At 47.6% G+C, this 143,368-nt stretch overlaps 2 protein-coding genes and 2 long non-coding RNA genes across 7 annotated transcripts in view; 3 read left to right on the forward strand and 1 right to left on the reverse strand.

Annotated features, from left to right (window-relative positions):
* Nucleotides 1-1,904, forward strand: part of LOC137667839 (uncharacterized) — a 9,833-nt gene extending 7,929 nt beyond the window's left edge. For all 3 annotated transcript variants that reach the window (XR_011048844.1, XR_011048845.1, XR_011048846.1), the window contains one exon: nucleotides 1,309-1,904. This is a non-coding gene — a long non-coding RNA (uncharacterized lncRNA). The remainder of the gene's footprint in view (nucleotides 1-1,308) is intronic.
* A 122-nt stretch (nucleotides 1,905-2,026) lies between these two features.
* LOC137667840 (uncharacterized) lies at nucleotides 2,027-11,196 on the forward strand. Of its 2 annotated transcripts, XR_011048847.1 has the most exons (5): nucleotides 2,027-2,319; nucleotides 3,603-3,789; nucleotides 5,363-5,516; nucleotides 6,156-6,331; nucleotides 10,242-11,196. It is a non-coding gene; the product is annotated as an uncharacterized lncRNA (long non-coding RNA). The 2 variants fall into 2 exon arrangements; XR_011048848.1 differs by lacking the exon at nucleotides 6,156-6,331.
* Nucleotides 11,197-24,961: 13,765 nt separating this feature from the next.
* On the reverse strand, nucleotides 24,962-81,217 carry KCTD16 (potassium channel tetramerization domain containing 16). The gene is made up of 2 exons (XM_068409219.1): nucleotides 80,386-81,217; nucleotides 24,962-25,410 (listed from the first exon to the last, which is right to left on the reverse strand). The coding sequence occupies exons 1-2, from the start codon at nucleotides 81,215-81,217 to the stop codon at nucleotides 24,962-24,964; spliced, it is 1,281 nt and encodes a 426-aa protein (XP_068265320.1).
* An 8,941-nt stretch (nucleotides 81,218-90,158) lies between these two features.
* On the forward strand, nucleotides 90,159-96,672 carry YIPF5 (Yip1 domain family member 5). Its single transcript, XM_068409187.1, has 6 exons — nucleotides 90,159-90,238; nucleotides 90,619-90,729; nucleotides 91,732-91,904; nucleotides 93,170-93,315; nucleotides 94,801-94,982; nucleotides 95,629-96,672. The coding sequence occupies exons 2-6, from the start codon at nucleotides 90,629-90,631 to the stop codon at nucleotides 95,789-95,791; spliced, it is 765 nt and encodes a 254-aa protein (XP_068265288.1). The 5' UTR covers nucleotides 90,159-90,238; nucleotides 90,619-90,628; the 3' UTR covers nucleotides 95,792-96,672.
* The last annotated feature ends 46,696 nt before the right edge of the window (nucleotides 96,673-143,368 follow it).

Here is a 143,368-nt window from a genome sequence, read left to right on the forward strand (position 1 = left end):
ACCGCGTCGCCGAAGTGGTTAATTTGGTTTAAAACACTCTTGTTCCCATGAGCTACTGGCTGGCTCCTGCCAGCTGAGTGGAAAAGTGATTTAATTTTCCAGTGTAAGCGTGGCAGATGTGTGTGTGGGAGGGCTGTGAGGGAGAGGGGGGGTGGTTGTTGTTTTTAAGGTGACCAAAATCTGGTCCACCAGATTTAATCTAACCTACTTTCAGTCCCCTGAGGCGGTGAAGGCTGGCACGAGGCTGCTGCCATGGCCGGGCGCAGAGCAGGGTGTGGGGTGCGTGGGGGGGGTCCTGCTGCCTTGGGTCCGTGATGGGGCAGGGACGTGGCCGCTTTTGGCTGCTCAGACCCTGCACAAGATCTCCCATGTCTCACGTTAATCAAAAACCTGTGATAAAAGAACAGTACAGTCTGTTGTTCGTAATTAGTCCTATCTTGAACTACGGAGGCTAACGATATCCCAAACAGCAATTTCAGCTCCGGCACAGCGAGCCATCACGCTGTGCAGCACGGCAGGAGACAGCACTGCTCACTGACTGCCGGCTCTGTCCCCACTGCTCATCTCACCCCTTGCTGACTCACACCAGCCCCTCCTGCTCCGGGCGGCTGTTTTCCAACCGACCTGCTCCTGTTGGAGAGAGTCCAGAGGAGGGCGACCAAGCTGGGGAAGGGTCTGGAGGGTCTGACCTGCGAGGAACGGCTGAGGGAGCTGGGGGTGTTTAGCCTGGAGAAGAGGAGGCTCAGAGGTGACCTTAGTGCAGTCTACAACTACCTGAAGGGAGGTTGGAGTGCAGAGGGAGTCGGCCTCTTCTCCCAGGCAACCAGCGATAGGGCAAGAGGACACAGCCTCAAGCTTTGCCAGGGGAGGTTCAGGTTGGACATTAGGAAGAATTTCTTTTCAGAAAGGGTTATTAGACATTGGAAGGGGCTGCCCAGGGAGGTGGTGGAGTCACCATCTCTGGAGGGGTTTAAGAAAAGCCTGGACATGGCACTTAGTGCCCTGGTCTAGTTGCCATGGTGGTGTCAGGGCAATGGTTGGACTCGATGATCCCAGATGGCTCTTCCAACCTGGTTGATTCTGTGATTCTGTGACTCTGAGGAAAAGCAGCTCAAGGTATTTACCTTCTTGGTTGTAACACTCACACAGAAATCTAAATTTCAGTTTTAGTGGTAACAGCTTATTAACAGAAAGAAGAAACCAATGATCAAGGACCTCACAGTGGCAGAAATGTGACGTACTTTGAATTATTCTGCACAGAACACAATCTTCAAAAACATCGTTTTCCTTTACACTTGAATCTTACAGTCTCTGCTTTTGAGTTATTGGATGAGGAAACAAGCAGCAGCATTTGTGAGATGACTGAAGGAGATTGCTCTACAACGTACAAACGAAAATTCATTACAAGCATAATGCAACAACAAAGAATGCAAATGTACAGACACAGGTAAATGGCAAATAAATTCAGCAAAGAGAAACACTGTGTGTTTAGTGGAAAACGACACAGTAAGGCGTCTCTGCACACTTCAGATGAGAACCACATTAACTCATTTCAGAGCTGGTTCGTTACTGTATTTTGGTAACGGTGCTACTTGGCGTGGTAACAGTGGAATTTGTTCTGCAAACCTGCTCCATCCTCACAGAAAACACGAGCATCTGGCGGTGCAGCAGTGGCAAGAGATGGCGAGAGAGGGCAACCTGGTTTGGAAACCCTGGGAAAGATGCAGAGCAGTGGTTTGGGCTGATGGTTTAAAGTATGGCTTGAGGTCACAGAGCTGGAGATCTGCAACCTGCTCCCCCTCGCTGGAGATGGGCTGGAGCAGGGCACGGAGCCTTCCCCTCTCCCCTTTGTGTTTAGAAGGTGAGTACTCAGCAGCCTCAGATCACATACGGGAGAGCAAAAAGGTGGTGTGGTTTTGTTTTTTTCTTTAAATTAGTAATGGAACTGCTGCTGTACCATTGCTATGTCAAAAATTGTCAATCAGAGGTTTGAGGAGGTTGTTTTTTTCTCTGCCCCTTTTAACCTTCTCTGTTTTTGCAAATTAAAATAAGTTTTCCCATCAGATTCAATTTCTACTTCAAATAAGCAGCATTTATGCTGGGGAAAAACTCCTCTAACCACTCAGAAATTGTGCAGTAAATCAATGGCAGCTTCAGAACAAGTCAGCGATGCTGAGAAACTGCAATGAAGTCACGGATTGATGGGAAGGTTTCCAGAATGACACACAAGTCGAGCCCACACCTTTCCAGTTCAGATCTCTGGATGTTTGCCTCTGAGAAGCTGATCCTTCCCCGGCACACCCCCACGAGGAGGCAGCTGTACGTTGCACTCCAAGCCTACCCAATTCGGTAGCTATTTAAGCACACTCCAGATTTTCCAGCACCAGACAAAACCCCACGGGCAGCTTGTCTCCACGCCTGATGAGAAATGTTTGTTCACCAGGCTGGTTTTAGACAGGAGTAAACCCCTCCTTTGGCTTATAGTAATACACTTAGCAGGAACAGAGCACGTGGAAACCAGCTTCTAGGTGCTCTGAAAGCCAGCTTCCAGCCCCAGGAAAACTAACTACTTGGGGCTGGCTACAGACAAGGAGACACACAGGTGGTAATCTGGAGTAAATGAAGCGTTAAGAGGGAAGCAGCTGCTCGGCGAGCAGAACTGCGCCGTCCACGAGGAGCGAGGGTGGCCTGAGGCAGCAGAAGCTTTTCTGTTCCTTCTTTTCTTTTTTTGGCTCTGCCTTGCAGCACTTGTGGGCAAATGAGAGGGGAGAGATGACAAAGGGATTTGAGTCTCAGTTCTGATGGCTGTAGTATTACATGTAGGTATCCGGGTGGAGAAAGCACTGCAATGTTTCTGATGTATTTTTAGGGTAAAAGGGCCATTGAGCAAAGATCAACCATTCTGGAGCACTAACGCTGCGTGAAAAGGCATCATTATATTTGGCAAGTGCTGCTTTCTGTCACCAGCAACCTGTTATTTGACTTTAGTTATTTATTTTTGTTAAATGAAGGGTACATTTCTATGCGATACATTTTTAAAGTGTTAACCTGAGGAATGGGATATATTTCAGGGGACACAGGGGCTATTACCTGTTTTGCCTGTCTCTCTAACATGAACTGCTCATCACTCCATCCTTTTTCATGTTGAAGCTGCTTTGGAGGGGCTGACACCCTGTATCTGTAGGTCAGGCAGCAACAGAAACACGGTTTCCTTTAAGCGCCTCACTTAGGAGCAGGATATGGAAATGATCCAATTAATCATCTATGATTTCTTGCAAGCGCATTAGAATGAGATCACAGTGCCCATGCCAAGGAAATCTTTTCCATGGCCACACTTAATTTTGTTGAATGGTCTCAGCGCTGTCACACCCTGGCTCTTCTGTACCTGGTGGTTCATGCTCAGGCTTCTCTTGCTCCTAGTCCCTTCACTCAATTCGTCCTTCTTCCTTACACTAGCCCTGAAATGTCATCTTCTGCACTGGCTCAACGCGTCTGTTCTGTGATTAATCTGCCTCATGCCTGAGCTCTGAGCCCATTTAAAAAGCCTCAGCAGCCTGGGACTGCCTACAAGGTTTTCCATTTTCTTTTCTTATTTACTGTAGAAAATTGCTGATGGAAGAAAAAAAGAAGTTCCCCTTTTGCTCACGGAAAATACATCAGAGACTGAATACAGCTTCAAGGAACAGCTGAGGTCCATCTGGCTAAAACAGGAAAGCAGAAACAAAAAGGGGAAGATGAGAGTGAGAACGTCTGGATTTTGGTCCCAAGATATCCGTGTAATAGACTGAGGTACTGAAATACCCAGGGCACCGTGTTTCTGTTCATCCTGGTGCACGTGGGTGCAAAAGCACTCCGGAGGTGCAGTTGCTCTCAGGGGGTACAGTGCAATGACATTATATAAAAGCTTTCTGCACTGAAATACTTGGAGGTGACTTAAAAAGCAAACACGCAGTATTTTTATGGCTGGATGTGTTTATCACTGTATCACAGTGGCGTCTCATGACGTGAATAACAGCCATAAAAGCACTTTGAGCTTATTTGACAGTTTTGTGGCTATTCTCTGTTTCTTCCCCTTATATTTTAAACTCCTGAGCTGGGTCACCGTTTATTCCCACCTGAACCCCAGCACGGTGCGCAGAGCTGCCCCGGGGAGGAGGGACAGGGCAGTGCCCGACCCGGGGCGCGGGGCAGGAGGTGCTCGGCGCAGCGCGGGCGGTCGCGGCTGATTTCACCTTCTGGGGCAGAATTCAATTAGGACACCCCGGGTGAAGGAAGGTTGCAGGATCAGGTGAAATACAGTAGCTCGCTTTCAAGCGTTGTAAATTCTCGGGCGGGCAGAACCGAACGGATTGCCCTTTCCCCAAAAATGTAATTTCTGTGTTACAGCAGAGCAGCATTTGTAAAGAGCTCTAACCTGGGTCGCCTCTGTGCAGGCTCTGCCCAGAAACAAAGCAGCGTCTCGTGGGGTACGAAGGCAGCAATAAATCCTGTATTGACATGGGACAAAATTTAATATCTGCTGCATTTTCCTCTGTGTAGGAGGGTACTTACTGCAAGGTGATACGCTGGCAATTCTGAATAATTCAGTAGCCAAAGGCACCTCTAAATACAGGCAGATGTTCTTCAGACCTGCATCCCTTCCTGAGATCCCTTCTTCTGTTCTGGTACCCCCCGAACCCTTCTCCTCTTGGTGAGGATGTGGTGCACAGCTATTAAGTTATGAAGCTTTACCTTCTCCAGCCTGTGATTGGATTACCTTTGCTTTTACCCTGCAGTGCCAGTTAAAAGAGACACCCACGCAACCCTACAAAAAAGCATTAAAGTAACCATGGGACACTTGTCACTTCGTGGAGCCGGCAGCTCCCCGCTCCACCTCGGTACTCTGCCGGTGCAGCAGCCCCTAAGTACTCACCAGTTCTCTTCAGCGTGTCATTACTGGGCTGTTAGCTGCCTGCGGGCTGTGTAATTGAGACAGAGCAGATTACGTGCACGCACGAGACGTTGCTCCTTGTCCTCGCCTTCCCTGGACCCACTGGTGTGTGTCCCCCACAGTGGCCGTGGCCACCTTGTCCCATGGCAGGGCTTGTTCGTGGGCACTGGTGTCACGCAGAATGATTTCTGCAGCTGGGTTGGATGGGCATAAAGACAGGAGAGTAATGAAAGGTGAATATTGTAGTGACTTTTCACATGAATTGGTACCACAGTTTGTGAGGAATGGTGGATAACTTTATGAACAGGCAGCAATAAACCAGGCACTTGTTCAGTAGGAAACAGGAGAGCCAGGTGACCCTTAATTCCACGACTCTTTTTCACTGAAATGTCAATGATCAAGGTATTTTTGTTGCTTCTTTTCTGTTGGCAGACTCAGAAGCCAAAAGGAACCATTGTGAAGCCTCAACTGATCTCTCCAGAGCACAGGGACAAAAGACCTCCCAGCCAAACCCGCCACGTATCGAATGATGTGCTGCAGAACTGCAGCGTCTGGCCGGAGGTGATCTGCCACCCCGGAGCACCAGGTGACACTGGGAAACGTAAACACAGATTGTTTTTTCACTAACTGTTTCAGTAAAAAAATGGAATAAGAATGTGGGGCCTGGGGACAGATGGACAGGAATATTAAGGAGCATCCACTGCAGAGGCTCACAGGGCAGCACGGATGCATGACAGTGTCTTGGATACGTTTTGGGACCTTTTCCAGTTTATTATTTTGTGCCAGTAGGAGTCAAGTGCCTAAACACTGGTGTGTGGCTGCAGCTTACCACACGCACTGATGCCTTCTGGTCAGCTGTGCACCAGAAAGCAGAGGAACAGTAGCAGTGCTTGCAGAGCAGGGGTTTCCAAATGGTTGTGCAGGCACTTAAATAATTAGGTCTAGGATTTACAGCAGGGAATGCCATGCCCAAGTGACGAGGGAGAGCTGGTCAAAACACTTTTTTATGAAAACAGGAAAAATCTATTTCAGTGGAAATATTTTTTTTTTCCTGGATGTGTTTAATAATTTTCTTTGAAACATTAGCAATAAAATTAAAAATTCCTATTGAGGAACACGGAGCGTTTCACCAGATGATGGTGTGGGCAATAAACATTTATTTGTTTTGGTGACTTACTCCCCTTCTGGTCCCTCGTTCTGTTCCTGTCACCCTGTGATGGCTCAGTACCAGCCCTGGGAGCATGCTCCGGGCACCGTGCACCAGCTCCTCCACGTGAGCCCCTGCCCATGGACAAAGGGAAACATCTTCATGGAAATGCTCAGAGAAGCGAATGCAAGTGAATCAAGGCGTGAATTTAGCTAAACTGGCACTAAACCCTGGTTTGAGTCTCCTAAATGAAGGTAAATTGAACCAAGGTCCCATTCATTCTGAAACCATTTTAGAGATTTAATGATTCAGACAATTGTTTTGCCCGATTGATAATGCATAATCCATTGTGAATTTAAACTCCACAGAGCTCAGGGATTTTTTTGGAGTGACATTTTTAGGTTTTTGTACGTAGGGAATCATCACATGGAGGTAGGGAGGTAGAGAGCCAGAGGGAAATCAACCTGCTGGAGGATTTGCAGCAGACCTGGAGTCAAAAGACTTCAAATCCATATCGATTCAATATTTTTTTATTGCTCTGAACTGCAGAGAATACCGAAGGGGGTTGGCAGCTGGGGAGATTTCATGTGTGCTGCTGAGAGTGAGGTGGGCCGGGTCCATCCCACGCACAGACCATAGCCCTGGGGGGTGAGACCCGCACTGGCGATGGCTGGAGCCCTGGCACAGCGCGGGGGAGTCGGTGGCACGTCACGGCTGAACCTGCTCCCGCGAGGGGAGATGCTGCTGCCGAGCTACCCCTGCTCAGCAGCAGGACCAAGGCAAAGGCTCACGCTATCACACAGCTCGCTTTATTGTGCTCAGATCCATCACAGAATCAACCACGTTGGAAGAGCCCTCTGGGTCATCGAGTCCAACCATTGCCCTGACACCACCATGGCAACTAGACCATGGCACTAAGTGCCATGTCCAGGCTTTTTTCCAATCATGGTTGAAAATACCTGTTCTATGCCCACTTTTATTTTTTTTTTTAATCTTGGGGAGTTATTTGCTTATCATAGAAAAGCATCGTGCTTAAGGGAGCGTGGATGGAGCCTGCATGTGGTTTGCTCCTCTAAGCTTTCGCCTTGTCCGCCTGGTAGGGCACGCCGTTGCTGGCTCAGATCAGATACACCAGAACACTCTTTGGGATGCAAGTGCACTTTTCTTCTCTCCCACGGATGCCTACTGGCAGCTACAGTAAGAAAGATTTCTCCCTGCGTAAAACCAAAGTAGAGGTGAGGAGATTTGTTCTGCCAGCGCGGTGATAAACCGCGAGAAACCGCGCTCCATCTGCCAGCCCTGGCTGGGCAGATCTCCTCAAGCTCTCCCACCTGAAGTGGAGACCGGCGGTGTTGCTGCACTATGTGGGCAGCAATGAGCCAGGGAGACATCTCCCAGCACGGGGAGAACAATTCTCTTCCTTTCTCAGGCAGTTTTTAAAGTATTAGCAACCATGGTAACTGGAAGAGAAGCGTAGCCGGTGCACCGTGCAGTCAGCTTGGCACCATTATCTTTGCAGAACAGTCGTGTTAAAAATAAACAGATTTATTATTTAAATCACCACATTCCTCAGCCACCTCGCTCTGCACCACACAGGAGACCTGCCCAACGCTTGGGGCGGTTTGCATGAGTGTGTTGGTTGGTGCTGATGGCATCTGTGCCCATCACCATCGCTCCTCCTTGAGCTGAGGAAGACCACGGCGGGGCCCAGGGCTCCACGGTGGCCGTGCCTTTGCCCAGTTAGGGGACACGAGCACCCGTGGGGGGCTGGGGGCAGTGGCAGTGTCCATATGCCCAGGGGAGGTATGAGCTCTGGGTGTGTGGTGGGCGTCTGCCTTTAGGACCGTGTTGTGGCAGCACAAGCTTGGCCAACGTTAAACCCAGCATAAAGAAGGTTGTGGGCATGGTTTCATCCATTTTAGCACTGCAGCTTTAGCTCTGCAGGCCAGCACAGGCAGAGTATCTCGCTGGCAAGCTGTGTGCAAGCTGGAGTACACTGTGATCTTTCTTTTAATGGTTATCTCTGTTTTTATGCCATTCTTATGTTATTTAGAGAAATCCTTAACGTTCACTGCATTTACTGTTACACCGATGCATTTGCCTACTAACCACAGTTGTTTTTCCACTTAAAATAGCTTTTGAAGAAGGTAGGTAGTGTTTTAGCAGGACTTTATGTAACACAGCATATGTATTGCCATGCTAAAACATCTGGAATCAATGTTTGCCCTTATAACTCTTGTCCTAGATCAGTAATAATGCAGATTTGATTGATTACAGTGCATCATCCACTGACAGCGGAGCAAACCTTGGATAGCAAGGGTCTTGCTTTGGAAATCCTAGGTAAGATCAGCTGAGGGAGCCCAGATTGTAGGCTGTGTCTTCAAATAATTTCTAGAAATAAGTTTAGGGGAACAAAAGGGATTTGGATAGTTCATTTTGTCAATGAACATCCTGTGACGTAAACTCAGGATAGTTTGGATACGACATCTCTGCCTCATATCAGTATATAGTCTACAAGAGATGGCAGAATGTGGGGAAAAATCATTATCAGATTGGTCTTGTTTTACATCAGTGATTCATCATTAGTTTGTGCATTTCTAACTGCATTCACGCTCCGTGCTGGGCACGCAACATACGCCCAGCACGCCTTTCCCATCTGTGACATTGTGCTGAACTCCTCCTCCATCTCCAGCAGATGAGTAGGATTGAAAAGAGCCGTGTCAAACACTCCTCCAGTTTTGTTTGCAGGTGGATTGCCCAGCACAGTGGGCTAGTGTGCTTCGTCAGGGACGGATCACTGACAAACTCACCGCGGCAAATATTTCAGAACACTAAATAACCCCAGTCGCTGCTAAGGTGCTGTGTCTTATTTCCAACCCATAGAATAAGTCCTCTGCATTTGCACCAGAGCGGGTGAGGACACCCCGACCAGCTGCAGAGGGACAGAGGGAAGGGTACCTGTGTGCCATATTGCTCCTTAGCAGAGCAGCGATTACATCGGCGAGCAAAAGCATGTGGAAGGAGGGGAGAAAGTTTGAATAGAGGAAGTATAAAAATGGTCTTTTTTTTCCCCGTCCTTTTTAGCAAACATTGTGGAAATCAGGGGAGAGGCACAGACTGCAAGCTCTTAACCACTAAAGATTTTTGCAAGAGTCATTTCCGCAAATGTCTTACATTCCATATATAGATCGTGAGTCTGAGCTTTTAATGGACTGAGAAATGTGCAATAACCCCAGATGACTGTTACTTCATTGCTTGGCTATAGAGATAAGAGGAATGCTTTCTTTTGATTGAGATCTTAAATCAATTGTTCCTTTACCCAGTGTCTAGTGGTTATTATCCAAGGCAAAGATAAAGTTCAGATGGTAAATTGTTAATATTGTAAGAAGAATGTCTGTTGTGTCCTGCTTAAAGTTGCCTGTCTAGATGAAACACATTCATCTACGGGCTGGGCAGTGTTGTGCTGTGATGGCTGCTGGACCACTGGAACATTTGTTCTTGAGCCACCAGCTCTTTAAAAGTGGAGTCCTTAAAATGCTTTCTGGGGTTATTCATTGCCTTTTCAAGTTCCATGACTACAGTAATAAATGAAAACCATTTAGATGTTCTTCCTTTACATCTTTATGTTACCAAAGATACCAATTTCCTCTCAAGCACTCCAAATACAGTCTCACATTTGCTTCCTAAATGAGTAACGACTGTAATCCTTCATCTACTCCTCTCTTATTTAGTTTGGGTCATAATATTTCACACCAATTTGCTATTGAATTTTCACTTTGTGTCAGTGAGAGAAATAGTTCTGTTATTTTCTAATGGTGACTCATGTTGCACCTTATGAACTTTAACTAGTCTCAGGGTCATTCTCATTGACAAATTGCTGTAAGCTGCTCAAGTAATTATTCGTCCTTGGGAAGATGTATATCCTTTATTGAAGGTATCCTAAGAATAAAACAATCTCACGATTAAAATGTCTGCTCTATCACTGGAAGATTAAGTACTTATCCTTTTGACCAATTCATGCTAGTCCTTGAGAAGCAGAGATCTAGCAAAAAGAGCTAAAATCTACTCCAGAAAAGGCTAGATGTTAGAGAAGTGTACCGTTAATATGAATGTATATAACTAGTTCTGATACGTTTCTATTTTCATTTCATTTTGGTGTTTTAGATCTGACAGTGATCACCAAGGAAACCAAGGAGAGCTGTGGTGGCTCTCCACATCTGCAGCAAAGTTGAGTTCGATGCTGCTGGTTGGGGACAGCGTGCTTCACTGGGGGCAAGGACGAGAAGCACCAAGTGGTCCCAGCACAGCTCTCCTCCTTGCCTCTCTCTTGGGTTTAACGCCATCTCAAGCCCCCTCTGTGATCTCCGACAACTGTTGTTGGAAGGTGGCCTCTACCACAACGAACCTGGGACTGCAGGAGGCAGACCAGGAACCCCAGTGTCTTTCCTGGCCAGAAGACAGGCACAGGTACAGGCAGTATCTAGCAAATGGGACTCTGGGCCGGCTGGTATCTTTGGGTGCTGCCACAGCAAATGTGTACAGAAGTTGATAACTAAAGTCTGTCGATTTATTTGAGCTCCTACGTGCTAAGTCTGAGCCCACACAGATACTGCTGTGTGTCCTCTGTCTTGGTAAACAGCTAGAGCAAGGGGGACACCCTGAATCTGAAATGTGTCCCCTAAGATAAGAGCTCGGTGAATTAAAGCAAACCCTAATTCCATCGAAATCAATAGGAAAACAGAAGGAAAGCTCACAAACCAGGATTTGACCCCAAATTTGGTGAGGAATCAACAGAGAGTGAAGAAACTCTGCCTTAGCAGACCCTGGTCCCTACAGCCACAGAGCCCAACTCCACAGCTAGCTCAAAGCCACGTGTACGGGCCGGATCCTTCCCCTCATGTGCTCCTGTTGGTTCACATTCAAGGACCTGACATAAAAGAAAACCCAGTTTCCACCTTGCCCTCCCGATCCCATTTTATTTCCCGTCTCCTTAACCCAGGATTTGTGGCAGTGTCGGCTGCTGCTGCTGTGACAGATGCTGAAAGAGGCTGGCAATATTTTTGGTGCTAAAAACAGTACTTCTCTGTTGACAAACTGTTAAAATAAAGATTTACTGTTACGGGGCTGTTTCCCCTGAGGGTCATTTTCTAGAGGGAATAACTTTGGCTCTGCCAGTGAAGGACGTGTCGGGGCAGAGCACCAGGGGACACGCAGCCATCGGGGCCCTCGGGGCAGGACAGGGTGCAGGGGGCACGGGCACGGGCTGGTGCTGCAGGCTCCTCTCCTGACAGCCCTGGTCCTCCTCAGGGCAAGTGCTCTGCTCTGCGGAGGGGTCAAACTTTTCTGAAGTTCAAAGGATCTCGAGTGTATCCACGTGCTTAATTTTTTTTCCACATTGATGTTGTCACAAATGGTTTCATTAACTTCCCTCCAGCTGAAGGACAACAGCCCCACTCCGGGACTCATTTTCCTACACAGCTTTGCTGATGGCTTTGTACCCGTGGCTGTGGGCACCCGCGTCCTCCAGCCTGGCTCTGCCTGAGGTCTCCTCATTTGCTTTCCACAGCAGCCAGCGGTGGCTTTTCCCACTGGTCTGGCTGACGTGCTCATGATGAACTGCATGTGTTTAACGTACGGCCAGAGTGAACGTCTGAGCTAGTGCCCCTTCCTGGACATCACGGTGGTGCCCTATTCCATGCCCCCTCCTCCAAGCAGGCTCTTTTTTGGGTTTTTTTTTTTAGTATTATCACTTGGAGAGCTTGTGCTGCACAGTTTGTGCTCTTTTTTTTTTTGCTTTGGGAATAAACAGATGACAGCTGTCAATCTAGGACATTTCAGCAGCATGGAGTGCAATGGCTTTTTTTCTTCAAAGACACTTCAGGGATTTTAAATTATCTTTTTGAGTTTAACAGAAATCATGTAGGTCTGCAGCCCCACTAAAGGCTTTGCAAATATTCTTCTACAATAAGTGCCTCCTGCCTTTACTGCAGTCCTGATTTTTTTCTATTGACAGGAATCAATAGCAGCATATGCGAGGAGACAGATAAATATATATCTAGCTAACGAGAGGTAAATGGCTCTTCAGAGCAAGCTGGCCTCACAAATTTCCACTTGTCTCTGCATTTTCTTATTTTTTGGATAAATGTTCAGCTATGCACATTATCCCGCTCACCTTGAATGTATCTGAAACCTCCAGCCTCTCTTCAATGTGTTTTCAGCACTTTGCAATGTCAGATGTTGCTTCCAGCTGTAAGAGAAATTATCTTTTATACTTCTTTAAAGTAAAAGCAATTTAGAGCATTTACATCTGCAGGAGCTCCTTGTGGAGCCCAACACCCAAGAGGTGCTTGTTTTTATACACCATTGGCCTGTACCAAAGGCAGCACTGCAGAGTAGTTAATGATTGCCTTTTCATGTCAGTTTTTAAATTCGTGTAGTGTCTTTATTATTCATACCAATCTGTCTTTTAGATCATCTTCCATAGACACTCCAGATTAAATTTTCTTCATTATCATTATAGAACTAGATGAATAATTGGCACATCTGTTCACAGAGTGGTTTATTATCTGTTCTGATGAGGTTTTTGGATGAACAGCAGAATGGCTTAAATATGGAGCAGAGAAATGCATACAGGTTTATGCATAATCTTAAATTCACAGCCAGTAGTGCTAACTTGAGGAATCTGATTTTATACAGAAGTTGTAATTATTAATTAATGATCTGGGCCAATTTATCATGAGGGCCAACTTTATGAAGGGAGAAGACAAGACAGAAAACAAACCTGCATGTGCAATAGCACTAATGAAGACCCACGCATTGTTTAACTGGTTCTCTATAAATACTTCATAAACACACCATTCTAGCCATGTAAAACCAAATTGCACCAATAAATCTATTTATCCAGAAGTTATTTCCTAATTCCTTACAGCTGCATCATTCACAAGGGAGGATGCTGATCATTTGTCTATCACAGAGATAAAAAGGCTGAATTTTCCACGCCCATACGGCGGTGGTGGCTCCCATGGACGCTCCCAAATGCAAAGCACACGCTGTCCACGTCACCTTTGGGTCTGGTTGTCCCACAGGGAGATGGAGCCCGTGGAGGCAGCTCAGGGTGGGCACGGCAGCCAAGGTTTTCAGCTGCTCCCTTTTGGAGGGGCTGTTCTCCTCTTCCTCACCTCAAACGTTGCTGGAAGTCCTGAGGAAGATGTCCCACTTCTGAGGCACTTTATTGACCTCCTGCAGTTGAGGTAAAATGAAGCATCAGGTTCCAACACGACCTTTATGTGTTTATTTTGGGGATGTGAAATGTAAGTGGATGGTGTGTAAAACATGAGCCTGTGTCACACAGAGGAGTTGCGTGTTGAGCTCCAAGTGACAAATCACCGGAGCTGCAGGAGCTGCCACGGTGTACAAGGCTGGCAGGAGCCATCAGTGAGTTACAGCCTTGTGCTACGTGGTGGTTTATCCGCTGTTATGGAAATAAGGTACCATCAAAACTGGTGAAAAAACTTGAGGATTACAGCATGCACCATTCTGGGCTATGAAAGCAACGTTCAATCATGTTATTCTGACAGGTTCTGTTTAAAAAAATAAAAATTCACAAACTTCCACTGTCGTTGCCTGCACGTAGCTGAAAGGACAACAATTAATGTTGGCAGCTGTTACGCAAGAACAAATTTGGAATGCTCTGTAGTGTCTCAGCTGAAACCCCCAGAGAGGCACAGGTAATACAGCAAACACAAGGATGCCCGTGATTAGCAAAGTGCCCATCGGGTAAGTAATTCTCCTGGATTTCAGTGGAAAATTGACGTGAAAGCACAGCGCAGCCGACAACATAAGGAAAGTTAATTTAATACATAAAGAACAGATCATTTTCCACTCAAAACTCTCTGCTGTTAATAAGGCTTCAAGAGCTTCATCTCGGGCTTGAGCTTGGATCTGGGAGAGAAGAGGCGTTCCCAGCCTGCGGGCTCAGGCCTGGGGAATCTCTTAAGTAAACCGTGTTGGTGTTTTTATTAAATAATATTAATTGAATAATGACACTTTCAAAAACAATGCAGAAAAAGCAGTTTGCCCCCAAAACAGTACTCACGCCACGTCGTTGCCTACAGTTTTTTTGAGATGCTTTGCTTTTCTTATTTATTTCCCAGATTTTACAAGTCAAAAGGTCTTTACTATGGCTTTCATGAAGAGGTATGATTCAAACCTAAGTTGCTGTTGTAGGAATTTTAAATATTTACAAAAAAAGTTTTGTACAGATTAGCTTTAGACCATTGTTTTTGTGATCCGTCATCCTGAGAGATCCTGTACTGAACATTTTTGTCTAGTTCTGAAGATAGTATCAATCCCCCCTGTTCTTGACAAGCCCTAAGGAGAAGAACATCTATCAGTATCTATTAGAACAGTCCAAAAAAATTCTAGAAATTTTATTATTATATTAGGCATTTTATAGAGATCTGGTTGGAAAATAGCAGAAGCTTGATGCTTTTGCTCAAAAATTCTGTGCTGCCTCCTTATATAGTTGCTGTCATCACAGCATCCACACCCCTCACTCCTCTTATTTTAGGAGATGCTTTTTATATATTTTCACATCAATCCCCTGGGGGATGATTCCAAAATGGGCGAGCAGGAGGCCAGACCCTCTTCAGCTGGCGTAAACCCTACCCCAGGCATGGACCTACTGTTTGCCCTTGGCTCCTGCCCCCACGTCCCCAAAGCCAAGTGTTACGGCACGTCTGACGCAGGGATGTGAGGGGCTGGTGTCCAGGGGACTGACACCCACCGACCCACCTCAGGCAGCAGCGAGGCACGTGGCTGTGTCTCCAAATTTGCCTGTATCTGCCCAGGAGGCTCCTTGCCCCCGTCGCGGGAGCAGCTCCACTTCCACGAGCCCTCCTGGTAGCCAAGGGGTCAGCGAGCACAGGGGAGGTGCAGGGACGGGCACACGTTCTTTCCAGCAGACACACGATTTGCCCAAGAACTGTCCAGAACGCTTAAATCTGACACCACAGACATTTAGCTATAATAGTAAAATCAGTGGGACCATTAAAGTAGATTATGCACTAATAATTATGCAAATATTCCGTCAGTGAAACTATAAAAACCTCATGAAGATTTAGCACATGGCTATTACAAGGAGAGAAATATGTGGAAAATGAAAATGAAGATCATTAACTTTAAGGAGTTAGGGGAATTTTTTTGCTATCCTTTAAATACCTGATTTGGGATGTCTTTGCAGGTTGAACCTGGAGGAGATGATTAGTTATAACAGTGCTAAAACACAACTGCAGGAGGAAAATTTGGTCTGCCTGGAGAAATGATCGCTGGAAAACAGAGCTCACCTGTTCTGTGCTTTTAGAAAGAATAAATAAAATTAAATACAGTGTTATGGAATCATAGAATGGTTTGGGTTGGGAAGGGACCTTAACGAGGGCTTCTCATTGATCAGGGCATTTGCAAAAAGCAGAATAACATTTGTATTCCTATAGGTAGATCTAAAGGGAATATCCATCTTCCTGTTTCAGGGCATAGATTAGTGGATGCAAGAAATTACAACAGGGTTTGGCTGCTCCCCCCGGCTGACGTCCCTGTTCTCAGCTCTGGCTGGACGAGCAGGAGGCTTGCCGTGGCTGTGGGGGCAGAGCAAAGCAAGTCACTTGTTGCCCCACAAGCCACAGCAGCTTGATATTTCACCACGGTTGATGTTATGAAATGATAAAATATTTGACAGAGAGCCCACCCAGAAGAGCAAATGCAGTTTAATTTATTGAAGCTGGGTTCAGCATCCAGGTCCTGATCTAGCACTTAGTACTTAATTAACTTTAAACATACAGGAACCACCGGAGGTGATCCCATAGTGACTGATGGCTCTTTTTTTTTTCTTTATTATCCTTAAACATCAGCTTGTACATGTTGAAGCCAGAAACCTAAAGTGCATTTTAGCAGCTGGCCCTGGTGTGGTACCCAGCACTGATCCAGCCGCTGCCGCCCACGGCCGTGCCCGGGCCAGGAGCCTGCATCGCTGCCAGGTTTTTGTTTAGCTGAATTTATTTCTTATCCACAGTGCTGAAAAATAAACATGCCTGTGAGTTAGAGAGCAGTGCTGACACCGCGACGCAGCGCAGGGCGCGACAAGCAGCACAAAAGGAGAAATTCCATTTTCGATACGTGTCCGCGGGCGCCTGCCCCCCTTCCGCTGCCCTGTCAGGGGCTGTGCCGTGCCAGGCTGCTGCTCTCACCTGGGGTTAATGTCTGGGGTGAAATAAAAGAGAAGGAAGCTGCAGGTTTATCCTCGGAGGTGCAGCCAAGGTCACGGCTGTGGCTGCCAGCGCGTACAGGCCGTTACATACTCGGAGCCCTTTATCTGTCACTGCTCAGCTGCTGCTGCAGCTTATATTAATTTTATATCAGCTCATGATATAAATATGTTTACACTGAAATGCACTGAATAATTTTGATGGTCTGGGCTGCCCACAGCTCGGAGATCTCCGTCAACACCTCCCAGGCAGGTCGAGGGGTTGAAGCCCAAGCAGAGCCCTGCCCGGTGCCCAGCTCTGTGTCACACTCGCAGGAACCACAGGGCTTGGCTTCCCAGTCCCACCAGCACTGAGTCCTGAAACCACTGAGTGTTTTGCTTCAGTAAAGGCTAAATACAGTGTGATCAAGGGTTTGAGCTTTGGCAGCCTGGTGCAGCGCAGGCACACCTGGCTGGGGAGTTGATAAGACGAGAAGGTTTTAGTACCTCTTGGCTACTGTTTGCTGTGATCTCTGGGGCAAAATAATCCTAATAGCTGCGCCTCAATTTCCCCTCCCATAAAATGGGCGTAAAAATAAAAATGCATCTGGAAAGATGCACAGTTTATGCCACAGAGAGGATGTTTATAGTATTAATGTTTTTAGTGATTTTTAACGAGTCTCTGATGAAACCATTTTTCTCAAGCTTTTCTTTGGGAGACAGCTGATTTACATGCAGTTAAATTGCTTCGAGTTTTGTTTGTCTTGCTGTGCTTTAAAAATCCTGAGCATCTTTGGGATAATTTGTCAGCCATTAGTGATATTTTTGTCATTTCAGTCCTGCTTCATGACTCAGCCTTGCCCCGACAGTCCTGTTGCAGAGCAGGATGCATTCACAGCCGGCAGCGAGCACGGGGCTCCTCTTCCCACCGAGCTTGGGGGACGTTTTCTCATTGATTTAACCAGCACAGGAGCAGGTTTTATGGGAATGTCACCAACTGCTCAGCAGTTCAGGGTCTCCTGGTGCCGCCCTCTCGAGAGCAGTTTACAAAGCCGGGTATCAATCAGCCCGCAGGTAAACTGCCCTCCTGGCTCCTGGCTGCAGGAGTTGTGTCCTTCCCTCTGGAGGACCGTGGCGTTGGTGTCTGACAACGTGGAGCAAATAATACGCAGATCACAGGGTTAAAGCTGTGCCGAGCGATTCAATGGAGCCAGCACAAGATTAATAGCTTTGGTGCCATTCATAAAGCTCTTGCCCTTGGACACCCCTCTGACCAAGGGGAAGCTCCTCTCCTCTCCACGAGCCCTGCCTGCTGACGGGCTGCTCTCAGCCCCCACCTTTCAGTGTTTCTGTTCCTGGTTTGCTCCCTGTGTTGTAACCCTCCTCCTCGCCTCTCCCTAAACGAATCCCCCTTTCCCCTGGCAAGCTCTCCACCTCCAACACAATGACCCAAGTGGGAAGCTGCCTCCAGAGGTCATCTGGTCCAGCCTCCTGCTCATGGCAGATGAATTTCCCTCTGGTTTCGCACCCACCCCCACAAACATCTGAGCTGCCGCTTTGCCAGGCTCCTCTCAGCCACACAAATATTGCTCTCAGAGACCAGCCCGTGTGTGTGTATACCAGCATATGTATATGCCTGTCTAATTTTATTTCTTATGTGACAGAAAGCTCTGGTTTGTCTTGAAATTCAACTTCTGCGTCGTATTTTTGATCTAGGAGTGGGATATAGACGATCACAGCAGGGATGACGTGTGCTGTCAGGGATAAAAAGGGAATATCTCGGTGCCCTCGCTGGACCAAGAGCCTCCTCCAGCCCCGCAGCTCCCTGTGCTGGTGGTGGAAGAGGCACCGGGGAGGAACACGGGGATGACCATGAGACACTTTGTGGCCTCTATACAGAATTCCTTATTTATTCCATGGGCTTGTGGCTGCCCAGGTAAGAGCTGTGTATGCAGCTGCTCAGTGGTGTGTGTTCACTGAATAGACTTTTGTCTCCCACAGTTTTAATCTGAACTGTCTGACCAAGGCTGTGCCCACCAGCCCAGCACTGTCACCGACACCGTGAGGATTAACCACGGTGTAACCAGCAGCCGAGGATGGGGTCCCCTGTGGTCACCCCCCAAAGTCCCCTGGGAGCATGTGAAGCTGGGGTCAGAGGCAGGGGCTGTGCAGCCCCTCCTGGGGCCGGCACCGTCCCCTTCCCACAGGCAAGTGCACACGAGAGGCTCCGTCCAGGTCACACATACGACGCCAAATGCCTGGTTTGTCTTTGGTTGATTTTTATTTATCAATAAAACAATACTACAAAACATGGGAAACATCTGCATTAAGTACAGATCTGCTGTTACTTTGCCAGATTTTAACCTGCTGTATTTACACCGTTCTCCGCTGCAGACTTTGTGACAGCAGGAGCCCGAGGGCTGGGCAGAAAGGGGGACACCGGTACCCTCCGGCAGCCTTCCCACCCCAGACCTTCTCCTCTGGGCATTAGGTGCTTGGACAGCGTGTCAGTTTGGGGGTTACACCTGGGGAGAGGCAGCCTCTCCTCTGACAAGGGTTTGACCAAGTGATGGGTTAGGGCCATTTTTCCCCCGCCACGTACCCGTGTGGGTACAGCAGCTCCCTCCAGGCACAGGGCACAGCTGCTCCCTCCAGGCACAGGCTAGAACGACTCTAACTCCATCAGCGAGAAAAAGAAATACACACATGTGTATATATATTTCTCTATATAAGCTCCTTTAATTATATAGTTGTAAGGGAGATGATTAAAATTATTGTCTGATATCACCTGGTGTCAAAGGGAATCTCTCCTCCCTTCCATGCACATCATACAGTGCTGCGTAGGGCAGGTAATTAAATCCTCAGTAATTATTGTACAGGGATTCTAACCTGAGCATCCATTGCTCTTTCCCACCTGCCCTGATATGAAGAGAAGACAAGACAGGGCGCAGAAGTGCCAGGAACAGCAAAATTCAGCTTCCTGCCCTAGAAAATGTGTGGGAAGCTGCAGAGCTGAGCCCCGAGGTGTGACCTGCCGGGGAGGTCACACGTGTGCTAACAGGAAGAGCTGCTTCAAATAATTCTGGCAAAATGTGCTGTTCTGAAAAAGCCACAGTGTATTACAAAGGCATGGAGCTGGTGGAAGGAGCAGGGGTGTCTTTTACTAATGGATGCTCAGGATGGGGTGCCGGGGGCTCCCACCGAGCCCATCGCCTGCAGGGACGCTGCCGTGGGGCGAAAGCGGGTGGTCAGGATGGGGGACCAGGTTGTCAACGGGGCCATGGAAATGAGATCATTCAGGAATGCACGGGGAGGGTGGGAAACAGGCCTGGGTGGGAAAAAATGTGTGGAAGAGGGGCATGGTGACATGTGCAAAAAGGCATACGTTGCCATTCTGAACGTAGAAGTTGTTCAGCTCTTGTTCTCAGACGGTCTCATTTTTCAGTTCAAAACTCACCTAATTCAAACAAAAAAAGAGTAAAAAAGGGGTGTAATAAATCATTATTAATTTCTTTTTTGTTTGAAGTGAAACATTTCTTTCATTTCAGGTTAGACGAAATGACATTTGTAGTTTCACATTAAAAAAAAAAAAAAACTTCAATTTTTTGTTTATTCCAAACTGTCATTTAAAAAGAAAAAAAATGGTGAGCAAAGTCAAAATCCATTAGTCACAAAGACCTTGTCCACACACAAGACATGTAGAGCCCAGCTGCCTGGGTTACTGCCACTGAGCACCTGCAATAATTCACATCTCTGCCATCAGGATAAAAGTACCCAGAGAAGTAACCTGTGTCACTGCTAATAAAAAAATCGGTGACTGCAGCAGTGCTGCTTGTTTTGTTCGTATGAAGAGGAGCGCAGTGCCGTGAGCTGACCTTCACCCCCACCCTCCAAGGCGCAGTGTCCCGAAGTGGCCCCCTGCGCACCCGAGGAGCCAGGGGTGACCTCCGGGCTTCGAACGCCCCTGGGAGAAAGCGGGCAGGTCCCCGGGGCTACAGAGCGCCGGGGTTGTTTGGGAAGAGCAGCAGAACCATCTCATCCCATCCCTGCCCTGCGCTTTCTCCATTCGTGCCTCAGCCACTGGCTGTCACGAAGCCAGCCCTTGCCGAGGCATCTTTAAAATGACAGAGGAGAAAAGTATTTCAAATTATTCTTGGAAATACTCTGGCAGGTAACCCCTGATGCAACGCTGGCTTTCCCAGAAGCGTTGCTGCTGGTCACAGCACTCCCATGTCACGGCATCAGAAAGGCTCTGTTCAAGACAGGGAGGCAGAAGACTCTCACCCTGTGACCACTGAACTGTTATTTTCAGCCCAACCCAGAAATAAATGAGGGAAAAAAAGAAAAACAACCAAGCCACTTTCAAGGGAGAACAATCCCCAACCTGCAGGGAACTGGTTAACGTGAACTGATGCTAAACCAGAGTGGGCGAGAAAGCACGTATGGATGGATGTATGGATGTGTGTGTACATACATGACAGCTGAAGGATACCAACTTATTTATTCTTGTCTGTGCTCTTACAGTGTACGTGCACTGATTTATTTGACTGGCAAGACACGAAGGAGCTGGAGCTTCCAGCTGCCCAACTCCACAGCACTGACAGCTCCACCGTCACCAGCGCGTCGTGTCACACCCAACCCGCGCGGCGACGATCCATGAGGAGTGGCCCCCTCCGTTTAGCGTCAGCCTGAACAAAAGGTCCCCTCTGCCACCAGCAGTGACGCTGGAGCAGAAGGCAAGAGCAACACACTCATTTACCACCTCCGAGCCTCTATAAATAGGCATTTTTTTAGCAGTTGGGGCACAGCTACCTGGCAAGTGCCATCACACGAGTGACTCCACACAGGTCACAGCTAGGACTCGGTTGGCTGTTTCCAACGTGTCTCTCTTTCATGGTGTTATTTGCGCCAGGGAAATACAGCAGGCTAAAAGCTACAGGTTTTTTTTTTTTTACATACCACAGTAGAAACAGTTACCGAGTTATATTTGTCAGAGTCACAGTAGTTTATGCGTATTTGCTATTCACAGATTGCAGAATATTGCCAATAACCTCACTGGTGGGGACTGACAACACGGAGATACATGCATTCATGTGAGACCATAATCAATGATGGCTATACTGTGTTAAGCACATTCATTTTTTTTTTTTAAACACCTTCCAGTAAAATTGATTCCTTTAAATTTGTAGTTAAAACTTTTTTTTTTTTTCCACAATTACGCACAAAATAACCTGTAAACAATTTGACATTACACTTATGTACAAGTGAACCACGCTGGAAAGTAGAGAGGTAATTCAGTGGGTGCCACTTAATCTACATCGATGTGCAACAGACCGACTCGGCCCCGGCCGAGTCACTGAGTGCCTGTATGAGGTCTGGAAATGTACCACGAGCAAGGCCCCGGAGAGCACAGAATCACCAACCCCCCCCCAAACCTCGCTCCTCTACTGGGGGTATGGACCAGAGCGCTGGGTTGGATCACGTCCTGCCACTGGGGGAAGGGGCCGGCCCCGTCCCTGCTCCTCGGGGCCAGGGGATGCCAGGGAGGACACCCCCCTGCCAAGTCTCACTCCATCCTTCTGCTTCACGGCCGTAAGGTTTGTCTGTTTGATTCGAAATTCTGCTTTTTTGTGTTCGCTTTATCGTTGCTATAGTTTAAAATCTGCAATATCCTACTTTTATAAACTGATTTTTTTTTAGCTAAGTGATACTGATGCCAAGAAAAATAAAGAATGTCTTTTTATAATATAAATAATTTAAAAGTGCTTTTTTTTTGTTCTTTTACTATTAATCTACAAAACCCCGTTGGGGCATAAACTATCCATAAGACTGGACAATTATTCTGTACCATGATACACATGGGGCCTTATGCATAAAGTACTCTGAAAGTCAAGTCCACGTGCGTACTCGCACTGGTGGAAAGGGCTTCAGGGCAGGGGAAGAGGCTGGAAAGTTTCCTCCAGCCTCTCTAGGGCCAGGAGAGCAGTGTGGGATTCGGCTGAAGGTCTCGGTTACATTACAGTCACTGCCAATAAGAATCAACCTTGTTCTCTCCTTCAGCCCACAGCTTTGTAAATAAAACTGACAAACGGACTCACAAAACTAGAATTAAAAACCCAAACCACGTCCCCTGGAGGGCTGTGAAGCATCTACATGGCGCGTGTGGATGAGCTAGGGGGAAAAAGGAATTTGGTCCCCACGGGTCTGTGTAAACTCCCGCGTTCCCCCTTTGTCCCCCCCGATGCTCTGAGCCCCCTCGGGTGTCTGTCTCGAGGTGTCTGGGCATGTAACGACGTCCCTTGGAAAACCAGGCCCTCCCGTGCTCCCCTCCGGCCCCGTCCCAAACAGCCACGAGCGTTGTGTTTCCTTGGCCTGCCTGTGATTACTGAAGTTTAAGACCTTTATTTCTGTAGCACTGGAGAGTAATAACCATTTCATCTAAACCCGCAGACGTGAAGGCCACATAAATCAAGCCCATTCGGGCGCGTTTCATTTGGTCTAATTTTTCTACAGTTATTAATCATCGTGCAATCCCGAACGGCACTCCGGGAACACACACACCCAACCAGCGCCTGTTGCTCCACTCTGTCACACATATTTTATAGCCCAAATATTTATGATATTAAAAAGAGACAGGGAATGATGTGGAGTGGTGGGAAGGAGAAGGCTTGAGCTGCAGAAGAGGGGTGATCCATCCCCAGCTGGAAATCCTGAGGGAGAGCCCTGTCTGCTCCCCAGTTTTGTTTGCTTGGTGCTGGAGCAGGGGAGAAGATGCAGGAAAATAAAAAATGTTATGAAGCAAAAAATAACTAAAACAGGAGGAGCAAAATCTCTGGATCTTGTGCAAAACATTGATTTCCACATGAGAACGTGCCTTTTGAGCAGGTGAGTGGAGGGCTGCACAGCCACCGTGCCTGAACCGGGCGTGAGTGAAAGCCTTGAAACCTGAATTGGTTCTAGACCCCAAGCAGCGCTGGGTTTTCTCACTGAGCCCAGCACTTCCCAGGTCAGACTCTCCATTTCACCAGCCTCCCTCTGTGTTCCCAACGCTGCACGTTCACAGTAAGAAATAGCACCTTCTCGTGTGTAAACCCCAGCAGAAATGGTGCCAAGCTGCCGCCTCCAAGCCCTGTTCTCCAACGACTGGGAGATGTATTGCTGGGAGGGATTTTCCCCCTCCCCACAGCCAGCTCCTGCTCACGGGTCACTCTGGACAAGTATTGCTGCCTGGTTTGCTGGTACAATGTGCATCCTCACCAATAAACACCTGCACAACGCCTGCAGCTGAGCGATGGGTAGACCTTGGGATCCTGTGGTGTGCGGGCGCAACGGAGCCCCGCAAGCACGAACAGCAACAGAAAGGATCTGTGCTACCTGATACCTGCCCCAGCAGCCTCTGGAATGGAGAGGGGGAAGCCCTGGGACCTGCAGGATGCTGAATAACTCAGGGTCGAAGTGCTTTGTGTTACATATATATATGGATATATAAAAATTGTTCTCTTGAAACGCACACGGCTGGAACAGCGCTGCTCCTGTCCTCTAGCAGTTGATCCCCTGCCCATCAGAGCACTAAACATGGCTGGGTAGGCAGAGAAGTTCTTACATTTGTGCCAGAGAAAGAATTTCTTACTTCCATGCCAGACACGACCCAGTGCCCGCTCACCCTGCCTGCTTCAGCCACTCTTCAGGCACCCGCGCCTGGCAAGCACAGAAATCAGCCCTCCTCGCCAGCGCTCCACTCCGCCTGCCACCGCACTCGACCCCGCAAGAATTCCTACAGCTTTCCAACTGGGAGCATCACACGTTTAACCCACCGGCACCGCAGAGCCTCGAGGAACACAACAAGAGGCGTGGGGAGAACACAGAGGGAACAAGATCATCAAAAACAAGTGGAATATTTTGCTGACGGCAACAAAGACCCACACGCTGTCCCCTGGTCTCCCCTGAAATGCATTTACAGTGTCTCGGAGAAGGGGGGAAAAAAAGATAGAGAGAGGGAGCAGGGGAGAGACAGCAAGATGGGGTTTCTACTGTTCAACCCTTGAAGACCTGAAGAAGAAACGGAATGTCCACAGACTGCTAAAAAATGCTCTTTTCTGAGAAAGTGCAGTTGTAAGGAAAGCGCCAGAAAATCTTTAAGCACTATATATTGATATATATATACATATATATATACACAGAGATATATATACACACATATATATATGCACATATATATATATACACATGCTTAAGGTAAACTGTCATGGCATAGCTTGTTTCTTTGAGCTGTGGATGTCCCTCCAAACCAACGCCCGACAAGGAGGACGCAGAAGGCACGCAGCCCCCAGCCCCCCTGTCCCCGCCGGCAGCAGCCCCCCGTGAGCATCCCTCGGGGTCGGGATGGTTGTGCCCTTAAGGTATTCAGCTTGTGTAAGACTCAGAGTTTACAAATAAAAGCGTTTGTCATTGTGCTTCCACGACTGGAAAAATATCGTTACCCTATGACTATAAATGTGAAGGTGAAATAGGCAAATTAGGCAGTACTAGAGAGATGGATGGGGTTTTTTCTGTGACCTAACAAATAATTATTATTGGGAATTATTTTTGTATCACTTCCAATCTTGCCCTAATGGTAGCAAGGTCCTGTGCTTTCCCCACCCTGAGCCTATAGGTGGTACTTCCGCAGCAGTTCGGATTGCCAGGGGTGTTTCCTTTCCGGAAACCTGTCGGGGATTTTGATTTTGAGGAAATCCTGGATACATTTTTCTAGCTCCTCCTCAATGGAGAGCTTCTCCTTCACCGCTTTTTTCTTGCTGGAGTTGGACTCCCGGGAGCCGGAGGTGAGAGTCCGGAGCAGGTCGCTCTTCCTCCGGATCTCGGACTGCTGCAGCAGCTGCACCGGCCCCTTCTTGGCCGGCCGGTCCAGAGTCTGGATGTTGGGCTGGCGGGTGACGGGGCCGCAGATGACGGTCTCCTGGGGGGAGCTGGCCTCCGACTGGCTGTCGCAGCTCGACGTCGACAGCTCGTTGCACGACGTGCCGCTCTCTCCCTCCTTGTCTTTGCCGTTCTTGCAGCAGCAGTCGCAGTGGGACGAGGACCAGCGGGAGGGCTCACCTGCAAGAGGAACAGAGAGCGCCCGGGGTTACCCACAGCTCCGAGCTGCCTGCACCCAGAGACAGGCTGCTCCCCCCCGCCTGCACCCAGAGACAGGCTGCTCACCCCCGCCTGCACCCAGAGACAGGCTGCTCCCCCCCGCCTGCACCCAGAGACAGGCTGCTCACCCCCGCCTGCACCCAGAGACAGGCTGCTCCCCCCCGCCTGCACCCAGAGACAGGCTGCTCCCCCCCGCCGGGCTCCTGCTGTCGGCCGAGACCGTGGGAGCCGGGAGGGATGCAGCCCCCGGCACGTCAGGGAACCTCTGGGGGAGCTTTCCTGAATGTCACCACAGACTGCCAGCGAAACCTCTGCCCAGGCTCAAGTGGGGGCTGATTTCCATTAACACTGGAGCTCCTTTGTCTGCTCCCCTTGCACGTGGTGCTCAGGTCCCCTCCGGGTCCCCTGAGACACCCAACGCAGGGCTGAAGGTTTCCTGAGCTCCTCGGTGAGGGACAGTCACAGGAGGGTCCTGTATGGTGCTTCACCAGAGCGAGCGACCATCCCTTTGGGAGCCCTAATTGCTTTCCAGGCTTGTAATGACTTGCTACTACCTCCACCCACCAACCCAAGGCCAAACCCCGAGCAGATTCCCGATCCGTTCCTCCAAGTTTTACCTGTACGTGGGGCTCCTTTGAAGCCAATAAACTCACAGGTGTGAACAGAGGTTACAGGGCCAAGGCCAAGGTTACTAGTTCAAAACAGACAAACAAATCATGAATTTCCCAGCTACTGCCTCTGCAAAACACGAGGGGTCCAACAGCTTGTGCTGGATCTTCCCTGGCTTTGCCGGGGAGCCGGCGTCCCTGCGTGACTCCACCACGGGACGGCCCTGGAAATCACACGCTTTCCCAACGGCATGAAACAAACCAAACGAAAACAAGATGTTCCTCATGCCTAAGCATTCAGACAATACTGCTCCCACTGCTCAGGAAAATGTTCGTTATTCTGTCTGTAATCATCATGGTCTTTCTTTGGATTAAATATTATTATTTGTTCTTTTTTAAAGTAACACATCAAAACAGTCATGCCAGTTCAAGTGACCATTGGCTACTTATGTTAACAAACATCTCTCCTGCAACAAAAAGGATCTGTACAGTCCCCTATAAAATTCAGAAGTGGGTATCAGGAGGTGCCTGGCCTCCCCAGCCCCCAGGAAACAGCGTCTGGGAAATTGTCTTTTCTGTTATTGACAGCCACAGCACCCTGAATTTCTCCACACATCTCTTCTCTGTGGCTCAATAGTGGTCGGCTTTGGCCATCAGATGGTGCAGGCAGAGCCGCCAGCCCCCATCCCAGTGGGCATCGCACCCGTGTCCCCCCTGCCCGCCCGTAGCCAGACCCCTGCGGACAGCTCACCGCCCTTCTGCGGTGCCAGGACTCGGCCGTGCACAGACAGAGGCTCTGGGGAGGCATGGTCCTTCACGGGCATAACTCCTTGGCGACAGGCACCCCTGAACAGTGCTCCATTTATCTCCTGATTCATGCAGCTCATGGCTTGGATTTCTCTGTTTCAGCTGGAGTCCTGCCCGAACGCAGCAAGCCGTGACAAGGGGGAAGAGCTGGCACTGGTGACAACTGCTCCCTGACCGAACCACTGCAATAATCACGGATTTAAATGTCATTTGGAAGCATCTGTCTTCCCACTGAAATGTCACCATCATTTCCAACTCACGCAGATTGGTGACGTTGTCCAGATCAAGCAAAGCTGAATTTAGCTTTGCCACTTGGGACCAGCAACGCAGCCCCCGGTCTCCCCCGCTGAAAGGCACCGGGGGCCCCGTGGCCATGATCACACCCCGGCGCTCGCGGCATTTCTTACAGGAGAGCCAGGGCAGGAGGAGGGGACGGGGAGGGGAAGAGCCGGCTCAGAGCTGCAGCGTCGGCCCCGCGGGTTGTGCCGTGGCGATGGGCAACGTGTGGTGCTGGGATGGTGGTCGTGCAGCTCCCCACGGATGGGGAATCTCTTCCTCACGCCAGAGGCTGCCACCACTCCAGAAAGAGATTCCCATCAAAAAATGGGGTAAAAAAAGAAAAAGAAAAGAAAAAGAAAACGTTACTCCCAATTTCAAAGCCCCAAGGTGTGGGAGCAGCCGCTGGAGGAAGGGGGTCTGCAGGCTCATGGCAGCACATCGTTAAAAGGCTGCGCCGCTGATGGTCCCTGCCCTGCTCCCCCCTTTCTCCATCTGTTTCACAACCATGAGCACAACGCGTACGATTTAGAGGCAGGCAGAAAAACCGAAGTCAGGGAGCCCCTCCTCACCTCTTCCTTCCCCCTCCTTGCCAATGGTGAAGGAGTCTTTCAGCCTGCGAGCTGCGTGGCTACATTTAATTTATAGACTTGCTTCCAGACCTGTTCAGTATCTTGTCTGAAAAAAGTCAATAATGGCTAAATTGAAATTTTTTACAATTTGCTCGGCTTTGACAAAGGCATTACATATTTGTAAAATCCTCATCACACACTCCTGGAAGACACATCCAGGAGCTGTATCGATCCGCAGCTCCCGCTGCAGCTGACACTGGGGCTTGGGGAGGGGTTCGCTGTGTGCTCCCTGCGAGGGACCGCCGGAGCCTCCGTCCTTCCCACACACAGAACCCTGCTCCAGCGAGCAACCGCCAGCGCCCGAAAGGCAAAAACTAACCCAGGGGAAGGGAACTGGGAGGGTGTTTCTGGCCGGCGCTGTGGGACCACAGAGGTGCTGGGAGGGGAGTTCCCCCCCCACGGCTCCCCTGGCCGGCGGGAGGGCAGCGCCCGCTCCCCTCCTCAGCGTTTGCTCTGCCCTCGCCTCTAATTACGTTTTCTCACCTCCAAAGTCAGTCATTCTCCCCAGCTGCTTGTGTGCATTTAAGGATGACAGTGTATTCACACCAGGACAACGTGCTCCTGCTGCCTTCACTGCTTCCCACCCCGCGCTGAACTGAACGGAGTCTGAAAAACGGTGAAAAATGAGTTGAGAGGGACCAGGTTGGTGCTCGGGTCAGTTCCCGTTAGTGCGCCACGCAACCTCCTCCAACACCCTACCGCTGGCTCGGAGCGTGGCGGCGTTCGGTGCCTCCCTAACAGCTTCTAAGCAAATTCACAGGGACGTTCACAGAATCACAGAATGTTAGGGATTGGAAGGGACCTTGAAAGATCATCTAGTCCAATCCCTGCTGGAGCAGGATTGCCTAGACCATATCACACAGGAACGCGTCCAGGCGGGTTTTGAATGTCTCCAGAGAAGGAGACTCCACAACCTCTCTGGGCAGCCTGTGCCAGTGTTCAGTCACCCTCACCGTAAAGAAGTTTTTCCTCATATTTATGTGGAACCTCCTGTGCTCCAGCTTGCACCCATTGCCCCTTGTCCTGTCAAGGGATGTCACTGAGAAGAGCCTGGCTCCATGCTCATGACACTTGCCCTTTACATATTTATAAACATTAATGAGGTCACCCCTCAGTCTCCTCTTCTCCAAGCTAAAGAGACCCAGCTCCCTCAGCCTCTCCTCATAAGGGAGATGTTCCACCCCCTTAATCATCTTCGTGGCTCTGCGCTGGACCCATCCACATCCCATAGCATCCACATTTTCAGCTAAAGCCCATCCACATCCCATAGCAGCAGGACAGCCCAGGGAACCCAGATCAAAGGGCTGTGCTCAGCCAGCCGAGGAGCAAAGCTCCAACATGTGCCTCGAGTGCCCAAAGAGCCGCGACACCGAACATGGGACACTGACTGTCAGACCACTGCGGTGGCACAGGACATTGCTAGATCACTAATGAAACTTTGCAAACCGGCGCTAATGTTCAGCACATGTTTAGGTCGCAGACACCTCCCCACAGCTCTAACTCCACAGCTACGGGGAAGAAGAAAGGTCCAGCCGGACCCTGCTTGGGGATAGCCACACGGACAGGGGACCCACCAGCTGCCATCAGGCACATCTAGAGCATATACTTAATTACCACAAAACAAGCCTCTTATAAGTTAATTAAGACCTAATAGATGCTAATTTCACTTAATGAATATTCACCAACGATGGGCATACCGCGGGTGAGACAGGAGGCAGCGGACCCCAGCGGGTGTGCGGGCGGCAGGAATCGCCAGGCATGTCCTTCTACTTTTAGCTACAAGATGGGGAGAGCTCAGGTTTTCTGCTGAGAAGACCTTGATATAATCGTTACAAGAACAACATATCAGGCTAGCCAGAGCAGTCCATTAAGAAAATCTAAAGACAGAGGGAAAGCTACGGAGAAAATTGAATTGCCCTTTAGCATTTAACGAAGCAGGGGAAAAAATAATTTTCATTAGGTTATCTTCAGATAGCAGAGGATGAAAAAAAAGAAAGGTTCCAGTATTAAGCAATAATACATGAAAAATACATCTGTGCCAACCAGGATCAAAGTAATTACCACGCTAGGAAGTTGGCTCTGTTAGCACTGCTAAATTATCTGATCCCAAGTCAAGCAAGCCGAGCTCCGCCGCGTTGCAGGTGCACAGTGAGAAGCGTGGGCACAGCTGCCTCGTTTACTGCTTCGCAAACTCCCTCTGCCTCAGTTGGACACGGGTGGTGAAATCCGCTGCTCCCCCCACACTCCGACACCCAACGCCGGCCATCAGCTCAGTGCGATGGCTCCGTCACCTCCTCGGAAGCCCGGGGATGCCGGCGTGGTCCAGAGGCAGCTGCCGAAACACTTTGAGAGCCTAAATGCAAAGCCAGCTCCTGGTCGGATGGATTTGGAGCTAAAGGAACGTCCTGAAGGGTGCACTCATTCTGCCCAGAGGGTTTCCGAGACGATGGGGTAAGGAAATACAACAACGAAATTCGGACAAGGAGAGGAAGTTGGAGATTCTAGACACATCATCCAAGCCCCAGTGTTATCATTTTAAGTACCTCAATTACTCTCAGCCTTACATCAATTAGCTGACATCAAAGCGAGGGAAAATGATCAGGCTGACAGAGAGCCGGGGAGCAGGCTCGGGAATTACAGGCGTTTGCACGCACGGTTGCAATGCAGCCTGTTAGAAATTAACCCCCCAACACTATCATTACCAATAGCCAGGCCTCCTCATCCCAGCTTTGGCTGCTGTCAGGATGACAGACAGAACCAACAGGAAAAAAAGAACTATTCCTCTGCATTTTGCAGCGAGAGGAAGGCACCTGCAGCAGCATCAGCCCACGCAGGACCCGTGGCCACGCAAGGATAGGTGCTGAGCCCCGAGAGCAGCCACCATCCCGGTGGCAAACTGAACATTGTGCTGATTTAACCACAGAATTCATTAATTAATGTCTAAATGCTTTGAGATTCTTGGATAAAAGGGGCTAATTAATTCTGGCCTGGCTCTCCTGCTTTTCTCCCTGATCTCAACACATTTCTCTCCCAGTGCCCTAATTATAATAATTATTATTAGAAGCTTCTGAAGAAGCAGCAAAGCCTCTGATGTATAATTGACACACAAACCGTCAGCCATCCGCTTTTTCTCTTCTCCTCTCCCTCTTTCACAACAAACACGCTGCAAGTGGGGAATGGGAAGTCACCGCGCAGAGGGACGGCTGGGGTGCAGAAAGCAAGGGAGGAGGCATTTTCCCGTCCTGCTGTTCTCCATCCACTTGTGTCCATTTAAGTTGTCCTTTCGCCTTCTGTTCTTCTTACTGCTTCTTCTACGTTAGGGTTTTGTTGTTGTTTTTTTATTTCTATTTCACATTCCTTTTCTTCTTCCCTGTCCCCATCACCTTGACCTCTGGATTGTTCTCAGTTTTTGCTGTCTCTTCCACTCTTCTCTTCTGCTGGGACTCATTGCAGCAGCCGACCCCCATTTGAGCAGTAATTAACAACACTACCCAGGCAGCCAGGACCATGGGCAGGTGGGAACAGGGTAGCCCCCACCCTGAGGCAGGTAGCCCCTGTGGCCAGCCTCTGCCCAGCTCCCCATCACCTCCATCACCTCCATCCCATGGGGGTCCCATCACCCGAGTGCCTGAGGGGCTGGTGCCCTCACCTCCACGCTCACCTTTGTTTCCAACCTTGTGAAGCAAGTATTCACCTTTCTACACCAAAAAACCCCCGAAGTGTTGAAGCTTTTAAAAATATCACACATTATTCACATGGTAAATAAAAAATTGATTGCCTCTAGGTCTGGAGATAAGGTAATGCCGGTAAAGTGACAATTTGATTTAGATCACTCATTCATGCATGCACAACGCCTCCAAGAGCTTTTGCATCCATGCATGAATTAAAGGTGTTGTGATTGATGAGAGACCAAGGTCTAATTGTTGTTTTAATAAATACATTCTGACTTGGTAATAGAGCCAGATTTATCAGCAGAAAATGCCCCTGTCTAAATAAAATTACCAAGGTAAAGCTTAGGAACAATGACAAATGCCATGGAAGCAATTGGCTCTGGGATCAGCGTTGGCAGCAGGACGGACACGCGGTGGATTTATTTGCATTTAGGATCAAGTACCTTCAGTAAAATTTCAGCAAGCAAACACCACCAGGGAAGGACTTGACAGTAGTGTTATTGGCTTGAACTCTCCCATATGTTCAAAGACAGCAGCGAAGGGGGAGGAAGGGAACGGGCGGAGGTAACGGCTGATCCAGGCACTCTCAGGGAGCTAACACAGTTTATCACCCTTTTGGGTGCAGCTGCAGACACCTGGGTGCTGCCGTGGCCAGGACTTGGGCTGCTCTCCACAGATACCTGGTTCCTTCCTAGTCCGTTCTACTAATTTAACTTTTCTATTTTAAAGTTTTTTCTATTTAAACTTTCTGAACTTGCCAACCCAGTGTAAAAACCAGCAGCATTCACCCACGGTCTCTGTCTGGGGAGGTCTAGAGTTCATGCAGGAGAATTTCAGCCAGTCCCTGGCCAGCACGAACACTTGTATCAGGAGCCTCCCAGTACTTCATTTTATCAGCACTCCTGCAATCTGTCCTAAAACACTCAGTTCTGGGAATGAACTTCTGTTAGGGTATCAAATTTGTTTGAAAATAAAAATAAGTTCCCCAAATGGTGGAGAAAATATGAAAGCTGGTGTTAAAATACCAGAAGGCATATTAAATGAGCCAAAATATTTATATGTGGATCTTTCTCAAAGTAACATGGGATGAAGTTAAAATTCTGAGTGGAAAGAGAAGCACGAAGCGGGAGCAGCAGCGCGGTAAGAAGCAAAGTGTTGGGCAAAATTGGTCAGCTGTGGTCATTGGTGTTGTCAGACCATTTCTGAAAGCCGTGATGTATGTGCGACCCTTGAGTGAGTTATTTCCACGTTCAGGAAAACCCTGCTCTGTCTCTTACTATGATAACATGTGGTGATACCTCAGCAAATGCCTCCATCAGTAGTTCAGGTCATCTGTCAACTTTTAATTGTTTCTGATTATGGTCTCTTCAAATCAATACTTTTTTAAACCTCTTTATCAGCCTAACCATAGCTGTCTGCTCAACCAAATCCTGCTCTGGTAGCACCGCAGAAATCAGCCAGGCTTGCACAACCCAGATTTATCTGCCTTTCCACCTTTTAGTTCTCATCCAATAACTAAAAATCTTTGGCCAGACAAAAGAAAACAAAAATGAACAGCCTGGTTTGTAGGAAGAGTTGAAGAGGTCTTCCAATACAAGAAGCAGTAATTCAAGGAGTAGTTCAGTGCTGCTGGCTCCCTTGCGTTGTACTCCCCTTTCCAAATACTGTGATTAGAAACAATATTTGACCATTAGGACTGTGGCATTTAAGTATATCCTCCCCTGGGAAAGTCACACTGATATGAAAAACTGGCGCAGAAGTCATCTGCCAGCAGTGTTTGCTCTTTCTGTCCTTCTGTCAAACACCTCTAGCTTGTTTAAGTTTGGTGCACAGAGAATTAATAGCTGCCACTACCAGCATCTTCTTCCTTCTTCAAGTCCAGTCTTGCCCCCCCGAATTTAAGACTTTTCTGTATTTTTTTTAATTTATTATCGCTGCATTAATATCTTAATACGATCTTCCCTTTTACCTTCTGTTACTACGCCACCCACGGCGCTGAGCCGGGCGGGAGCCCACCCCAACGCTGTGGATCCCTGACCGCACACAGCGCTGATCGGTATGAGAGACCTTAAGATACAGATATGTGCATATTTGCATACATATATGTAAAAAACACAGCTCACATTCAAACTTGAACCCTGTTTTGGACACCTGTTTTAATTAGCAAAGCCAAAGTGTGTATTAATTACTCCCGCTTCTTGAAGATAGACATTATAAATTGCAGACAGATGGTTATGGTAATATGGGAGCCAGAGTTTTTAAATTTTTGAAAATTAGAACTCATGAACTCAAAAATGCTCTGGAGATACGAAGATATCATGTCAGCCTATGTTGTTCTAATTAATTGCAATCAATTGCTAATTGAGAGCTATTTTAAGACTTGTCATTACTCTGAATGTAATGTGGAATAATTTGTGTGTTCCCCTTTACCCTCACCACAAATGACATCGGTGCAAAGAAATCTCAGGAAACGGAGTAAAAAAGAGTAAGAGGAGCCTGATTCCTGATTTCCTTCTGCCTCTTTGGCAGGTACAATAAAATAAGGAGCTGTAGATTTAAAAAACACAAGGGACAAGGACTGAGACAAGGAACCTCAGTCACTTGTTGGGGCTCCACCTCTAAAACTTTCCAGAAGGGCAGCTCTGATATTACTGAGTGAATACATTTGCTCACTCCTTGGATTTCCAGACAGCACAAATGTCTCATTTGTTGAAATTAATGTCTCCAAAGAACATTGCACCTCTAATCCAAGCAATAATAGTGAAACAGTGAAAAATAAAGGCAAAGTGGAGCCCATTTTTTATGTTATAGTATGGAATGGGTTGTCCAAAGATGTGTCACAGACTCTGGAGAGGAATTGGAAAATTTGGCTTTAGAGGCAGAAAAAGAGAAAAGCTTAAAATACATCTGAATGACTACACAAGACCTGGCAGCCTCCAGAGCTGCCAACACGAAGGCGCTGCCGCCTTGCAATCCACACTCACGCTTCAGATGGTTTTTTTACAAACAAGTGCCTATACTCACGGGGAGAGGACACACCATTTGGAACCGGTGTACTGGGCGACACAGCGGTTTGGTTTGTGTCTTCAGCTTGACTGGCTTTACAGCAAAGGCCCCCAAATCCGACGGGGTTATTTTGACATAAAAATCGAATGACCTAAATAACTGTACAGCGTTCAGCAACAGGCTGGATGCTTCCTGCAAACGCTGGTGGAGCAGGCGAATCCAAGAGGGATGTAACTCTTGGAGACACGAGGCCTTTACGAGACCAGCGTGCTCAAAGACAGCAGCTCTGTCAGTCAACACCCACGTTCAGACACGCACCAGCTTGACAAGCTATTTCATGATGTCAAGCAGAAAAATCCCCAGGCAAAGAGGTAACTGTTAAATGAGTTTCTGCTAACAGTGCTGGTTTCAACCAACCAGTAAGATTTTTTTAAATCAGTCTACAGTTCTGCTGCCTTTTCATTGCATTTTATTATGCTTATAGTTGGAGCAAACTCAGCTCTCCTTTTAAAAGACCCAAGTCAAACCTTTTATGCACCTCTGAGCATCACCCGCACAGGCAATGGAGATGGCAGCAGAGGCAGCAGAGAGTTATCAATGAGTTTATTAGCAGCATTTCTTTTCTGCCTAGTTTAGCCCCGTTTTCCAGCGTTCCCCCTGAGCCTGGATGGCACTGGCAGAGCTGAGAGGAGCAGCTGCTTTCTGGATGGTGAACAGAGACATGGCGTATGTCGTTATTATGGAGTGAGATGAACCATAGCTTGTGCACCCAGACCAGGCGGCAGCACAAGGGTGGAGGACACACCAAGCAGCCAGAAAAGGTCCTACTGAGAGACCCAACTGAAAAAGTTGCTTATTTAAAACAATTACTTTGGACATCACTTTCTTCTTCCCTCCTTAAAGCCATTACTAAGCTCCTAATTGCCACGATACATTTTTCTTATCTTAGACTTGTTTTAAACAATGTAATGTCCTTCACTTACCATTCAGTGTTGCACAAAACAGGCACGTGCAGGAACACGAGCTGCCCAGCCAAGAGCTGCCCAGTGCCCCCAGCACCTCCCACCCCACAGCCAGCACCACAGGCTGTTTTCACCAGCTGACCAAGGCCCTGCTCCTCCACCGTAAGGACGCATCCCCGAATGAAGTCACAAATCCCTTCTCTAGTCACCAGGAGCTGATGTTGCCACAGAAGCGTGGTGGCCTGCAGCCCCTGCCCAGCGGCGCTGGCAGTGCGTTCCCTGCTTATTTACTGCTGGGCATCACGGAGAACTCTGTGGTATTTCACTCTGACAACGGGCACTAGTAAATAACTCGTGTTCTTCACTGTAGCAGTGCATTTTCAGTAGCATCAAACCAAGCCTCATTTTTCATAAACAGCTTCTTGAACCAGCTTTGCGTGACGCTGGCCCTCCGGGCGATGGATGGTGGCGGGTGCCAGCCTGGGAGCCGTGCCGTAGGGAGCGGTGTGGGCAGTGGGCTCATCGCCCACCCCGAGCTCGTCCTGCTGCCCAGCACTGCCGGGTCCTGCTCCCCACCAGCATCAAGGTAAATACTGCAGCTACAAGGAAAATCAGAAAGTGAGGGGCTGCTAGATAAGGGAGCAGCCCTGCAGGGCTGGGGTTTATTAATTATTTAGAGCATGACCAAGGCAGCGGCTGCCAGAACAAAGGAGGGGAGCACAAACCCACAGCCAGGGGCACGGAGGGCACCGGGGCTCTGCGCTGGGGCTGCTGCATCTCTGGGAGTATCAGCTATCCCCTTCCATAGGGGCAGATGCCTGTTTTTATGAGACACTCTCTCTGGAAGTTTTCTTACCCCCCCCCCCCCCCGTCTGAACCTCACAAAATAGCCTTCTGCTCTATAGAGATAAATTTGGCTTACGTGAAAGAAACATTCCCAGCCACAGTGGGCTTTGCCTTAAATCCTGTATCTTGCTGTTTAATGTTGCTGTGGCTCAGCTTAGTTTATTTTCTGTCTTCTAAGTGGCAGATTGAACTTTAGGAAATGAATGGTCTGGTTTATCAGCTTTAGCATCTAGACCAAAGCACTTTTGCATCAAATAAATGCATGCAGTGGGAGACCCTCCAGATACTGCTTTAAAAAAATCCAGCAGTTTATTCCAAACATTTTTAGCACCAGCTCCAAGACCAATTAAGTTACCCATGCCTGGGCAATCCTAAATGCTCCGAGATCACAAGCTTTTCTCTTCCATGAAGCAAGGGGGCCTCGAGGGGGGTGAGGAGGGTGCTGAGCCGTGGCAGCAGCCTGGCAGGGACAGCAAACACAGCAGCTGGGCTCACCTCCCATCGCAAGGCAGGTCTCTATGTAGGTCACTGAAGCTCTCTAGCACACAGTGATAGCACGCATGAAATACCCAACTACTTCTATTTTTGCAGTGTATAAAAAATAAATGCAGAACCAAGCAAAGCCCAACCTGCCCCATCACTTCTGCCCTCGAGGAAGGCACTGAGCAGAAGGGGACAGGGCATTCCGGCAAGTCACCCCAGAAAATGGATCAGTAACATTTGTGAACCTGCTCTGTGGGAGTAAATCCCTGTGAAATCTGGAGTGAGTGGCATTTAGAGATGGAAAACCAAACACAGCACCCACGCCTAGGTGACAGAGGGGATGTGCTGGAACACACCGAACCAGAGAAATCTCTTACTGGGAAGCGAGGGGGAAACAGGCACAAAGACAGTGTCTTCATTTAGCCCACACCCAGGGCTAAACAACAGCAGTTTTTCTCTCACCCAATGTCCCTTCCCCAACTGAGGGAGGAAATGGGGAAAGAGGGAGACTCATGGGTTAAAATTAAACAGATTTAATAAAATAAAGAAACCAATATCAATGCTAACACAAAACACACAAAAGCATACTTAGCTACAGAGTTACAGCAGGTTGCTCCAGGATCACCAGTCATCAGCAAGGGGGGAAAAAAGGAGGCTAGAAGAAAGTAGAACAAAAAACAACCCCACCTCTCCCCCCAAGCCCTCCCTTTTATAGTGAACTTGGTGTTAGTGCTATAGAATACACCTGTGGGCCAGCCTGGGGCAGCTGCCCTGGGTTTAGCTGCTGATGGCCCCGATCACCATGGCTGGGCACACACTGAAACCAAACCCCAGTGAAACCAGGACAGAGAGGCAGGAGGGGACGTGGCATCCTTTGATGACCACAGCCATGGGAGCCACCCGACAGCTCCTGAGGCAGTGACACCACTTGGCACCACATACCAGTCAGTAGCTGCGTACATATCCTACAGAGAGGTTTTCCTACCAGGTTCTGTAGGGGTTTCCCTAATGGGTCTAGAGGTTAATTTGATTGTTTCGAGGTGGGCACACTAGGTTGGATCAGTTTGGGGAAACTAAACTGGTTTTGGTTAACTAACACACAGCTCTGCCCTGCATTTATAGAAGAAAATACTTCTTTCTCCTGTTGAATCTAACAGATTATGAGGTATTCTCTTCCATATATTTCTACATAAGGATGCAAAAAGTCTTTAGAGATGTTAGTGGTTCCTATTAAACTCTGTAGGGTTTAGTGTCATTTACAGAGACTCTACTGGTATCAGCATTATTAAATTCCACATAACTTCTCCATAAGAATGCAGAAAATCTCAATGATTGCGTCCAGTACCTCTGTGGATGAAACACATATTCACAGGAAATCTCAGAGCATTACAGCTGTATTCCAAATAATAATAATGGAAGGACTTTTCTACATGCTGTAATGTGGAAATGCGTCAAACGTGGAAAAATTGCACTAACTGTCCTTTGACCTAGGAGAAATGTTGAAAATTTAAGTAAGCTCTCAGCTATGTAAAAACCTGATCCTAATCCCTCTGGAAATAACGTGAGCATTTCTACTGACTGCAAAAGTCTTCAAAAGAGCACACGAGCTGCAGCTGGAGCATGGCGGTGTACTTTTGTGCTCTTTACCTTGTAGACACTTTATTTCCTTAGAAATCACTACATCTCTCAGCTACCTAAAAGCTAGTAAGGCAGATTGCGAAGGCAGGCTGAGTCTGAAGAAATCTTCAGAGGAAAAAAAAATACGTATCCAGAGTAAGTTTCAAGATTGGTGTGTCAGGCTTCCCAGGCTGCTTTAGTAATTACTCCTCACTGCAGCACCCAAGGGGAATAAGACGACCTGGAACAGGCCCTTCTCTCTCCCCGCAGCCAGGCCATCGCACGGGCAAACAGGCCGCGCTGAAGGCAGACCCTGAAACCAGCCTCCCCTCTGCCTCCCCAACTCTATGCTCTCCTTTTCCCTCCATACCTCAGCAGCCCTTGGTTTTAAAATAAAAAATCTCCCTCAGATCTCCTCTTCTCAGCTTAGTTCCCAGACATAAGGAAGTCATTTAGAGCCTGTTTTTTGGAGCCATTTCCTTTTGCATCAGCCACTGATGCTAACGCAGGGACTGGCTGCTCAGGCCTTCCCTAGTGCTTTGTTTAAGCTGGTGAAAATCAAACGCTGCAACCTAGTTTATTGCTCAGGAAAGATAAATTATATTCTAAATGCAAGCATGTTCAAGAGGCTTGTTTTAGTGTTTTATGGTACTCGGAGCTATCTGAGCTGGGCTGGGAGCTGATGGGAGCGCTGGCTCGGATGGGCAGGGTCTGGCTCCCCCGTGCATTGCATCAGCCTCATTTCAGCATCGCTGCTCAGCCAAAAATAGGATTAAGCAAGCAGTGAATCCAGTTTTTAAGTGGTGCAAACAAACAGAAATATGATCGTTAAATTGAATAAAAAGGCCCAAACTGTAATTTAAATGTTTCAGCTCGAACTCAATACACCACTGTGTAAGAAAAGCTACTGCTGGCGCCGTTCTCATCTTCCTTGCGAGCTGCTCAGGCACCAGTCACCCCTGTGGCAGCCCTGCTCCAGCCCGACCTGTCTCTGGTGGCTTTGCACCCCGGTAAAGCTGCTGTCAGGCAGGCATGAACCCGGCCAAAGGCATCTCCTGCTTCCTGGGGGGAGCTGATGTTCCTGACAGCTTTGTTCCGTAGCGATTGGAAGAAACTGCAAATCCAGTGAGTAATTTCTAAAGGGAGCTGTTAGACCTGAATTAATGCGGAATAACGCACACACATCACGGTGTGCTGCACGCACAGCCCAGCTGATAGCCTCAGGCAGGGCTTGTGCTGGGCAGGAGATGTACGCTGGGGTCCCAGTTCAGCCAGAGAGGCACGTGGTGGTCCCAGGACTGGGATACCAGGAGCAGCAGCACGCCTGTGTGGGGAGCCAGGACTGGGACCCACTGGGGTCTGGGTGCAGTGGGTATGGCCGGCTCCCTTCTTCGCAGAAAGGAGGGAGGAGCTCCGCAGCTTTCAGCAGGAGAAAGCGCACCAGTGACACCCAGAAAGTCACGGGCTCCCTGGGGGTGGGATGCTCGCAGCTGGGTGCACGGGTTAGCGGGATTTATGCACTCTCTGGGGCTTAATATTGTGTTTCACACTCTCAAAGTTCAACCTACTGCCTTCAAAAAATAAAACAAACTCGTATTCAACATGGCAGATTAATCTCTAACACAAAATATTTAATTAATACAGTGGAATTTCATTTCATGGGTACTTGCATTTGTGCTATGATAAGCATTAGCTGCAGATCTGTGTATCACCAAATACCGCCTAAGACAAAGGAATCGTTTGTCTATAACGCAGTCAAGCATAACTAAGAACCAAGCAGTATTTTGGCACAGCTCCCTAATGTTTGCTGTATTAGTCCTTTACAGGAATAATTTACAGCTGAAGGTCTGTCTCATTGCCATCACCAAATCAAAAGCCATTTGCACTAGTTAGGATATCACAGTGACATCTTGGCTGAAACACTTTGCCAGCCTGTGTATTTCATTGAATCTAATGGATTTCTCTTACGTATTAAGTGAAAATAAAATTAAAACAAACACTACCCGTATCCAGGAAAGAGGCACAAATTTTGTTATAGATATTCAGCCTCAGTAAGGAGGAGCTTTGGTGCAAAGGGACTGAGCCTCCTCACCCCACGTGGTTTAGCTGCAATGTGGGGGGACGGAGGGAGCAGACTCGGATGCCCTGGCCTGGAGGCAGACAGAAGAAGCATGGCCAGGACACGCTCTGCTCCTCTGCCGGTACCCAGCCCTTCAGACCAGCAGAGAGGGCAGACAGGGCATCCAGACCTCATCCAGGTCCTGCCAAGTCCTGTCCCACCGCTGCTCCTCGGAGCAGGAACCCAGGGAAGTGGCACGAGCACAGATTTTTCTTGCAGCACCATCCATAGCAGCACGCACCCATCGGGATGCCAGGGACTCGCCGCATCTCCAGCACTGCTCAACTCAATCCTCTTTGGTCTCTTGCCTTACAGCACTAACCAGGCCCTTCTGGAACAATCCTGCCGAGCTCAGAGCCTCCAGACAGAGCTGTGCTACCAGTCTCCAGGCGCTGCTTTGGAGACCTGTAAACCAGCAGTCGGTACTCCAGCTTTTTGATGAAGCAAGTTGTGGGGGTAATGTTTGACTTGTTGAGATTGTTCTGCAAAGTGGATGTTTGGTCCTTAACAAGGGGGTGGAAAGGGCTGTAAGGAGCATGGGCTAAAGATGTGCCAAGCGTAAAAACCATTCCAAGTCTTACTCATTTTTAAGACGTGGTTTGATGACCAGCGGATGAGCTGACCTGAGACACCTCGCCGCTGCCAGAGCAGCCCCAGGGCTACCCAGTCCCGCCAACACAGCTCCTGGGATGGGGGTCACCCACGGGGGCAGCGGGTGCCCAGCGGGGCCAGGGTGGGGGCAGCTGTCGGGGAGCCCCCCAGGACCCTGCCGGCCCGTGGGACAGGGCAGGAGCTGCTGCCACGGCACGCGCTGCCTCTGGCCAGAGCCCTGCTTATTGCGGGGACTTTGTCGTTTGGAAAGCTTCACAAATCCAAACCCAGTGAAGTCAGATTCTCATTTACACATTAAGCCTTTTTATACCTCTCTTAGTGCATACAAGGGCCATAAAATAAGCAGCAATGTGATTTAGCTGTGCTTCAAGGCCCCTTTACAGAGCCAAGATGATTTATGGGGCCTCCATGCACATGACCGACAGGCCCTTAATATTTAACAGCTGTAAAAATCTTGCACAAACGCTATGCATTACTGAGGCAGTTTTGGCCTAAAAACATATTAAGATAACTCTGCATACATTGCAACTGGTCAAACATTCATCATTGAATAATGTATCCTGTGAATTCATTTTGTTCTAAAAAAATCATTCAGCAGATATATTCGTCCACTCTAGTGCAAATACATATTTATGATATGGTTATTGGTCTAATATATGTTTTCTGGTATCCTCATTTCAGGTTATACACAATAAGAGTCAAATCCATCCCCAGGAAAAGAAAGGGTGGAGGGGCCAGCGAAAGTTTTATATGCAGGGCTACACTCGGCGAAATGCTGCTGCTTGCGTCCCGGGAGCTCTGGAAATGGGCACTTGCAGCCTCTTTAAATATTGATGGCTTCGCTGGAGCTGCTATGGAAGCACTGGGGCGAGTGCTGGAGCTGGTGCCCAAACCCCAGCTCGTGACGCAGAGCCTGCAGGAATCCCGGCCAGGCTGGCGGTACGTGCTGCCGCCAGCACCGGCTCCCCCCACACTTAGAACATTTTATGGTGGGTTGGAGGAAAGGCCGAGTGATTTAGGCAGTCTGGGAAGAGCAAAGTCAGCTCGGAGTCTGCGCTGGAGAGCGAGGCTACAAGATGCTGTAGCACGTCTGAACTGTCATGTAGACAAGCCCAAGGGGACCGATGTTCGGTCTTTGGCTGGCAGCAGCTTGTGCAGGCAGCTAAAAGCAGGTACCACCCTTACGCCTGCCATGACAGACACCTGCTGCCACGTGAGGCTGAAAGCACATACCTGGGTGCCCTTTAGGGAAAGCAAATTCATATGGAAAGCAAGTCCTCAGCTCAAGCTGGGCTTCTCCTCCTCGAATCCCAGCATTGCCCCACTGCCTCACCGTTATCAACCGCGTGGTCACGCTTGATAATGGTACGATGTGCACAAGAGAGGACTAGAAGGCAGCAACAGGACTGACATTGCCTGATTAACCTTAGCCAGGAGCTGAATCCGGATCACCCGAAGTACCACGCTAACGAATGGGAGCTGGCCCAGTGCGCTACCTAGCCCTCCTTCAGTCCATCGCTAATAAGGGTTTAATTAAAGACTCCAGGTTCTGCACTAGGCCCACGGGATGTGGAGGCAGGTCAGCTCACCCAGCGTCAGGAGCGGCTGAAGAGCTTGGCTGGCAGGCCGGGCAGGTCAGCTATTCTGCCTGTTCTCTGTCACTGAGAAGCACCACCATCATCAGAAATACTGTAATTCACACCCTGTGAGCTGGGTCCAGCACAGTCATTTAATGACCCTAAAACAGGTCCCTGTACAAACAGGGTATGTCCACTGACAGATGTGCACTGTGATTACACCGCTCCCGAGGCTGAAGACCAGTAATTCTAGTGCCCACCCCGTCAGCTGCTCAGGTCACGGCTGCAGCTGCCTCCCCAGCTATGGCTTCTGCAGGAGATGATAAAAACTCTCAAATACATCAAACACAAACAGCAAGACTGATGCCTTGAAACAGGACTGTCGCAGCAACGCCTGCTCCCCCTTCAACTCGTGCTTCCAGACCGAAAGTCAAGGGCAAATCAAGCAGCCATGCGAATGCATGAGCGTATCTGGGTGACGTGCCAGCTCCGAGCCAGCCAGCACTGCCACTCCGGATCGATCTCCCGAAACCCCGTCTGAATCCTGACACCTTCTCTACGTACAATCGTCTTTTGAGGCATTCATAGCCAACGGGCAACTTCTGAACAAACCAGAGCAACGTGATTATTGAATTAAAAGCCACCAGGCTCCGTTGTTTTAGCCGACCTGCTCTCCACGGTACATGGCACCCCGCAGTATGTGGTACCTGATACTTCATCCCCCCTCCCCTCTGTGCTGCTCCCAGGCACTGCCCATCGCAGCGGGTGAGGAGGGCACCCGTGGGTCACATCAGGTCCTCGGGGGTCCCTGGGCTGAAGGCTGCCCCTGTCCCCCCGCACACCACCGGCTTGCAGCCACCAACAGCTCTGCCCCGCGCAGGCGGGTATCTGCCCTGCTCGTCACCTGCATTCAGACTAAATGAAGTTCAAGAACTGCCTCCCCTTGCTCCCCTGGCACCGAAAAGCTCACAGTAGTATTCACTTCCCTTATTTTCATTTCCTCAGTACGAGTTCATTGGCAACATTGAGATTTTCACTTGGAGCAGATTTTTCTCTCTCAGGTTCACACTATAACGATTGAACGTGTTTCCAAAGTCACCCCAATGACTCTTCAGAAGACAACTGGATCGCCCAGGTAATGATGTCACCCTGCAGGAATGGGAGGTTTCAGCACCTTCACACCAGGGGGGTCGAAGAAGAGGTCCCTCATCAGAGCAAAAAAGTCCCCTGGAAGTGTGTCCCAGCTCCCCACTAGCAGCCTGCGCCGCTTTGATGTTTAAATCAGTTGTGATTTGAGCCACGAGCGTCAGCCCATCTCCAGGAGCAGCTACTGAGAACTGCTCCGTGCTTCTGCAGGTGCCGCACGCAGCTCGGGCCAGACCTCGCTCAGCTCCTCTCTGAAACGCCCAGAAAGCAGGAGCTGGACTTGAAGCTACCGAGAAAGAAGTTTAAAAGTCGAGTAAACTGTGAGAGATCCTCCAGCTCCCATCACAGCAATGAGCCTGACATTCTTTCAGGAAAATATAAACTTAATTTTAAAACATCTGGGAAATTCCAGTAAGTGATTTATCATGCAACGGATGAAACTGCAATTTAACTTCAAAGCCCTAAACAGCATTAAAGAAAGCCTCATGTGCTCAAATTAACGGTAAAATATTTGATACTGAAAATTATTGCAACAGCAAATAGCGTTGCTCTCCACCCAGCCTAACGCGATGGAGCCCTGCAGGGGTGAGCAGCCAGCAGGCACGTGGGGATGCGCGGGTCCAGGTCCGGACGTGCAGCCAGCAGAGCATCCCACGCGCAGTGAGGGGGGCCCAGACGGACCCGCTCGGCCCTGCCCCAGCCCGGCCAGCTCTGCCCTCTTCACAGCGTCGTCCTCGGAGCAAAGAGCTAAATATAGAAGACATCACCCGGCAGCTGCAGCGTGACACCCTCCGCACCTCCCCTCTGCGGCATCACAGGCAGCGGGAGGGTGTTGCAGGAACTGGGGCTGCCCAAGGCACACATGCTGCTGTCGAGCTGTGCTGTGCCATGCCGTGCCATGCTGTGCCATGCCGTGCCATGCTGTGCCGTGCTGTGCTTTGCTGTGCTGCTGCCCCAGCCTGTGGCCACCCGGCACGATTCCCCCCCGCTCGCAGGGAGCCCAGGGCCAGGAGAGGAAGCACCAGGGCTCAGCCAGCGCGCGCCTCATTAGTTCACAACTGCCTCTTTTGATAACCGGTGAATAAGATCCCTATTGACCTAATTAGCAATAAGAGAAGAAAATTCTGCCTTTTTTTTTTCCAAAGGGCTGTTGGCAGGTTCCAGGTTACAGCTGAAGAGCTGTGTTAGCTCCTTGCAGGCGCGTGTGGGCAGCGGGGAGAGCATCTCTCTGCGTCCCTCGCAGCCGGGCGCTGCGGGGAGGGCTCAGCACCGCACACAGCCGAGGGCTTCGGGAGAGCCCACCTTGGCGTGCCCAAACAGGACAACCCCGAGCGAGGCCCACAGGCGCCTGCGAGCTGACTCCTCCACGCACTGTCTGGTTTAACGGCCTCGGCCCCGATTTCAGGCTGTGACTGACCTGAATGGAACCAGCAGAGGAGACACAAACATTTGTGCCCGCTCTCGTGGTTCCTCCCGTTATCCTCAGGTAACGCCTAGGGCTGCTCTAGTGTAGGCACCTGGAGCAACCCTCAGCAGAGCCGAGCAGCGGCCCTGAGCGCCGGGAGGGCGCAGGGCGGGCAGGGAGCAGCACCAGGAGCTGGCGGACCCACCCCATGCTCCCCCCGTGCCAGCCCGGGCAGCAGCGCACTTCGACACAGAATGCAGAATGGGTGAGCACCACCACGGCCTGGAAATGCTTAGTTTCAAAAAGGGATGAATGGGGGGGGCGAAGAAGGAATACGTTGGTAGCTGGTATTTATTTATCTTCTGAAAGGAAACAAAGACTTCCCAGGACTGAATAGCTCAATTAAGCGCTTGCTGGAATGACAGATTTACTGCTTGCTCAACAAATACATTTCAAACCAGAAGTAAAACCGGGATGAGAGAATTAACTGAGAGCTAAGGAGAGCCTCAGATAACCCAGGAGAGGATCCACCACCCTGCACAGAAAACAGGAGCTGCTACAGAGCTGGGTCAGAGGATTTGTTTTGCAGCTCCTTCATCCCTTGGAGGGAAGAATCGCCCCCAGGGGACAGCGCTGCCCCCCAGCCTCTGCTCACTGGGCAGTCCCCAAGGCCCCAGCAAACCGCCCCAGCCCCGAGCAGGCTGGGGACCCACCACGACGGGATCTCAGCCGAGGCTCGCTCCATCAGGTTAAAGATTCGTCTCCATCTCCAGCTGCTCTTGCGGAGACAGTTTTCCCTAAAAATAATTATAAAGCAATTACTTGCTGGTTTTCTTTTTATTGGTTCCTACTTTTACTCAGAGCCTGTGAATGGGGCTGTAATTAAGTGCACGGGGCTGTGAACACACTAAACCACGGTGACAAACGATGCGCTCGAGCCCTCGTTCCTCGGGTGACACAAGGGGCAGAGCACAGCCCTGTACAGGCTCTGCAGCTACACCTTGAGAAATACTCTGGTAGTTATTTAAATCTCAAAAATTAGGTGTAAGTCCTTCAATTTAACCCTGTGCCTCCAGGGGCCATACAAAGTGCCAGCTGACGGGCCCCTCCAGGAGCAGTAAGAAGGGTACTCTTTATTACGGGTACTCTGCTGAACAACAACCTCCAGCTCCATTGAGGAGATTTTTGATTAAACCAGACAGAGCATCGCCTACATGAGTTAAGGTAAAACCGTCTCCAGCCAAGCTCTCTGGCAAGCGTTTTTTATTTCAGCAAACCAGTAGCGATGGCAGGAATTCAAGACTTGCAGGTGCCCAGATAGAAGCTCAAATCCTCCTGTTACTAAACCTCCATGCAATTACGGCAGACAAATGACTATCCCCTCGTCATTGCCCAGACTTAGAAAGGATTCGTGGTTTTTCCATTTCAGGCAGATTTTGAAAGGCACAAAAGACTGTTGTGTGTAAAACTCCCGGTGATAATCAGCCACAGCGGGGTCCTTATCAATCATTATGTTCTCAAAAATCTTCACCTTTGTGACTAACATGTTGTTTCTCTGGTGCTCTTGATTAACAACTCGCAGAGAAACCGTTACGCATCCTATCGCTGCTTTCTAAGGAAGCTCCACAATTACATATTTTAATTAATATCCTGGTTCATTTCAGAGAAACTTGGGGTTGAAGTCTGCTTTTTTGGCAATCAAATCGCACCCATAGCGTGGTTTGAGAGCTTTCCTCCCACAGCCTGGGGGAAAGTGCAAATAATAAAGAACATCATTCATGAAAACTTTTTTTTCTTTTTCAAATGAAAATTTTGAATTTAACGCAAGACAAACAGAGATCTATTTCTCACACCCTTGCTTGCAAAAGGCTCCTTTTTTGTGGTGTAGCAAATGTTACATTTGCAGTTTGAGGCGAGGTCACCATGACAACTATCAGAAGTCATTCTTCAAAGACACCTCGGATAAAGCCACAGACTTTGGTCTGCCACTACCCCACGGAGCATGTTTTAAGCTGGTTGTCAATGATGTGGCACATGGGTCAAAGTGGATCCTGGTGGATCTGGGACCTCGGCTGGGTGCTGACCTGGGGCTGGCACCGGGTGCTTCCGACCGCAGCTGAACTCCCAGCACAGAATCTTCTGAACCACATTATACAGCTCATCTGTGTTGCAATTTGCTGTCATAAATTCTATGCTCATTTGATACACTGATGGTACCAGGAGCACCGTGAAAGGAACAACTGCACAAAGCCAATCGAGTACCAGAGTGTGAATCAGAAACAGGAATTTTCCCTGCAATTAGGAACAAAACGGTGCTGTAACTTGCCTTGCACGAGGGTCGTGTATCCAGAAGCAAGGTGAGAAGGGAACTATTTTATTTTTAAAACAGGTGAACATTTCTGTGGGGAAATATAAAATGCTTTCAATTTTCCAATGTCACTTTTTTTGCCAAGTCTTCCTATGTGTAATTATGGTCAGTCTTATCTCTGCTCAGTCTCCTTGTTGCACTAGTAAGAATGACCCAGCGGCCACTGCCAAATTCCAACCTGAGGGCTGTCAGTGCTTGGATTTAGGATCCAATTTGTCCTGCTGGAAAGTATGAGTCACGGAACTTGCATTTTAGGCATTCCCAAGATTCAGAGAGATTTTTATCCTAAATGAGAAATAAGCCAAGCAACCACCGAGGCTCCAAGCAACTTTCTACATGAGCATCCGTTAGGGTTAGGGTCCCGTGGCATCTGTACAAACACTGTACGCCCCAGTCAAAACCACAGTCAAAAAGCCAAGAGCAATTACTTAATTGCTTTGATCTGTGCTCTGGTGAGATCCACGGAGCATAATTATATTCTTGCTTTAAAAAGAGTGAGGAAGAAGAAAAGGTTTTATTTTGATGTTTTAGTGTTTGCTTCTCAGTGATATGTGCTTAAAGGGAACTACGGTAATTTATCTTTCCAATGCCTGCTTTCTGCGTCTGAAAAAAACAGGAATAGCTGCTGTACATTTGCATCTCAATTTCAGCTCGAGCAACTTGACAAGGATTCAGCTAAATGAATCGGCACAGTTTGCAAAGAAAGCGGCTGAAGTAAATAAAACCTCCAGGGATGCTGACAAAAAGAGGCATTAAAATAAAGATCTGCTCTTTCACAATGAAATAAATCCAGCACTTTGAGTACAATCTAACGCTCACTGAAGTCCCTCCATCGGCTCCAGCGGGCTTTGGATGGCGCCCAGACGACCCCGCGATCAGTCGCAGCTCCTGCGGCTGGAGCCTGCTGGGGCCAAACCCATCGTGAGATCCAAGCCCTGCCGTGGAGAGGGAGCAGAGGAGAGCACCGGCCCCTAAACAGCTTTTTTTAAAAAACTTTTTTAAAGCAGGAGCGCAGAAGTGGGGCCGGCTGCCAGTGCCTGGCCGGCCCCGCTGCACCCCCTGCTCCAGGGACAGCAGAGGGGATGTGTGCGGCGTGGGTACCGCTGATGGGCGTCTGAGGGCAGGGTGAGCTCCCCCCCGAGCCCCCAGGTTTTGTTCAGAGCAGCTCCCTTTCAAAGTTTCATCTGAGAGCATGAAAAAACGCCTTCATTTTCAATTCCCTCCGGAAAAAGTGAAAAATATTGGCCAGCTGCACTTTTTATGGGGAACTTATGAGCACTGATCTTTGAGAGCTGAAAAATATGTACCACTTTTGCATAACAATTAACTTTTACGTTTTTCAAGAGGGCTGTTCCCTTTACTGCCTCCTCACTCCAGGCCAAATTCTCTCCTAGTCTCAACCACTGAAGCTCCGCTGCCTCCAGCCACTCTACGGCAATTTACCCAAACGGAGGCTTTTACCCTTTGTTTTAACCCTGCCTTTGTCTGAAGGTCACGCAGGCTCGGAGGGAGATGTTTCAAAAGCATCGAGGACTTGGCTGGCTCTAATCCCCGGCTTCAAGGGGCGCAGAGGAAGTTAATGCAGCAGGCTTTCAAAAACCCTTCCCGGAGTCCGTATTATCTTAGAGTGCAGCATGTCGGAGAGGCTAAAAGCAGAGGTGGGGCGAGCCGGCTGCCGCTGCGGGAGCTGAACAGACCAGTTTAATTAGTGAGACTGAGCCGAGATAGAAAGCTTTCATCTTTTGATACAGCAAAGAGGACACAGAAGAGGCAAATGATTTAAAAGGCGCCCGTTGCCCTGGGCTGGCTTTCGCTGGGGACTGTTCGCTTTTGTTACTCAGCTCCTTTTGGTCCAGTGAATTCAGTCGCTCACAATGGTTTGCTTATTTTATTTGAAAGAGTGGGAGGAAAAACTACTCCTGTGTACAAGCCTGTGATCGGGTTAGATAAGGCAGAGCAGCAGCTCCCCGACTAGCTACAGCTTTTTTCATCAAGGCTGCCCAAAACTGCCGTCTTGGGGACAGCATGGCCAGCGAGGCAGTAAGTGACAGCATGGCCAGCTGAAGGCTCAGTGGGAAAAGTCATCACTACAGGTTTTACTCCTGGACAGAACAGCAACAGGCACCATTTTCAAAGTCTCCATTTCCCACCCCTATATCTAGGCCACGTAGGGTATTACTCCAGCACAGAGTATCTATGTAACCCACTGAAACGGCGCTCGCTGCCCCAGACGGTATTTACGGGTTCAGACACTTATTTCCATTTTACAAAGTACACGTGCGCACGCAGGAACTCAGCAGTTGTTGAGCTCTTGGCAGCAAAGCCTGAGCCCTCCTTACAGGGCTGTCACCACCACGGCCTTTCAAGTACCCACAAGGAAAAGAGGGGCACGGCACTGGCACACGAGTCCCCTGCCATCCCCCTCTCCATCGGAAGCCCCGCGCTCGCTGCGGTGCTGGCCTGGACCCGTTCCTGTGTGACATGATCCAGGTAATCCTGCTCTTGTGGGGGATTGGACTAGGGATCTTTCGAGGTCCCTTCCCATCTCCAACACTCTGTGGTTCTGGGATTGCACTGCCCGCCCGTATCACCCCGGGGCGCAGGGAGGGGCCACAGCAGAATCTCCTCTGCAGACCATTGCAGACGTACCTAAAGCTTTCACTGCAAACCCCTCACACTCCGAACAGCTTAATCAATGTTATATTGTTGCACACCATAAAATCTAGAGCACATTTCAGGAAGGTGATTGGTAAGGCCCATACTGTCTGCAGTTCACCCAGGCCACGCGGGAGCCGTGTATCAGCATCACCCAAACTTCACTTTCCTGCAGGTGGAAGCGACAGCCAGCTCTGCAGCAGGCTGGTAATCCAGTTCAGTCCCAGCGAACTTCAGACCTCGATGATGTCTGTGCAGCAGATTAAAACAAACAGCCAAGAGGCTGGTATCAAACCAAGCTACCCCGTGTCATCACCCTCTCCGCTGCAATAAAAACCTCCGTGTCTGTTGCAAACAGCACGAGCCTCATCTCATTGCACTGCTCGGTGTATTATACATGTTGGTGAGAATCTAAGCAAAAATTTTGCCATTTTTTGAACAGAAAGATAAACCAACGCAAGCATCTAGGAAAGCTTCACACAGAAAAAAAGAAAAATCTGTTCTTCCTTGGAACCATCTTCGGACAGTTGTTTCTCCAGAGCAAGATGAGGCAAGTGACACAAGAAGCTATAAATTATTCTTTTCAGAGAGTGCCTGTATGGCCATTTTAATTCTCACTTTATCTGAGGAAGGAAAGGCCTTAGACACACAGTGTTTTCAGTGAAATATCTCGAGTACTTTGAGCTAGAAACAAGTACATGAGCTCCCCTCTAGCAACAGATTGCTTTCTAATTCACAGAATGCAAATGCAGATGCTGTTCTTGGCACTTAACCAAACTATTGCACAACACATTTGTTCCTAGAGTAGTGGCATTTAACACAGTAGCAATAAAAGGGGAAATAATACCTGGCATCCACCTGTATTTGCCTGGTTTTGTTATTTCTGCGTATGATGCTACGAAGATCCTGAACTGAAGACAAAACCCCACCCTGCCGAGATCTCAGGCTGCCTGTCCTGGCAAATATCAAACAGGGAGGGAATTTAACAAGTATTTCTGTGATGTCCAAGCCTTCCAGCACAGGGGCCGTCCTATGGGTCGTTCTGTGTAATGAGGTTCCCCCACACAAGCACTGTCTGGCTCCTGCCACTCAGCTCAGAGCCAAAAAGGTTGCATTAAAAAAGATGCTATCAAAGCCAGTGGTTCAAAGTCTCTGCAACTTCAAAACATTTTGGCTCAGGATCAACAGAAAGACAATTAATCTGTACTAACACCACCCAGAGCCCGTGCTCCGTGGTTCAGTTTTGACGTGTGTCACAAACAGGCGCTGGGACCAGCGGGGTTGGCCACAACAGCCAGGTCACAGCCCCGGGCTCTGCTGCCAGCCCCGTGCCCAGAACCACCCAGGACAGTGGCAGGCAGCCCTCCCACCCCTGCTTTCTACAAACCAGGAGTATCTACTGCTGCCAAATGAAGACATTTAGGAGAAAAAAAAATACCAAACCCCCACATCTTTCCTTTGCCAGACTGACTCCAACAAAAACCAGAACACACTCAAAACCAAGAAATCGTAAGCGAGGGTCAATCTCTTGCCTCTCAGTAACAAGCAAGGGGAGATGCTGTCATTTTTCCAGACATTTTCCCCTTCCATTCCCACCCGGTTCCGCCGACGCGTCTCGCCGTGCCCCCACGAAGGCTGGGAGTGCTGGGAACCTGTCCCGGGTCCCCTCCTGCACCCCCTGCCCTGGGGCACAAACCTCCGGGCAGCCGACACTTTCACTCCCTCTTTTCAAAGGGGAAAACCTCCTTCATTTCCTTACATTTCAAACCAATGAAGTGTTTCAGGTTTTAAATGCAAGGGTCACCTGAATTAAGCTGCAAGTAACAGTTTTCCCCCCTTGAAACGAGCCCACTTTCCCCCCACCAGGTTCCAGCCAACGCTCTCCACCAGCAGAGACTTTCCCTGCACAATGATTTGGAAACACCAGGGATTACTGGCGTGTTATCACCTCACACAAATTACATCTTATCAAAGAAGCACTGAAGTACATAATACAATTACTCAAAGAACAATTTGCTGGTGCCAGGGATGGTATTTTACATGTGCCGCTGAATTTACGGTTCCAGGCTGAATACTGTCAATGAGCACCGACCTGATACACTTCCCTCCCTTGGGGTTTTTCTTCCTTCCTTCCTCCCACTTCTTTTAGCCCCCGAGTCACACGCTAACGTATAGCTGGGATTAACGACAGGGTAAGCACTCCCAGCAGGAGCCCTGGCAGCAGGCACAGCCCCGCTGCCCCAACACCAGCTCCTGCTTCCCCAGGACACGCCGGAATCGCAGCAAAGCAATTTCTGCATCGCTTAAAAATTAAAACCATTTGGTGCCTGTGCTCACCAAATCAATGCGACCCTTTGGATCTCTGAGGTCTGCTGCACGACGGGGACCTGGGAACTGAATCCACCTCGTTTCAGGTGACAAAGTGACAGCAGCTCCCTGTCCCGAAGACGGGCTGGCAGCCGTACGCTGCCCTGTGTAATCACAGCCCTCGTCGTACGCTTCAGGACAGGCAACCTCACCTTCTACATCTGATCTGTTGGTTAATTATAAACATAATTTCTAGATTTTTATCTATTTATCCAGATTTATATACATACAATAACCTCATTTACCTAGAAAGGATGTTGTGCAGACTAGTACACAAATATTTGATGAGTATTATCCGAACCTTAAACGTTATCACTAATAAAAATGTCAGCTTGAAAATCAATTAAGTCCCATGGAACCAGATTCTCCGCAGAGATGAATCGGTTTATTTCTGCGGAAGTCAATGAAGTTAAACTAATTTACACAGCTGTTAGTGCCACACAGATTTCTGAACAGTAATAAATAGTCTATTCTTTCCTTTATTTAAACAAAAATGCGTTACTTGTTTAAAAAGAAAGAAGTCTTGCTGTAACAGCTGTGGAGCTTTTTGCCTAAATGAGATGTTGCTTTTTTTTTTCCGTTTTAAACCAACAAGGGGAAACAGTTTCCTGAATTCTTTGCCTTATATAATACCAACTACACTTGACACAACCATAATGAAATCAATGACAAAAAGGCAAAACTGCATCCTTTTTTGGTCTCTGACCAATTTTCCTTTGTTCTCAGAAATTCCCACTTACATCTTGGAATTAACAAAATACTGTAAATGAATTAATCCTTTATTGCTGCTGCACAGGCAGAGGCATTCTGCCCGGCATCGAGCAGCAGCAGGAGGGAGTGGAAGCTGTGCTGGAGGCACCACACGTGGGGTGGCCCCAGGTTGCTGCCGGGGGCTTGATTTCTGCCTGGGGAAGCCTTTCCTAGTGCAATATGAAGATTCCCTTCTTGTCAAGCTGCCCCTTTTCTAGCTAATTTGTAGAGCTGGAGACGGGAGCCCGGCTAACGGAGTGGGTCTAATTGTGGGAAAGAGTAATTAGGCATTTGCAGTGAGGTTTAGAGGAGGGTGGAGATGAGGATTTTACCACATTCATCACACCTATACATCACCTCCACTCACGCAATGGGAGCTTTAAACTGAGTTTAAACTCTTCAGTGGGCTAGCGTACAAGTTAATAACAACTCGTAAAATGAGGTACTACATAGTATTTGTGATCTTTAAACTACTATCATAATATGCAGCAATTATCAACACACACAGAACCAGAATAATTAGCACATCATTACCAATAAAACAGGAGCATCAAATAAAAGATACAAGATAATTATATTACATAACCATCCTGTTGAAAAGGCACAGAAAACATATGGAAAATTCGTTAAGACCAAGAAGTGATTAGGCTGACTGGAATGACGATGTAATTGCAGTAAAACGAGGGAAATGTCACCGTCCTTCCTCGGAGGCAGCAGGAAAGTCACTGTCTGTAACTGGACTCTGCGCTAGGGAGGAAGGGGCCTGTGATCTCCACCATCCCCTCCCCAGCACGACCTGCTCCTCTCAGAGCCCATCGTGCAGCAAACGCACGTGGAAAAGGAATCGATGAGGAAATTGATAATTACCAGCTTCTAAGCAAATTCCCTGAGCGTGCAATTATTTCACCCTGAGACGCTCAAAGACAAGATGGAGAACAAAGCAGTTAGTGCAAGTGTGTAATCAAATAATTATTTATACTGTAACTGGCCCTCAGAAAAAAAACCCTGTATGCAGGACTAGATAGGCAGGGTGGTAACCCCAGAGCCCACCAGACACTGAGCCTGGCTACAGCGACACGCGCCCACAGTCACTTATCCTGCTCCTGCACTTGCTCCTCCGCACAGACTCGCACCCACACCCCATTTGTTTTGCTCATTAGGGAGCAGCGAAGCGGAACCAGCGGGAGCCGGGCTGATATCAGCTGTCGCCACCGCAACCCCGGGCAGAAAGGATTGCTGCTATCTTAGGACACGCTTCACTGAAGCTTCTTGAGAAAGGAAACTCCACGGAACACAAAGATAAATCACTCCTGAGTGCGGGAACCAGGAATGATTCCCGCTGGGGAGCAGGCGGACACTGCCCGGTGCCCGCAGGCTGGTGGGCAGCTCGGTGGGCTCCCCACGGGCAGTGGGCACGGTCCTCAGCTCCTGACCGCCCGCATGCCTCAGGACACCCTCCCGGGTTAGCAAACCCCGGCTTGGAGCCCTGCTGCCGTGATGAAACGAGTCGAGGGTCTGATCCGAAGGCGTCCAGTATCTGCTGAAAGTTTAATTCAGGCCTCAAGCTTTGCTCCCTTCTGTGACAGACAAAAAGCACAGGCTGAGCTAAGGAACATCTGTACAGCCTGCACACAGCGGCGCTGCGCTGGGATGATCCCAAATAAAAAACCCACGGAGAGGCTGGTACGTGGTGCCCTGTCCCGGGAGCTGCCTCCCAGCCCAGCCTGACAGCCAGAGCTCCAGTGCCCAGGCCAAACTCCTCCAAAGGCAGCGTCTCCCCACTGTGAATGGGGAATTCAGACCCTAAAACTGCACCCAAGTGACTTGGAGCATCCAGAGGATAAATATTTACTGATGTGCATTCAAACACAAACAGAAACTAAACCTCAAGCCCCGCTGTTCCAGCTCTCCGGGGAGAGCATGGCCCGGCCATGCTGACTCTCCTTGAGATGGAAAAAGGGAGAAGAATTCTCCTTTAGCGCACAGGTTTGCATCTGCTGAGTGCCTCCGTCTCCTGCCACCTCACCGAGCAGGGCCTGCAGAGAACAGACAATGCTGCAGCAGCTCACAGGCTCAGCGCCACATCGCTGGTTCTCAGCACAGCCTCCCATTTCCAGTTCCTTGGCTCCTGGTTCTCAGGGCTCAAGTTCCTGTAAATGGAGCATCTTGGTTTCGCTCCAAAAAGAACTTGGAGCAAAAGCAAACCGGGGTTTTGGAGGCACTGGGCGATGCTGGTGGGAATTCTCTCAAATCCCTAGCAGCAGAGAGCACATTGCTGGCAGCACTGTCTGATCACCCAGATACAACTTAAATGCAGCTTTTAAAGTACTTCTGATTTTACCTGTGCAACTGTAAATCCATATCAACACTTACGTGGGTACAAGCAAGCACCTCTCTGTGACAGAACAGGTGGGTGGATGAAAGCAATAAATGAATCAGGACCACAACCACCATACCCAGCTCTGCCTAAAAGGCTGCTTTTATCGGATTTTGTCGGCTTGTAGAGCCACTTGTGCATCTCCTTCTTCCCCCAGTTTCCCGATGCAACATCCACAGGAGAGCATTCCCCCTGCTCACAAAACGCTCTCAGCAGCACACACCAGGGAGGAACTCAAGGTGTGTTATTGGTGATGATCACCGGCTCACGGGGGATCTGCTGCCTCCAGGTGACAGGGCTGTAAAAAGAGCAGCGATTGCATTTGGCCCCTGGAAATCCCTGCGTCCCCCCACGTCCTCCATCCTTTCTTCTTTCCCTAAAAAAAAGCTTTTTTTCCCCCTGTGAGCAGGAAGGTACCAGCCTCCATAAAAATGAAACACTAAAAGGCTGGTGGAAATCGGGATATACAACTGCAGACGTGCTGGAAACACATCCTCATGCAGAACTGCAGCGTTCAAAGCACCTAGTCTGGGAGTCAGGTAAATCACAGGCTCAAAGATGGTCTCAGGGCAGTGACTTCATGGAGGAAAGGCAGCCAGAAAAGATGGCACGATCCACTTCGGGCATAGTGGGTGTAATTAGTGCGGGAACAGCAGCATAATAAAGCAACCCTCATCCCATAACAAAGGACACCGAGCAGAGGAGCTGAGAGTCCCATTACATGCATGTATCTACATTATCCTGGGATAAATTACACTTGACAAAGTGCATTTCTCCATCCCTTCGGCTTCCTTCAGCCCTCACACATGCAGCCCAGCATTACCATAACCTACAATGCTTCCCATGAGCAATATATTACATATCATTCGTGCTTATCGTGTATATCATACCAATTTCCACAAGCAGGGACAGAATGAAATCACCTCATTTAAACAGAAAATAAATTTAAGAAAAACATATTCTCATTTTAGGGCTAGACCATCACTGCTCTGTGAACAGAGAGTTCGTGCGTGTAATTACGGCAGCCATAACCATAAGTGCAATAACTGCGCGTTGTAACGAGCTCGTCTGCCCAACGAGGCACCTCCGGGCAGGTCCGCGGGCCGGGCGGGACGCCGAGGGCTGCTGGCGTGTTCGGGACCCGCAGCCACCCCGGGAACACGCCAGGCACACGCGGGAGCATCGCGCCAGGCGTGTGCCACGCTCCGCACACCCTGCCCGGGTCCGAGCTGCCTTGCAGCTGCGCGGGGCCGACGATGCAGCCGTGCCACTTGCAGGCATTAGTGTAATTCATCCAGAATCTGCTTCGAGATCTTGAAATGCAATTACTGCCGGCTGCCAGCTCAGCCCCACTCACAGCCACGGGCTTTCCCCAGGGCCCAGCACAGCATCCTGCCACCAGAATTACTGACTGCGCCGATGCAGGCTCAGGGCTGAGAACCTCCTCGCTCTCTTGTTCCACAGATTCTCTATTCCATCCTTTTTTTCCCTCACGTCACACCTGCACTTGCACAGGTCTCTTCACCGGCAACATCAGTTATCCTGGATCGTTTGCTCTGAAGTGTACGAACAAGTGCAAGGTGCCGGCACTCCTGTCCCCATCACAGTGCCCAAGCCCCGGGCACAACGGGGGCCCCAAGCGCCCCGAACGCACACGGACCCGTCGCAGCCAGCACGCTCCAAGTGCACCCAGCAAAGCCACCGCCGCGGGGACCACGCAGGCACTCCCACGGCGTTCCGGGAGCCACGGACCCGCCGAGGCAGCGCACGCCATCGAGCGTTAAACACCGGCTATAAACAAAGCCGTGTCACTGCTGCAGGTCATTGGAAGAGCACAACCCTCCAACAGCCCGCGGAAAGTCTGATTACAGAAAGTACGACGCATTATTAAAACTTTTCTAGAACAAACCCTCACTGCGTATTTTCTGCAAAGTCAGATTGTCACGACATATTTCATGGACACACATTGCATGTTTCCCACCCGCCTTTACTGCACGACAAGCCCTTCGTGCAGGGGGAGCCAGTAGCCTGTCGGGATTCCCAGAGCCCCCAGTTGAGTGCAGACGTGTCAGCAGTGGTGGCTGTGCCTGGGCTCTGCACGGAGACGTCCCCACGTGCCTTGCTGGGGACCCGCTGTCCCCTCCCACGCTCTCCCTACAGGAGATGGTGCTTGGGGAAGCAAAGGGACGGAAAAATAAATACCTAAAGCCGAGGAGCAGACAAAATGCACGTGCATCAGCTCTCAGCGACATCCCTTAATGTGTGCGGCTGTTCGCAGTCAAAGAGCGCTGGGAACAACTGCTACAAACGGGAGCAGACAAGACAAACCCCCTTTCACACTCACTTTCCCAACAGGCAAGGGGGTGATAAATTAAGAGCTGGCGACTGACGTTGTGGCTCCGGTTACGGGCGTGCAGCAGCAGGAAGGCAGGCAAAGGGAAGACAGGAATACTGGAATCGGAAGGTGCGAGGGAGTTGTCAGCGCTATCGACAGCAAGGCAATTGCTGTTTAAAATTTAATCTTTTTTTTGTTACCGTATTGTTATTCCCTTTTTAATGTCAGAATGAGCAAACCAGGAGCTTACTGAGCGATGTTCCCCCGCAAGGGAAAGCGCAGTTTAAATGCAAACGAGCGCGGGGCTCGCAGCACCCGCTCTCGCCTCCCTCGCTCAGCCCCGCGGGCCAGGGGCCCCAGCTCCACGACTGCAGAACTCTTCTGTCTGTTTTACTCTCCAGAAGATCCTGGGAAAGGCCAGACCCCCAGCCGTGCCGCCCTGCAAGCCCTGTCTCTGCCTCCTCTTCCTCACAAGCGTAAGCCGCTGCTTCACCTCCCTCCTCTCACCCGAAACAGGGTTCGTGGTTGTCCTCCCAGAGACCCTCGCAGGAAGGGTGACCTCTCCAAGGCTGTCAGGGAACAGCCTCTCCTACCGACACCTAAAAGAGGTGACCTGTCTTGGGAAGGAGCTCCCGAGCCCACGCTCATCCCTGCGAACAGCCAGCCTGCCAGCCGCCAGCAGGGCTGCTCTGGGGCCCATCAGCCGTTACCCGGTGAGTCTGGTTGTCACCATTCATGGGAGGGGACAGGGAACGGCAGGCTCCGAGACAGCTCACTGGAGACTCATCAAAAACTGTGTGTGTGTGTAGGGTGGGGTGGTCTTCACTTATCCCATGGAAGTAAAAGGAAAAATAAGCTTTGGCATCTTTAGCTAACCAGACACTGAGAGACCAGCACCCAAAAAGAACAAAAAATAATCTGTTGTTCATGCAGCAGAGAAGGCTGACACAGCATGAAGGGTGATGTTAGTAAACACAGGAGATCACAGGCTGCACTGGATGGCTAAGGAGAACGGGGAGGAGAAGGAAGGAAAACTAAGAATGGCAAAAGGGATTCATAACTGCTGTCTGTTTCTTGTAAAAATTATATATTAAAAAAAAAATCACTTCCAACACTGACTGTTTTTGGACTCTGTGCTGTAAACAGGCTCGTAAACACGCCAGATGCCTTTTTCTCTGCTGTCCCCACTCAGCAGGAAGCTGCGGCCCCCTGGGAACAGCGCTGCCATGAGGAACCGAGGAGAGAACATATTGCCTGGCGCCAGCGTCCACCTCTTTCCAAGATGGAAACAATCATCACAGACATTTTGATCAGTAGGGTGAGAAAACCGTTAATGATGTGTTGACGAACACGAAGTTAATTTTCCAATACGCTTCCTACAAACTGCTTCTTTAGGAATTTTCCTCAGAGCCCAGAGAGCAGCTTTAAAGAGCTGCTGTTAAATACTGACTGCTGCTCTGGGATCAGCACGGAAAATGTGCTTGGGCAGTGTTTTCCTGGGCATGTCGGGGGGGTTGGATGATTTCCGTTAAGATAAATGTCTTCTCTACCCCGGTAAGGAGGAAGGGGAAGCGGGGCAGACTGAACTGGTCACTGCTTGTTTGTTGTTGGGGTTTCCCTCCCCGAGAAATCTCAAATAAAGCCCAAGCACAGCAGGTTCCTAAGCTGGGTCAAGCCGAGAGTGCCGATTCAACGGCAAAATGGAAATAACCTCTGCAGCACAGGAGAAAGCAAGAGCAAGTGAACTGGGAGGGGGGGACAGACACAGCAGAGGTGACTTTGGGACCAAAAAGCTTGCAGGAGAAGGAAAAAGAGGACAACGGGGTGTACGACACGCAGTGTCCCAGGACACCTCTGCTTGGCTCTCGGGGGCCTTTCACAGCAGCAGAGCTCACCATCGGGAAATTCACTTTTCCCTTAACCACATGTAGCAAACAGAACGCTGCAGGGAGCGGCTGGAGGGCTGTGCCCGGTGCCCGGAGCAGGGCGAAGGGGCTGCCTCGGCCAGGCGGGTGCGGACGGCCTGGCTGCCCCCGGGAAGGGGAGAGCACCGAGAGCCCCCGGCACCGGCACGGCCCCGCCGAGGAGAGCCGCGGCGCCGATCGATGCTCGCTGCGCTTGCTCCACAGCGAGCAAGTGCAACTGGAGCAAATGTAATGACGAATGCGTAAGCAGCATTAAAAAGGAGCGTGAGAAATGCAGTCTGAGAGGATGAGAATTGGATTTCAAGCCCATAAAGCAGCGCTCGGCTGTGCGGGGGACGGAGCCCTCGGCTTGCAGAGGTTTGCCCGCTCCCCCCGACACTGCAGCGGGTGCAGGAGGCTGGGGATGCTCAAGGGGAGGGTGCTGAGCTGTCCCAGTGCCAGCACCCTGAGAGGTGACCGTTTCCAGGCATTTCTATGAATTCCCAATATCATCAAAAGACATTTTCAGTACTGATACAGAACATGGGGGGCTGAGCAGGGAGAACAGAGTCAAGCGATGCACGCCCGGGGTACAGCAGACGCTTTCCACGCAGATCGAAGCACCCCCAGAAAACAGGTACTTTGCATTTCGGTCTCTTTTCTGAATGAGAAAGCACCAACTTAGCAACAAAACCCACAGATAAACAGCTCAAGAATAATGCGGTTTTCCAATATAATTTGTACTACACGCTGCAGCTAACACGTATTATGTTGAGGGATTGCCAATTCCCTGATTTTCCAGACTTCTTAAGCCCATAATAAAGAGCACATGTCAGGGATTTCATCGCCCGCAGTCAGTGGCAGAAGCTATTCTTCCTCGCTGGCTAAGAAGGGAAAAAACACAGTTAGGCACTTCTGCAGTATATGTCACTGGAAAATACAGATCGTCACTGGAAATGAAGGCCCGCGGAGCCGTACATCAGCACCCCCTGTTCAAAACCCAGCAGCACGAAGGCAATGGCTCAATCCATGGGATTATGGAAGGAGCTTAGCAGTGTCGGGCTCCTCAGCCCGGCTGGGGTGGGAGGGAGGGACCCGTCCCCACCACCCCCAGATCTCCACCGAAGCAGATCCACCACCTTCCCACGAGGGCGACAGGCAGCAGAAACTGGTACCTGGCACCTTCCCATCAGAGCCAAAAAAGCAGGAGTGGGGACGGGCCTGGCTTGTGCTCGTCCTGCCATCGGCACCGATGCCAGACGGGTCCCAGGCAAACACCAAACACCACCGTGGCTTCCCACGCCTGCTGCCCTGCGTGCCCCAGCGAAGCCTCTGCAGCCCCTCCTCTCCCAGCTGCGCTGGGGTCCATTAGCACCCAAACAGATGAGGTTACTTTGGTTTCACGCATGAGAAACTCTGGATTTCCCTTTATGCACTATATCTTTTTTTCCCTTTTCCCGAGGCTCCCACACACTTACATATAAAATTATTTTCCTGTCATTTACAGTTTATGAACCGATTTCCAATTTTCCCCAATACAGAAATATTTGCAATAAAGGATGAGGCAGAGACAAGTAACCCATGAATATCATGAGCTGAAATGCTTCCCATTCTTTCTCTTTTTCAGATACTGACAGATACCAGCTCCAGTACATTTTGTCCTTGGGTATCACACAAAATTACTTGGGCATGACATTTATTTTCATGTAATACAAACAGTGTATGGAGGAGGGGGGAACAACCAGATTCATTTTGTACTTTGGATTCAGTTTTGTTTAGATGATTATCTGTCCAAGACCACTATCCTGTTTTTGCACACAGAGAGCAAAAGACAAAAAGGACCTCATTCAGTTTTAAAGATATTTAAAGCCTGTTGTTCTAATGGATTATCACACTCTGAAACAAGCCAGATCAGATGCATTCAGCTGAGCTCCATCCCATAACACCAAGAGCTTTTAGAGCTGGCCTCAGAGCACGCCCATTAAAACTCCATCAAATAATTACCATCAGTTTGGTCGGGGGCAGAGCTTTAACCTCAAACTGTGCAGGCTGGAGGAAAAGTCAAAAATCTAGCTGCAGCTTCTTCCTTATTAAGGGTATTTTAATGGTCTGTTCTCCCGCCTCACATGATCCCATTGGTATTTCCTGGATATTGATGGGTCCGACTCGGGATGGGCAGAGCTCAGGTGCTCTGCCTTTGCTCCTCACACACATATTTTCATGTTGATGCCATCCAAACTGGACAGAAAGAGCCCTTGGTGCCATCAGGGATGCTTTATTACAAATTCCAGCTGGGCTTTTTCATTCCAGCAGCCCAGATCCACGTCAGGATCTTTTTTCCTCACCAAAGACAAGCCTGACCCCACGACATCCCCAGGTGGGACACAAGAGCTCAGTGACCCTGGGACACAGCACCTGGCTCAGCACCAGCCAGCTGCCCCATCCTGCCCCTCTCGCTCCCCAGAAGGTCTGACCGGCCCCGTGCAGAGCTGCCTCCTGCACACTGCTGAAACGGCACTGGTTTTATGGACACCTAGAACATGGTCCCTTTTTAATTTCAGCATGTGGATCAAATAATTGTTTGGATTTTAATACTGAGTCTACGTTTCAGTAATCTGCATTTAAATGTGTTGCCAGAGAACCTCCAGAAATCTTTAATAAGAGACCGATTTGCATTTTAATGTGCACTTAAAGAATTTCAAGAAATCTTTTCATGTGAATAGTGTTATCTGAGTAATGTTCACATTTCAGGGGGGGTGAGAGCTGCTGATTTGCTGAGTACAATTCTAACAAAACTACTTTTTTTGAGACAGGGAAAGCTGGGAGAGCTGGAAAGGGGGTGGTGAGACCTGGGCTGGTGCAGAGAAGGCTGAAGAGAAAGTCACCGGGGGCTCAGCCCTCCTCGTGACCGAGAGCACTGGGGTGAAGCCTGAGCCCAGGGGGCAAAGCCCCGCAGAGGGATTGGGAGCTCTCCAGGGCCCCTGGCTGGGGCTGCAGCTGCCATGGCTTTATGAATAATTCAGCTGGGTGATGTCTCACTTGAGCCATCCTGCAAGTTAAAGAACCAGCAGCTTGTCTTCTTCATCTAAAGTGAAAATAGACAAAAGTGTAAATTTCTTTCCTGTTCTCCTCAATAAAAAAATATTTTAACCTCCTTGTGACTCTCCCCATCTGTTCAGGGCACGTTGTTTTATCTCAGCCATACTCCTACAGCTCTGTCTTCAGGTTACAGGGCAGCCCCCCTCTCTTCTAGTCAATCCAACGCAGCCCTCGTGCCCAGCCAAGCCTGACGCCGCAAAGGGACAGAGACTCACCGCATGGACCACGTCCTGCAGCCTTCAAAAGGAAAACTGCAGCTGCCCAGGAGGTCTGGGGACCAGCTGGTGGCTGTATGGGTGTTTCAGCGTCCCCCGCTGACATTATTCCACAGAGCAGTAGGACACTAGCACATGTCCTCGCTGTGTTCATCATTACTGGCAGCGTGGTTTTAAAAGCCAGGGAAAGAATCTGTGTTTCTGATTATCAGCTTTATCCCACACTCATTGCTAAGCAGAGCAAAACTCTAAGCTGAGGTGAAAACAAGTTCTTCCATCTGTAATAGCAGCAAAGGAATGGCTCCTTTGGGTTGGGTTTTCTTACAACACGCTTGTACATGTCTGTAGATTATCTTAACAGAAAGTGAGGTTTCTACACTACTCAGGTTCTTCATGTTCTCACTTAAGCACTAAATATATTCAATATGCAGACTAAGCTGATCACAGAGTTAAATCATGCATTGAGCTTTAAGTTTTATTAAGATAGCTTATATGTTTCTACATTATAAGAAAGGACCCAGGCTCCAGTACCTACCAAAAATGCTCGTTAGGTTTATCTTTAAAAGAGATCACTCTAAAAATCCTACACGTGGTGACAGGGGCTGCTTCCAGTGACGACATGGAGACAGGCTCACCACCAGCAACAAGTGGAGGAACTTAGAGGCTACCATAAGATTAAAATCAGCTCTTTCACGCCCCAGAAGTCACTTGCAGCTCAGACAATGCCAGTGGAATACAGGAACGCTGTCCTGCTGCTCACAAACACAACGCTGAGGCCTGTGCTGAGCTGAAAGAGGAACCAAAGAGCTCAGACGCAGCCGCCTCGGCCTCCCCTCCCAGCCTGAGCTTTGCTGAAATACAGACTGTGACTATCCTGTGCACAACAGATACCTGTCATTCAGATACGTACGCACGTCCCCACGCTGCTCTCCAACACCGTGCTCTCCCAGCCGAGTGGCAACTCGCAGCTCTGCAAACCTGCCGGTATTTCACAGTGCAACCAGAAGTTTAAAAACTGCAATTAGCCAAGTGGAGACATATGCAAGGAGACAGCACAATAATTAGTGAAAAGCAAACTGGATACTTCAGAGTTTAAATTCCCTAACACATAATTGGTACATAAGTAAGAGTGTTTGTTTGTTTACTCTACACAGGATCACCCACTGCTTCCACTGAACAAAGCTGTCACTGATTTTAAATGGAATAGGCTTCTGCGGCTTAAGCCAATTATTTTCTCACCAGAGATCAGAGCATCAATAAAAATGATCAAATAAGCCAGTTTTTGATCAGCTGAAATATTGTTTATGTGGGATTTCCATCATATTCTTTATTGCAATAAACATAAACAGAGTATCACACACGCATCAACGCTGCCAGCTCTGGAGTTTTTCTGAGCATTTCATGACAGCTGATGTGCACCCTCCTCCACCTGCCTGGAGAGGGGCTTCTGGGCTTGGGGGAATGGGGTTGGCTTTTATACAGCACCAGTGCTGACCCTGGGGTGGTGGGAACCACCTGCAGGCTTTCCTCTGGGGGCTGGGTTACTGCAGAGGGCTTTTAATCATGCCAAAGACATGAATGGGTGCAGCACTCCTGGTCCCACAGTCACCAAGAGGTTCATGCATTTTTGCTCAGGACCTTGTGCTTAGTACGTGGCAGCTCCGAGGGCTGATGAGCAAGGGCTCGTCAGATGGATTCAGTCTGCTCTGGGGACATATGGGACGTGTCCCTGTCCTGCAGCAGGGAATTGCTGTACGTGAGGCTATATCCAGGTGGACGTGTTGAGAACGGCTCAGTAAAAATGTGACTCCTGTACATCCAAAGAGCTTTGGGCAAACTGTGTCTTTGTGGATTTATCGAACCTGATCTGTCTTTCCAAAGCGGCTGTGTCCCTGCACGCCGAGCGAGCGCAGAAGATGATGACAGGCAAAGGTATGGGTGAGCACTTCAACAGGCACGCAAGCACCTCCTGGTTTGCATTTTCAGACAGGAGCAAAAGAAAATGCTTTAGATTGCAAACGCAGTGCCTGCTGAGGTCTGCAGGCTCCAGCCTGCCTCCCCCCGGCCCTGGAGGCAACACGAAGTGGCTCCTACACAGCCCTGCCAGGGAAAGGGGAGGAGGTGGGAGCAGAAACGCATGGTGGAGGTCAGGGTACCCCCTCGGAGCACAGACCTCCCACCCTAGTCCTGCAGAGAGGACACGGTGGGACCAGCCTTTCCTGAAAGGCTCTTGAAACACCCTGCCTTAAGTCCTGCATATTTATGCATTTGGACTTATAGCATCGCAGTCAGAAATTGATAACCCTGCTCTAGCCACGAACGCTGGTTACATAAATACAAACAATCAAATATCTAATAACCTTAGGCAAAGCCGTTTTAAAGGAAATGCGATTTTCCCTAACGAAACATTCTTTAAGGTTTAACTTAATCTGTTCTCTTCAGTGACTTCATCCCTTGGGAATAAGCACATTAAAAGACTGACGATCTGTACAAGCAAGAGAAGGCGTTACGATGCCATTATCAATACAAACCGATTTTAAATGCTTCCAATATTTAGGGAAGAGCTACAGCATGACTGAAAACAAAACCTCAGATCACTTCTTTAACCAATGTTTAATCTGTCCTATAGCCATGGCTCTGTAAAAGCTGCATCTGCAAACAAAAAATACTGTGTGTAACTAAAGTTGTCACCACAGCTGAGCAAACACATTCTAGCGAATATTTTACTTCTTCAATTTCATTTTTTCTTTTTGGAGTATGTTCAAAATCAGGTCACAGAACTTGCAAACGTCTTCATCACTGATATTTTTTTCTGGGTTTCTCCATGCAGTAGAGAAACCTGGCAGGGTCAGCTGCAGAAAATTCAGGTATGGGAAAATTTCTCTCTCCCCAGGGCGATGGTTTATGTCATAAAACAGCACTGTGGACACGCGGAATATGATAGCTGAATTCAGGTTTGGTTTTATGGCTGCATAACATAAGCAGATGCACTGACACTGAGTTCAAGCCCTGGTTTGATTTCAAGCCGTCGAAATGCAGGTGGAACGAAGCATGGGAAGATCTGCAGGGGATGATAATCCCGCGGACAGGGCTGGCAGGGAGCGGGCAGGAGGGGTTGTGGGACATTGTTAGCGAGGATGAAGCATCCCGCTGCCAGGCTGTGCCAGCAGCCAGCTTAGCAACAGCTTCACCTGCGTGGAGCAGAGTGGGTGGCAGCAAACCCCCATGGCAGAGCGGCCACCAATGCTCAGTCCCACGGGGACACTCTATGGGGGGACAGTCCCAGGGTTCCCAGTGGGGAAATGGGATGATGTGAAGCCATAACCTGCTCCCTGCAGCCAGGACCCAGCCAGCAGCGGGCAGACCAAGGCCCCACGGGCTCAGAGACCTCCACCGGGGATGGAGAGATGGGTCATCGCTGCCGTAAACCCCGGGGGCAGAGGGAGACCCTTTCCCATCCCACAGACCAGAGGGGCTGTGGTTTGGAAGGCGGTATTTCAAACACAGCATAACGTGCAAGACGTTAATATTTCAGAGCCCTTTAATCCCCTCGTTCCGAAGCAGCAACACAAACTTTCAAATATTTATGCTTGCGAGGGAGAAGGTGGCAGCCCGGCTCAGTGCCCTGTGCCTTTCCCTGGCACCGGCTCGCTCCCCGCCAGGTCACCAGAGAGAAAAACCACACGCTCTAAAGCAAGGAGGCAGCTGCGAGGGTGCGATGGAGGCAGTCGCTCTCGTACACAGTGTTGTAATGCTTTCCCGTGACATAGTCATTCCTCATCCCCACTCACCCCATCCCCGTTAGTACCTGAGCCTCTCCCGAAGCCGCAGAGCAGAGGAGGGGCCGATGCCGGGCAGCCCCGGCGCTGCCCACAGCCTGCCCTTCCCGGGTACTCCGAGGAAAACCTGATGAGCTAAAACACCTCTGGCTACGGCACGGGCTTCTCGGGCAATGTCACCTTATCCAGGATAACTATGGAAAATACTAATTATTAGAAATAAGTGGGAGGGCAATTTTTTGCGCTCCAGGGATCCCAAAAGCCCTTTCTGTGTCAGCGCAGCCACCCCAGCAGGAGGGGACGTGCCAGCCCCGTGGGGACAAGGCATCTCGCAGCCTTTGGAGGTGCACTCTGGCAGCGCTCTGTCCTACAGGCTGCCAGGGTGCCCCTGCAACCCCCTGCCAGCCCCCAGCCAGCCCCCACCACACCCTCCAGCCCAGCCACCACCAAAGCCCTGTGCATTCTCCACCGGTTTCCCAGGAAGCAGAAAAAATAGTGACGGAGGGCCCTGAGTGGGGACCTGGGGAGACGGGGTCCCTGGGTGCCGGGTCCCTGCAGCGGGAACGTGCCTCCATCCCGTTAGCGCTGCGCTCCCAGACCCGCTGCGTTTAAGGACAGCACCAGTGTCTTCTAAACCACCGTGGGCTTTAACGAGCAGCAGGGAGATTTGCACATTTGCATGCGAGAGGAATGAGTAATGGCAGCAGGCACGAGGGAGGAATAAAGGAACCTGATTATACCTACGGCAGCAAGGGGCGTCTTTGCCCTTACGCTGTACGCTTGCATCATCTTTCGTGGAAACCTTCCCTGGGGCCGATGTTGCCGGGATGTACATGTGAAATGCATCAAGGACACGTAACAGACTAAGATTTATTTTTGCCTGTTCAGTCACTTGATCGCAGTCAGACCTCAGAAATACGTCCCCTTGTTAGGAGTGAGCTGGGCAGCCACTTACTCAATGATTTAACCCTTGGGAAATGTTGTGTTCCCCAATCTAAAGATCTAAAATACCTTCAAAGGCAGGAGGCACTGGGACTCTGCTGCTTTCTGGATTGGGCTCTGAATTGAACACCAACACCACAGACTGGCACAAGCGTCTCCATGACCAGCTGCACACAGCAAACACCCTGCCCAGAGGGAAGATCAAGGAGCCACATCAAACCTCACCCCTCCAAGAAGATGCACATATGCACAGGGAAAGGAAAAATGACACGGAGAGCAATAATAACAATAGGCAAAAAGTAATTTGTTCTTAACCTGTTCAAAATAAAAATAACTGGTGTGCAAGTTCACTCCTTGGACCATCTGTATCTCACAAGCATAAGTTAAAATCCTGACACCATCTGCTCAGTTGGAATCCTAATTCTGTACCAACATGCCAAACCACAGTTGTGCTCCCAAGGACAGCAGCCCCTGCACCTACCAAACGACCTGCTGCCGTCCTTTAACGAGGCGGGGAACGAGAAGCAGCCAGCTTGGAGCAAAATGAATCTGGGTTCTTGCTGCTCACCCCGGGCTGGGGGAAAGCTGGCGGCCCCAGTGAAGCCCTTCCAGAAGTGAGAGATCCATCACCGCCGAGATGTGTTTCAAGGCCCCGACGCCCTTTGCTGGGCCACGGCGGCGGGTTGGACCATCTGCTCCTCTGCACCTCGGCCAGGCACCAGCCACAGCCATCGCTGGCACTGCTGTTTGTCTCTGTGAGGGACCAAAGAGGAGATGCCGAGATCCCAGCAAGACCCAGAGTGGTCGGTGTTGTGAATTCAGGGATCAGTTTGGATTCAGTGGCAAAAAATGTTTTGTGAAGTGTCTAAAAAAAACTACCTTGCTAAATTAGCCTAGCAAGATTTATTTCATCTTTTAACTAATTATTACTAGAGAGGCTGTTGAAAGCCTTTGCATATTTTTTATTGGTCCTAGTGGGAAGAAATCCATTTTAAAATGGAAATTAATGTAATAGCTGCCAAGCCCTCTTCAGTGATTTTTTTTTTGCTTAGCAATATCGTAGAGTTACAAACCATACATCACGTCCTGTGCTTCTTAGGATCAATTTCTTCAAGAAAGAAAAATAGAAATGTGTTCCCTTACCACTGCAGGATATAAAGTGAATGAAACTGAGGGAGGGGAGGAAGGCAAAACACTATCAAGCGAGTAAATCTTAAAGATGTAGCACATGCCCATTTTTTCCTGATCGATGGAACTACGTAGGCATGTTCATGAAATTTAATTAAGTTCTGTTCCCCAAGAAATCCATGTGCAACGTTTCCCTGCAATTATTTATTTACTACCTGCCATGTAGCTTTTAGCTTTCATCCAGAAAATGATTGGTTTCCGCTGCATTTTCATTAGCCGGCGTGCAGTAGAGGCTGCTTCCCAGACGCTTTGGGGGAAGGTTTGCTCTCCTTTCCCCGTCTGTACGTGACTGCCGCCTTGCAAGGACACACTCCAAGTAGGATGCTCTTTGTACCAAAGCCACTAGCAAAGACTGGAAAAGAAACGTGCAAACGAACAAAGTTCAGTTTGCCGCCAGCAGCTCTGAATGCTGTGGGAGCCGCCGCTTCTGCCTCTTTGCATCCACACTTGGGTGGATCCCGAGTCTGGTGTTGCTGGATTGCAAACACACGAACTCAAACCTCTGGGCTCCTGCAGCGGATTTATTTGGGCATGGCAGCAACGCAGCGGCGTGCAGCACCCAAAGGGGACGGGAAACACCTCATGGCCAGGGGACAGCGCAGCCTCAGCAGGAGGTCTGCACCCCGGGCTTGGCTGTTGCAACCAAGGAAGCTGCAGAGATGCCCGGGGAGAGGCAGAGGAACTGGTCACCCTGCCCACGTGAGCAGGAGCCTGACTGGAAACCCGTGGGCTGCTGCTGGGGAAGAAAGGATGCAGTTAGTCAGAGTTTCAAATGGATCAGCTTCTCCAGCACAGCAAAGGGTATTCTGACTTCTTAAACCCGGAATATCTTTATAAATTCTGATGTTTCCTTGGTACAAGCCAAGAATGTTGAAGATTTAAAAGTGGAAGTAAGTTAGAGCAGGGTTTGATTCTCCCCATTGATGACCTCCAGTAGACCTGCCAGTCTCAACGGGCTGCAGGCTACCACGGGCTGCCTAATCCCACACCTGGGGAATTTTGGTTTATCTTTATAATGGGAGGTAGACTCATCTGTGCTCACTGCCCGTTCTGCAAGCAAAAAAATATCCAAACCAACTAACAGAAATAAAACAGGAAAAAAACTAGTTGTGACACCCATTTCTATTTTAAGTCCCAATAATGTGACAATACTGTCCTTCTGGGAGGGAGGCTATTTTATTTATTTATTTCTGTCATGAAGGACATCACAACCAGTGCACAGAACAAATACCATCACTACTAAATGTTCACCTTTATAACGTGAAAATGTTCATTGGACCTCTGAAACCAGAAGCTTCTTTGCCCGGGTTGGCAGAGGTGATTCTGCTTATTTAAATATTCTCTGTCTACTTAAAGTAAGGCAGAGCAGCTTTCTATCTGCAGACTCTGAACTGAAGGAAGGGAATGATTTATTCCTCATGTAATATAAGTGCATTGACTTGAGAGAATAGAGGATTTGTTCTCTTGAATGCTCACAAATGAATGAAATCAAGAATATCCAAAAACTCCTCTCCCCCCCAGCTAGGAAATGCATGCTTTTGCATCTTGATAATTGTGGCTTCACCAGGGAAAGGAAAGACACCCTCGGGCTGCATGTGGTTTGGGTTAAACAACGTCCAAGGGAATGAAAGAGTTTAATCGAGCCATGGGTACAAAACCTCTCTAACCTCTCTTGTGGTTTAAGAGGTGATGGCAGGACTGAGAGAAAGTCATTCTGTCCAAAACTGTCAGGAATGACAGAGAGGTAAATCAGACAGAAAAAAACACTCAGGGTCAAACGAATGAGAAAAAAGGAACCCAACTTTCAAGAAATGGTCATCAACATGTTTCTGACAGTGACCTCTTAAGAAAGCACAGCTGTACTCAAATAAAGGACATTAAACACATTTGCTATGTCAAACAACGAGATGTCTTCTATAGCAAACCCTTCTAATTAGCCAGCCCACGGGGGGGCGCACACCTTTGTCAGGGCAAGAAGCACTGCCGGGGTAACGGGCTGCAGGAAAGGCTCGGCCCGGCCTCCAGCTGGTGCAGCTCTACTGGGCTCAGCAGAGCTTTTGTCCTTAACCTGAGCTCTTCATATTTACTCCTCTGCCTATAAATATAACACTATCAGTATTAACAATAAAGGTAATAAATAATACAATAAATAGTATTATTTATGCATAAAAATTATATTACCACTGACCATTATCGGGCCATTAACTCAGAAACAGAATTCCCTCTTTAATTCCACAAGAAGACAGTGGTAATTTTTTTTTCCCACAATTATGCTGCAACATCGTACCAAACGAAAAGAACCAGGCATCCTCCTGAGGACCAGCTCCCTGCACTGACTTTGATGATCACCCAAAAACTAAGAGAGCAAACCAAAGAAAACCAAAGCCAACAGGCTTCTAAAATAATCAACAATTCATCAAATCTCTCCTTATCGATTTTTGCATGTTCTAAGCAAGGAGGTTTTAGATCTTCAGTGAAGCATCTCAGCTTTTTCAGCAAGCCCAGTCTGCTGCTCTGATGCCCAGCCCACGCTCATTTGCCATATGACAACACACTAAGGCAACGACACTGCGAGAGACAATCCTGTTCAAATTTTAGATGAAAGCATCCATTATCGATACAGGTATTATAGTTAGTTTAACTGATGATCACTAATCACATTTTCATACAAACATGCAAATAGTCAATTTGCAAAAAGCCATCTTCACTTCCCAGTCTCGGAACTAGCCTCTGCAATCCTTCTGGTCCTTCGTGGAACAAGATGTTGGACTTGCCCACACTGCAGTTGGTTGGATTTGATGATCTTAAAGGTCTTTTCCAACCAAAACGATTCTATGATTCTACCAGTGAAAACTCTGAGCTGAGAAAAATTTAGTAAAATTCCCTCTGTAGGAGCCCAAATAAACATTTTTTCAAGCTTGCTGATGCTTTTTGCTCACTCAAGCTTCGCCCTGAGTTTTTAGCTTTGAGGATATTTAAAGTGCAAAATTCGGTCAAAATCAGCATGTTCCACTGGGTTCTATTTCAGCCTGATCTAATTCTGGTGTAAAAATACACTCTGATTCGGTTTGATAAAGATTCAATCTGAAGTCTTGAAATAAATCTCCTCCAAAATATGCAGAGAGAGAATTTTTTCTTTAAATTTGGCTTTCAGGCCCTGGCCACAGACTAATGCCCCAACAGCAGCGCTGGGTCTTCATTCCCACCGCAGCCCGAGCTCAGAGGGAGGATGAGAGAGTCCCTCGGGCTGCTGCTCCCTCCAATGTCATTCTGCTCTTCCAAAACTCGGGTTCATTTTCCTGTTTGAAATTAAAGGTTTGGGGATGTTGTACCCTTTTTCCAACGAACTCCAGAGCACATGTCTGGAGCACAGTTATAGAGATTTCCACATGCAGACCTAAAGGAGTTTGTTTTTGAGGTGGTCAGGACGGATTGCAAACCAGGATGGCCAGGGTTCTCTTCACTTATTTTCAGTAGAGGACTTTTTAGCTGCCTTAGCAGCTAATCAATGAGCTCCTATAAATCACTGATCACTTTGTTAGTAGATTCAGAAGAAGCACTGGCAAATTTTTAACACCAGTGATTTATGAACCAGCTTCCTGGTTATGAGAGCTGCAGAGTGCTCACACCAGCACAGGGCTTCCAGACGGAGAGGCATTGTACATGACAGTCAGTAGGAAGTGGTCAACGGGATCACACTCTAATTGAACAGTTTATATTTATGGATGTTTCAACAAAGCTTATACCCAGCTATTGAAATGTAAAAAGTATTGTCACAATTTTAGACTTCTTGTTGTCCTTTAAATGTTATTAGAAAACTAACATAAGAAGCTAATCTGGGAAAACTAAGGCAAAGAGCCTACACGGCACTCTGGTGCCCAGAACACTGCCGTGCATCCTCTGCTGTATTTACCCAGATCCTACTAGCAGAGATGAAACCGAGGGACATTCATTCCAAAAGAGAAGCCCAGAGCTCTTAGGAAGGCCTTAGTAAGGGCCATTAGCACGGAAATAAACACCAGCCTCCTACACCGCACCAGTGAAAGGAGACATTATCTTATGCACTAAGCTTTTATATTGCATATTCATTTTTCTATTGCATATTCATATTACATATGCATATTCAGAGCTGAATCTACGTGGACTTAAGAGGCATTGCAGGTGTTCAGCACTTCCCAAATCATCAAAATAACACTCTCCCTTACACCATCAGGTGTGAAGGTGGGCTCTGCTGTTCCTTAAGCACTCGGGTTGATATTAGGGGGCACAATAACATCAGCCATGTTTTATTTATTCCACTATTAACTTGAGCGTGTCTTCTGAGAGTAGTATGGGGAAAGCACTCGAGCAGGGTTCTTTGGACTGGCCAGATCATTCGCCATTACACCTTAGAGACAATTTAGGCAATTCCACTCACTTCAGTCTATTTTCTTTCTTTACAAGAAATACGGTTTTGAGCAATTTCATAAAAGGTTACTCTTGCTCTTTGAAAAGATGTAACTTAGATTTTGCTTCTTGTCTCCATGTTTACTGTATGTTAGCCCTGAACTTGAAAAGCTGAAAAAAAAAGGAGAAGAAACTGAGAAAATGTTTTGGTTACAAATTTAAACAAATCCAGGATGGCTGGAAAGAAAATAACCAACCTGCTGCAAGGAAGTGTTTGTCTGTGTGCACAATATGTTGCTGATACTCATTGAATGGCAAATATCTGTGTTGTGTTTTCTTATTTACACTCCTTTGCTCCTTCTGATTTTGTTTTCATAAGAACCACAACTACATTTCAGCAAATTTTAAAAAAGACCAGACCTCACCAGGCTGAATAAAGCTGCAGAAAACAGGTTGGTGGGAGCCACTCCACACCACTCCACAAGGAGCAGCCCAGGGACGCTGGGCCACCTCCAGCCACGGCTCTGCTGGCCCAGGGCAGCAGCCTGGGCATTCCCCGCTTCCACACCTCCCTGGGACACCAGCGGGGGAATATCTCACTGGCACACATCTACTTTTATTACAGCAAAACCCTCCTCTGATCAGTCTACCGAAACGGTGCTGTGGGACCTCACGCGCGCTGCTCCTGGAAAACATCCAGCTCAAGACAGCAGTTTAAAATACATTGATTTTTTTCCCCCCTAAATGCCAGCCCTCCCTGGTTAATCCTCGAGTCATTACAGTCTCTTTCTGGATCACGGAGCAGCAGCAGCAACGCAAGTTTCACACGTGGGGTTCTGCCTCCAGCCCGTACCTGTTGATCCTGGGGCAGCAGAAGCGGTGGCCAGGCACGGCGAGGACGTGGCCACAGCCTGCGCCCATGGCCAGGCCCTCACTTCACCCAGCCCTGCGCGAATACTTCCATTGCCTCCCCGACACCTGCACTGCACGAAGTGCCCGCAGGCCTCCTGGCAGCTTGGAAAGGGAGGGGAGATGCAAACACCAGATCAAAACCCACTCAACAACCTGTTTGGGCAGTGCTGATTTTACCTCAGAATCCCAGAATCAATGAGGTTGGCAGAGCCCTCTGGGCTCATCGAGTCCAACCATTGCCCTGACACCACCATGGCAACTAGACCAGGGCACTAAGTGCCATGTCCAGGCTTTTCTTAAACCCCTCCAGAGATGGGGACTCCACCACCTCCCTGGGCAGCCCCTTCCAATGTCTAATGACCCTTGCTGAGAAGAAATGCTTCCTAATGTCCAACCTGACCCTCCCCTGGCGAAGCTTGAACTCACAAACCCTCCTGAACTCACAAACCCCCTTCCACCGCAGAGGCCTCCAGGGACAGGGGACAGAGGGGTAAGGATTTTGCTTTGCAGGAAATCTGTCCAGCTGCTGTGCAGGTGCTATGACAGAGGGAGGACTTTCATCGCCAAGTGGTGCTCTGGAGTAGTAACGTCACAGATCTGTACAATCATGCTAAACAGCTCTCTCAAACATTCAAGTTGATGAAGATCATATCCAGAGGGCTATGAAATAACCAGCCGTGCCGTGAATACTGGGTAGAGGCAAAAGCCAGTACCCAAACACCATCCTTGCCAGTTCCTGAACATCTCTATCCATATGTTGTTAGAATGAACTCAGAGTCCTCCACACATGCGAGCAGACTTGGCTGGTTACAGCCCCACCACCTGCAGATGAGCATCCTTGTGAGAGAGAATTTTGCTTGGCAAGATGGAGCACGTATTCACTGATGATGACAATAATTACCTGGAAACAGAAACATCTCCTGTCAACAGGAAAGGAAGCTTATGTTACTCATTGGATTAGACTTTGTTTTCACAGAACCACAGAACAGTTTGGGTTGGCAGGGACCTTAAAGATCATCTAGCTCCAACCCCCCCTGCCATGGGCAGGGACACCTTCCATTAGACCAAATTGCTCAAAGCCCCATCCAACCTGGCCTTGGACACTGCCAGGGAAGGGGCATTTTGTTATCTTTTGAGTCATTTTGATCTTCATTGTTTTAAAACCAGACAGAACCAACTACTAGAACATAGAACAGTATCAGGTTAAAGAGAGAAGAAAAAGGTGATATTCCTCTTCCACCTCCAACCCATTTGACAGCACAGCTGTAGGTGTCACTGTGCAAGAGTGTTCAGTTTTGTTAGTCAAATTTCTACCACACATTAATTTATGAGTCAGTGATATGTACATCAGTGTGGGATCTGTTCACGCAGACAACGTGACGGGCCGCAGCTGGCTGCATTGATCCCCATTGGATCATCTTGTATAAAGGACACCAGGATTATCCCAGGATACGTGTCCAATGAACAGCCATCAGAGCACACTCACAGAGGGTATCACTTGGCATTTCTCTTCCCTCCTGCACAGCCCCCACCCCAGAGGATTCATCTGTTTATCCCAGGATAACTTGAAACCTACTTCACAAACATCTCTGCACATCAGCCTCCTACCAGCAAGTGAAAAGCACAGCCAGGCAGGATCTTCTTGAAAGAGTAAGGTGAGAAGGCCAAAATTTACAGCTGTCCCTACAGTAAGCAGAGGCAGCACATGTCCTTCAGGAGCAAGAGCCGTGTTAATTAATTTTTGGTTTCAGAGCTACAGGGCCAGGAGCATCTCACAGTTTCCTTTGAACATCTGCAGGTGCTTGAGCTGCTCCACGCATGCAGATGTGAAGTGGCCGGCGCAAGGCAAGGCTCAAGCACATCAGACCGTTGTCCTGATTTTCTCGTGCTTGCTCAGACTTTGGAACACGGCCTTAGGAAAGGCAAGGACGGTCGTCTGTCTAAATCCACATTATTTTTTTCTGCTAGTGAACCTGAAGGAGCATTTGTCAACCCCTCTCCACCTGCTTGTTGCGGGAAAACATTTGGGTTAAACTGAAGGCTTGACGTATCTAACAAATTCTCCCTCACCACGTCTTGGTGTAGTTGTCAGTACCCTCATCTTGTCCCTAGTTCTTTCTCTCCAGATTGTGTGCGAATTTTCTCTCCTCTTCCTCCATCTGCACTCCTTCTATATTTGTTCCTTTTTGCCTAGTAGCTCTCCTCACCTCCTGCTTTATTGCTCCAGCTGAGCAGAGGGCAACCTGCGTGTTGTGGTGCCAGCCACGCTCCTTGTCGGTGCTACCCACAGCTGGGCAGGGAGCCACGAGAGCAAAACCAAGGTGCTTGGCTTGATACATTAGGGTCAAGATCTCCCCTCTGTACTGTGAGTTGTTCTGAGAGCCTATTGCAGTCTCAGACACTGACAAGCAGAGAGAGAAGGGACGTGACATCAGGGGGTTTTGGGGCACTAGCAATAAGGAGACGGGGCTTCCATGCAGTTTCTCCCCATCCCACCCCATCCCACCCCATCCCATCCCATCCCACCCCACTGCCACGTCACTCGGTTCCCAGCTGCTCTGCAGGCACAGGCACACAGCCTGCCGTGCTGCTGACCTGCTGTCTGAAGCTCAAGCCTTCTCCCTTCCCAACCTGGCAATCACAACCTCCACGTGCAGGCCTGTCACCCACAGGGCTGGCAACGCTGCAAGTTTCCCACCAGGCAGAAAGAGCTGGTTTGTAGGTTATGGGAAGCGGTGAAGAAGAGTGTGCTGCTGCCGCTGCGAAGTCAGGCATGGGGCCAGGCTACAAGAGGCTGAGCCAGCCCATCTGCTCTAACACCCCCCGCCCCCACCACAACGTTTACCAGATGTTCAAGTGCACATTTTTGATTCATCCCATCGTAAAGGTTGAAAACACTTGAAAATGAAGATCCAAGCACAGGCTATCACCCTCTTCAAAAATGAGAGTGTTTGGAGATGAGGTTTTACATCAAGATCATCAAAACAACAGGAGGAGGAAAAAAAAAAAACCCACAAAATTGCTCATCAGAAATCCAACCTTAGCCAGTATAAAATCTAAGTAAACTTCTTTGACATAAAAGAAACTGAAGAGGAAGAAAATGCATGAGCAGCACCTCACATCCTTAACTCATACTCCGCCCCCTCCTTTGCATCGGCCTAGTTGAAACGAGCGGAGCCCAGCGCACGCCGAGGGCTGCACTGTCATCCCCAGTGCCGGCTTTGCAGCCCTTCTGCCGCCCACTCAGCCACACAGCTGCAGGTTTGCTGCACTGGATGCTCGCTGCGTGCCCGGCGTTTCAGGAAAAACCCCTCCACAGAGAACATGAGTCTCCCATTAGCCTTAATAGCACCTAAATTTGAGCAAGGGGAGAAAACATCACACAATATCACACGTGCAGTTTTGTTATCAGCACACACTGTACCCATGTGGGCAGCTGCACAGTTCAGACCCCCTTCGGTCCATCTGACCTACTTCCAAAAGGATTTGCACATGAAGAATGTTCTTTATCTTCATGCCAACCAACCACAGGCATTTACCTTCTGAGGAGTATTTGGAGCATACAATATATTTGGTGTACCAAAAACCTGTCCCTCCCTCTCTTCCTCCTCCTTTGGGAACAGTCATCCTTTCCCCACTCTGAAGAGTCTCTCAACCATCTGGTAGCAGGAGCTACCAAGCGGCTCTGCAAAGACCACCCCTGTGCCTACCTAACCAGTTGCATTAGACACCTCCCATGTTTAGGCCCATTAACCTGATCACAACAGCTTGATGAGTTAACGCTTATATAGACACAGTTGGCAGCTTCTAATTAAAAAATTATGGCTAAGCAGCTGCAGAGAAGTTGTAATGTTCCACTAGGAAGCCAGATGTCAATTTTATTGGTCCTCAAAGTTTCACATGAAGTGACTTTGGGAGATTTGCAAAGGGGTTTCTTTGGCTCCTGGTGAATTCTGTAGATACTGTGCCCGCTCCCAGGTGGGCTCCTGCAGCCAGAGACCACGTGCACGGCCAGAGAACCTCTGGAGCCCACAGCAGCAAACGGCACAGAGCGTGACAGACTGATTTGGATCGAGAGAAAAGAGAGTGATTTGGCATCACGGTCATTGCTTTAGCCTTTACCTAGGGAAGGACCCTCTGAAAAATCCATCTCTGAACTGTAGCAGTGTCAAAAGTCCACAAAGCTGGTATGAGCCAAATGCAAAGCCTGTCGAACTGGGTAAGAGTCTTTCCAGGAACTTTAATTGGATTCAGCTTTCCCCGCATTGGTGAGAGAAGATTTTGTGACACCTACTATAGACTTTCACTCTCCAAAATTTGTAAGGTACCTCTCGTCTCGGTACCTAACCCCAGCCTCTTGGGACCAACGAGCAATCCTTGAAGGTAAAAATTCGAGTAGTATGAAAATCAGGAGTCTGTGTTTGTTCATTCGTCCCAAACCTACCTTCATCCTCTCTACAATCAGCAAAACATTGTGCCTATAAGGAACTTATATTTTTCCCTGATTTAAAATATAAATGCAAACACAATTTAGTCCTTTAACTACATTAATTCTCCTCCTATAACTTGTACAAGACACTACGATTTCAAACACAACAAGCTTAATAATAGAAATCATCCATCCCTGTTAGAATATAAGCAGCTCCATGACCTTAGAAGCATTTTGCTAAGAAATCCAGTTAGAAAACTAATTTTAAGTACACCTATGCATGTCACAAATGCAGCTGGCTCCTCAGGATGCTAACTGAAGCATCATTACGTAAGCAGATTAGGGCTGCCTGTTGAGCAGAGGCACAGGAGTAGATGGCGCTGAATCCAGTATTACACACAGACTATTCACTCCCTGACACATCTTTCATCTGAAACTTTTGTCAGCTCTCCACGTTACCGAGCCTGCTAACTGTGAGCACCGCATCCAGCGCAGCAGTTCCGCTGGCAAAGCCTTATCCAGCTCCAAAGCAGCAGCTGGCTAAAGCCCATTTCTACAAACAGACCGAGGAAACGTTCCACCCTTCACCCTCGTGAAACGAAAATGGAGGAAAACAGCCTCACGAACCTCTCAAATATTTAAGCACAGCAGTTGTGGAATGATTTTCTGATACAGAATTATAGAATCCAAATTACCCCCGTGTTACCATGGGTAACAGTGCCTCTACCTGAACACCGAGTTAGAAAGTTAATGAGCCTGCTGGAGCTATCAGCCGAAATTACCACACCAGGATGTGACCCGCTGTGACTGCGGTAAGCAGGGCAGATACTCCTCATCAGGAGGACAGTTTGTTTTCCACAGGCGTGTTGCATAACAAGGCACAGCAACTCGCCTCTCTCTGCGCTGAGCCCTCATTTCAGAGCACATCAGCTGGCCCCGAGGAGGCTCCCTGTTGAAAAGCAGCCAGGGGGACGGGGTGCTGTTTCCCCTTCGCTGTGTGTAAGTGTGTCAGGTTTGTTGACAGACGGCTTGGCTGACTGCGCTTGACTATTATCAAGCAGCTCTTACCTTTGTAAATTGAATCCCATTTGAAGGGTTTCTGTAATTAAATCTGCAGCGTGTTTGCAAGGCTTATATTGCATCCCGCACGTAGTTGGAAGCGTGCAAGGCAGCCAGGGGGCTGATTTACACAGCCAGGGAGAGCAGCCCCCTGCAGCCCCAGGGACGGGGCGCTTTCGGCAGTCTGTGCTGCCACCTAGCCAGGACCACGCCACCGAGTTCAGCCTTGCGTTACATTTCCAAAGCCTAAATTGAAGCGTATCCCCCCAGACCTAACTAAAGCCGTAGTCTGCAGCAGACACGAGGAAATTTGCACCCTTTGTGCTTTGAGAATTGTACAGTCAGCAGAAGAAAGCAGCTTAAAACAGGCAGTTACATTTCCCTCGGGGGTGTCTTGTACTTACGGTAGAAGACATATTCCGTGTAGCTGGACCAGACCTTGTCGTCTGTGTACTGGTTGACAAAGGAAGCTGTCACTGAGGAGTTACAGGCCACCATGTGGAATCCACACTCGGACAACATGTCGAAAGCCCTCTCCAGGTGCTTGAACTTGAGATAAAACCTGGAGGTGTACCTTTCTGGAGCCCTGTCTGGGTCTCTGCTTTCATTCAAACTTTCTCCAAAGACCTCTTTGACCAGAGCAATCCTTCCACAAACCAAAATCCTTGGGACCCTCCTGAATTTGGCATCTGCTTGGCTCTCCCTGCCGATAGTGCACGACCCCCGGTACCCGATGGTGATGAATCCCCACTTCCGATCAGGCGGTAAGAGCGACGAGGGTGGGCATATTCTCGTGTCGCTGCCTTGGGAGACCTCTTCATAGTCACTGTGGCAATAATCATCGGGGCTTTGCTTGCTGTCATCAGGAGTCAGGAGCTTGACCAAGTCCGGGAGCTGGAAGTACTCAGCCTCCCTCTTGAGCCTCCCCTTCTCTGGGAAGTGGTCAGGCAGAACCACTTGCTTGTCCCTGAGATAGTCCAGAATATAGCGGAAAAGGAAACCATCTCTGTCGATGAAGAACCTTCCCTTGGAGTCCTTGGCCAGATCGTTGGCTGTGTCTCTCTTTGGGGTGAACATCTTCCACAGCAGGGAGTGAGGGGTGCCAACCAAGGTGGAGTGGCGAGTGAAGTAAACCTGGCCGCCCACATTTAGCTCCACTACCTCCGGGAAGGAGTGCAGCCCAGTCCCCTGCTCTCGAGGGGGAAGGTAAGTCCTGCAGTTGCCACTCAGAGCCATTGCACTTCAAAACAGAAATCAGCAGCACGAAGGAGCAGGACTATCAATCACATCAAAGTGTAGAATAAGGCTCCCAACATTAAGGAGAAACAGGGGGGAAATGGGAAGTGATAAAAGAAAAATAGCCAAAAGGTTTGTTTAAAAAAAACCTGAATTGTCCATGAGTGACGGTGTGGCAGAAGTGGCTTATACCCTAAGCCATGGAGGAGAGGCTGGAGAGCAATCGCTTCATGAAATGCAATCACATCGTTAGATCTTCCACAAAGCCATCAAAATCAAGGTCAAGCCAAGCCTATGGTCATTCACATGTCTGTCAAAAGGGAAAGCAAAATAAGACACAAATTATTCTTTCAGGCGTCACAGAAGCTGCAACAGAGAAAAGCAGATTGCTTCAGAAAGCCAAGCTAGATCTCCTGCTAAACAGCTCTATTTTTTTCCAAGTTCTAGGCTCCTTTTCCACGAGTACGAATCAATGGAAGGACTACATATGACTCCATTGTTTAAAATAAAATACATACTTCTTCTTTTAAGGGACACCTAATTTAGACATGCACATGTGGGAACGAGAACAGCAAGTCTTACCTTGGTTACAATTAATGCATAGCTCTTGGAAAGGAAAGCAAAATTTCAAGACCCTCAGAACACACACACACCGAGTCGGGTTAGCACGGAATCCGATCCAGCAAGGGACAGCAAAGGCAGGGAAAGTGCTCTGAGCAACATCCGTGTCGGCATCAAGAGTTAAACCGAGTCACAGGAAAGTTAACCGTGGCAGGTGAGGAGAGAAACCAACACACACCGCACGACGGGGGAGGAGGAAAAAAAAGAGACCCAGAACAAGCAGCCCCGCAGGAATCCGTCCGGGCGCGGTGCGAGCGGGGCAGGGCAGCGCGGGCTGCGCCCTCGCCGGCTCAGATGACTTGCAGAAACCCCGCAGCCTGCGCGGAGGGCTCCCGCGGCGGCAGCCGCCCGGGCAGCGCGGCCGGCGGAGCGCCCATGGCCGCTGCGGGGCCGCCCCCGGGGCCGGGGCGCTGCGGGGCCGCCCCGCTCCGCTCCGCCCCGCTGCGCCGGGCCGGGGCCGTGGGGCCGCTCCGCGCCCTGCGCCGCGCTGCGCGGCTCTGCTCAGCGGCGCGGGGCCGGGAGCGCGGGGGGCGATGCCGATTGCATCATCTTAAAGGAGTCGGGCCGGGGCCGGGACAGCGCCGGGGACAGCGCCAGCACCGGGGCCAGCACCGGGGACAGCGCCGGGGCCAGCGCCAGCACCGGGGCCAGCAGCGGGGCCAGCGCCGGGGCCAGCAGCGGGGCCAGCGCCAGCAGCGGGGCCAGCGCCGGGGCGAGCGCGGGGGCCAGCACCGGGGCCAGCACCGCGGCCAGCGCCAGCACCGGGGCCAGCGCCGGGGCCGGCCGCCGCCGTGCCGGGGCCGGTGCCGGGGGTCCGGTGCCGCTGCAGCCCGCTCCGCTCGAGTTCGGGGAAAGTTCCTCCCCGCTCCGTTCGTCTCCGTCCCCCTCCAGCCGGCAGCGCCCGTCCCCTGCCCGCCCGCCGCCGAAACGTGCCTTTCCCGGCTCCGCGCGGACACGGCGGTGGGCTCAGCCGGCGCGGCGGGCGGGCAGGGTGGGAGCGCCCGGCGCGGGGGGGCTCCCGGCACGCCCGCCCGCGGCTCTCGGGCAGGACGGCGGTTTGCTCCCGCTGCCGGCACTCCGCATCCCCCCGGCAGCGAGCAGAAACGGCAGGAGCCAGCGGGGAGGCGGCCCGGCGGCGGGAGGAGGCGGGGGCCCGGGGGAGGCTCGGCGGGGCAGGCGCGGCCCCGCACCGCCTTCATCCGCCCGGTGCGCACCGGGGGGCAGCGGCGGCCGCGGGCCCCGCGCCGGCACCGCCACCTCGCGGCCGCGGCGGCGATCGCGCAGCACCGACCCAGCTGCTCTCACCGGGCTCTGCGGTGCGGGAGGAGGGCTGAGCCGTGCCGGGGACACCGGGCTCTGCGGTGCGGGAGGAGGGCTGAGCTGAGCCGTGCCGGGGACACCGGGCTCTGCGGTGCGGGAGGAGGGCTGAGCCGTGCCGGGGACACCGGGCTCTGCGGTGCGGGAGGAGGGCTGAGCTGAGCCGTGCCGGGGACACCGGGCTCTGCGGTGCGGGAGGAGGGCTGAGCTGAGCCGTGCCGGGGACACCGGGATCTGCGGTGCGGGAGGAGGGCTGAGCTGAGCCGTGCCGGGGACACCGGGCTCTGCGGTGCGGGAGGAGGGCTGAGCCGCGCCGGGGACACCGGGCTCTGCGGTGCGGGAGGAGGGCTGAGCCGGGCGCAAACCCCCGCTGGAACGAAGCCCCGAAGCTGCTCAAACAGCTCACGGAGCCGCCACCACAGCGTGCACCCACCAGCGATTCCACAGCCGGTCACGCAGCGGTACCAGGGAAGCCCAGCGCTGTGTTAGCACACATCAGTCCTGGGCAAAAATAGGTCACCCGGAACGATAACCGTACAGTAAAACAAAGGCTTGTACTCAAACATGAACCAAAACCCGGAGGGGAAGCTTTAGAGTGAAATCTCTGTGTGAGGCAGTCACCGTGCACAGATTAGTGGGTCACTTAAGTTGCAGCTACTCCAGCGAGAGTCTTCTGAAAACACGGCCATAATTTAAAAAAAATAGTTAACAAAACATGCTAATGTAAAAAGTACAATTTTCAAGGCCATGGGGGAAAATCATTAATTTGCATACTTACAGACCTTTCAAATTCAAACCTGACAGTTGAATAGTTAAACAAACCCTCAATTTTTCCCGTAATCAATTCACTAAGTCTGAAGCAACTGCTGGGTTCCTGGGTCAAGGTTCTCTCTCTCCCTTCGGCATCTAATTTCTAATTTTCAAGCCAGCAGAATGTGGCACTGCTACAGAGGCTGCTCGTGGTGCCTCAGGAAGAGACAAGACGAAGTATTGTGCATCTTCCCTCACTGTTCTGGTAGACCTGCTGCAGAAGTGCTCGTCAAGTGCTCCATAACCCCTACAAGGAGGATTTAAAGGAGTGATGTGGGAATATGTGAACTTAGATGTCCTCAGTGCTTTCCTAAGAGCCTGGTACAGTCAATGCATATGGGCTGTAACATCTACATGACCAGTCAGATGAAATGACAGCTTCCTTTGGGATATAAGCTCATTAGTGCTGCCCCTGTTCAAAGCAAGGAGTATTGCATCAGCTTTTTCAAGTACTTTAGTTATTAACGACAGTTAACATACTGTAATAATATTTAAATCAATTTTCATACAGCCAGTGATGCCATGTTGGCAGGGCTTGAAGAATCAATTCACTCTGCCCAGTAAAAATTGATCTTGTTCAAACAAGCACCGAAGCCATTTGTGATCACACAGTGTGATTAAGACCCAAACCGCCAAGGCAGGGGGATAAAGATCACCTGGGTAGAAGTTTTGGGGCCAAGAAGAGACAACACACTAAGCCTGACGTGCAGGGGCTTAGGGAATGGTGTGGTGACAAGAGAGTCTTATGAAAAATTGTGATTCCTGACAAGCTTCTGTGCAGCGTTCTGACACGGATACCCCGTGACTAGTGAGCACAGAGATATTCAAGCTCTAGTCTTTTTGAAAAAAAATTATAATCAGAGTTGCCCTTTGAAAAGAACAAAATCCTTAGAATTTTAATCACAACAGCTTTAGAAATGCATCTGCACTTTTCAAATAATAAATGAGAGAAATTCAGCTCCTGCTTTTATTTCTTTATACAGGATGTTCCAATCATTTTACTGTAACACAATACAATTTCCTCTGATGAAATGACTTCAGCAGTTAAAGCATCACATCATGCTTCCCAGCTAAATACAAGCCATTGGCCAAATGCGTCAAAATTCAGCCTGAGAAGAGTGAAACTTGAAAATCTGGGCTAAATACACTGGTGACCTAAATGTAAAATATGTGTCACCACCACCATTCTTACCCATTCAGCTGCAGAACCAGTGCAGCTCATTTGAAGAGCAGCTACAGTTCTCTGATGGAAGAGGGAAGCAGCATCTATCAAAGGGAGGGGGATGAAGCGTGTTCCACTTCTAACAGATGCCCAGATAACCTTCAATGTAGCTAGGGGGAAATTCAGCCTGAGCTTAAAGTCTATGTTCCAGAAGTCACAGCAGAGCTATGCATAACCCGATACACTGATGATGTGAATCATTCACAGGTCTGAGGTCATTCCTTACGACAGAGTCCTACATTAGCACTCATGCTTCCAGAAAATCATGGGACAACTGACTCCATCAAATTCTGTGGGTGCTAAAAAAAAGGTGTCTTAAAAGCAGCAGCAACGAATGTTAGAAAGAAAAGGTAGTATTCAGCTAGGTCTGTAGTAGTGACGGTGTGTACACGTATCACCTTACACCTTGCAGTGCAAATACACAAGCTATAAATATGAATCAGGTCGCCCACGCGTAATGAGAAGTGTGGAAGCTGTTTATCAGCATCCAGCAACGCCGTGCAGAACTTCAAGGCACTCAGAGAAGCAGCAATAATTTCCAGCAGAAATTGAAGAAGTAATTCTGGGAAGAAAAAAAAAATATCTAGAGTTGGATTTTGGACAGATTTCAGCTAAAAAGCCACATGGGAACTTTAATCACTCTGGGTGATTTCTACACACAATAGTTTCAAAAAAAAAAAGGAAGAAAGAAAAACAGTACTGGCAGTTCTAGGCTTATGCTTTGACTCAGAAATGACTTCAGGGTGCCCCCTAAGGAGCCTTCAGCCACATGTCCTGTAATATTCAGTGCTCCTCAGCAGTCCTGTACCTGAATACCAAGGCAATGAAACATTTCCCCAGGGCACTCCATCAAGGCAGAGAGGAGTGCAGTTTCTGAGAAGGGTGGCACAGCAAAGAGAAAAAGAAATGCCTGGCCCCAGCGGATGCGTTGGGCCCCGTTCTGGCTTATCATCAGAGCAACGTAAAGGGACAGTGGTTCAGTGAGGACCAGCCACCGTGTCCTGCAGGCACATGCTGGCGCTTCCAGACAAGACTTCCACCAATCTCCATCCATAGCAAAGAACAGTCACAGAGCCCTGGCAGGAATAAATGCCAGGCTCTTGCAGAGTTCCAGACCCTTCTCTAAAAGGGGTCTACCATTCCTAGAGCGGAGTGGTCTTCACATCCCTCAGGCAGCTCTAGGAACTGCGTTCCCAAGAAGTGAGCCAGGCAAGAAAAAGCATGATACTGAGCTAGAATAACACATTATCCACTGATCCAGCAGTGTGATTACATACAGTGAAAATCTCATCTGCTGAAATCCAGCAGCATGTGTGAGTAAGAAGCCCTAATAAATCTTTCACTTTGAAGAAAAAGCATAAAGAAATACTAAATGGCAGAATCTCCCTAAGAAAAGGATCAGCTAGCAAAAGAGCGTGAGTGCCATAAAGTAGGGTTTATTATCAAGTACATAGTAAAGCATTATACAGATTTGCCCTTGATCTTTTATTCATAACTCAAGTGCACAATGTATTTTCATCAAAAAAAGGCAAAGGGGAAGAACAGCTTCCACAGCCGCTCAGCACGTCAGCACGGGCGTGGTGCAAGGCAGACAATTCAAACAGAAGACATGCAACAACCATTTTTTTCCATCAAATACAGAGTGTGGGCACAGCTTCTGCAAATAAAACTGTGTGCTCCTTCTGTCAAACACTGAATCCAAAGGAAAGGCATTGCACAAGGTTCTAGGCTTTCAAAACCTGACAGTAAGGGGGAATCATGTGCCACTGATTCAGATAACAACCGTTGTACATCAGGTAACATGTTGACCAACAACTGATACATCCAATGCTGACAAACCCTTTAGAATTTCATGGTTTTCAACAAAGCAATCCACTATACAAACAATCCTGAGGGTCTCTGACACTTCAACAGACCCAGCGTGTACAGGCGGACAGAGACCTCATGTACACCCACATCAGCATCCGAGGATTAAACTCAGACAAAAGCCACCCCTCTGTAAGGGGCTTTATTTCTCTCTTACAAGTTCTGCCACAGCAAAGCCTACTTCAGCAGACTCCCTCCTCCCCTCCTTTTTCCCTTCCTCCAGTATTTACACAGTTGTTTGAATAATACTTTTATTCTCAGTCTGGTTCAAATTATCCTGTTATTAACACTGATGTAATTATAGTGTGTTTTTAATGTTACACCTAGAACAAAATCTGGTCCTCCCTGGGTGGCATTATTACATCGTCAGCACTGTGTAACTCATGTACCAATTCTATGAGTATCTTTACTCTTCCCACCTCAAAGCCATTTCAAGGCCTCTTGCAAAGCCAGATCCCCTGTCCAGAAAACCACTGTTGCAACTGGAGCTGGTCCCTCAAGAGAGGGACGGTGTTTGCCAGGGAGTGTAGGTGCCTTACTAGGCTGTACCTCTAGGCACGGTGAGACAGGCTGTCCTTACAGCGCCCTTTCCAAGCCATGCAGGAAGGACGCTGTCGTGCAGCCTTCCCTGGAAGCCACAGGCCTGTATCAGACCACACACCGCTACAGACAAGCGTGAACTTGTCCTGCAAAGCTGAAACAACTGGTACCCTAAAGCAATGTTGAGATGCCGAGCGCAGAGAGAACTAATTAACATAAACTCAACCTAAGCTGTGAGCAAACTCTGATAATCTAAGCAAATCCAAATGGATTTCCAGCCACAGAGCATTTCACCAGCAGATCACAATTACACAGCCCACTGCCTGGGATTTGGGTCTCATTTCACTGCCCAGTGAACTGCAACAAAGTCACACAGTTCAGCAAAGTGGCACTAAGTCACCAACATCAGATGCAGCCTGCACGCTCTACAGGTCTTCCATGAAAGCTGGGATCTTCTCAGCCTCCAGACACTAATTTACCTAAAGTATAAATTTGCAGGAAGCAAATACCACAGTTACTGATCTCTGTATTATCTGTGGCTATAATTCCTCCACTATTATTTCATTCAGTTCTCAAACATTCATCTTTTCTGGGAGGCTGTTCTCAGGAGATACCGTGTACACTGCACCACAAGATATGTTCTGCAGGAGGCTTGTAACAGGACTGTAATTTAAATACAGTAATCTCACTAGAAGATTACATACACGAGAGTGTGTAACAAAATAACTGTAATCATGTTCTAAGCCAAAATGAATTAAAAAAAAAAAAAACAAAAACATACACCTACTTCAAAACAGGGACTCACACTTGCAGAAGAAAGTGTGCCCAAGCGGCAGCGTTCGGTTCCAGCATGCGTGTAAGAAGTTAGGCTACATCAAGCATGGGATTGCAACTATCTTTGTGTGCACAGCTAACACATTTCTAAACCTCATTTCCAGGTACCTATTCAGTGACAATGATAAAGTGGCAACCACGGTTCATTTCATTCTGAAGTTTCAGCTAAACTACCTCATTCTGTCCCCTACAAACCCCACCTGAGCCACCAGTGCACGCTCGCTCCTCCCTGCGCTCAGCACCAGGACCTTAGCTAGTCAATAAAAACAAATTCTAATTAACAGTCCGAGCACAGCCTTTTCCCCTGGCCCTACATGAAAAAAGGGAGCAAAAACGATGAAACTACAAGGATAACTGGAGTGATTGACAAAGGCCTGTGAAAGAAAGGAGCTTCTTCACATGGAAGTGTCTTCACAGTGCCAGTCATGTTTTTCTCAACTCCACAGTACTCCCAGCTCCTGCAGCTTGTTGTGAGGGACAGGCTAACAGCTGGTCTTTGGTAAAGACAAGAAGATTCATGGCTCTACCCAATTTTTTGTCTGCGCTCAGGAAAATATTAATTTTATTTAATGTCGATATGTGAAAGGGTATGAAGGTCTAATATTAAATGACAGCAACTATTTACTTTGCACTCAGCAGCACCATCACCTACTCCAGTTCCCTTAGTACCTGCACTTCACATAACCTCTCCCATCCACGCAGTGAACAGAGCACACCCTGTTCTCTTTAGGAGATCTAGACAGGCCATGGGGCAAGGCACTAACCTTGCAGGCAAAACCACTTCATGTCACAGAGCTGTGGCCTTGAGAAAAAAACCCAACAGCCTTAAATGAACATTATGCAAAATAATCTCTCTAGGGCCCAAGACTACTGTCTTACTTCCATTGATGTCAACAAGAATTCTGCCTGAATCACGTGAACGGTGTTTAACTGCCACGTGACTCTTAATTGCCATCACCAGAGCCCCGTCTTTGTCCTTCTGTGCCTCCTAAAGAGACTGTCAGCTTTTGGGTCATGTTTTTTACACCACCACGTCTGCTCTGCGTGACCACAGCAGGATTGGCTGACTGGGTTTCTCTAGACAGGGTAATACCGATGGAAGGATTTACAACCATAATTAAATTTTTTCTCATGCCATCAGTGGCTGCACCAGGAGAGAACAGTAAAAATAAGTAACAATTAGCAGTTAGGCTGTGCATCGCAGCTCCACCTCACGAGAAATCGGTGTTACTCCTCCCGTTTCACAGCTCGGGTACCTGACTCTCAGCACATGAGGCAAAGCAGCAAAAGGAGGTACCAACTACTAACGCTTTAATGTCAGAACGTCACTCTTTGCATGTATATAAAAGCCAACGTTTTGCTTTTCTTCAGATTTTAGGCGAAAAAACGGGAGGCTGAAGACATGACGCTTTGAAGCCCCAGCGGTAACAGGGAGCCTTACCGATGCCGGGGAAACGCCAGCTCCCGCTTGCGGGGGCTGCGCCACCGCCGGGCCGCCCGCAGCCCTGACGGGGCGACCGGGCCCTCCCGCAGGACGAGCCCGAAGCCACCACGCCCGGTGCGGGGGCGCCGCCATCCCGCGCGCCGCCGCCGCCATCTTGCCGCCATCCCGCGCTCCGTCCCCTTGGCAACGCGGCGGCGCCACGCGGGCAGGGGGCGGGGCGGGGGCGGCGCATGCCCGGTGGAGGCGCTGCGCCGAGGGCGCCGGGCGCACGCGCGGCCCCGCTGGCCCCGGAAGTGCTTCGCGGCGCTGGGTGACACGTCGCAGGGGCCGCGGCGGCGGGTGCGGGGCCGGGCCCGGAGCGGTGCGGGTGAGTCGGGCCGGGCCGGGCCGGGCCGGGCCGGGCCGGGCCGGGCTTGGCTTCGCCGCCCCCCCGGGCCCGCGCTCCCGCGGCCGCCCTGCGGGGAGAACAGGGGCTGGGCGACCCGGGGGCTGGAGCGGCAGCCGAGGCGCTGGGGCAGCGCCCGGCGCGGCTGCGGGCGGCCTGAGGGAGGGCGGCGGGGCCGAACGGTGGGGAGGGGCGCTCCCGAAACGGCCTCTGCGCTCCCGAAACGGCCTCTGCGCTCCCCCGAGGGAGGGTGCCCGGGCGGGTCCTGCGCGGGAGCGGGTGGCCGGAGCCGCCGGTCCCCCCGAAGCGCCCCCGTGCAGGAGGGGGCTGGGGACCCGGGTGACCCCGCCGTTCCCTTGCAGATCGCCTGCCATGTCCGGGTTCGACAGCTTCAACACAGAGTTCTTCCAGACGAGTTACAGCATCGACGACCAGGCGCAGCCCTATGACTACAGCGGGACGCCGTACAGCAAGTAACTTGTGCACGCCTGTGGGCTGGTGTGCTGTGTGCCTGGGGTAGAGCCTTTCTGTCGCGCTGCTTTAGCGGCCAGGCCTGGGTTGAGGTGCTCCTGGGGTGGTCTGTTTGTTCAGAAAAGGATTGGCACTTCAGCCAGCTCTTGTTGCCTGTAATTCAATTCCTGTCGCTCTGTTTTATGAAGAGCGTACCTTACGTTCTGTAAACAGAGATTTAAAGCAATTGTATGTCGAATACTCTTCTACCTTTTAAGGCAAAGATTAGAAAATTGAAAGATTATTATATCCTAATTATGTGAACATTCTCATCTTTGGGAAAAGAATTATCGTTATTCTGTAACTCCATCTCCAGTCAGGGAGTAAAAATCAGTTACAGCGTCCCATAAATGAGCCTGCAATGGCAACGGTGGTTTCTAGGCTTTGGTAGGAAAGCGTGGCCAGGGGAGCTCTTAGGAGTCCTGTGTGAACATCCAGCCTCAGGCTGAGGGGTTTGCTGGGTTACGTGACCTGTGTGATCCCTGATGGAGCAGGTCGATGCCTGTTTGTGTCCTGGAAAGGATTACAGTGCTGTGATAAGGCTGAACTCTACTAACATAAGGGAAGAAGGATGAGTTCTGGGTTTTCCTTCTTTATATTCATATTTCCATAGTTCAATATTTTGGAGATGTTTACTGAAATCTCTGTAGTCAGACTTGGAAATCATTAGTGGCACGAATAACTTAACAAGTTTGTGTAGGAACAGAAGATAGCTTTGATTAGGCTTTTTTTTAAAAGTAGCAGTGTATACCTTCTGTGGTAGAAGGTATTCCACAGACAGTATAAATTGATTTGTTAGTAAATAATTGAGAATACGTGAAACAGAAACTGAAAAATCTGCAGCCTATAGTAGAAAGATGGGATTGTTTGCTGCAACTTACTTCTGAGAATAAGCTTTGCTTTTGCCAGGAGGTGTTTAAAAGAAAAGTCTGTATCTGTCCATAATGTGATGTCGTTCTTTGTAGGCAGTATGGAGGCTATGACTACTCTCAGCAAAGTGGATTTGTCCCTCCAGACATGATGCAGCAGCAGCAGCCTTACACGGGGCAGATTTACCAGCCAACACAGACGTACACTCCGACTTCAGCACAGTCTTTTTATGGAAGTAATTTTGAGGATGAGCCTCCTCTATTAGAAGGTATAACTTATGCTTTATGGCCAAAATCCAAAACTCTTCCCAATTTGGAGTGTGTATTCCCTCCTTTTGAAAGTGCACAGTTGATTTGAAATTCTCATTAATTTTTTTTATTTAACTATTTTGCTATATGAAATACATGCTCTTGTGTGAACTTCTGCAGTTTTCCAGTTGTGCTTCGTTACGTTATACCAGCTGTTCTGTGGAAGACATTATCAATTAAATGGATAACCTGACTTCATACAGCTCTTATGACAAAACACTATTTCTGTTGTTGTAAATAATACTTAAAATTGCCCACTTCTTGTAAAATAAATTGATGCTATTAGTTTCAGTGGATTCTTTGGTTAGAACTGAAATCTTTCATTTCTAAAGAGGAATGCTAAACACTGCAGAAATTCCTGTGTGGGGCACAGCCTGTGCAGAATGCTGGAACAGATGTGTAGTTAGTGTCTGGATTGATGGTTTCAGTTTCCAGCTTATATCCATCATTGTTCAGTACCAAACAACTGAAGCAACCCTTACTGTTCCTGGTTAGAGAGCTAGGTATTCATGACACCTGTCACCCGAACCTATCTGTGATACCTTCCACCCTGCCGTGCTTTCCTTGTATTCTTCAAAAAATTATTTTGTTTTCATAGATGCTTCCCAGGGCCTGAAGTGGGCAAGTAGTAACTGCATTCATAACTAGGTGTTGATGTGATCAAACTATGGATGGAGACTTGAAATCATGTCTAGCTGGAGGGAGCTGTGAAACTCCTTGTCATGAGACACGGAGTGTTAAAAGGGATGGGTGTTTTTTTTTTTTAGTGGGTTCAGTGGCTGGTTTATGAAAGAGAAATCTACTGAGGGTAGTTAAGTGTAGGGAAAGTACTTCAATTAGAAATCCTTGAGCTGCCAGTCGTTGGAGACTTGGATTCTGCGTGTACTGTGCTTATACTCTCTTGTACATATCTGCTTCTGGCCACTTCCAGGGACAGGGTGCTGGGCTAAAGGAACGTTTGGGCTGACCCACAACACTCTGCTTATGCTCTTATCTGATCCTCTAGAAACCACCTTGTGGCTTCCAAGCGTTTGAGGCATGGAATCTGTGGAGGCAGCACACTCAGCAGCTTGAATAAAGATAGAATTCTTTGGTCCCCATAGGGTGGTATCTGGAAGAGATTTAAAAGTGGAGAGGCAGGGAGAACTAAGAGTGAAGCAAATGGGAGTGACGGGAAGGGAAAAAAATAAATAAATATGCATAATTCTTTTCATGTAATTTATAGAATTGGGGATCAATTTTGACCACATCTGGCAGAAGACACTAACAGTGCTACACCCTCTAAAAGTAGCAGATGGCAGCATCATGAATGAGACTGATTTGGCTGGACCAATGGTCTTCTGTCTAGCTTTTGGAGCCACGTTATTACTGGTAAGATATCGATTGTGAAATATTGATTGTCATATTCGCATTAATTTCTTTGCTCCATACTCTATTCATTGTTCTTTACTGATATTCAAGAGGTGAGGAAACTTGTGTAAGAAGTGGTTTCATAAGTACTGATACATAAGGCATGATGTTCAGTATGAAGAGTCAGTCTGGTCAGTCTTTTAAAAGGAAACCTGCCTGCAAATTGTTTATACTTCTTAGTAGGTCAGCAGCTGTTGAAGCCTGGTGTTTTTTTTTAGTTGAGCTTAATTGAAATAAGATTGTGCTTTAATGATTTAAAAGTATCAATTATGAAATAGCAGAGTAGTAGCAGTCAGTCTTCCTTGTCGTTGAAAGTTTCAGTATTAATCAGATTTTTTTTCTCTAAAAAATTTTTGCCTAAAATTCCACATTGCTACGACACTTAGAACACAGTGTTTTGGTACCCAGGGCAATTAAAGCCTACTTTAATAAGTAACCTTTATTTATGGAAACTAGGCCAGTAGAATTAATGAACGTGTTTATGGTAGATACATTTGAATGTTCTTTTTCTAAGAAATTATCACTTTCTCCTGTGTGCTTTTTTTTTTTTTTTGATACATTGAATGTAGTGAGAGGAAACAAGCTTAGCCTAGCAAAAAGATAAAAGCAGATATCATTGTGTTCTGTGGTGCTTGAGGAAGGAGAGCTGGATTGTAAGTAAACTTAGTTTGGAAGTTAGTAGTGGGAGACAGGCCTCAAAGCTACACACCATTGTAGCTTCACTACTGCGTGGTCCTGTGTTCCTGCACCGTGCTTTGTGTGCATGTTGAGAGATGTTGTAAGGGAAGCATCAATCTTGTTGGAAAAATGAATTATGACATAGGATACATATGTTTTGAAATAATGCACATATGCTTTTCACCTACTTGTTAGCAAAGCTCTGATTTTGAATTCTTAAAATCTACATGAGTCAATTCTGCCGTCCATATGCAGTGCTTTACAGCTCAGCTTCAGCTGTCTCTGGGAATTTTTTATAATTTACTTTGTGCTGTAACTTTGGAGTCCCTCACAAACTAAAGGACTTTAGCTCTGGATTTGTCAAGGAGTTCCTGACTTACAATTTTTTTGTCTTTAAATGCTACTTCTGTAAAGATTATTATTGCAAGTAATTTTCAGAGACAATGAGCATGAGAAGTTAGTTGATTAAACCCTAAAGAATTCATAGGCTTTTGCAGCCCAGATAAAAGAATAACAATTTGATCAAAATCTGTTCATCAAGATACATGAAGTTAGGATAAATCTGCCTCTTGGGTGCCCAGAATATACAGCTGTCCTGGAATTCAGGTTGTGGGAAAATACTCTGTTGAATTTGAATATAGGAATTGAGGGTGGGAGGACAGCAGAGAAAACTGAGAGATTCTCTACACATTCTTTCCTTATCCCTGTATTTGTGGGAGGCATCACTTGTTCTGGTAACTAACATGCATTACTCTGCTTGACTTTCAGGCTGGTAAAATTCAGTTTGGTTATGTGTATGGAATAAGTGCAATCGGCTGTTTAGGGATGTTTTGTCTCCTGAACTTAATGAGCATGACGGGTGTCTCGTTCGGCTGCGTGGCCAGTGTCCTTGGATACTGTCTTCTTCCTATGATCCTGCTTTCCACTTTTGCCATTGTATTTTCACTGCAGTAAGTACATAAACTTTATAATTTGGTAATCGGTTCCTCTCCTATGAGATGGTGAAAGAAGTTATTACAAGGAATTTTCATATTCAGTGATGAAACTGATTATAATTTGAATATGACAGGAATTTGTAGTAAGTGTAAAAACACAAATATCAACAGTCTTCAGGTATTTACTGGACGAAAGATAAGTGAATACTGGTTTTATCTATAAGTCAATTAAATACATAGACTCAAATATCAAGTTTGTGTTTAGTCAGCTTTGAATCTGACAAATCTCAGTACCTGTAAAGTCTAAAAGTAATTACAATTTAAGATATGAATTTGAATTTGACAAACAGAAGAAAATCAGTGTGATTCCTCATAGCTATGTGAAATTAGGAACTGAAAAGAAAGAACTTGCTACAGTTACGTTACTCACAGCTTTACGTTTCATATGCACAAAGTTAATTTTGTTTTTTTTTATGCTGTCATAATTGAATAATATAGTTCTGAAGTCTTTACTGGAACTATTTCATTTAAAAAGTCAAAGATAAAAGCTAAAACTCATCTTAGAATCTGTAGAAGGTGTTAGAAGGAGTCCAGTAACGACTCCTATTAGCATATATACACAAGTCTTACATGAATTCTCTTTTTATTTCTGTCTTTTCAGGGGGATGATGGGGATTATTCTCACGGCTGGAATCATTGGCTGGTGCAGCTTTTCTGCTTCCAAGATCTTTATTTCTGCCTTAGCAATGGAAGGACAACAACTTCTAGTAGCGTACCCCTGCGCTTTGCTGTATGGAGTCTTCGCTCTCATTTCTGTGTTTTGAATAGACTGTCCAAACCGTTGGACTCCAGTGGGCCAAAATGAAAACATCGACCTGGGATGCGTAGTTGGACCAGAAGCAGCTGCAAACAACTGTATAGTGTTGCTATCATAAAACTTAGACCTGTTTTGAATCATCTGCAACAATGAAAACAAATGTCTCGTGTTCACTTTTTTAGGACTTTGAATACTGTTTTCAATTGACCTGAGGTGTCTATAGCTTTAATAAGTGTTCATGCTTATCATGTTAATGTAATTTCTTTCCCATTCCTGTATCTTTAAAGAAGTAACTTTTGGTTGTTTATTTGAAGGTTTGTTTGTTCGTTTTTTCTAGGGGAGGGAGGGAGAAGGATTTCAGTTGTAAATGGATAGATTTTTGTTAGCAGAAGTTAACAAAACTGCAGATGCCATAGATTTGGGGTACCCTGAATAAATCTGCAGGATTCTGTCCCCTCTTACCAAAAGCAAAATGCACAAATGAACACAAGCAATTAGAGTATTTTCTATATTTTAACAAATATACTCTTAAGCCCTTTGGTCTCAGTTATTTGTTCATTTGATGTGATAGTATTTCAGGATTTAAGATACTTTAACTATGAATTAGAAAACAGATGCTTAAAAGTTAAAGGGATCTGTAATTCTGTCACACTTGAAATATGAATACATTTGGATGTCTAAGTAGCTATATGTTAACTTGGATTTCTGAAGGTGACTTCACCTAGAGTTTCTTTTCCTAATGGTGCACATACTAGTAGATGGAGAGTAATCTCTTTTGCAGTACTTCCAAGAAAAACACCGTTTTGAAAATGTTATGCTTGTCAGTATTGTAGTTACTGTAAAATAATTTAAGGCAGATTGATTAAATTTTCCTTAAATTTTGAAAAAGGTATTTGATTTTTCTAATCTTTCTTTTTTGATCGAGTTCAGTTACTAAAATAGAAACCTCAATATTGAAGCAAAATCATATTTAAACTGTATTCAGTTAGTGGATTTGATACTTGCTTCAGTCACAAATACTTAATCTTACATGAGAAGTGTAATCTAGTTTGTGATGTTAGTCACTTACAAGAAGTCTTACAAGTGTAAGAAGTGGGAAAGCAAAAGTGGTGGTTCTTCACATGAGCACTTGCTAATTCTTAAAATAAACAAGAAAAGGATACAGCCATATTTTAACTCATGCAGGGGAGAAGTTACTTACGTAGATAAGTAATTCCCTGCCTCTGCCTTGGAAATGAAAAAGCTCTGGCGAAGTGATGGTTGGTAACTACCATTTCTTCAGCAGTTTAATCCAAGGGATTTCATTTCGTTGAATTTACCACAGGTGTTAGTCTGATGTTCATCTGTCCTGTCCATGGAACCATCCATTCATAGACTTTGGGAGTTGAATCACTGGTCAGACATGTTAACACCTTCTGGTAAGACTCAGTGTGCGAATGTGTCTTCAAAGGAGAGGTTTGGTCGTGCTGATACGGGAATGAATAATTGCAAAGGCTCAGCACACATTTCTGTTCACTCTTCCCTTAGTTCTGCATGTTCTCCTAAAAATACATCCTAGTGTCACTAGAAGCTACTGACAAGGTCCATCTTTGTTGGCCAGAGCCAGCTTTTGCTTGTGGCACTGGGAGTTGTGGGAAGGGTCATATGAGTGTAAAGCCTTTGAGGACCAAACCCTGGTGCACAAAACTGTTCTGACTTGGGTTGTGTACTGTAACTGGCTGTTACAATGAATTTTAGAACTTGCACACGCATAAAAAACTTCAGTTTCCTTCCAGAAGCGAGTTCAAGAGCCCGGATAATTTTCTACTTTGATATGTTACTACAAATTATCATCCTAAATAAAAGTGGTGAGTTGATTTTATTTAGCAAAATGCTTTACTCTGTAGTTCTGATTTCTTTGGATTAGTAGGCCACATCTGCCACGGCGCACAAAGTTCTTACTCTTTTTAATGAAGAACATTACCTGGTGACAGAGCATCATGTCCTGTATTTGTGCAAATAAATTACAGTGATTACCTTTACTAATGAGGCCTAATTAAATACAGAGTTGTTCTAGTAAGTATAAAAGCTCACATACTTTTTTTGAGCACATTGGGTTCTAATACTCAAATATATTTTTGTGAAGCAGGCTAATTAAGCTTACCTTGCATGTATGAGTGTGGTTCATTTCTTAGAGCTTGCACTGATTCTCTAGACAGCTTCCAGGGTGATTACAGATGTGTTGAACTGGGATAAATAACCTTTTCTCTCACCACAGCACGAGCAAACTAAGTGCACAGGAAAAACATTAAAATTATCTTGTCTCAGTATAGCACTGGCAATATAGCTGCTGAGTTTGGAAAGAGCATCTGAGAAGGTATTTATTTACATATATATGTTCACAAAGTCCTTGCTCGGGCAGTAGAGGATACTACACGTTGTACTTGAGCAGTGAGGTTTGACCAGTGAGTTTCAGGAGCATTTTGTGTTCTTCAGCTCACGTTGTGGAGAATTAAGCAGTGAATTTCTAACTGGTCTCTTGGGGGCAGGAGAGAAGCGGATGGGAGTAGAAGGTCAAACGCTTTAATTTGAAGAGGACTTTATAAAAGCACAATGTTATGTCTAGACTGGGAGTCTTAAATATCCCAAATTTCTGGTACATTAATTAATGTGATTCCATTGACTGTGTTTACTGCCTTTCTAAAATCAATTCCATTGATTTTCTGTAATAATGTTTTGTCCTAGATCTTGCTTCAATTTTAGTTACATTTCAGACGATTTAATCTTGCTGTCACATAGAATGGCAAGATTGTATGCTGTAATTCTTTACTCCCCACGTTTGCCTTTCATATTTAGTGGGACTTTTTTTCTTTTTACTTTCTAAATCTGAACTCTCCCCCCCAGTCTGTTGACATCAGTATTCTCATGTACTTTTCAGATGAAATGCTAACATTACTTGCTTCCATCCTGCATTGTCTCTTGACATTTTCGTGTTGCTCAGCTTAAAGCATTCAGATATGAATGCTGGTGTTGCTTTTTTAAAACCACTTTTGTTGTCACACCCAATCTTGAAATTCCTGTTCTGCAGAAGTTACTAATTTCCTTTCCCAGTTTGACCATTTTTTGTCCCAGTTTGTCGATGTTTTGACAGTGACTTTGTTTTTCAGGTCCCTTGTTTTGCTACGAGGCAGCTGCTGACTGCAGTTCGGTTTGTTTCTATAGGCAACATTTCTGTAAGTATCAACAAATTACCTGGCACATCCTTCAGTAAAAAGCATCGTTTGTCCGTGCTCTTATGCCTCTCATCTGTGCGTGTGTGTTGGCATCTGCTCTGGAGGGGCTATTACTTGTCGAGCAATGGAAGCCACAGATTGTGGGGACTGATTTGGTACTTTGTGTGAAGCCAGATGTTGCTCTGTCCTCGTGGCTGGAGAGGAGCATCCTGGGTTTGTCTGGGGGGTGCCAACACCGCAGTGCGCCAGCATCGCTCGTGCTTTGCGCTGCCTTCTCTACAGAACAATTACCTATTTCCATGGAGCTGAATGGTTCAGACTGGGTTACTGCAGAGGCCATTCGCTTGGGCCTGTAATAAGCAGCTGGAATTCCTTTAGGCTTGTCTCCAGGTGTCAGCACCAGGATGTTTTCACTGGATAATCCGTGCACAACGGAGCTGGGACTCGCTGCTGTAGGGACCGACGGTCGCAGCTGGGCAGACGCTTCGTGGTGCGAAGGCTGGGCTGGGTCACAGCCCGAGAGCGGTCAGTGGGAGGGAGTCACTCGCTGATGCACTAACAGTGTGCTAGTTCCTACCAATACCATGGTTTAAAAGTTTGTTAATGTTTTTTAGGAACCACGTTAGCTAAAAGAGCAGCCAGCACTTTGGAGTGTCGTGTCACTTATACCCCCGGAGCGGGGTTTGCGAAGAGCACCTTTTCGCTGTGCCTGTTGATGTAACTGGACGAGCTGTCAGTCTGTCTGCACTGAGATGCTTTGGAGTGTCTGCTGGTACTGCCACACACCGCATCTCTAACAAAAAATGGGGGAATGGGGTAACCAGGGCTTGCTGCAGCGTGTCTGATGTGCTGCAGCAGATCTGATGGGCTGGGGTACAGCTGCCTGCCGCGAGGCAGGACGTGGGGCTGGCACAGCTCTGTGTCGGGAAGCCTTCCCCCTCCTCCTCCCTGCCTTGCTGTCTCCCACAGCATCGATAGCAATTACATTCCCAGGTGGTCACACCACTGGTGCTGTCAGGCTGCGTTTCTGTTCCCTGTGGTGGGGAAGGGATTCATTGCAGTCACGGCCTGTCAAATTAGCGGAGGTGCTGTGTGCGCTGGGTAGCCCTCCTGGCAACGGGCAACCTTTGCTACAGCTCATTCTTTGTATAAAGCTGTAATGGTTCTGACCAGCTTTTTTTTTTCACATTACCAGGAAGTCTCTTCACTTTCTGTACACAGTCCAAAAGCACACAAGATTATTTTTCTCTGGGTAGTTCACTGACTTTCCAGCAGTTGGGTGATACAGGCGAGCTCTTCCTTAGTGTGGATCGCGTGGTGTCGTGGCACTGTCTCGGTACCTTTTGTCCATGTAAGTTGGCACGTCCTTCCTTTGCTATACATTTAAAATTTAGTTAAATAGCATCCTTCTCAGAACTAAACCAATGTATTTACACAATCTATGGGATTAGAGGAGCTTTTTAAAATATTTTTGTTTAAGAATTGCAAGCCCTGATAGCTCAGGATGTGAGGACCTCAGATTATTTATTGTGGTTATCCTTGAGCATCCTGTGAGACGGGGAGGTTCTGCTGTTCTGCTCTGTAGATGAGGAATGGAGTAAGGAGGTGTATGTGATTTGTGTAGATCCTGCTGCATTTGGTCATGTTTATTTCAGCAAAACATAACGGGGTATTTCTCCAGGGGGAAATTCTCAGTCCAGCTTTCCAGGACACAGTTTGAAAGTGGGAGGAGATTTGTAACTGGAAAGTCTGTCGATGGTGTTTGCCAGCTTTGTGCTTTTCTGACCAAAGCCAGCAGGCCGTTAGCCAAACAGCAGCCCAGGCGCTGGGAAGGACTGCAAGTGACGTGCTCTTAAGGGCATTTTTTTTCTCCTATTACTTCTTTGCTTTATTGGCGGAAGTACTGACATTAGAGCGGCGAGGATTCTCTGGTCCTCGTTGGGAATGGTGAAGTGGGAGATTGTCTAAAATTAGACACTAGTCCTGGAATAGGGCGCTCTCAAATTGTACTGATTATATGTCTTTAAGAAGAAGGGCGTTGCTCTGTTTCTTTACACACTAAAACTCCATCACATCATTCTTGGGATTACAGTGCTCTTGCCATGTACATTTCTGTTCATTTCTTCCCGATATTCTTGCTTTTCTGCTGTCAGTATAGGAAAATCTGATCTTGGATACCTGCCTTACCTACTGACATGCCAGACTGAATCGCTTTTCAGTCACGGAATTTGCATCCGCTTTCGTGCGAAGCTGAAGCCAAAGGTAAGAAGCATCTTATCCTGTGCCTCCCTCGGAAAGACGATCCCAGTTCCCACGAGCCCGTCTCTACTGCACGTGGCCACTGCAGTGACATGAAGCTTCCATCAGGCTTTGAACCAGACCCTGCCAAAGGCACTCTTTACCTACCTGTGTTTTCTCGAGTCTGGAGGATAATGATTTACTGCTACAGTGGAGTTGGGGGAATTCCTTCTCTCCAGGCTGCCCGCTCCCCGGCACAAAGCTCTGGGTAGCTCCTGAGCACGGGGCGTGTTTCCCCCTTTGTGAAGGCACCGTTTGCATCTTGTGTTGCTGAATGCGTTACAGGAGGGTGTTTTGCCTCCGAGTCCTGCGCAGGGCTTCCTCCCACTCAGCCTGTCAGAGGGGGGTCACTAGAGATGCGCAGTTCAATGGTCCAGCTGAGCGCCGGTCCCAGAACTTTTGGCAGAGTCTTTCCAGGCCCATTGGCAGCCAGCACCAGCGAAGGCTTGTCTCCAGCACCTTTTATGAATCCAAACTTGAGGTCATTTGGGCCTCAGGGTGAAATCCAGACGTTCTTACTTGGGGCGTGATTTATCCCGCTGCAGTGGGTGCCAGCTCCTCAGTTCTTTTTCAGGCAGGATTCCCATTTAGCTCAACAGAAGACTTGGCTGAATCAACTAGATTAATATTTGGCCAATAATTATGTCAGGCAAATCTGGACAAATATCCTCGTGTACAGATAAACCTGACAGGCCAGGACACTTGGCTAGCACCTCTGCTCCAGTCAGCGTTGGACCCCAGCAGTGCCAGCGCTCGGGCTAGCTGCATCCGCAGAGAAAAGAATTTCGGTGTTGATAGATTGATGCCAGCTCCTTACCCCAGAAATGTGGAGTCTGAAAAGTATGTTCCTAGAGACCTTTTGTTTTAGGAAAGGATACAATGTGTACAGGTGTAAATCCATCTTAAAAACCTACTGTATTAACCTGTTCATGTTCGATTAGCCAAGGAAGTTGAAGGTTATATTGTCCTCATGCCATCAAGACAAACACTAAAGACTCATGGCAGCTTGTGGAGCATTTTAATGAGTTGAGTCCCTTTTTCTTTATTTAATCTTCACTTTATTAATATGAGTCAATCTTCTGATTGTTTTAGTGGCTAGTTCAAATGCTAATTGTCAATAGGAAAAGATAATCTAGCATCTTGGCAAGGCTCTGCTGGTAGTGTGGCTGCTTTATTGAATCCCAGATAGAAACCTTTAAACTCAGGATGATTTTCTCATTCCAGTGTTTTATCCCAATTTAAAATTACTGGTTCAGACAAGGTTAGGAGATCTAGAGTGCAAGAGTCTGCACCTAACTAATGCCAACAGCAGATGTCACATTACTTGCCACTCTGCTTTCTTACAAATTCATTTAGCCAAATTCTGCTAAATACCCATTTGGTTTATTTTAAAATCCTTGAGCCTGCAGGGTACAGAATTACCTTTAATCATTTTATATGGGATTTGAGAAATTTTAATGTTCCCCTTGAGAATACAAAGTGGTTTTTATCTTTTGGAATAGCGTGTTCCAGGGAGGTCAGCTGGGGCTCTCTGCACAGCAGATACACCGTGAAGCCACAGCCTTCTGGCCAGCTTGTCACCGCCTCATCACACCCAGCACAAGGTCAGTCTAGTGGCCACACTCATGGAATTGGACCCAGATTTTCTGAAGTGAGGCCTCAATCCTATGGGTGCCCCACTTCATCACCCTCCTGTGAGCACTTAGTTGGGCTCCCCAGGGGAAGCCCCTTCCCTCGGGTCCCCCGTTACGGGCCAGGGTGTGCACACATGGTCAGCTAAGCCTCATTTCTTGGCCATGGGAGAGCAGGGGGGACCCAGCCCGTGGGGCTGGACGCAGAGCCCTCCGCTGCCACGCCAGTTTTGTTATGCCACCCGTGGCATTGACACTCATGCCTTGTTCCCTTGGCCACCTCCCTGGCTGCCTCTCCTGTGCCCCCATGAAGGCTGCCCATTCCCACACCCTCCTCTGCTCTCGGCTGTAGGAGGTCGGTCTGGAGGGCACCCAGAGAAGTCCAGGTTTAAGGGTGAGGTTCTCTCATGTCTGACCTGTCCTTTAAAGCTCCAGCTGGAGGGAAATGGCACAATCTCCCTTGAACACTTTGTCAGTGCTTTGCTAACTTTATGGTTAGAAAATGGTTCATGATGTCAGACTTATTTCTTCCTCCCTTTAATGCACTTTATTATTACTATTCTATCCACAATAGACATGAAAGACAGCTTATTCTCTTCCTTTTGGCAGCAGCCTCTTACATAATGGTGAACTCATTCTAATTTCCCCTGTCTGACTATCCACTGCAATCCCCAAATCCTCTCCTGCAGAAATGCTCCTGAGCCCGTGGTCACCCATCTTGTTCATAGGCATTGACATTTCTTTTTTAGGATAGCATTGTTCGCTGTACTGAACTCCATCTTAACAATTCAGATCATTTCTCCAATTTATGTAGATCAATTTGAACTCTAATCCCATCTCCAAAGTGATTGCAATGCCTTCCACTTTGTTATCATCTTTAAATTTCATCCCCCAAGTTGATTAAGACAGTCAATGGTGCAGACTGAGGGTGGGCTCTATCACCTGCATTTAGCAGCGATGCAGTCATAATTTTGCACTCACATTTCAACCTTTATAGTAATTTTTTCTGAGCTGTTTCTTGTAAATCGCGATATCACATCTGCTGCTTCCCTGTCTTTCATAAGACCAGTTACCTGTGGAAGAAAAGAACTAGGTTTTCCTAACCTGCTTTCTCTCTTGCAATCCCATATTGGCTGTCTGTTATCACCTCATTTTCTTCTATGTATTTACAGACTGATTCTTTTAATTATGTTCCAGGCTCCTTACAGGCATTAACATTTGTTCCTCAGGCCCTCCTCGTATCAAGTGCTCTATTTGTCCCTCCGTAACTACGGTGCTGGTGCCCCCTCCCCACACTGGCTGCAGCGTTCACGAGATGATTGCAGGTGGCTGAGCAATTGCTCTGCCCAGTTCCCCGAGAACCCTCCAGTACCATGTAAGAAGCCTCCATGGACACACAATTTACAGAAATCACCTTAACCTTTTAAAGGTTTAAGCATTTGGTCACAGCTGGTGCTGTGGTGAGGGCTCACATCAAAAGGGCATGTTAACCTCCTCATCACCGTGCAGCGCTCGCTTTCCTGCCCCGTGAAGTCGCGGTCATGGACTTTGCTTTTACTTTTAGTTCTAATATATTCATAGAAACTTTTGTTGGTCTTGTTTGCAGCTTTGTTTATCGATCACTTATTCCTCTTCCTTTTACCTCAGCAGAGGCTGCTTGTTTTTTCATTGTCTTTACCAGAAGAACATGCATCAATTTTTCTTTGATGGCCTCATTTACTGTCATCAACTGTTGAGATGTTATTTAGAGAAGAAGCTGAAATAATCAGACTAGAGTATTACAAAAATAGCGCTCCGTATTTTAACCTTCCCAATGTCTTTCAGACATACAGTTTCACCACTGAACGTTTTGGGTCTACTCCAGTCTTTAAATAGATGCAACATGGTGGCTTTGAGTGCTTTGGGTTGTGCAACACATGAGAAGAGGGTCCTTGTTTCGCTTTGAATTGTTTGTTTGGAGGAATATTTGCTCAGTCCTCTGCAAATCGGGTTGCTGATTTTAGCAGCCAGCCTTGACTTAGACGAATCTGGGAATTAACTGGCCTGAGTTCAGGTAATCAATTGGAAAATGGGTTTGCTAATTCTGGAGCTGCAGCAATCTGCGGAGGAGTAGGGGGGTTGTTTGTGAACAGCCCGAACCCCCCGAAGCAAACCAGAGCAGTGTCGTTTTTAACAAGAGCTGAAGGTGAGCACCGTGCTCTGCGGGGATCTGCTCGTGCAAGGGACCAACCCAGTGCTTTTCCCATTAAAAATGTGCACTTCAGTAAAACAATTAAATAATTTAGTTACATTTTATTCGAATAAAAGCCACAGCAGTTGTATTGTTCTTAAATCTAAAGGAGGAAAAGGGATCTGTGAACATCATCTCACGTGGGAAAAGACGGCCCCGGGGGTGGATTTCAGCAGCAGGGACTCGGGTACAAGAGCATCTGCTCGCTGAGCTGCAGTCGGCTGTCAGGTTTTCTCTGGCTATTTTGTACTCTCCTGGAATCCTTGTGCTCTAAATCCTTTTATCTAAAGTAGATGTACTTGACTATCACGTAATAGTCAGTTTGATCTGGAGGTTGAGAATTCACAGTTTTATATGTCAGTAACAGCTTTGGGAGACGCAGATGTTTCATGTTGACTTCAGTATCTTTTGGACTGAACGCATTTATTTATTCACATGTTTACACAATCAAGATAACGATTCCAATGCCATGGGGTGGTTTATTTCTGTTCATTTACTTAATGTTTAAATAACATTTTCTGCTTTAAATATCAAGGTTTGTGTGGGGGTTTTTTGTTGTGGTTTTTTTTCAATTGAACAGGCTTCTCTCATTTCACTCCTCACTCTCTGGCGATTTCACTGTCAGATCTGAATAAAGCATCAGGTTAAATTTAAAATATGCATATTGACAAAAGACAAGAAGATCATAATTATAAATGATTGATTGGTCCAAGCCCACATCATTGGACTAATTCTCCACTCCTTCGCACCACTGTTAATTTGGAATAAATTTGCAGCAATTAAGTGATCTTAACTCGCGTGGTAAGTACGGAGATCTTCATGTTCTGCCTGAGCTTTAATTGAGCTTAAAAGGCCTAATTCTGCCTCAAATCTATTCTTATTTTTGTTTCAGACCTGGGGTGAATGTAGAGCTTAAATCTGAAAATGATCCTCCTGTGTTCATATTAGCTGGTGACAGTTTTCCCAGCCATCACCAGGCTCGGAGGGGACGGAGGACGCGGCGCAGCCGTGCCCACGTGCTGCTGCAGCTGCTGGGGAGGTTTTACAGCAGATCGCTGCGACGTGCGCGTGTGCAACGGGATTACATCTCCCACGGGTTACGCCTATCGCTTCTCATGAGATTTGTTGCCAATATACAGTGATTTATTTAGAGAGTGACAGGAGGAAATAAAGCCACCTTGGTGGTTCTTTGTACTTTTTGCATGCAGTATCTTTCAGATCGTTTTACAAGACGACCAAAATTTTACCTTGTGAAAGAATAGATCGGTTTAATTAGGGAACATGGGACAAAAAGAATAGCAAAGCCTTTTCTGTTTGCATGCACACAAACGGCAAAACAACTATTTTTTTTAATAAGTTCCTTTTATTTGAGTTTGAGAAATGGATGACAAAAAAAGAGCTGTGGCTTCACAGCTGAACTGAAACACTTTTCCCATAAATTATAACGAAATTTTCCTACAGGCAGAGCTACAGCAGTGACACGTTTTAGATCCAAACCTAGATCCAGCGTGTTTAGCCAGTTGTCATTTCTATTTTAGGCCCTCGTGAGGGTTCAGAGTGAGATTCTCAGCCTGCAGGCAGTCAGGTGGATTCACAGAGAAGTCGGGGCTCACGGGGCGAATTCACGCGACGCAGAGTCCACTCCACAGCTACAGAACCGCCCATCGTTAGTTCTCACGGCAGAGCCTCACTAGGAGGGGAAAATCAGAACAAACCCAAGCTAAGGACAGGAACAGAGTGTTAATTTGCCGTTAAATCAAACTGGGGCCGTGACCAGGGTATCTATTGCAGATCGCAGATAAGAAACGAGAGGACAAGACTGGAAAGAGGTGAACGGGCGAAGTTAAAAGTTCTTAAACTATGAATTATCAATGAAATCTGTGTGTGACAGGCTCAGGTATCGCCCTTTATTGTGAGCTTTGGCTGCTCACCACCTTTCCAGTCCAAACTGGGACCGCAGCGGTGGGCCTGCCCAGCCCACTGGTGGGGACGGCGGGCGCAGGGCCAGGTGCTGCCGTGGGGCCTTTCTCCTGCCCACCTCCCTCTCAGCCTGACTTTTGTAACTGTTAAGCAACCATACCAAATATTCCTTCTTTCGTATTCTCAAATAACAAATGTTATTAAAAGAATTTCTCTGCATTATTAATTATGTATGAATGTGGTAAGTATTCATAATCTATTAAAAATTATCCCATTTTGAGTGGCATGAAAATATTAACATTAGATTGTTTCAGATCATGTTTTTAAAAGCAAGGAAGACTTCCTTATTTTGTCATTAAAATATATCCAAGCAATACTGTACAGTTCCTGCAACTCACAGCCAGAAATGTGTGTCAAGTTGATATGAAAAATATTGTTTTTCAATAGCACAGTAATTCTGCCACACAATACCTTATTCTTACCCTGGAGTCCAGCTCTGGGTGAGAAAACTAATTTTACTGGCCTGGAGAATCTCACCAGTTAAAACTCAGCAGAGTTTGATGTCCTGGGGATCCCGATGGGCTTTAAATACTGGAGGTAAGGAAAAATAAGTCTTTAAAATCACCTGGCCCTTTCCTTGCCAGCGCAGAGCCAGGCCGCTCTGTGCGTAATCCAGGCTGCTTTTAAACACGCTGATGGCTTTGCACTGCGCTGCTGAGAGGAGGCAGCGCAGCCCCAGACGGAGAAGGTCTCTCCCTTAAGTTATGATGAATTCCCCTTCAACCACGGCACTTGAAAGCAGCTTAAATACACGTTAGAGAAGTACAGCAACAGTCTTTGTCTCTCTGCCACAATCCATAATTAATTGGCTTCACTGATTTGTAGGATTTTTGCTCCCATTTCTTCCTGGTTATTTTGTCTGTATAAGGGACTCTGCGTGCTCTTTGTGTGCAGCATTTCTGAGGAGACACTAATGTTTTCCTGCTGCAAGCAGCTCTGGAGCATTCACATCCAGCTCTCTCCCCGCTTCCACCTCCAGCACATTTGTTTGCTTGTTTTCACTCCGGAGAGCGAGGCGATTTCTTGTTCCTTCATTATTTTCAAAGCAAATACAGGCAGGATTCTAGACCCTGGAGAAAATACTGCTAAGGTAAATTTTGAAATTGCGAAGTGCTGGCAGCAGCTAGATAATACTGATTAAAAACATCAAGTGATGCTCTGAAACCTCTCTTCAGTTTGCGCAGTAATTCGGCTGGAAGTGTGTTCTGTGGGAGCTTTTTCCATGGAAACCTGAAGCGTAATCCCCCAAACAACTCACTTCCCTCTAATGTACACGGGCTTGGTGTTTAGATACCACCCGGCTGTGGTAGTCTGGTTGCTATGGTCCTGTTTTCTTTTTCATATAACCTTTGATTCATACCCCAACCATTGCAAGGAGCTGGAGGGCTGGTATATGAGCATGCCTTATGGAGCGCGCTGGGCAGGGATGGGCTTGCTAGATGCAGGAACGCTGCTAGTTTCTTCCAAGAAACTCTGGCAGAATAAACAGCCTTGGCCTGTGCTTACACAGGATCTCAATCCCCTCTGCACCACTGCCAAGATTTCTTGTTGCAGATTTTTTTTCGGCGTTGACTTTCAAGTGCAAGAGTAACCCGTGAATGCAACACTTGGTGAAGCTTGGAAAGCCAACAAAGCTTCAGGGGTTACAGTTCTGCTTCCATTTTCTCCTCCTATAAAATGCCTTTTCCCTTTTTACCAGTCTCGGTGAATCCTGTTTACAAAGATGTTGGTTAATTATTGTCATCTCTGTATCACAGAGGGAGAAATTGAGACATGGAGAAGGGGAGCGATTTGTCTGGAGGACACTAAGCAGGCGAAGCAGAACCACAGTTCTACTGAGGAAAAAAAAAAAAAACAACAGAACAAAAGTGTATCTTTACCTTTTGCTCATTAATCTATACCTTTATCAGCAATTTATCTGCACCATTCTCTGAACCAGCAAACTATTTTTAACTGCTGGTTTTATATCGCTGTGGTTCTCAATACTTCTCACAGTTTTGAGCCGTTACTTCAACCCATCGACTGTGGGATTCGCCTGGTGATGGATATCTGTAGCGCAGATGTAGATACACGAGCAAATCATTCGAGGCTTTACAGGCAATGGAAATAAAGAGGCTCTATAAGGCACTTTTCTTATCTTAAAGGAGGCTACCGTAATGTCAGATGAGTCACCCCCTGACCGTAAAGGCAAGTGGGGTGACTCAGACACACAGGAGACCTTGCGAGATGATCCTTCCCGGGCAGGAGGAGGTGGCTGGTTGGCAAGGCTGGCTCACACACGGCACACGTCCAGTCTTCCTCGTGGAAGGGGAACTCCTGGGCAATGCGGCGGCGTCAGCGATCCCCGGGAGCCACCTCGAGCAGGAGCTTCATGCTTCATGGGGGACTAGAGCTGGGCAGTGACGCATTGACCCGGCGCCACTGCTGAATTCAAGCTGCCTGCTTGAAAACGCAGCGTCCTACAGACCGTGCTCCCTGGCCATGTGTGTGAGGGCTTTGACAAGGCCACTGGGTTCCCCTAAACCTCCCGTGTGAGGCGTGAGGACAGTCAGAGCATCCCTGACCTCGAATCTGTGTTTCACCCAGGAGCAGCAGCACCAATAATGAACCTTCTTCCCAAAGTTACGCGTTGGCCTTACTTTCTAGGCAAAACATCCTGAAAATTTTAAATACAGGATAAAGCAGAGCAAAGATAATTTGAGCTCCGAACCTGTTGGTCGCAGTGGCAGGGGCACTGTCCCAGGCAGCGGGAGGAATGGTAGGACAATCCAGAGCAACCTTCCAGCAACAGACTCAACCAGCATCCTCTGACAACGAAACTGGAGTGAGCAAAGTTGCCGACCCCCATTTTCAACACCACTAGATGGCAATCCGCGTATACCAACAGTTCCCAGCTGCTATAACGCGTGTTCGCTCACGGGACCCGCTCCCGAGGCTGCTGGACGCCTTCTCCAGGTGGCACCAGGTCCTACGAGACCTCAGTGCATCACTTGATGGTGCTCAATGGTCCGATGCTCCGGGTCTGATCTAAGATCCCACAACAAACCTTGTCTCGTACTGAATGCAGTCCTACAGCACGCTCGGGTGTTGTGTGCACGCTCCTCCTCGTCCTTCCCAACAGAAGCTAAAACTTCTGTGTAACAACACTAAAAAAAAAAAAAGGAGGCGGAGGAAAAGAATGATTTTTTGGCCAGCTGCCACTTCACTTAGCAGGGAAAAGTTAATGGCTGTTCTAGTGACCTCCACGGTCGCTGCACTCATTTACCCAGTTACACTTAATTATGCTGAGTAATATAAAAATTCCATATGTTCTGTGAGCAAATTCCTCCTCGGTCTATGGAAAACAGAAATCCAGCGGAGGCAGGAAAATGCCTGTGCCTGACAGCACAGTCTTATAATCTATTTTTAACTGAATTTCTCCATCTTCTTTGTAAAGGAATAACACTTCTTCATTGCCTCTGGCCATAATTAATGTGCCATAATTCAAGTCCAAGAGACATATAAAAGCAGAGTTAAAGCAGAGCATTAGGGCACAGCAAATAATGTCGGAGATGAGTATTTTCTATACTTAAAACCTTTTCCACTGGTTTTAATTAAAGTCCTTCAGTTGCTTGAACGTGGGTTGTGCTTTCTTCAGCCACGTGCTGTGTTTGAGTGCACCCAGCTCCTCCGGGAGCGGGCAAGGGGGTCTGGCTTGCTGGGGTGGGGGCTGTTGGCAGAGCTTTTCCATACTGGTTTGAAATGGCCGGAGCATCCAGGAACATTAACCCGCTGTTTATTTTGTTTGAAAATACTGCTGTCATTTTCGTTGCAAAAATGGTATACAGAAGGAGTAAATGTTTAAAAACATTTAAAACCTGTGTTTAGCAATCGTTCAGCTGTCTGCAGCGGGCTCGGCACCCACAGCTCCCTCCCCGCAGTTACCTGGTGACCAGGCAGCTCTTGGGAAGCAAAGAACTGCTCGAGCAGAAGAAATGCATTTCAGATAAAGCACGTTTTGAACTAATACACAGTTTATATCGATGACTAACGCCGAGGAGGCTCTGCCTGCTGCAGAGGGCTGGGGGGCTGCCGGAGCCTGGCAGGGGCAGACCCAATGGAAGCCCTCCTGCGCTCACTTGATTGGGCTTAAAGCACCCAGGGAGCAGGTTAAAGCTCTGTCCCCTCCTCCCCTTCATTTTCCCCTTCCCCTGCACCCCCTGAGCTCGCTGTCTGGCAGGACAAGCTCTAACAAGCCCTCGGCCCCCAGCTGTACACAGTTGGCGTCAGCACAAGAGGCACTCTTGCCCCCCCTCCTCCCTTGCTTGTAGCCTTAGGTCGTTGTGGCTGCAGCACCGACGCTATTTACTAGCAAAAACACATATTCAGAAGTTGAATATGGGCAGCACAGCACGTCCTGACCGTGGTCTTGGCAGGCTGGGAGGGTGGGGGTTAGAAGGGGCAGAGGGGCTGCAGGTGTGCCCCGTCCATGCCGCGTGCCCTATCTACATGGGTGAATAGAATAGAATAATTTCAGTTGGAAGGGGCCTACAAGGATCATCTGGTTCAACCACCTGACCACTCCAGGTGTGCCCCATCCCCACCGTGTGCCCCATCCCCACAGGTGTGCCCCATCTACGTGGGTGTACCCCTCCCACGCTGCCCTGCTTATCTGTGCAGCCACCCCAAGCCTTGCTTCTCTTCTGAGGGTCTCTTTGCTTGCAGAGAGGGTGCTGGGTGCAGGTAAGGGGTTTCTCTGGGGGAGATGGGGTGGGAGAGGGGGGCTCCTTGGGGGCTGTGCCATAGTCATTGCAACCCAGAAAATGGCTGGGCTGATGCTGTTGGGTTGTAGTAGCTGCTTCCCTGCGTGCTTTTTTTCTCCGTGTGCTGACGCTGTGTGTGCCCAGGGTAGGGTAGCTGAAGTCCTGGCTCTTGGCTTTGGTCTTGCTGGCCACGTGCATGCGTGGCTGATCTGTGCTGGTGCTGTGGCACCCCGGGAGTGCCCTGGAGCAGGGGGACCCCCCTCCCCTGGGGGGCACAGGCGGTGCTCAGGGCCCTGCTGTGCACTAGAAGGAAGAACAAACTCATTTCAGTACATACTCTGCAGTAAAATACTTCATGTTGTTATGGCAACTAAAATTAAAGAAAAATAAACCAAGGAAAAAGAGAGGATGTACATCAAAATGACCACATCTTATTTAACTACGAGGGTTTTTTAAAACACTTTCTGTGCAAAGGATTCTGAAGTTTATTTTCAAGTTTTCCTTCTTGCTGTAACTTAGAGCCTAGAAAGAGTCAGGTACTGTAAAAACGTTTGCAGGAGCTGCCGAGTGACAGCTCTGATGTGCCTTTGTCTGCAGCAGCTCAGCCACGGTGGCTCTGGGATAACTTAAAAATCTTTCTGAGCAAAATCCTCCTGTTGGGCTTTGTGGTACCAACACGGGCAGCAGCAGTGGCTGGTTTATGGTTATAGCTGCAAGCGCTGTGGGGGGACACGGCTTCGGGGCTGGCTGTCCTATAGGCAAAGGTGACGATTATTAGGCTAATTCTAATAATTGCCTTTTGGCATTATGAACAAGCGTGTGCTGTGTTTGTCCAGAGCTGGCTCCTTCCCCACACCTTGTCACCCAGCTCAGGAGCTTTCACTGTTTTGCCTTTTCCACTAGTTCTGTGTAGTGAAAGATGATTCTTGAAACTGAGTATATTGTTTTCTCTTAATAATAATAATAAACACATTCTTGCTTTGGTGGACTCACTAAATATAGCTGGTTTATGTTGCAGAATCTTAAGGCTCTGCTTTATCAGGAGAGCCCACTGTTCTTACCGCTGGGTGCTGCTTGGGAACCGTTTGCATTGCAAAGAACAGTGAACTTAAGTCATTCTTGGAACGACTGGAGAAATGAGTTTTATTATGTCAAAATCGAAGCTGCAGCTGCAATCCTTTTATTAATCATAATTAAACTTTCATGGAGCTGCTCGTGAACGCGCTGGCTGGGCCAGGCAGGCTGGCTCCCTTCGGCGGCATCGGCCTGCCCATGCCAGGGCGATGGGCTGCGGGGAGAGCTTTGGTCATGATATTTGCCAGAACAGCAAACTCCCACTGAAGAATGGGGTCTCCATCCTTATCCCAGCAGAGTGCAGTGACCCCGATGGAGATCCCGGGGTCGGTGCTGTTCCCGGAGGCTGAGGGCAGCAGCTCCCCACTGCGGGACACGGCTCAGCCCCTTCCCGTGCTCGTGTGTGCCAGGGTTAAGCCCGCGACGTTTCACTGTGCTTGGAGAGGACTGTTTATGTGGGAGATTTCCCCCATTTCCCTGGGTTTCACACCTGCCCTTCCTTGGGGATTCAGTGCAGAAAGGAGAGAGGGCTGTGTGCTGCTCCTGGGCTTTCCTGACTCGTGATGCTGTGATGGAACATTTCCACAGCCTCGTAGGTGCGGCGAGAGGCAGTGAACCCCCCTGCTTGGTGCAGGGCCGGGGGTGGGAGATGGCCCCAGTGCAGCCCCTTGTCCCCCAGACCCTCGGGACAGGGACCCGCACCTCCCCGGCGTGTTGGGGTCGAGGTGGGGATGGCTTTGGGCATGCTGCTCGCCTCTCCCACAGCTGGGGCAATCCCACATCGCTGCTGAAAGACAAACATCTGGGAAGGGGCCATGGAAAGGAAACCTTCCTTGATTCAGAGGGAGAGCTGTGAGTGTCACCTAAACAGCATGTGTGTATGAAAAGCGGCGTTTAATTAAATAAAGCTAATGTAAATAGAAATATGTGTTAGGTTAATGTGTGCCACGGAACGAAGGCACTTCCAAGGAGCACGGAGGGGGGAGGCCGTGCACACGAGTTTACTTCTTGTATCCTGCCTTCCAGCAGGAGCAGGCTCACTGCCAAAGCTGTGCTGTGTCTCTGTGTGTATAGACATATAAACAGGGTGCGTGTGTGTTTACTATGCGCTGTAATTTCTTAGGTGCTATAAATTTCATGCCTCTTCCAAATATTTGAGCACCACTCTGACCTTTTAACCAAAACACAGAGAGTAAACTGTATGAAATCTATACGTACAGTGGTGGTCATTGAAAGCTAACATTTACCCATAGTCATCACTGTTTATATTGCAACAGCATGAAAAATTGCAAACACGGAGGAGAGGGGCTGCTCCTGGTGGGAAGGGCTTTGGATGGGAGAAGCAGCAGCCTGAGAGCGGTGCTGTGCTTGCAGAAGTCGGGCTTTTTCCACCCTCTCTGAGCATTCTCCCTGTACAGCTTGTCCCACCAAGGAGCCTCTCCTGGGTTTGGGCTTTGATTCGTGTTTTGTTAACAAGCGTTTGAGCCATCAGTGGTGCTGTGTCTGGTTGATTGTTCTTCTGAGAGTGCAGCAAGCGGCTGTGGGCTGTCGCAGTCGTTTCCCTCGTTACAGCGGGATGGGGCGTTCTGGGGTAATAGGCAGTAAAACTTGTGATTTCTGCACAGGGTTCTGAAATCATCCCCTTGATGATGTCTCTACAGTTATACCACTGCTCTGTTTGCCTTCATCCCTCGTCTCCTCTTTTTCTGTTGCTGTTTTGGGTTGAAAGGGCCCCTAAGAGCTGATGGTTGCGTGGGGGCAGCTCTCCTGGCTCTGCTCCAGGCAGCCTGGTGTGCCCAGGAGCTGCTCAGGAAACCTCATCTGATGGGGCTGGTTGAGGCTGCCCATAGCAGAGCAGTCAAAGGCTGCTGGAGACATCTTGTCTACCTGAGCTGGTTTAGGAGGGGTGGAGTTGGGCTGGTTTCAGCAATCCAAAGCAAGGGAAGCTGCTTGTTGAAGGAGGCTGGTAAAGGGGAGTAAGCATGGAGAGATGGGCTCAGCCCTGTTGGCAAGGGGGGGGTATGTAGGAGGCATTGTATCCAGAGTATTTTCTTTCCTAACGACCTGTAATTCCTGTCCTTTACCCTTCATGAAATGCTGCAGTGTTTGCAGAGGCTGTGGCGAGCTTGTTCAGGTGCAGGCACCGCAAGGCAGGTCGCTGAAGCCCAAGTTCAGGCTGTGGGAGGGGTAAGAGCCACGCCAGCCTGTTGGGCTGCTGTTACTCTGAGTGTCCTGAGAGAATCCAGCCTGATGCCACAAACTCTGCTGTGCTCCCAGCACTTGTTACTGGGACAGCCTGGGGAATGACAGGTCTGATTCCCCAGTGAAAAAAAAAAAAGAAAAACAGGGAATTATCCTCTGTCTCATACTGTAAATGCTGGGAGTTTGGGTTATCCTAAAGTAACACTTCAACATTTTCCACTTGATGTGTCAAAGCTTTTACAACCGTCTGTGGCAATACAGGCGTTTGCAGCTTCGTTTTCACATGAGGAGTCTGTGTCCAGAAGGATCTTGCCATCTTCACTGGATGACAGATAACATGTATGGCATGATTTGTAAAAAATCTACTTTTCAGGGTCTCCGACCTTGTGTTTCTACTATGAGACTTTTCCTCTAATAGCTTCACTGTGTTAAAAAACTCTGATAATAAATGCCAGCCCTTAGCTTATAGAATTGTCTAGAGTTAATTTCAAGAGGAAGCAACATAAGATGTAGGCACTTTGTGCACCCAAAGGAGGTCAATAATGCAGTGGTGTCTACTTTACAGTGCTGTGCAGCTCCATAAACACCCAAAGAAATGTCAGGGAGCCACAGATCCGAGCCAGCGTGACACTTCGTGCTGCGCTGCAACGTTTGCATTTGATGCTGAACCAAGAGGCTGCTTGAACTATCGCCCTGCTTACTCCATCAGTTTTTTCTATTAAGAGTGTTTGCTCCCTGGAGCAAGACTTGTGTCTCCATGTGGTGACCCCTCCGTCCTCGAGTGCCCTTGCTGGACAGTAATACACGCATTGAAATACAGAAAACCAGTTGGATTTAAAATGAACATTTACTAAAAATACGATGTTACCTTTAGGACTATTTTGAAAGCCAACAGCCTGATGGATGAAGTGTCGTTATTTAGCAAACAAATGTGCTGTTGGAGCTGCCAGGGAGGACTGTACATGGTACTGGAGAGTCAGTGTACTTGAATGCAAAGCTGAAGCTATTGAAACATGGGGGGAGTAGGCTCAAAAACCTGCATATCCAGGGGTTTCAACTGGCTGATGTTCTGATATCCTGTTACTGTGATGGATACTAATAACGTGGGCAGGGCTGGAGGAGTACAACAGCATTTGTTACCGGTCATGTTTTATGCAGTGCTATGCTAATACATTCTGTAGCATGGGGTGTGTTTCTATAAAGTTCAGTGTTTTCATCCAAATATATTCACATCTCTCCAGGAAGTTTTGCTTCCTTTAACTTGCATGGTCTCCTCAAATTTCAACTTCTTGCTAGGTGCTTTTGCTGAGACTGTTGTGTAAATAAAATTATTAAATATACCTGAAGCGAAAGGAATGGCTGTTGGCCAGGCAGGGAGAGCTGCCCTCGCTCTGCTCTAGCCTCCTTAGAGAATGAGCAGCACAATCTTACTGGTTTTATACTGATTTCAGAATAATGTTTGCCTTATTTATGTCTGATCTGGATGGAACCAGCAAGACTTGTTTTCTATATGAGGGGTTTCAGCCTCCCACAGTCTGGGAAGGAAATCTGGGTATTTTGTGGATAGGCTCAGCTATTTGGGACAGGCAGGGGAGAACAGTGCTGTCAGGTCTTGAAGATCTTGGAAGAGCCCAGGAAAGCAGCCTGCGCTTACCAGAATTGGAGGGAACGTACGACAGGAGTCGTGTCTAATTACCAAAGTAATCACGACATTTACTTTGTGTATGGCAGTGTCTGGAGAATTTTGAAGGCCTCTTTTTCCATTGGAAAATATTCATTTATAAAACAAAAAATATTCATGAAAAGGGCATGTTTCTTCCAAGTCTTCTAATTTAAGCTCTTATAAGAACACCTTTTTCAAAACGACCTGTTAAGTTGGGAGTAACGTTTTGTTACGTGGTTAACTTGTACTGGAAAACAGTTGAAAGGAAAATGTTGAAACTGAAGAGAAATATTTTAAATGTTTGTAATAAGACATTTTGGTGAGTTACCCTCTTAATTTACTCATCAGAAAAGTGGACCAGCTTCTTCTCATAGTGATTCTGTATAACCCACTACTTGTCCTTTACAAAATTGTTTCAGATGCTTATTACAACCTTTCGTAGGAGCTCTCGTATTTCTGGAACTGGAGAACGCCCACCGAGCGCTCCAGGACTCCAGCACTTGGCTGCCCACGGCTGGCACGGGGTCCCCTCCGTTAGCTTTATTTTCAGCTTTTGCAATATTCCCCTGGCTGGCACAGAGGTGGCCCTGCAGGGGCTCTCCTTGGGAGCTGGTGCTCTGTTAGTATCTTCTCATGAATATCTCTCTGCTTTTTTGTGATGGGAGCAAACTGTGTGTTTGATACATCTCCCCCCGCCAAATGAAAGAAATAATATCTGATTGAGAACACTTAATAGGCATTAAATTAGATGTTAGACATATTAAAAAAAAGACAGGACATCTATACAGACAGCTGTGGGAGGAAAAAAGATTAGCTTTCCTGCCAAGTGGGAGTAGATTCAAGTAAATCCAGTGTTATCCATACGCTATACTTAACCAGTGCTTGGAAGACTACGGGCATTCCTAACTATACCTTGTTTTCTTTGGCCATTTTATTGGCTAAATATCTGCTAACTTCTGGGCAAAATCCTGATTTTTCTTAAGTTAATGGAAATTTGCATATGCTCAGTTGTTGAGTTGCCCTTTTCTGTTGCGAGTTTGCTTTTTAACTATTTTTCTTAATTGTTACCCTTTAGCAGGCTGGTATTCCTAAGCATATTTTCTGTACCCTGCACACCTGAAATTGCTAGAAATTGGTAAATAAATGTAAGATTTTTGGGAACTTGTTACTTTACTGTTCTCCTAACTTCCCCCTCATCACTTTTTATTCCCTGTTCTCCTTTACTCCTCATACCACTAAGCCTGCTTAAATAAGATCCATGTGTTGAGTGAAGCGAGAAGAGCTTGTGGACTGTAAAGAAAATGTTCACCGAGTGCTACAACACAGCTTACTCAGAGATTAGAGATAATACAGCTGTTTCTCTGCAGTCACTAATACAGATATTCCGCACCCCCAGTTCATGTGTAATGAGAAAGCGATGGATTATTTTTAAGGAAATTATGAAATTGTTTTCTTGCTCCCTTCTGTAATACTGAGGATGAAACACCCATGCATCAGCATGAACGTGGTTAATCTGTAAAGAGTTGCCAGTATGCAAATGAAATTGCTCTTTAGCAATAATTGAAGCCACTGGGTGGATGTTTGACTTTGACTGTTGGCCTGGGAGGTCCCGTGGTGTTGAAGCTGTGACAAAAGTGCTGATACTGAGCAGAGCATCACAGGTCTGGGATACCTTGGCCGGGAAGGAGTGACCCTCACTCACACAGACTTTGGTTTTAAGGTCCTGATCATCTTGTTCCAGTTGTGTTTGCACATGTGTAACTTCTCTCAAGGTGTGGTTTGAGTTCATAACTAAGCCAGTCCAAGACGTGGAGTTGCTATCAAAGAAAGACCTTCCATCTCTGGGCAGTGTTGCTTTACTTGTTTTGTCATGGTGAGCTGCAGCAAGCCTTGCAGGGATGGCTCTTGGCCAGGATAGCCCAGGCAGAGTGGGACCAGGATGGGGACACCCCCTGCAGCATCAGTGGGAGGAGGAGGAAGGTGCTGCTGTGTGCTTCACCTGCACCTGGCTCATCAGCATTTGTTCTTGTTTGACTCCATTTACTGTGACCATTGCAAGTGATTAAGGCTGTCACGGGCCGTAGAGTGATGGAAATCTTCACAGCAGTGGCTGTGTGTGGGTACCAAACTCGATCTGAAGATGGTTTGTAGCCTTTCCCACTGGATATAGCTGGTGGTACCACTGCAGCCTGCGCAGGGTGTGTAGTGCTGGCTGGGAAGAGCGGGGAAGTGCTCAGCAATGGCAGGAGAGTACAAATTAAAGGAGCGAGTCAAACAAAGCGATAGCAAAACAAGCCTGAGTTGTTATTAGTAAAGATTGTTTTAAAGCTGATAAACAAATCACAAGTTCTGCTTAATAGAATTATGATGAAGTGCCAGAGGTTAATTATCCATATTCTCTGCTCCTTAACAAATTTTTTCATTACTATTCAGTAAAACAGCTTTGCTTATCGAGGGATTCTTTGTTTCATCAAACACTTATTTTCCCAGCTGGCTGTGCAGTGTTCAGTGTACTGGGCTGTCATCAGCCTCCCTGCCCTGCACTTCTCTTGGTTCATTAGCTAACCTCAGTAATGGGCACCTTTCACTTTCCAACTAGTCTTTCAGGGCTGCTAACTACCTGCTAACCAATTCCCCAGAGAGTTCTGGGTTAGAAGGTAGTATCAGGTAAATAGGTTTGCTCCTGATGGTGGTAACTTCCTGATGAGTTACTCTCTGAAAATGCAGAGCACGTGTTTTTAACAAGCCCTTGGAGAAGTGGCAGCAGATAGTTTGGGTTATGCAGTTCTTGAGATGTTCTTCCCCAACAGTACAGGCTTTGTGTGAGGTTTTCTTACAGGGAACTGAGCACACAATGACCAAAGGCCGTATGCAGCCTCAGAGAACTGGAGTCACACAGCGACAGCTGAACGAAAGCATGAACTCCATGCAACAGAAACAGGAGATCTGGGAGGAAAAGCTAACGCAGCCAAGCTATAGAAATAGATCACAGGCAGTCTGAAGTCTACACCAGTTCGTAAGGAAAGCTTTGGTCCTTGTCCATAAGCACATTAAAAATGAGATGGCAGGGTTTACTGAAACAAACACAAACCATTTGTTGACGTTGGCAAATGCCGTGTCCTTCAGGAACAGGGATTTCTCCAGCCATGAATGTGTGGCTTCCAAACTGAACGCAGAACAAGGAGAGATGTGGTAGCTGTAGACCCTTCTAGAAGAATAGACAGGCTTGAAAAATTAATAAAAATGAGAATGCCCCTTCCAGCCAGCCCTGGGTGTGCCGAGAGGGGAAGAGATGCCGATGCTGACTGCCAGAGCCCTGCTGAGCGTCAACCTCCAAGCTGCTGCCAAACTCAGGGGGAGAATGTGACTTGTAAGTGGAATGGATTAAACACTTTCCCTTTGAGATCTGAGTCACATCTTTACCTCCTGCTTTACTTGTCTGACTTCCTAATGCTGTCCCAGAGTGACAGAGTTACACTGGCCTCTGTTCAGTGTGGGCTGTAAAACTGCAGCTGGAGCATCTGCCCCAAACCAGAAAGGCAGGGAGAGAGGGGGTCCGGGTGGCCCAACACTGGAGTTACCAGAATGATGTTTTTCTCTACAAGCCACTGCCACTGTAAGCTGATGTCATGCTGTCTGGTGGGAGAGGTCAGCGGGGATGACGTGTGGGATGGTGCATGTCCCCACAGCAGCATGACCTGAGCTGCTCTGCCTCCTGCTCGGTGGCTGGGCAGTGTGGGACCATCAGCAGGGGCTTGTGCAGGAGCTGTTCCTGATCCTGTTACCTAATGTTACCTAATATAACTGATCTGTTTCAAAGGAAATAAATAAAAATCAGTGCAGCACCCGTCTCTCACCTGGTGCAGGCTGCTGTAGGTTTCCACAGCTCAGTGGAGCACTGGCAGTTGACCCTTAGTCACCATCTTTCCAGCCTACATGTTGGTCTGCAATTTGTTGCATGAGTGTATGGGGCCAGATTTGTCGGAGGGATCAGACAATGCACAGTTTCAAACAACTTGTTAGGACAATGATATGTAAAAAATGCTGTCTTGGAACAATGAGCATAAGCCCATTTCAAACAGTTTAGTGAGAAACACATGAGGCAGCTCTTGCCAGTTCACGGAGTGTATCTGGGCTGGTCCTTGTAGTGTTCAGGGTGCTGAGCTGCCAGCTGGCTCTCTGCAGGCTGAATGGGGGATTCAGCTTTCCTCCTGTGCTCCTTTCTAGTTCCTTTCCATCATGCTCATCACAGCTATGAACCATTGTTTCAGACATCTTGCTTAGCTCCTCCTCTAATTTTGCCTGGTTTTCCCTGTTTCTAGCACCCCAGAAATTTATTGTCTTTATTCCATTGCCATTGTGCAGAACTTCATCCAAGCCAGTTCAGCTCTCTCCATTTCTCAGCTGTTCTGCCTCCCCTCACAGCAGACATTCCTTTTCCACATGGTTTTATCTCCATTTCCTAATCCTTGACCACTGCCTACTTCTGTTTAAGTTTTATTCTGTCCAGTGCCTGCTGCTCCTCTCATGGCACAAGGTGCCAGGCGATGCTCCCTCTTCTCGCCTGCCATTTCTGTGCCTGCATACATCACACGTACGAGCTAGGAAAGGGTGGATGCCTTGGGTCAGACTTCTGTCCTTGCTGTCCAGAAGTCCTTGAAGGTTGTCATTTAAGGAGCACTGTCTTATGGTAAATAAGTCTTTTCTCTGTAAGGAAAAGCATACTATCTCACTCTTTCCTTCCTCTCCTCCCCTGCTCCAACCCCAGCTTTTGAGTTTTACTGATATAGATTTAGCTGTTGTATGCAAAGCTGTTATCTTCTGTATTCTGTAATATGCCAGAAGAAAGCAAACCTACCTGAAAGAGAACATACCTGAGGAATACTACAGATGTGTCACGGCAAGCTGTCAGCGTTGGCCAGCACTGTGTTTTAAATTAATGAAAACTAGGCAGGAGTACATTTTGTGCATGTGGTGTCGCCGATGACTCAATATTTCAGCTAAACATATTTACCTGAATATTCATAGTCACTTAGGAGGTGGTTGCATCTCCTGAGCTCAGCTAATAATTTAAATTCTGTTAACTATACTACTTTTCTCCAGCCTACAATATTGCTACTTGCAAGCTATTTACTATGCATCCTTTAACTTCCAAAAAAAGCAAAACAATGACAAAAAAACCTCACACCAAAAGAAACAAACAAAAAACCCAGAGGCACTTCAGCTGGCTGCAGTGGGAGAAAGGGGCTGAGTGCAGGAGCACGCAGCTCATCCACCCTGTTCGCCTTGGGGGATGTGGTCCTGCACCGGACCCGTGCTCCAGGGTGCACACAGCCTGCTGCATGGGGACCCAGGCTAAACCTGGCGCCTCTGGTGATGGAGGGGTGTGGTTTGCTTTATTTCCTTTTGAAGAGATTATATTCACCCTCCACATCAGTGTGAGGTGTGGGGATTGGTGAGGAGGAGAGCTGCTGAGCACAGAGCGGCTCTGCTGGGGACGGAGTGCTGGCCGCAGGACCGGAGGAAAACAAACCAGGCTTATTTTTAAGCCATGAGAGAGTAGTTGCCTCTGAGCACTTCCCCCAAGAGCAACAAAAAACAATTCTGGGGGCTGTCTTCAGGTAAAGGTGGTATTTATCACAACACAGAGCCAGAGAGCCTGCAGCTGTAACAGCAGTGTCTGCACGGCTCTTTCTGGGTGTGATGTTTGGTAAAAGCCATTTGTCTGATCGAAACACTGCCTGGGAAAAAAGAAGACACTAGGTTCTTCTGAGGGATCAAACATGTCTGATGACGACCCAGCAGCCTGGGTGAGATGCCGCTTTCCCAGCGGAGGCGACCAGTCCTGTGCCATGCTTGGAGGTCCCTGCGGCCGTCTCGGGTGGGAGCAGCGGGGAGGGCACGGCTGCCTGGCAGCAGGATCGAGGTCAAACAAAGCTGGTTAGTGTGTTTTCCCCCCTAGGAGATTTTATCAGGGAACAGATGGTGTTAAGATGCTGCTGAATCTCAATGTCACCTTAGTTAATCCTCTGAAGTTTTGAGGCTTTTCTGAAAGCTGTGGCTGCCAACTTTGGCTGTTGCACTGAGTAAACCCTAGTTTGGCAAGATATCCTTTGAAAAAGCAAGCCAGGAGTCCTCACAGGGTTTTTACAATAACAAATGTAAGTCCTGAGGTCTGCTTGGAATGTAGCTGTATTTTAAAGGGAATTGAAGTTCTTCAGAAAGTGAGAAGAAAAGTAAAGTTAGAAATTAAAAACAAAACCAAAAAAAAGGACAAAAGAAAAAAAAATACCCACACTGAGCTTTTCCTTTTGCTGGATTAATTAGCTTTAAGATTACAGAGGAATCAAAGAGACCTTGCTGAAAAGTGAGCTGGGGGAGAAAAGCTGCCATCCTCCAAGGTGAGCAGTGAGCTGTGCGCTGGGCAGGGGCCTCCAAAGCTGCCTCATGGAAGGGTCTCACCCAGCAATGGGCAGTTGTTCAGCAGAGCTGATCGCTCCGAAGGGCAGATCTGATGTGCCAACGTTTGAGTGACTTCGGTGTCGCATGCACGGGCTGTAAAACTGTAAAACTGCTTTCCATAAAGTCCTGTCGATTGCATATCTGCCTACAGTCAATCAATTTTATGAGAGCAGCTAATTGTGAAACACGGTCTCTGCTTCCAGTGCTGTTGTGATGGGCTGGTGACCGTTCGCTGCCCGCGCCGGCGGGCAGAGCAGCTGCTGGGAGCACAGGCAGGGCTGCCACTGCAGTGAAGGTTTTAATTAAATAGCAAATGGGTTGTTTGGGGGTTTTATATTGGTGGCTGGCGTTATTGCCTGATGTTCAGCTGTTTGCATCAGCTGTGTGATGCTGATGCCATCCAAGACCTGTGCAGCGAGCCCCTCCTGCCTGACCCGCAGCCCGTCCTGGAGAACTTGGCCACTGGTGGTGGGCGAGTGGGGCCACTGGCCAGGGCTCAGGGTGGTGACAGAAGGTCGTGCTCTGGAGGCTAACAGTGTGCTGGATAACGCCGTGTTAGGGCACACAGAGCAGGAGAGAAATGTGCCACTCACTTCTGCCGGTCTGCCCTGCCCTTTTTGATCAAGTGTGTTTGACCCAGACCCATCTGTGTCTGCACAGCCGTTGTTTTCCCTGTGGTCAGTGCCAGATGAGGCTCTGGGATGCATTAATGAAGAATGCTGATTTGGTAATGGAAAAATGTGGTCAGTAAGTGAAGTCTTCAATCAGAAAACCAATAGTATGTTCATAATGAACTGTGGGAACACTTAATACGTTGAGCAGGAGTAGGTGAGATGGTGCCCAGGGATGCTCTGTAAAAACACCTCACTGCCCAACAATCAAATGCAAGAAGACTTCAGGGTATTTGTTGGGGGGAAATAGAAGGTTACCAGGTATTGCCTCTGTTTTGAAGATTTCCTGATGCAGCCTCGTTGCAATGGGCACTTTACAGCTACGTTTGAAGAGTAATTCAAGAACTGTTGATCTACGTGCCTGCCGTCATGCAACACCTAAGCCTGTAGTTCGAGATGTGATTGGTTCCACAGCTGCAGTTACTGTCATAATATGAGCTAAGGTGTTTACTCTTTTCTGTGAAATCTTCATGAAAACACTTAAAGTTTACGAAGCACAAGGAGGGGGGAAGTGTTGTGCACACGCATGGCTTGTTGCTCAGGACCTGGGAGTGTTCCTTTGAGTAACCGGTATGTGTGACTGCACGGCAAAGCCCTCGCTGGTGTTAAGGCCTCAGTTGCAACCATTGTTCACTACTATTTATAATTTATGTTGTACAGCTAAAAATAATCCGTAACATAAGAAATCTATAGGTAAATGAGAGTTGGGATTTCCCTTGAGATAGCGTGGGTTTTAGTTGGAGGCGCTGCATGTGGGGAGAGGGGAGAAAAGGGGGAATCACTTAATCTCCAGGACATCCATTTGCATTAATTGCTTGTATACCAGGTATCAGATTCTTCCTGTCTAGACCATCTGACAAAGACAGATTTTCTTGGCTCAGGAACAGGTGCTTCTATATGTCTGCTGAGACTTTCCTAGAATTTTAAAAACAAAGATGAGGAGCTGTCAAAATAAACAACAATGCCAGCATTTTAAACCTGTGTGTTCAGTGCTTGAATGGGAGCTGATTTCCATTGGTGCTGCTAACTGCTGTCATCCCAGCTGGACTTCAGGTCCCCTTCCAAACCCTGAAATTAAGGGGATAAGATTATGTTCCTTCTGGTATCTTCCTTCTGTAGCTAAAAGCTGTGGAAAATCTGTGCATTTTATGTAACTAAAGATTCAACTCTTTGATTTTTAAAATATTTTTCCTTAAGTCCTTGCCTTTCCAATAGCTTCATCCCAGTAGCTGCTAAGGAAAATCATGTTGTAGTCGATACAAAACCGCTTTACAGCAGTGCAGAACTGGAACAAAGTGCCTGTGCCCTGTCTGCCTTAGCAGTGGTGCTGCTTATGGATCCCCACGCACAGCAAACGCAACTGAAACACTGCAAAGTGCCGCTGCCGTGTCTGGATTCACAACAGCACATGCAGATCTGGAAGTATTTTCTCTTTCATGTTAGTGAGTAATGTCAAGCATTTATGTTTATTCTCCATGATTAAACTTGGGTGGACACGGTCATAATGTGTATAGAATACTATGTATGTGATGTGTGTGTGCTGAGGGGAAGGGGAGATGACTAAATGGCAGCAGCGATGGTCTGTAAAGTGTCAGGACATAAGAAAACAATAAAAATAGAGACAAACCAGAGGGAGGATATGCTTTCGGTTGTATTGGCCCCCTACCAAAGAAGTGACAAGGAACTGTGTGGGGCATTGCGGTCCAGCTTGTAAAACACGAGAACATATTGTGGAGATGTTATTTTCCACTCCAGCTCGGCAGCTGCCCCATGACCCCAGGCAGTTCCCTTCAAATCTGTGCTTTGCCCCCTGCTTGGCTCATCTCTTGCAAACACTTTGTTTCTTTCACTATATGCTTAGGCATGACTTGATATGTGGGGTTTTGTCTTTGCTGAGGTCTACAAGCACCGCTAGAATTAAAGTGTAACCTTTAATCTCACCTGCTGTGTAATACCTGCCCCCATTTAACTTCAGCGGGGCAGTCTAACTGAGGAGGTGGCTGGACTAGCCAAGGTCTGTGTATAGATGGGACTACTCCTGAATTTGGCGATCTAGATCAATATTTGTGTTGGCAGAGATGATAATATAGTGGTTCACTGTTCACAGCGGGTTGTGTAACTGGTGGGGGAGCCTCTGTCAGGAGGAATTCAAGTAGCTGATGTATCTAGATGCTTCAGGTCTGTATCTTGGCTTATCAATAGGTGTTGATGTCTTGGATGGCCCCTTCTCTGCTCTTCCTGAACTGGCCAGACTGATGTCAGTTTGGGTGCAGGCAGAGCACAACGTGCTCGGACAGACTTCTGCAGTTGTGGAAGGCAAAACCACCTTTGATCCCAAACCCAAGGCAATCTGGTCATGTGTGCTGCGGTCATCTAGTCCTGCCATGAAGGGAACAATTGCGCTTGTCCTCTTCAGCTCTAGCCCGTTCTGTCTGTGAGCTGTTCTTGTCGAGTCACCGTGGCACTTAGTGCCATGGTCTAGTTGACATGGTGTCAGGGCAATGGTTGGACTTGATGAGCCCAGAGGGCTCTTCCAACCTGATTGATTCTGTGATTCTCTGGCCTGATAAGATGACATGTTGTTAAACATGAAAACAGGCACTGTGTACCATGTCAGTGCAATGGCTGGTGGTTTTCTTCTGGGTACAGCGGGATGTGTGTGTGTCCCTGGGGTAGTGACAGCTGTCGGTGAGCCGAACAGGTGGAAGAGGCTTCACTCAGCACTAATATGAAATAATCATCTCAAAGAAAAGCTAGATGGGCTTGTGTATGTGAATTTATTGGCAGTAATTTGCATTTTTACTCATTAAGGTCTGATTATTCTGATAATAAAGAATAAACTTTGCCATCAAGCATCTCAAGTGGCTTAACAGTCCTTAATTAAACATCATAATTTTCTTTGAAGCAGGTAAATGTTATTGCATATCACAGGTAGGCAGGTTGGGACTGAAGAGCAAATGAAGCTCATGTTGAAGAGCTCAGCCTTGCTGGAAATGAACGTTTTAGGATCTGTATGTTTTCGGCAGAGGATAGACCTTAATCAAGGGGGCTTGATTTTTCAACAACTTTGTGCCATTTGTAACTTCAGGCTACTAACACTGGATTTTGTTTTGCTGTTGTAAGTAACCCGTATTGTAAGACACTGAAGGGAAGAAAAAAAAAAAAAGTCTTTGTAGAAGGGCAGGACATTCCTGGTAGGATCATCATGAACAGTCATGCTCTAGGAAATAACATGCAAGAAAGAGTCACTAGCTCTTTATGAGGTGCCAGGTACCAAACTCTCTTGTACTCAGAAAGCCTAGAAAATAAGGTTACTTTGTTGGCCATACCACAGGAAAGCCAGATTAATCCTCTGGAGCCAACAGATTTACCCACCAGCGGCATTTTTGTTCTATTCCCTGGGAAAAGCTGGTGCCAGCCGAGGTGAGGGTTTGATCTACACGCATGTGTAGATCTCATGTGTGCCTGCGGGTGTGTTGCTACGCTACAAATGCACTATCAACTTTATTCCATGAGAAAGCCGAGAGGTGTTGATATACCTAAAACTGATCTTTTAAAATATTAAATCTTTCTGAAGCCTGGCTCAAGTTTAGTCATAGGAGTCATTTTGTCCTTCCCATTTAAGATAACTAAACCTGCCCAGCTGCTGACAGGGTGCCATGCAGCCCCTGCTCAGCTCCCTGAGCCCCCGTCCCACCTCCAGCGTGCCGCTGCGGCAGGAGCATCTCTGGGGTCCTGGCCCGAGGGGCAGCGTGTGGCTGTTGGCCCCTGTGCCGTGGAAGTTCCCATTGCAGACGTGGGACCTGCTTCTCCTCCCCATTGCATGGCTCAGCCCTGGCGTGCCCTCACCGCTATCTGATTTATGCCAGTTTTAGCAAGATGAGAACTGGCTCTTTCTACCCATGTACATAAATTACCTTTCCAGGGTCACTCTGATAACGAATTCTGAATAATATACAGAGTCAATTAATTAGAGTGCTGGTGCTCTGCTGATCTGTGGAAAGGTCACAGTCATATTTACTTTTTCTACTATTAAAGCGGGCAGCGAAAATCAGTTTTCCAGTGCATCCATGAGTCAGTTTATCAATGACTTCGAGGCATGTGTGTGCTGTTCAGTCGTTAAACCACAGTGGCTGGTATCTGAGTGACTGTTGTTGCTGTGGTTATTTGCAAACATGTCCCAGCAGCAGCGTTTGCTGAGTGTCAAGGTTTCATACATATTTTTTTTTTCTTAAAAATATGTCTCGAAGAGCAGCGATGCTGGTGTGTCATAGAACAAATGTACCTTCGGTGCTGTTCCATTTGTCTTGTTTTTTCCAGCCAACTCCAACTTATGGTGCGATCAACTTGTAAACAGTTTCTGTTTGAAGCAGTGTGTAAAAACTGGAGGTTAATAACCACCAGTGAAGTTTGTATATTATGTCAGCAGCTTGCTGGCTAGTGAGACAAAACAAATACTTCTGATGTAAAATGTGATGATTAGAAGGTTCAAATAGACAAATATTTTTCTTCCACACATTTGTGATGAGCTCATGTGTTAAACTATGCTGATCACTCTGAAGAGGCCCCTGGATTTATATCCATATGATAGTGTACAATCCATTCCCCAATTCTATTCTGAATTAGCTTTAACATTTGGTAAGGTCTTTAACTGCAAATATCTAATTTCTTATTCAATATTCAGATTTCCAAATGAAATAAATGATCTATTTACATGCATCAGTAGACCATCTGGTTCCATATGAGAATTCAGCAAAGAATGTATTAATTGTCACGCATGTTTATTCATCATTCTCAAGTCCATAATTCTTATAAATAATTAAATCAGAGGATCTTTTGCAAACAAACGAGCCAAATTATTATTTTGAAGCTCCAACTTCCATATCTAAAAGAAAATAAAATTAATAGTTCATGCAAATATCCAAGAAAAGGAAAACATTCAATTACATGAGTACATAAAGCGCCATAATTTTCTGTAACTAGCTAAGTCCCTTTCATCTCTCATTTAAAACTGTAATTAGCATCACCAGTAGAACGTGCAGAAGACAACAGAGAGAGGTACATCTAAATAGCATCCACGCATCCCTAGAGCCACTGGAGCCTTATATTTTTCCCCAGCCACTCCAAGTGTTATTTCTGGAAATGAAGACTCCTCGGGCACATAGTACTTTCACTGTGAGTGACTTCAAGCTGGAAAATGTGATTCATTGGAGCTAAAATGTAATTTCCACAATAGTCATCTCTCACAGCTTATCTTCTGGGGAAAAAAAAAAAAAGACGTTTTGGCATGTCAGCAGGTGAAAAGGTTGGGCGCTTGCTGCAGCTTATGGATAGTGTTTTATTACTTTCACATTTCTTATTTTAACTTCATTGCCTGCCATAGTCATTGCCTTTTCAAGGACATAGTTTTTAAAAGTATTGGGAGCCTGCTATCCAGAGTACACTGAAACTCCTGTAATGTCAGACATTAAGTCTACTTAATGCATCTCTCACTTTCATGCAGAGCCTTGGAAATGGCATGGCTGTGTTCATTATGTGCTGATGGTTTGTCTCGAGTTCTTCTTCCAGGTTGCTGTAATCTTAAAAATTGTTATCCTTATTCCTACAGCAAAGGAGGGTACAAAATTGGTAATGATTTATGGTGTTACCCTCTGGTTTATTCCTCCTAATCAGCATAGCTCCATAACGAGAGAGGTTGTTCCTACCTGATATTTTTTAGGGTTATGCATGAGTATATTGGGGCTGGAATTTTCAAAAGACCTAAATCCTATTAAATATGAGACTAGTCTGAGCCTCTAACAGGATTGACAGACGTCAGCTTCAAACCAGAGGTCAAAGCCTGAGCCCTGGAAAATGAACTGCCTTGCCTGAAATCTCGGTTCAGGTATCCATCCATCCCACTGGTATTTCATCTCTTCATTCCAAGAGTGAAAAATAGGCTTTTTTTCATCCAAAGCCAACAGTTTAACAACTTCCTGTTACGATGCTTAAAACCTGTGTGAGATGTACCTTGAAGTCGCAGGATTTGCTTTTCTTGTGCTTGTATCAAGCGGAACTGATGGAAAGCCACCAGATCCCTGCACTGTGTTGCCTGAGAGCAAAAATCATATTTGATAATGCCGTTCTCCGAGCCTCACAGTTGGGACGAGCTGTTCATACAGCGCTCTGGCAGAGGCCGTGTGAGCCGGGTACGTAAACAGGAATCTTAAGGAGCAAAAGTGCAGACCACAAGTGCAGGCTGTCCGAAGTGTGGTCAGCAGCAGAAGGCTTCTCTGTCCTTTGGATAGACACGAGGTGACAACTGTGGTATGGGTTTAGTTCCTCATTCATTGGTCTTCCCTGCTGTAGGATTTCTATGGCTGTTTGTATAGTACCAGAGCGGTGCTAGGGATGGCCCTAAAATAGAAAAATTAATTCCAGATTCCCAATCTTCAACCTTTTGGGCTCAGTATCCTGGTTTGGCCTAAACCAGGCCAGTTTTCCTTTCAGTGACTTTTACTTTCAACTAAGACTCCTCTAAGTAACTGCACTTTCTGAAACTAACTGCATGTTTTGCAGACAGTGTCTGCTTCTAAGCCTGATAATGCTCGAAGTTTGTAGTTATCACTGAGGCACCGGTAGGGACATTATGCAGAAAGGCTCTTCCTGTACTTAGAGAAATCAAGGTCACTGCTAAATTCCTCACTGCTTACGAGTGAAGAGCAGAAGTGGGGGTTGCACCTGCAGGGAGGAGTAGACAGGGCAGGTGACCCAAAATTGACCAACGAAGGTATTCCATCCCATACACGTCATTCTCGCTATAAAGCAGGGGGATCATGAGGGCCTCGGCCTGCTGGTTTTGGGGGTCTCTGCCTGCTTGGGCTGCTTCTGCTGCTTCGGGCTGCTTCTGCAGCTTCAGCCTTTGGCCAGTGTCCAAGGAGGACTCTGTCTGTTTTCCTGCTGCCCCTGATCCAGATCCGTGCATCCCTGAATCCAGCTCTTGACCGTCGCTGGGCCCAGCCTGGGCCTTCCCGGAGCCTGCCCTGCAGTGCTGGTGGTGATGTGGCCGACATCAGGGGAGCTCAGTCTTGGTTTTGTATATAACTGTATGTATTTGATTATTCCAATATTATTATTATACTTTTTCATTATTATAGTTTATTAAAACTGTTTTAACTTTCCAACCCGTAAGTCTCTCTCGCTTTTCCTTTTCTCTTTCCCTTCGAGTGGGGGGGGAGATTTAACAGAGAGCATCTGCCACATGTTTAATAGCCAGCCCAGCTTTAAACTGTGACACTCAGTTTCAGTTGTACAAGACAAAAATATGTCGAACAGGTGGCCTGACATGCTCTTCTGGGCTTTATGCTTTTGTTGAAAATATTCTTCCATCCTCTGCCCCCCCAAGTCCCTCAGGAGCGTTGCAGGCCGTGCTGCATTGCTGTGTCCTTGTTGAGTGGCTGGCAAGAGAAAGTCAGGAAAAATGCCTCTGGAGCCTACTTAGGTGTGCTGGCATTGGTGGGGGCATCTCTCATGCTTTACTGCAGCTGAAAGCTGCTATTTCAGTGTTTCAGGCATTAAGGTTAGAGAGAACCTGGAACAGGCTTTCTAGAAAGATTTATGCAGCTTCTGAAGACAAGCGTGCGCATGCTCATAATTATTGTTCGCCCATAAGTTTGCTGAAATCTAACTCTGTCTCCTGAGCGACAAGTATAAGCTCCTGTGCAATTGTTTTTCCCTGTTTTAATGAACTTCTAGCCTCATTTGTATGTTGAATGAGCAATCAATGCAACCAGACCACAGAAAGTAGATATTCTGTATAGATCAGACCGTAAGATGTTAGCAGCTGAAACGTTACCCTCCATTCCGTCACCATTTATAGAGGTAATGGAAAATATTGATTTCAAATGCCATTGCCAAAACATGAGAGCATATTTTAAAACTTACTTGCTCTTATAATTTCATTTCTCCTATCAAAATCTTTTTGAGGATGCCTGAATAACTACTCTGACACTAATATTTTCTGTTATAAGCCTGGTTAATGATAAAGTGTCCAAAAAAACATATAAAGATTTTTCTAGCTGCCTGTGACAGAGAAATAGGTGGTGTCACTGGGGTGGCAAGTACTGACGAAAATGTAAGTAACTGAAGCTAAGAAATTCTTGTAAATAAGACACTTTCATTGCTTTAGTATACACCAATGAAATTTTTTGCTTTGAGGAGCATACGATTTAATGATGGCTTTGTTTTTGAAGCTTCTCTAATAAAATATTCTCATACATTGTATACTAACAAATAGAAGAACTATTAATTAATGTTTTCATGATGTGGACATGTTTCCAATGCTTCTTTTGTCATCACGGATGTGGCAACATGTGCTCATGTGCTCCACAAGTGTCCAGAACTCTTCCCCAAAAGCTAGAAATGGAAGTGGTAATAGTGAGTAGTAATTGTTCTACATATGACATATCAAAAAACTGTAAAATCTCCCTATGTGCGGAGTTAGCTGGAAAAACTGATGAACAGCTCAAAGTGCAGCTCAGTTGAAATTAAAATGCTTCATGTAATCATGCCATCATTGCTGAAAACTTAATTTCTAAGAGGGTGAAGGCATTAAGCAGATGATAAATTCAGGTAATGTCAAACATCCCATTTCAACATTTTTTGAATAAAATGTTTCAGTACTTCCTTTCAAAGTGCCTTTCCATTTTTTAAAGACTTTTTTGAGACTCAGTTATCTTTTTATTTTTTTAATAAGTGTCAGATTATATCAGAGTCCAGTATTGCAAAGTTCAGGCCTGCACATCTGTAACACCTGCCTTTCTTATACCTTGAAAAAAAGCTTTGAGATTCGAATGCTTAAGTTCTGATTATTTCTTGATTATTTGTGAACCAGAGTGAAAAAGGCACTGCCAGTGGTGCTGTCTTTTCTTTGTTAACAGCACTAGTGAATGAACAATCAATCTTAAGTGAAATAATGAAATATCCCAAACTCAAGCTAAATCTTTTTTTTATGTATTAAAAAAATATTGGGTCCTTTCTTTTTCCCCAAAAAGCTACAGGTGTTCTTTATTCCTTTGTCTTTCCATTATAGCCTAGAATAAAGACGAGGTACTTGAGCAAGACTGGAAGCAAATTGGACTGGGGCTGCCCAGTGAGGGGCCTGCCCTTGTGCTGGGGCACAGAGCTCCCAGTGAGGCACGGGGCCGGGGCGGCTGTGTGAGCTCGAGGGGGTGCACCCCGTTGGGGTAACTGCTGTGCTGAGCTGACCTCTTGTGTGACCATCTCCCTAAGCAAAGCTCACACCTGCCTGCAAAGAGCTTATTGCAGCTGCAATGTGGCAGGGCAATAGCTGTTCATCCTTCTGCAGCCCCAGCTTCATCCTCTCCCTGGTGAGTTTTGCTAAATTGACTCCCCAGGCATTGAGCAGAGTGGCATGGAAGAGCATGTGTAGAGTTGTCACATGTGGTGTCATAGTCCCAGCTGAAAGGATGCTTCAGATCATCGATCAGCTGCAGACAGAGCACAGCCTTTTTTCCCCACTCTTCTTTTTTTTTTTCCTTTTTTTTTTCTATACCATTTCCAGAAATAAGCTTGTCATTGAGTGCTGCCCCGGTGCAGTTTCTCCATGGGTCCCCGTGCTGGGCAAGTTTGTTCCTTGAAAGTGGGCTCTACTGGAGCACAAAGTGCTGCCTGACCACTCCTAGTCTTTCCACAGGGACCAGGACTGATCTCATCTGGTAGGAGAATCGCTGGGGCATCGTTCACACGGGTACTTGGGTACAGGGCTGTCCCCACTGCCGTGATAGACATCAGCGTGTCTAACTGCCGAGCATCTTTCCCTTCTCATGCCTATTCAGAGACAGGTGGAAAACAGACTGCGGTCTAACTACTGCACGGTTCGGGTTCCTGTGGCACTATCTGCTGCATTCAGGTTGACTCATTCCAGGATTATGTAGGCATTTTATTCACTGTGTTATTACTGGAAAGTTCTTTCTGCAGAGGCTTGGAATATAAAACTGAAAATATTCTGGTTGTAAACTGTCTAATATGATATGCAGTGCGTTGTAACAGTAGCTCCTGTCTGTGCAACACTAATTCCACAACTGCAAAAGCCATAGTAAGTGTTAAACGTGTTCCTGCTACCATGTAAATGTTTTTGGTAACTGCCAAAATTAAGGTTCTCATCGTAGAAAAATCTGTAGTCTGCCTTCTCTCCATATTTAATTTTTTTCTAGTTGAAAACCAGTCTTTTAATGCCTTACTGCTGGATACTTCAGGTATTTTCTCCAAGATTATGATAATCCAAGAATTTCAAACATGTGGGTGGTTATAAACTCTCTCTTGAAATGTGCCATAAAGCAGAAAAAGGAGCCAGAATTCATATTATTTCATTGCTCTGCTACACCTCAAAGGAGCTGTTGTCCGAGGGGCGCGTGGCTGTCGAATTAAAATTAAGCTGAAGAGGCTTTAGCAGTACTGGGGGGGTCTCTTTGTGGTGTTTTACCCTAATTTTTCTCTTCTACCCAGGTCCTCATATGCAAATGCTGACTGAGCTTTCCATCATTAGATGGCTACGGCCTTCTTTTTAGAGAACCAGGTCAAAATGTGATTGTTTTTCCTTTAAGAGCAAAAAGACTTTACCTAAAGAGAAGGTTTCTCTCTCAGAATTTCTAGTCTTCAGTTTAAAAGTCTAGTATGTTTTGTTTTGTTTTGTTTTTTTTTCTCCTGCTAGCTCCTGGCAATGTGAGAAGCTTTAAAACACAAATATTTATGGACGAGGCAGTGTCTGGATTAGGGAATGAAGAGCCTGAATCAGCTGTGTTGCTTATCTTTTTAAGAGAATGACTATCACAAGCATGGGTATACTCTTTAGATAACATCTTACAGCTTTGATGCCACAGAACATGCTTGATTAAAAAGCAGCCCAAGGAAAGGCGAGGTTCATTTTACAGCTTCCTGCAAAGATACAGGATTTAGCACCATTTCTCAGTTCCTTGGCAACATGTCCATGCCTGGGAAAAAAAGGTTACGAATATATATACTTAGAGTTGTGATTACAGCAGCAGCAGAGAGCCCCAAGCTGTGCTGGGTGCCAAGACCCCGGGTGCACAGGCAAGAGCAGACCTGGAGGCAGGACACCTTGCTCGGTCGTGGGGATGGAGTGAGGCACCCGGGGTCCTGCTGCTTGGCTGGGCACTGGAAAGGGAAATGATTCTTGGCCACATATTCTGTCAAAATCCAGCCAAAAAGCATCTACGCTGTAGGAAGGGATTTGTATTTGTTCCCTGGGTAAACGGAGAACTCTTTACCAGGTCCTGCCAGTCCAGCACCTTTCAGGCAGTTAGATTAAATTTTAGAAAAATAATAAAAATAATGGCCCAGCTAATTAATGCCCTCGGAATTCTATCGAAGGCCTTATGACACCTACATTAATACCAAATGAGTTCATTATGATTAATGTTATTAAAATAAATGTCACGGGAATGAATAATGGCTTGGTCGTTATTTTAAAGTGTTGCCACTGGATCTATAAAAGCTAATGATTCAATTCTGAGGAAGTAATTCTGCATGTTCATGTCTAAAACCTGTGGAGAATTCAAACTTTTCTGCAAAAAATAGCCATGAAAACAACGTGAAAAGATGTGTGTATTCTCTGAAAAATAGAACATGCCCTGGCTTCAGGAAGGTCTAGTTTTTCTACGGCTCAAAGCTGGGATGGAAACTTTCTGGCAAGGGAATTTCTTTGTGCTTGATTTCAGAATTGTTCGTGCTGATTTGTGTTTAGGTTTGCATCAGGCCAGAGTGCTTCTCCCGCTCACAGCCATGCTCAGTTTGTACGTGCCTGCTGTACCATCTGTGTGGCACAACTGCGGTGCCAGAAGTGACTTTGGCTGGTTTTAGCACAGCAGTGCTCAGCGTGAGTAGGTCCAGTCAGTGCAGCCTCTGCTGAGGATCCAGTTGGGGTAGGGAGAGTCTCTGTAGCTGTTGTGCTGCGTTAGATTTTTCTAATAATTTTAAGCAATTACTTCCACGTACTGTTGACTATGCTTCTACCACATAAACGCTTCCCTCCTATTTCTCGTCGTATGCACGGTTACAGTTCAATTGCCCTCTTGGAGATCAGGGGTGTGAGATGTGCTGGAGGTGGCAGCGTGATCATGAACCGCTCTGCGGCAGCAGGAGGATGTTCAACATGAAACCATCCCATTTGTCATGGGGCTGTTGGGCATGGCAAGAGGGCGGGGAGCCTGGCTGAGACTGGATCTTGTTCACCCTGGCTCTCCTCACTGCTTTGTGAGACTACGCAGTATTTATAATAAAATATTAATATTTGAAAATTGCTTTAAAGATTAGGAACTGATATTCAGTTAAGACTTTTCACATTCTTAGGGAATCTTGAAGGAGTGAAAATGAAGCCTTTTGGAGAGGGGTGTACGACAGGATGGTGTAGCTGAGATTCAGGCTGTGTGCTTTTGCAAAGAGCTAGGTAAATAGTAAATACTACTATTGATATACATTGATTTATATAGCATTTTTGTGGCATGTACTAAATTGCTTGTAGGTTTAAAACTGAAGCGTGGCTATTCATGGGAACCAGTTCACCAACCAGTAAAAATTCATGCAGTCCTGATGTAGAAACATGTCCTGTTATCCAGAACAATCTGAATTTATGCAGAATGGCAGAAATTGGAATTTTGCTGGGTTATAAGAGTTGATATGAGATTGATAATGACATAAATAGTCTGCTTTTTGCTTTTGTTAAGTATTCAAACTGCTGTCTTTTCATTATTCACCTCTTTGATTTTCCTAACAGTACAGTAGTCTTACAAACATCGTAAACTGTCTTTACAAAAAAAAAGAATAAGAATAAAAATATTTGTTACTGACATTTAAAAACCAATTACTTTCAGTGCAGTGGTTTTTACCTATGCAAATCTTTTTAGTAACTCGTGAAGCCTTAGGAGATGTTCTTTATAAGCTTGATTAAAGTCTCAGATGGAATATTTAGCAAAAAGATGTTTCCATACTCTTCAATTACTCCTTAATGAATCATCTTTGTTAACCTACTAGGAGACATCCTGCTTCATTCAAGGTCTGCTTGTAATTTTTTTCTTTTTGGCTGAGTATAATATATGTAAATTCCTTTTTGGTTGTATAATCCAATCATAAAAAAAAAAAAGAACCTTGCTGTCACTGATAGTCTGTTTCCTTTATCCCTACAAACAACAGACTATTGGCCATGCTGTCTTGGGGGGACGGTGGCAAACAGCGTGCTGTGTGCTGAGCAGAGGGAGCCCTTGCTGGGAGCCCATCCATGGCGATGGGTGGCAGAGCAGCACCTCCTCCACTTCAGAGCAGAGCGATGCTCTCCTTACAGTGTGCAATAAAAAAGACAGAACACGAGGAAAGAGATCAATATTTGAGTTCAAGCATTGCCAAAACAGTGCAGTAAAGTTTAAGAGGTATGTCTTACTGTGAAGCTAAAATCACTAGGGCTGTAAGAAATGTAATAAGGGATAAAATTTATGTAACTTATATAATTATTTTTAAAGCAATGCACTTGCCCGATCGCAAAACTATTTTAACTGTGGTGACGTAAGGCCTAATTAATGAAATGACATTGGGAGAAGAGGTACAAATCTGCAGAGTATGCACTTCACTGCTGCTGATGTAATTGTGCTGCAGCAATGGAGCAACACGCTTTAACCCAGACAACGCTGCTGTTTTCTAAACAGCAAGGTGGGGGAGCACCCAGTGCGAGACATGCCCGATCTGGAAATGATGACAAAGTTTGTTGACATTACTGAGTTAACCAGGGCAGTGAGGACAAAAGCTGACTGCAAATAAATGCAGAAGGTCCTCCTAATGCCAAATGACTAGGTGATGAAAGGGCAGACGAAATTTAGTGTAACTAAATGTAAAGTCAATGTAAAAGGGGAAAGAAATGCAGTCTGACTTAGAGAAATACATTGATGGGATTTGGGCTGACTAGTTCCACTGAAGGACCAGATCCCAGGGCTACAGTAGATAGCTTTACCAAAATGTCAGCTCAGTGCTCTGAGGTGCTCACAGAACATGGAGAGGATTAGGAGCAGGAAAATTGGGAAGGGAAAAGAACACAGAAAATATGATTATGCCATTGATGCATCTTGGATACTCTTATATTCAATAAGAGACTCTGGAAGTACAACAGGTATGGAGGAGGTTATTGAGGACAACAGTTATGTAATTTTTTCTTTTTAAGGAACATCTGAATAGGTTAAGGCTTTTCAGCCTTGAAGAGCAATGGCTGATGGGGAATAAAACAGTGGTCTATAAAATCACCAGTCTCACAGAGATGATTGATAGGAAACAAGTGTTTGCTGTAGAACTAAGGGTTACCAGATAAAACCAGCAGTTTTGGGCAAACCGAAGAGTGTTTTCAGAGCATGCTCTGCAGCTGTAGAGCCTCTTCCCAGAGGGTGTCCTGGAGGCTGAAGGCTCACATGGATTCCAGAGAGAGCTGGGTAACTTGGTGGAAGGAAAACCCAAGGGCTGTTAGAGACAGGCCTTCGCTCTGGCTCACAGTGCCTTTCGCAGAGACCCAGGGAAGGGTGGCAGGACTGGGCGAACCTCTCCGTGGGGTCAACCTGTCCACCCAGGTCACTGAGAAAGGCACTGCAGGGAGGGCAGAGAGAGCTGGTGTGACCTGCAATGGCTGCCCTTATGCTCATACTGTAGGAAGTATCAATGCCAATCTTTTAGAGGAATAGTGGTTGGAGGGGTTTAGAGCAGCAGATGAGTCTTCTCAATCCCTTCTTCAGGCTCTACCTCCTCTGCCCAACGTTTCGCCTGAAGGTGCCACAGGTGGAGATAAACGGGACGCTGCGGCACAGCCAGGCATTTCATTGACATTCCTCGGGAGTTCATAAAATGTCGGAGTCTCTTCTGGCCATAAAATTCAGGGCTCCTTTGAACTCCACTTGAGGGAGGAATGGGATTGAAGACCAGTGCTGCAAACTGCCCTGAGGAGAGCAGACGGGATTGCATCCCGGTGAGTCGCCACGGCCTCTCCTCGGCTCTGCGCCGGCCAGCCCCGCTGGTGGGGCACGGAGCCCAACGGGGTTTTAAAATCAAAACACGTGTTGCACGCTTTGTTGTTGCTAGGGCCTAAACCTTCTGATTTCTGAGTAGGTGTTTAATTTATTTTCCTCTTAAATTTTTTTAGCTTTGAGGCGTGAATCATTCCGTTCCATTTACCTAAAGGGCTTTGCCTCCTGGATTTTGTTTCTGTGGATATTACAGCAGTTACCTACAGTGAGTGGGATGCTGCTACTGCTGTGTTAAGGGGCAAGATGCTGGTAAGAGAAGCTGAGAAAATGGATTAATTTGGGGTTTGTAAACCACAGAAAGCAGTCCCACATATTGATGCGAATGATAGCGTATGTACCAGCAGAATGAGAACAAGAGGTTTAAGAAAATGAGGTTTGAGATCAAACGATATGTTGTAAATGGGTGCAGCAGCAGCGATGGTTGCCAGAACTTAGTTGCAGTTTATTTCCTCATGGTTTCTTGACTGTGCAGAAATATTAAACATAACTAAAGGATGTGGCAACCCCTCTTATCTTCCTATTCTAAATGTCTTCTCTTTGTGCTTCACCAGGAAGGGCTTATGTCTATACAGACTTAGACAGCTGTGTGTGTGCTGTGAGCCCAGCTCGGCATTGTGAATCATAGGGAGAAAAAGGATAAAGAACAAATATTCGTATTTCTGATATATTGCCAAAACTAGAAGTTGATAATTTAATCTGCTGCCTAACAGCTTGATAGTCTGCAAAAAAAATATCCTACTTTTTTCCACACACTGATGTGGATGTTGGGAAAGCCAAAGAAATAAATAGGCTCGCTGTAGTTATTAAGTATGATGGTTAGCATTCAAACCTAGGTCAAATATTTCATTTCTCAGATTCAGTATTGTGATATCTCCAGTTATTTCTGTGATTTATGCAGCTGTCATAAACACTTCTGTCCATGGAAACCTACAGAAGTTACACTAAGATGCTTACAAACCTTTGAGTAAAGCCATAGATACTTCTTTAAGATGGAGCTTTTTGAGGGACACCAGATCCATTTATGTGCTGCTTCTGGAAATATTTTGTCATCTCGCACCTAAGCTGTCACCATAGTACTGCTGTCTGTGCACATCTCCTGGCTAGAGCTGATCAAATTATGTGCTGTGAATAAGATGCTGTTGATCCTCTGATGCTTATCTGAGAGCAGTGCTGGGGGGGCAGGCGGCGAGCACCAGGGTGCTGCTTTCGGTCGGTGCTATTTGTGCTTGATGACTGGTCACCTAAGCAACAGGTTTCAGAGAATTAATGTGGAAACAGCTCTTTTTACACAACATAGAACAGCGTGTGAACTGCATCGTGAAACCACAGCGTCAGAAAGGGCAGTCCCTCTGCAAAGGGAGGTACCATGCAGGGCTGCCTGGGACTGAGCTCCATCACCGCGTCCTCTGCTGAAATCAGAGTATTGGATGGGCAAATAAAGCTTGTCCAGACACAGGCTCTCTTCTGCCCTAAAACATGGTATAAACTGTGCTGCTGATTTTGTTCATTCAATACTGCCTGCTGCCCTTACATGGATTTCTTTACAATTTCTGGTCACGCAAAGAGCTGCATCATTTACAGGCAGGATTCACAGGAATGCGGCTCTGCTGCTAAGGAACAGCTGGAGGACACTCTTAAATAAAACAGGAATCCTCCTCACAAGCTGTTTCATGTTATCATGAAGGTTTATAGATGGAGATAAATCTTTTCTGACCTATGTGACCCAGTTGGCAGGCAATGACAGGTTCCTGCTGAGCTTGGACCCAGGTTCTTGTAATATTTCTGAAACTTCTGGAGCATCGCTCCCTCCCCGTGGACATGACTAAGTGCAAAGGGAATTTAATCTCCTTCTCCTGCAGCTCCAAACTCCCAGAGTCTGACTTTCTTGCTTTCTCTGTAGACTGTGTCTGGAGTCTACCTGCAAAAGGGAGACTTCTTTGCACACCGAAACTGCTCCTAAATTCACCCGGTAACAAATCACTCAAACCTGACTAAGGCTGGAAAATCTTTGTGGCTATGACATAACATCACACAAATCCCTGGCTGTGCATACAGGAGTGTTACTTCTCCCTGGGAGGGGTGTGGGTGTTGAACAGATTCCCTGAGATCTCCTTATTTGCTTAGAACTACCTTGCCTGCTAATGTTTAAGAATATTTTTTTTAGATGTAGTTTTGTGATTTTATTTCCCTTTTCAGGGCCCCCAAACTGTATGTGCCTGACCTCACATTTCTATTATTGAATATTTATGGAATGCACAGAGACATTTTACAAGATACTGAATTAGACAAGATGTTAACACAGGTATTGCTTAACGTTCTCCAAGTTGTGTGTTAAACTATTGAAGCAGCTGCGCATGGGTTCAGCTCTTACAGAGTTACGTTACTGAAAGAAAATAACAAAGAAATGATTGAGCTCCCGATGAAGAATGGGATGTCCTGGTATGGGAGTTAGAAATGAAAGATAAGCAAAACAAAGCATTGAAATGGAGCCATCCAACAGAATTAAGGCAACAAGGGGTTTGAAAAAATGCTCCCACTTCAACAGCATGTACATTTTTTAGACTGATTTGAAAAAAATTGAGTTCAGTAGGCTCTTACAGACTCAGTAATTCAACACAGGCTGCTGCTACTGCTTGCTAAAAAACCTGCCCAGAACTTGGTAGGAGAAGAAAGCAGGGAAGGGTGTGGGATAAATCACTGTATATTTTGCATATGTATAAGGAAAAAAAAGCTAGATGGAGAGTACCACGGCTGAGAGCGCACTCTTAAAGAATCAGTTAAGTAGCGTATGCTTATAAAACTAATCCTCCTTGTGTCATTAGCCAGCACACAAGCCGGGGAGCAGTTCCAGCGTTCCCCGTTGCAGGCGGGTGTGCAAACTAGAGAGACCAAAATTGTGTTTGCGCAGCGGTGGAGGCACAGCGTGCTTTTAGTGCGCTGCAGTCTTTCAAGCCTTCCTTCCTAAAACATTTCTGCGCCCAGAAAAGTCAATAGATATCCTCATGCTTGATCTTTACCAAATTACAGTCAAGGATAATTTCGAGCGTTTTGCTGCTTGCAAACACTTTCACACAACTCTCACTTTAGTATTCCAGGGCTCTCAATGAAGCATAATAACTAAGTTCAAGCTTTTTTGGGAAGGCTTTTGTGGTCCTGCTGCCAACCATAATTGACAGCCATTTGAAATTCATGAGCTCAGTCAATGCTGCGAATACATTTCTGAAGAAACTGTCCAAAGAGGCTGTGGCAGAGTGCAGTTTCCTCCTACATTGTACCACTGCTGTTCCCCATCTTTGTACAACAACCACGGAGCACAGAGGCTTTGCTCCGGGTATGGCTCGGTGACAGGCTACACACGGAGCTGTTTTGAGAGCTTTGCAGCTGCCACCGGGCCCGCTCTGCGGTCAGGCTGCTGATGGGCTGTCTAGACGAGCACGCCTTCTAGGAAGCCATGTTCTAACCATGTAATAATCTGGTTCATATTTGATTGAGACAGGCTTTTTCATCTGTAATGTAAGCATGCCCCTGAAAAAAAAAATCTGCTGTGGCATTTCTTGTATAAAAGCCCCTTTTTTGATGGGGTGGTTTGATTTGTGTATTTCCATTCCCCACTATGGATATATTTTCAGCTTTCCCATCTGGGCATTAGGTTTCCTGAAAAAAAAGGGTGAGGTGAAAATGCTGAGCCCATCAGAAAGTGCTTGTATTTAGCAAAGAGGCGCAGCTGTGCAAACACGAGGCCTTGCATGGAACAAGTGAACTGAAATCCACCTGGTTTGGTCGCTTCCACTTGATACGTCCCACTCAGGCTCTCCCTGAGAGGCCGAGTGAGGCTCAGAGCCTGGATCAGAGCTGGTGTGGCCTTGGCACAGCGGTGGTAAGGCCGTGGCCATTGCGAGGAACGGCTGCCAGCACTTTTGCAAGACTGATGGTCAGGCTGGGTCTGGAAGGACTATTGCAGTGAGTAATTCCTCTGACCAAGTGAAAACACACATTAATTTCCTTGTAGCTGAAGCAATGTATGCCAGTGGTGAGGAGAGAGGGCCCCAGATCAGGAAACAAGGCTTTGCCCAGGGCCTTCACCACTGGCTCCATTGGCTGCTGCTGGTTCACCTGCCTGCTCTGTGCCTACGTTCTCCTCACCCACCCTTGCTGTGGGCACGGGGTGCCTTTCCGGGCGCCTGCGAAGGCATACGTGTTGCTGTGCCTTTGCTTTAGGCAATGGTGTTAACTGCATGTAGGGAGGGCACAAAAGCTCATTTGAAAAGTGCAGCTTGGGAAGTCTTAGGAACTTCATGGGGAAATGGTGAAGTCTCCTCTTGTCGGATCTCTGCATTTCCCCTTACCT

Source organism: Nyctibius grandis, chromosome 10 (genome assembly GCF_013368605.1).
Source record: "Nyctibius grandis isolate bNycGra1 chromosome 10, bNycGra1.pri, whole genome shotgun sequence".
NCBI lineage: Eukaryota > Metazoa > Chordata > Aves > Nyctibiiformes > Nyctibiidae > Nyctibius > Nyctibius grandis.

What these genes read in the sequence shown, in the direction of transcription:
- YIPF5 (XM_068409187.1), top strand. Translation starts at nt 90,629, where the DNA reads ATGTCCGGGTTCGACAGCTTCAACACAGAGTTCTTCCAGACGAGTTAC. An exon ending in AGCGGGACGCCGTACAGCAA is followed by an intron (nt 90,730 to 91,731) that starts GTAACTTGTGCA and finishes CGTTCTTTGTAG; the next exon opens with GCAGTATGGAGGCTATGACT. An exon ending in TGAGCCTCCTCTATTAGAAG is followed by an intron (nt 91,905 to 93,169) that starts GTATAACTTATG and finishes TGTAATTTATAG; the next exon opens with AATTGGGGATCAATTTTGAC.
- KCTD16 (XM_068409219.1), bottom strand. Translation starts at nt 81,217, where the DNA reads ATGGCTCTGAGTGGCAACTGCAGGACTTACCTTCCCCCTCGAGAGCAG. An exon ending in CACGGAATATGTCTTCTACC is followed by an intron (nt 25,411 to 80,385) that starts GTAAGTACAAGA and finishes TTCCTCTTGCAG; the next exon opens with GTGAGCCCTCCCGCTGGTCC.